Here is a 130,892-nt window from a genome sequence, read left to right as displayed (position 1 = left end):
AATCTACCTTCCTTCTAATTCCCCCACTACCATCATCTTGCCTTTCTTTTCCTTTATTGAGTGAAGTGTATATTTGTTCCCAACTGTGTGTGTCTGTTTCTTCTTTTGATCAGTTCAGATGAGATGAGATTGTAGGGTCAGCTACTACTCTCACCCCCTCCTCTTTGTTTGTATAGATGTGCACTTGCACACTCTGATTAAGTGTGATCTTTTCCCAGAACCTTCCTTTTCCTTCTACCCCATGGTGTTTGTCTTCCCTCTTCTTTCCATTCTTACGGTTATCAAGACATAACAGAACCACTCCCAGGTTTTATCTAATTGGACTCCTTTCACAGACCCTGAGAGTGGCAGGATTCTATGGGGAACATATGTGTTTTTCCCCCTATTTGAATGTAAGCAATGTATCCTTGTATAGTCATGTAATCATTGTTCATTCATATGTACATTTTTGGTTTCTCTTCACTCTTGTGTTTGAACTTCAAAATTTCTATACGGTTCTGTTCTTTTCATCAAGAATGCTCAGAATTCCCCTATTTCATTAAAGATCCATTTTTTCCCCTGCAGGATTATATCCAGTTTTGCTGGGCAAATTATTCTTGGGTGTAACCCAATATCCTTTGTCTTCTGGAATATTGTATTCCTAGTTTTCTACTCCTTTCTAGTGATAGCTGCTAAATCATATGTGATCTTGACTGTAGTTCCTCAGTACTTTAATTCTTTCTTTATGGCTGCTTGCAGTATTTTTTCTTTGATCTGAGAATTCTAGATTTTGGCTTCCTGGAGTTTTCACTTTGTAATTTCTCTCATGAGGTGACTGGTTGATTCTTTTTATTTCCACTTTGCCTGCTGATTTTAAGAGCTCTGGGCAGTTTTCTCTTAAGACTTCTTGAAAAAAGGATGTCTAGGTTCTTTTTTTGGTCATGGTGTTCAGATAACTGAATGATTCTTAAATTTCATTTCTCCTCAATCTGTTCTCCATGTGATTTGTTTTTGCTATGAAATGTATATTTTCCAAAGCAAACAAAAAAATAAAAAACAAAAAGAGTGGTGGTGTTTTACATATTTTTGCAAATCTCTTTAATGTCTGGCACAGTGGACAACAGTCTTATTATATCTGCTTCTGGACCTAATCTATTGCAGCATATTATTTTGGTATGAAGTATATTAAGTATATTAAAAAAAACCAGTCTCACACAGATACATAGTTGGAAAGTGGAGGAATATTTTAATAGACAAATAACATCCTAGTATTTTTATAAAAATAGTTTTTACCTTAAGGATACCCTGAAAGTATATACTCACTTAGAGCACACTTTAAGAACTGATGAAGTAGAGGACAGCTATTTATTTCCTCCACCACAAAGAAAAATCTTGAAACAAATTAAAAGGACATATTAGTATATATTTCACACACAAAACAGCAATCCATCAGCTCTAATGTACTCTCTCAGGAGGTAAAGACAATTTTATAGGAATACTGAGCAGATATCACAAGTCATTTCATGTAAGATCAAAAGCCATTTCCCAATAGCTAAGTAATCAACAGATATGAACATTTCTAAAAAGAATTGCAAACTACTAATGACCATATGAAAGAATGCCCCAAATCTCTAATGATAAGAGAAATACACATCAAAAAACCCTATGCTTTTACCTTATACCATGCTAACTGGCAAAGAGGACAAAAAAGAGAGGAGCGGGGAAGAGTCAATATTGGAATGGTTGTGAGGAAATAGGAACACTAGTGAATTGTTAGTGGAGCTGTAAATCAATACAACTAGTCTGGAAAGCAATTTAGAATTACCCAGATAAAAGTACTAAATGCCATTTGATCCAGAGATTCCACTATTAGATTATAATCCAGGGAGGTCATTGATGAGAAAGTTTATATATACATCAAAATATTTAGAGTAACATTTTTGTGACTGCAAAACAAAGTAAATGCCCAGTGGTTGGGAAACAGCTAAACAAACTGTGGTACATGAATGTAATAGAATATTACTATGCTGTAAGAAACCATGAATACAATCATATAGCAAAGTATGGAAAGGTTTACATAATCTGATTCTGAGAAAAGTAAGCAGTCAAGAAAACAAGGTACAAAATGACTACCACAATGTAAATGGGAAAAACCCACAAAACAATCAAAAGTGAACGTTGAGAAATATATGAAGAACTAGTATTTCTGGAAAGAAGAATGTATAAAAAAAAAACAAAACCTCCCTTCGCTACCATGCAGAGATGAGAGGTCCACAGCTATGGCATGTTATACATATTTTCAGACTTTTTAGACATATTAATCAATTTTGTTGGCTTTTCCTCTTATTTTAAAAATGTGTCATGGGGGATGGCTCTCTGAGAGAGGAGATGGGAGATTGGGAGAAATTTTGGTGATGTAAAAAACAAAAGATTTTTTTTAAATGTATTTTTAAAGAGGTAATGGCACGGCAGCTAGGTGGCATAGTGGATAAAGCACAGGCCCTGGATTCAGGAGGACCTGAGTTCAAATCCAGCCTCAGATACTTGACATTTACTAGCTGTGTAACCCTGGGCAAGTCACTTAACCCTCATTGCCTCCCCCCAAAAAAAACAAAAAGCAAACAAGAGGTAGTCTTTTTCTTAGGATCAACTGTTCAGCGACCTGGGCTCAGGAAAAGAACACATGAACTGGCAAATCAGGTACTAGTGGTCCAGCCCCAGGCTCACTTATGTCCTTGATGTTCTGTATCCCTGTTGCGATGGGAGTCTTTCACTTTTTCCTTTATTACATTTTATTGTGCCATCTTCCTAGTTATTTGGTGGACTGTTTCCTGTTCATATTACCCTTATTTGACTAAAACCTGACTCATGAAATCATACAATTAAGGGAAGACTTCTTGATATTGCTCAGATGGAAAGCCAACGCACAGGGAGTTTGAGCTTCCCAAGATGACGTAGTTATCTACAGAAAGATTCTCTTGTTTCAGACTCTGAGCAAATAAATCTCCCCTCTCAATCAGCCCACTGTGAATTTTCTAAAGATAATTTAATCTGACTGAACCTGACTTAGTTTACCTATAGAGTCTGTTTCCTTAAGGAACATAGGAGATCATGCTTCTGCTTAACTAAATTTGTTCAGCTTTTATGACACTGAAGGAAACACGGGATGATGGGTCTTTCTTTTCTACCTTTCATGGCTTAGGAGGATGTAGAAGCCTGCAGTGTATGAAAGCATTATGTCTCCGTCACAGTTTTGCCTGTAAAAAGCCTCGTTAGGGGGGCAGCTAGGTGGCGCAGTGGATGAGGCACCGGCCCTGGATTCAGGAAGACCTGAGTTCAAATCCGGTCTCAGACACCTGATACTAGCTGTGTGACGGTGGGCAAGTCCCTTAACCCTCATTGCCCCAGGAAAAAAAGAAAAAAAAAAGTCTCGTTAGCCTCTTCATCTTTGCGGAGGGCTATTTTCCCAGCTCCTGGATCTGTCTAAAGCCCAGGGTTTCCCCTACAGTCCCTGCCTGGGTGTAGATGGAGTTGAGCAGCACACGGGCACGCAGGACAGAGACATTTCTCCCGCAGCATCCTCGCTGTATCTCTGCTGCAGGGGGCGGGGGTGGGTGGGTAGCCCTTCATGCTGGCCTCAGTTTCCCCCACTATCAAAGCGAGGGCTATGTCTTTGTTCCTATGAACGGAGCCCCCGCCCCCCCCCCACACACACACACGCACGCACACATTGCGCCGCACGTACGCAGCGGCAAGCGGAGGCAACACCCCTCCCCCCAGTCCTCGCGCCAGGCCCGCGCAAGTGCGTGCGTGCAGGGCCGCACGGCACGTGGCTCCCGCGACGTCAAAGCGAGGCGGACGGTTGGAGGCGCCTGCGCGGCGCAGCCGGGCCGTCCTGTGCGCATGCGCGGCCCGCTCCCGCCGCACCACGCGCCTCCTTCCCGCCCAGGCGAGAGGAGAGGCCGTTTTCGTCCGCGCCTCCGCCGCCCGGCCGCCCCGCCGAGCCCCGGAGCCCCGCCGAGCCATGGTGGCCAAGCGCAAGGGCCAGGGTGAGCCCGATAAGCAGCAGCAGCTGCTGGACTTGGGGTCCTTCGGCAAGGACCTCCTGGCCGGCGGCATCGCGGCCGCCGTGTCCAAGACGGCGGTGGCGCCCATCGAGCGCGTGAAGCTGCTGCTGCAGGTGCAGGCGTCGTCCAAGCAGATCAGCCCCGAGGCGCAGTACAAGGGCATCGTGGACTGCTTCGTGCGCATCCCGCGCGAGCAGGGTACGGGCGTGGGGCAGGGGACGGGGGGCGTTGGGGCCGCCCCCACGTGTGCACCGGGGGCAAGGCCAGTAGGTCGCCGCGAAGCCAGGGTCGTGGGACCCCCCTTAGTTTGCAAAAGAGGAAACAGGAAGGGGAACGAACTTGGGATCCCAGGGGACCTCTGCTTTTAGAGGAAGCTCGGCGGATAAATAGGGCGCAGAGCCGCGTCTTTCTGAGTTCAGATCTGACCTCAGGCTAACCGTGCGACCCTGGGCCAGTCACTGCACCCTGTTTGAGGTGAGGAGGGGAAGCCTTCCGGGCCTGGGGACAGTCGGGGCAAAGGCTCGTGGGCTGGAGAGAGGAACAGCAGGAAGGCTGCTGTTACTAGGTCACGTGTGAGAAGCCTGGCAAGGCAGGGAGACCCAGAAATGCCCACTAGGAGCCTTTCTATCGGATGGCAGAAGTTAAGAGGAGTCTGGAGGGGCGGTGTGACAACGCTTTAGGAAGATCCCGTTGGCAGCCGAGTAGAGGTTGGTTTGGAGGCGTGTCCAAGGCAGGATTTGAACTCGGGTCTTCTAGACCAACAGTTCTGCGTTCTGTTTGAGGTTTTGAACCAAAGTTGACTAGGAGGGGGTGCTCTGGACAGTGTTCGGAAGAGAAGTGGTTTGAGCGGAGGGAGGAGTTCTCCTTTGGACGAATGCAGGACCATACAGTTCCAAATGTCCAATAAAACAGTTGATGGGGGGGCGGCTAGGTGGCGCAGTGGATAAAGTACCGACCCTGGATTCAGGAGTACCTGAGTTCAAATCCAGCCTCAGACACTTGACACTTACTAGCTGTGTGACCCTGGGCAAGTCACTTAACCCCCATTGCCTCGCAAAAATAAATAAATAAATAAAACAGTTGATGGGGTGGGACCGGAGCCCACGAGCGGGTCCAAGAGTCATCTGATTAAAGAAGATAATTGACCCTGTAGAAGCTGACGTGACAGAAGAGAAGAGGGCACATGAATGAAGGGGGGCGGGGGTGGGGAGCAGTGGTCAGAGGGAACCAAGAGCAATCAGCGTCTCAGAAAACAGAGGAGAAGGTATTATCTGGATCAGATGCTACAGAGAGGATGAGAAGGGTAAGGAATGAGAAGAGAGGCCTTTAGACTTGTCCATTAAGGGCTGATTGGTAACTTGGAAGAGGGCAGCGATGGTGGCCGGGCCTGTCTGCTGGAGAAAACAGGAGGAGCTGGCATCAAGGGTTGGAGGCTTGGATCTCGCAAAAAGAAGTTACCCCGAACATCAGACTTGAATGAAGGAGATGGGGAATGATTGGGGGAGGGGGACAGTGTAAAATGAGAAAAAGGGGAGAAGATCAAGTTCTTGGTGAATGACCTCAATTTTTTCAGTCAAATATGAGATGAAGTGAGGTTCTCGGTTAAGAAGGTGGGTGCAGGGGTAGCTAGGTGGCACAGTGGATAGAACACAGGCCCTGGATTCAGGAGGACCTGAGTTCAAATCTGGCCTCAGACACTTGACACTTACTAGCTGCAAGACCCTGGGCAAGTCACTTAACCCCAGTTGCCTCACCAAAAAAAAAAAAAAGAAGAAGAAGGTGGGTGCAGGGGTGTGGCTAGGAAGCTTGAGGAGAAAAGAGCAGGTGTGTAGTAAGTGGTAGGTACAAGTCTTCAACCCAGATCTTCCAGATAGGAGGTTGGAAAGGACCTTCACAGTCCTCTCTAGTCCCCCCCCCCCCTTTTGTAGGTAAAGGCCCAGAACTACACAAAGTAGGTGGAGTGGTGACTTGCTTGGGCTTGCAGTGACAAAGCCAGGATTCGGTCCCAAATCCTCAGATTCCAGACCAACTGCTCCTTTTTCTTTTCTTTTTTTTTTTTTTGCTCCTTTTTCTTAAAGGATCCCTTCCTTTTACAGAGAGGGAGACAAAAAGTATGTGACATGGTGTGTTGAAAAAACAACCTGAAAAAGAAAAAACTTTTAAAAGAAAAAACAACCTAATTTGGTTTTAAGAGACCTGACTTCTGCTACTCCTTGTATGGCCTCAGGAAAGTTACTTAATTTTATTGGGCGTCCTTTTCCTTGCATGTAAAATAAAGGGGGTAGATTAGTGTGAACAGCCATGGTTCTTAATCTGAGGTCAGTAAACTTGTTCTTTTAATAATTGTGTTAATAATATTTCAATGTATTTTGTCCCCTTTGTATCCTGTATATTGTATGCATTTAATTTTTTAAGTTTTTTTTTCTTTTAAGCCACCATCCAGCAATTAAAAAAAAAAACCCTCTGTACACATCTGCCCAGTCTGGGAAAACAAATTCCTTCATTAGCCATGTCCAAAAATGTATGATTTGTTATATGTTTTATGTTCACCACCTGTCAGGAAGTGCCATGTTTCATTTTCATTCTTTTGGACTTTTATCATTGTATTGATCAGAGTTCTCAAGTCTTTCAAAGTTATTTATTTCTCTAATGTTCTTACACAAATTGTTCTCTTCTGCTCACTTTACTCTGCATCAGTTTATAAAGGTTTTCCCAGTTTCCTATAAATTGTATATTTCATTTATTTCTTTTTTGTTTTGTTTTGTTTGTTTTGGGTTTGGGGGGGGGGGGCAATGAGGGTTAAGTGACTTGCCCAGGGTCACAGAGCTATTAAGTGTCAAGTGTCTGAGGTCATATATGAACTCAGGTCCTCCTGAATCCAGGGCTGGTACTTTATCCACTGTGCCACTGTGAGAATTCCAATTCTCCCCTACTGGGAGAGATATTGCAGGGAAGCTCCACCATGAGGAGAAAACATGTGACTTGGAAACCATGTGACTTTAGCATCTGGAAGTTGCCTGGCATCAGGAAGTTACATCTATAGAACCACCTGTGGGACCTGTCAATCAGAGCTACCCACCAATTAGCTTGGAGCTCTGTGTGTGTGTATGGCCCTGTTTCCAGTTTCACAAGGGGGATTCTGGGAGAAGCCCCTGAGGAGGGGTCTTTTGGGTTCCTGACCTCAGCTTTCCGGGTTGGATGCTGGGGTCTATTAGATAGTTAGAGGAAGTTTGCCTTTTACCTCTCTCTCTCCTCACCAACTTCTGATGCACTTTAATAAATACTTAAAAGTCGAAACTCTTGCTAAAGCTTCTAATTTAAGGTGACCACTCATTAGATTTTAGATATCATAGCTAGAATTTTAGGCCCCTTACACCACCTAGCTGCCCCCATTTCATTTATTTCTTATGAAATAATATTCCATTACATTCACATAGCACAGCTAGGTTAGCTCTTCCCCAGCAGGAGGACACCCCTCCCCCTTAGTTTCCAGTTTGGGGTTGCTACTAAAAGCTGCTTTAAATTTTTTTGTAAAAATAAACCATTTTCTTTTCTTTGCTTGGGCACATGGGCCTAGTAATGGTACAACTTGGTCATAGGGTCTGGCAACTTTTCTGGTTGAGAGGTGTTGACTGCTCTATGCTTTTCCCAGTAGTTTTTGTCAGTCAGTCTTTCCTTCATTGACTGGGGTCTTTGGATTTATTAACACAGTACTACTGTGTACGCTTCTGTACATAATCTTGTGAGAGATAGGTGGGGAACAGTGTGTTTTTCTCAAATTGTATTAAGGGCTTATCCTGTTTTTGTTACTTAACTTTAGGAACAACATCGTCCTGTTTCTTTATTGTAACTTTAGGGATACCTGCATCTTGTTTTTGTTTTGTTTTTATCTAACTTTCCCTCCCCTGTTCTCTGATTGGGTTAGATGTCCTGTGTAGATTGTAGTCTCAACGACCAGCCAATAGAAGTCAGACAGGTGGGAGGGGGGGTTGCATTAAGAATGTGTATATAGGGGCAGCTAGGTGGTACAGTGGTTAAAGCACCAGCCCTGGATTCAGAAGTACCTGAGTTCATGGGGCAGCTAGATGGCGCAGTGGATAGAGCACTGGCCCTGGATTCAGGAGTACCTGAGTTCAAATCTGACCTCAGACACTTAACACTTACTAGCTGTGTGACCCTGGGCAAGTCACTTAACCCCAATTGCCTTACTAAAAAAAAAAAAAAGGGAAGAAGTACCTGAGTTCAAATCCGTCCTCAGACACTTGACACTTACTAGCTATGTGACCCTGGGCAAGTCACTTAACCCTCACTGCCCCCCCCCCCCCAAAAAGTGTATATAAGGTTTACTTCTGAGCTTGTGTGGGGCACTTGCCATATTCGGGTTTGTGCCCTTTCTCGAGAAAGAAAGAAATTTTGTTTTCTTTTCTACTTTCACTCTTTGACTCCAGGTATTTATTTTGAGTAGGTGGTCATTTTGTCCCACTCACTCTGATCTGGTTTGTTGTTGTTTGTTTTACTAGCACCAAAATTTTTTTTAACATGATCTGAGATTTGGTACTGATAGAGACCTGCTTCCTTCCCACTTTTCTTCAAGATTCTAGATATTTTGTTCCTCCATATCAGTTTGATAATTGTGTTTTCTTCGGCTCTAAAATGTTGATCTGGGAATTTGGCATAGCGCTGAGTAAATTCATTTTTGTATTATTGTCGTTTTTATTATATTGGCTACCCATGAGGAATTAATGTTGCTCCAATTATTTAAGCCCATTTTTATTTCTGCTAAGTTTTATCATTAGATTCATATAGTTCCTAGGTGAATCAGTACACACACTCCCAAATATTTCATAGCTTCAGTAGCTTTGTTGATTTTCCAAGGGATCGCTGATAGTTTGTTTATGTTGATTCCTCTTATATCCTGCAACTTTGCTCAAGTTATTCATTAGTTTAATTAGTTTTAGTTGACTCTAAGGTTCTCTGAACACACTATCATATATATCATCTGCAAAAAGTGATTGTTTCTTTCTTCCTTGCCTGTGTTTATTTCCTCCATTTCTCTTTGTTGTCTTATTGCTATAGCCAACATTTCTAGCACAACATTAGAGTGTGATAATGAGCATCCTTGCTTTCCTCCCATCTTAACAGAAAGGCCTCTGACTTTTCTCCATTACATATGATGTTTATGTTTGGATTCAGATGAATACTATTTATTATATAAAGCCAAGGCCCGGTCCTATAATTTCTAGAGTTTTTCATGAAAATGAATGCTAGATTTCATTAGAATCCTTTTAAGCATCTATTCATAGCCTATGTTTTTTATTATTTATATTAACATAGTTTATGTTTTCATAGTCATCTTTATTTGCATCTACTCTATATTCCTGGTATACATCTATCCTAGTCATAGTGAATAATCTTTCTAATTTGTTGTATCCTACTTGCTAATACTTTATCTAGAATGTTTGCATTTAGTTAGGCAAGATAGTTTCTAATAGTTTTATTTTATCTTCATTGATTGTGAATTCACCTTTTTTATTCTTGACACTGGTAATTGGTTTTCTTTTTTTTTTTTTAAGTTAAATTAGCCAATGGTTTATCTACTTTATTTTCAAACAGCTTCTAGTTTTGTTTTTAGTTCAGTGGGTTTTTTAAAAAAAACTTTAATTTTTAATCTCTCCTTTGATTTTTTTCAGGATTTCTATTTTAATGTTTAATTAGGAGTTCTTCATTTGGGGGGGGGGGAAGATTAACTTAAAAAGCTAACTCTTAAGTTCCATGTCCAACTTGTTGATCTTCTCTTTCTCTCTTTTATTTGATGTAAGCATTTAGAGAATAAAATTTCCCCTAGGTACTGCTTTGGCTGGATCCCACAAATTTTGGTATATTGTCTCATTGTTGTCATTATCTTTAATGAAATTATTGATTTTTTTCTATGATTTGTTCTTTGGCTCACCCATTCATTAAGTTTAAGTTATTTAGTTTCCAATTAGTTTTTCATCTGTGCTTCAAAGGCCTTTTATTGAATGTAATTTTATTAAATCATGGTTAGAGGATGCATTTAATATTTCTGCTTTTCTGCATGTGTTTATGAGATTTTTATGCCCTAATACATGGTCAATTTTTCCCATTAAGTAATTGTGTAGAACTGTGCTCTCCTATTTTTTAAAAGTTCTTTCAAGTCCTTAACATCTTTCATGTTTATCTTTTGGTTAGATTTGTCTAAGTCTAAAAAGGGTACATTAAGGTCTCCCAGTGTTATAGGTTTACTATTTCTTCCACAATTTGATTAGTCTTTCCTTTAAGTATTTAATTTGTAAGTATGTGTACCATATACATCATTTATAACTTCTTTTATGCATTTAAAAACATTCTGAGAAGGGGTTTATAGCCTGCCTTTAAAAGGTTGCCAAAGCATTTGATGACAACCCCGCTAAAAAAGGACTTTTTTTTTGTAGTTCTAGAATGTTATGGTTCTTCTATCAGAAAGAATGAATAATAGGGGGATAGTATAAGAAATAGAACGGTATAGTATAGAAAGAGGAGGTTAGGTAACTCACTGCTACTCTCTTGATTCTTTCCTCCTCCATCAAAGGAAGGGATTGACTAGCAGGAAGTGCCCTCTTTTAGTTTATGGCACTGTATAAATTCATGCAGTCATAAGTGGCCAGACCAGAACTCAGACCCAAGTTCTTAACTTTAAACTCCCAGCCCATAAGAGAATGCTCTCTGTTCTCCAAAGGACCCAAGGGAACAATAATCAGGCCCACTGCTAGAGACCCCTTCTTCCCCCTCCCCCTTTTATGAGTACCTTCTCAGAAGATTTCTTAGCCCTCCCCCAGGACTCCCAATGAATGAGTGAATCAGTAAATATGTATCAAGTCCTTAGTATCTGCCAAGCACAGTGCTGACCTCCTGGAGGGTTCAGCAGCAGGTTGGATAGTGAGGCCTAGAGGCCATTAGGGGGCTGCTGCTGGGTAAGCCCTGGGGGTCTGGAGGGCTTTGTGAAGTCGGGAGGATTCAGCAGCAAGGCAGGGGGCAAAATGATGAGCTAATCCCCTTTTCCACGAGTGAGTGTGCATACTGCTTAACCCCTCTTAAAAAGGGGGGCGGGAAGGGGGCAGCTAGGTGGCACAGTGGATAGAGCACAGGCCCTGGATTCAGGAGGACCTGAGTTCAAATCCGGCCTCAGACACTTGACACTTACTAGCTTGACCCTGGGCAAGTCACTTAACCCTCATTGCCCCGAAAATAAATACATACATACATACATACATACATACATACATACATACATACATAGAGGAAAGGGAAGCATTCCTCCACTGCTGCTGGGTATACATACACACAGTACCCCAGTCACAATATTACTGCCGCTGTCCCCCAAACAGGGCCAAGCTTTTGCCCTAGCCCCCCAAGCAGGAGAAAGTGGCCTTGAACATGACGCATTGTAGCTGTCCTCTTCTGGCAGCCACAATCTCACCAGGAGGTAGTTGGTGATTTTTCACTGAAGTAATTCACTCAGTTCACCTGGGCTTGCACCCATGTCACTTAGCTTCTTTCAGTGTTGTACTTTCCCCTCCAAGGTAACATAGAGATTGCATTTATCTGATAACTATAAGTAAGTGAATGAACTTTCTCAGTGTTTGAAAATTGTCTCTTTAAACATTGTTGTTACTATTATTAAAACCATTTTGGATGGAAATTTTATCAAACAGTAGTGGTGAAAATGGACATCCTTGTTGAACTCTGATCTTCTTGGAAATACCTCTAATTTATTCCCATTACATATAATGCTAGTACTTAAATTTGGGGGAGGGGAGGGGTAGGGTCAATTTTTATTCTATCTTATGTTTCTAATATCATCGCCATAATCCCTAGTATCCCTCTTCCTACCTATCTCAGAAAGCCATCTCATATAACAAACGGTATTTTTTAGGAAAAAGAAATCGGCACAACTGAATAACACTGAAAATAACATGAAAACGTGTGGATTGTGTAACACCAACTATCTATCAAGGGTAAGGGGTGGGGGTGGGGGTGGGTGTATCCTCCCCATCTCTTCATTCAAATCCTGATGGATCTTTATAATCTTGTTACATTTACTTTTTGTGTGTAGTTCTTTCCATTTACATTGTTGTGGTTACTGTATGTCATGGGGTTTGTTTGTTTTGGGCTCTGCTTGTTTTGTTCTGCTTTGATTCATATAAATCTCTCCATGCTTCTCTGTATTAATCATGTATATCATTTCTTATAGCTCAGTAATATTCCATTACATTCATGTGCCACAGTTTGTTTAGCCATTCCCTAATTAATAGGCATGTACTTTGTTTCTAGTTCTGAGCTATTTTGGAGTATATGGGGACTCATTTCTTATCAACAGCTTCCTTAAGGTATAAACCCAGTAATGGAGTCTCTGGTTCAAAGGGTATAGACATTTTTAGTCACTTGAGTTGCTTAATTCCATATTGCTTTCCAAAATGGTTTTACTATTATTTCCCAACTCCAAAAACAATGTATTAGGGTGCCTATTGTTCCACAACCCCTCCAACTTTGACTATTGCCATTTTTAAAAAATCGTTTTTGCCAGTTTGGAAGGTATGAAGAAAAACCTTAGGGTTGTTTTGTTTTTCATTTCTCTTATTATTAGTGATTTGGAACATTCTTTTATGTGGTTCTGGGCACTTTTAAATCCTTTTGAGAACTGCTTGTTAAATTCTTTTAACCACTTTTCCATTGGGAAATGACTAGTCACTTATGTGTGTATGTATGTATGTGTGTATATGTATGCATAGAAATTGTTTGTATATCCTAAAAATACCAAACCTTTATCAGAGAAACTCGGTCCAAAGATTTTTTTTTTCCCATTCAACCACTTCCCTTTTTATCCAGGTCCATTAATTTTGTCTTTGTAGAAACTTATTTCAAATAGTTATTTATTTTATCTCTTGTTATTGCCTTCTATCTCTTATTTGGTTAAGAATACATCTCCTATGCATAGCAGTGAGAGATATATTGTTTGCATTATCTTCTAATTTTTTTATATAGTGTAATCTTTAATATTAAGGTCATGTATCCATTTAGAATGCATTGTGTGATATGGTATAAGATGTTGGTCTAAGTCTTGTTTCTGCCAGAATGTTTTCCTGTTTTCCTGGCAGTTTTTGTCAAAGGTTTTTTTTAGGCAGTTTGTGTTTTCCATTTTACCAAACACTGGGTTATTATTAAGTTCTGTTTCTGAGTCTCCCTTGTCTAGTCTGTTCCATTGATCTCTCCTCTTTAACCAACACTAGATGGTTTTGATGACTTTTGAGGTCTAGAAGTGCTGTTCACACCCCTTTATCCTCACTTCTTTTCATCATTGACATTCTAGTTCTTTTGTTTTTCCAAATGAATTTTGTTATTTCATCAAATTCTATAAAATATCCCCTTAGTAATTTGATTGGTGTGCTGGTGCTTAGTTTTAGACAGATTAAGGAAGTACCTTTATTCGTATGTTTTGCCACTTTATTTTTAAACAAATGGTTATATTTTGTCAGATGCTTTTTCTGCATCTTTTGGTATAATTGTATGGTTCTTTTTGTTATTAGGGGAATGGAATATGCATTTATTAAACACCTACTGTGCATCAGGCTTTGTGCTAAGCACTTTTTATACATATTATGTCATTTGATCCTAACAACAACCCTGAGAGGCAGGTGGTGTTATTCCTATTTTGCAGTTTAAGAAGTTGAGACAGACAGAAAAGTGATTTGCTTATGAGCGTGCAACTAGTAAGCCCCGGGACCAAATTTTAACTTAGGACTAATGATCTTAGGTCTAGTGCTTTATTTTCTGATCCACTATTAATATGACCAATTGTGGGCAGTGGATAGAGCACCGGCCCTGGATTCAGGAGGACCCGAGTTCAAATCTGGCCTCAGACACTTTACGTACTTACTATCTGTGTGACCCTGGGCAAGTCACTTAACCCAATTGCCTCACCAAAAAACCAAAAATAAACAAAAATAAAAATATGACCAATTGTGTTTATAGTTTTGCTAATATTGAACCAACCCAGCATTCCTGATGAAAAGTACATCCAGATCATAGCATAGATTTTGCCGTAGCCTCTTTGCTAATATTTTATTTAACATTTTGTGTCAGTGCTCATTGGGGACATTGCTAATGATGATCAGTAGCAGAGGTTGGGGAGTTAGGTAGCACAGTAGTACCAGGCTTGGAGTCAAGTCAGGAAGACTCTTTGAGTTCAAATGCAGTCTCAGACACGAGCTATGTGACCCTGGGCAAGTTACTTGACCCTGTTTGCCTCAGTTTCCTCATCTGTAAAATGATCTGGAGAAGGAAATGGCAGGCCATTCCAGTATCTCTGCCAAGAAAACCCCAACAGAAGTTATGAAGACCCAGATTCAACTGAATAACAACAAAGCAGGGGTTGGCAGAAATTGCATCTGGAGGACAGTTCTGGCCTGTGCCTGTTTTTGTGTAGCCCATGAGCTAAGAATGGTTTTTAACTTTTTTTAATAGTTGGGAGAAAATCCTGTTTGAAAGGAATAGCAAGTTGTATATAATGGATCTGCAAATTCAGGTGCAATCCTCTGTTTCTCTATTCTGCTTTGTTATAGAAATGCTTGTTTTATTTCTTAAGTTCAGAATAAAATAACTTTTTTTAAAAGGTTTAAGAAAATCAAAAGCATTTCATAGGCCATAAAGTTTTACTGGAAGACAACCTTGCTCATTTAATTTACATGTTGTCTATGGCTATTTTCAAGCTACAACAGAAGTCAAGTAGATATATTTAGCACTCAAATCATAGTGATGCAGTTTTAAAACTCTGCAGTGCCATGCATGTAGATGTACTGCAACATTTTATTAAGATTTTTTTATTACCAGTGCATGTCCATCATGTCACAACAGGAAAAGAGGAAGGGCAAAAAGTTTTATTATAGTTTTTCCAGGTGATGGCAAAGACTGAAATTTTTCTAAATGAGAAGAACCACTCTACCACTTTGATTGAACTTGGAAAGATGAGTCTTCCTGACTCCAGGCCCTGTACCCTATCTGCTGTTCCACATAGCTGCCCACTATGTTTATAGTTTTCCCAGTAATCAGTCGACTCTAAATCACTGGTATAAATTGATCCTGATCCTAGGGTACAATCTCTTTAGTATCTTATTGTAGTCTCTACAAATACTTGATTAATTTTGTATTGATACTCACTAGAGATACTGGTCTGTGGATTTCTTTGTTTCATGTTGTCCTAGTTTAGGTATTATTATCAGATCTATGCCCTAGAAAAAGTTTAATAGGATCGCTTCTTATGTATCCAAACAATTTATATAATAATGGAATTATTTATTCTTCTATTCTTTTTCTTACCATTTCTTATTCTATTATTATTTAATATGATTTGTTTGTTCATCCATCTTGGTTTTGGCAATTTTTTTCTTGGGGCAGGTTACTTTATGACTTTTTTCCATTTTTGTTGTTGCTTGGGTTATATAAATGCCTTATCATTTTGTTCTGTACTCTAGGTATTTTATATTTAATAAATATTCATCCACTTCATTGAAGTTAACAGTTTTATTAGTAAGGTATAATTATGTGACGTAGTTTGTAACAATTTTCCTTATTTTATCTTAATTTGTTCTGAATTTCCTTTTTAATATTAACATTGTTTTCCCTCTTTTAAAATCATTTTAGCTAATTTATATTATTAAAAGTAATAGCTCATAGTTTTATCACTTTGATTTTTTAAATTTCTATTTTTATGCTTACTTGGGGAGTTTAAAAAATACTTTTGCTTTTAAATTATTTTTTTAATTCCATGCCCTAGTCATTGATTTGTTCTTTTTCTCCTTTGATGATGAAATTATTTAGAGACATAATTTTTTTTCCCTAAGGGCTGCTCTGACTTCCTTCCAAATGTATTGGTATAAGTGTTGTCTAATTGTTGTCATTTTATCTAATTATCTGTTGTTGCTAATTTTTGTTCTTTGACCCATCGATTTTTTAAAAAATTTATTTGTTAATTTATGGAATAAAACAGCCATGCCCATAACATAGTATAATAAAAAGATGATTGCACGTGCAACTGCAAATCTGTTGCAAATCTACGGCTTGTTATTCCTTTAAAATATATAATAAAGTTATCATGTAAGTTACTTTTCCTCCTTTTTCTTCCCTACCCCACCCTACACATGGCTACCATTAGACATAAACATGTAGGTGTGTTTATAAAATCATTCCTTGCTGGAAGTACAAAGAAGGAAAGTGTGATCGTTGAGAGCCATGTACTCCGCAGCACAGGGACAAGACATTCTCTCTCTCAGCCCTGGCCATTTTCACTGGGAGTTGAATGCTCTCCTCTCTGCCTCCCGGCTTTCTCCAGGGTTAAGTACAGTGCCTGGCACACAGGAGACTTAAGAAATGTTAATAAATGTTGTTGATTGACTGACTCTGGAAGGAGCCCACCTGCCTACCGCTCACCTGCCCTCCCAAGGACTTCCAGACCAAAGTATGCTCCTGGGCACCATTCATTCCCCATGTGTTGTCTCCCCCATTAGCATCTGCTCTGGAGCTGAGCTCTGGAGTGTTTGGCTTCATATCCCCTCTGCTAGCAGACACCAAGTTTTTAATCAGTGCTTTCATCTGTTGATTCATTCCTAGGGACAAAATATCATCATAGCAGGAACAGACCATTTCTTAAAGGGATTTTGTTTTTCTTTTCTGGTTTCTGCTGTGCTTTTTTAGTTGGAGGGAGGGAGAGGACATAGCAATAGGGTTTCCAAAAAAGAAAGGCACACTGAATGGAGATGCACAACTTCATGTCTGTTTTTCTGTTCTACTTTGTATATGGGAATGCTCATTTTATTTGGTGTTTAAGTTCAGAATTTTTAAAAGAAAATTAATTTTTTAAAAAATGGAGTCAAAGCACATGACAAGGAAGTCCAGTAGATCAGGGATTCACCTGATCATTCCATTATAGAAAGGGCCTACATACATCAAAATTGCTCTCAGAGCACTTTTTGTAGTAGCAAAGAACTAGGAACAAATTAAATGACCATTGATTGGACAATGGCTAAGTAAATGGTGATACATAGAATGTCGCTGTTCTATAAGTAATGATTAGTCTGGGGAGGCTTATGTGTACTAATGCATCGTGAAGTAAGCAGAACAAGCAATACAACATACACAGTGACTACAGCTACGTAAGCGGAAAAAACAGTACAGCGAAAAGAAAACCCCAAACTGAATGCCGTGAAATTATAATGGCCAAGCTCAGCCCCAAAGGGGAGAAATGAGACTCTTGGTGTGGCGCACTGCCTGGTTAATTCTCCTGGACTTTTGTTTTTCTTGGTATAAGAGATGGCCCTCTGGAAGGAGGGTCAGAGGAGATGTATATTGGGAGATGAAGGTGATGGAAAATTATATAAAGTCAGGAAATGGAATCATTTAAGATTTTTAAAATGAAAAAGTAAAGGGAAAAGTATCCCTTTTCTCTTCCCTCTCCCCCAAGTGAGGAATGGAATAAAAACTGTCATATATGGTCAAGGTGATTCTCAACACACTCAGTTTACCTTGGTGTTCACTTAGAAAGTTCCGTTCCTTTCATCATGTAATTCTCTGATAATTTCTAGAATATAGGGATTGGAATACTTTTATGCCATAGCCAGGATATTGGCTCTGTAGAGTATTTCTGGAGACCCAATTGTTCCAGTAAATTCACCTCCATGGAACGTGGAGGTGGTGGTTTAGCATTGGATATAGAAGAAGCCTTGGTTCATATATCTACACTTTCCACAGATTTATAGATGTTCTGGATCTCTCAGTGTAATTTAACAATAAATATATTTTTCATTTTTGTTTGAAGATTGCTTGTAGTTACAGTTGAGATATTCCACATAGAACACTATCAAGGCTTTGGGATTAGTAATATAAATTTATAATTGGAATAATTTCTCTTCATAGGTTTTTTCAGTTATTGGCGCGGCAATTTGGCAAATGTTATTCGATATTTTCCAACACAAGCTCTAAACTTCGCTTTTAAGGACAAATACAAACAGATTTTCATGTCAGGAGTTAACAAAGATAAACAGGTAATTCTATTTTAATATCCCTAACATTCTTTAAAATATTTCAGATGTTTGTTAGATGTGAGATTTCATTTAGGACCTTTTTCAGTTAGCCTTGCAAAGTGAAAGTCTACATAAGAAGCTTCAGGCTTAGGAGAGAATGCTTAAATCTTGAAAGGCAAGGTTTGTTTCCAATCACATTACTTTTGTTTTTCTGTGTTATGTCACGTAATAAGCATGATGTACCAGTGTAGTATAGGGAATAGACGGGCAGGCTTAGAGCCAGGAAGACTTGGGTTCAAGTCTTGTGTCTGACACATACTATCTGTGGGACCCCAAACGAGTCCCTTCACCTCTAAATGCTTTCTGACAAGAAAAATTGCTAGCATTTATAGAGCACTTTAAAGTTTGCAACACAATTTCCATAGTTACCTCATTGATCCTCACCACAAGCCTGTGAAGTAGGAATATGAAGAAACTGAAGCCACCAAGCAAGGTTAAATGTCTGAGGCGAAATTTGAACTCAGCTCTTCCTTAGTCCAAGGTCATCACTCTCCCCACTACATGGTGACCCATGTTTTCAGGGAAGTGCCTCATCTCTATGTGCTTCATATAAAAAAATCACAGGTCCGGTCTCCCATCTCTTTCTCTGTTACAATAACTAACATTTATTATATATTCTTTATGTTATGCCAGCATTTATATGTTTAATATTTCAGGTCTTCAAAATCTTTTTTATCATAAAAGTATTTTATTATTTTCTAATTACATGTAGAAATAGTTTTCAACATTTGTTTTTATAAGATTTCTAGTTTCAAATTTTTCTCCCTCCCTCTCCCCTCCCCGAGACAACCAGTAATCTGCTGTAGGTTATATATGTACAGTCACATGAAACATATTTCTGCATTAGTCTCTTCAAATTCTTTTAACATGACTCTTAATAGTTTGTGGGTTTTTAAAAACCTAAATATAATGCTTTTATAAGTAAATTTTAAAATAAAAATTAAGTAGACTTATTTTACATTGTGTGAAAAAGTATTTTTTAAAGGCTCCATCCCAGTTACTGTAACTAAGAAGGTGCTCTTCACCCTTGCACCCCTATGAGGTTGGGGATACCTCTTTGATTGAGTTAATATCACAGGAATTTGATGCATAATGCCTTCCTGACTTTGGATTGTTAAATTTTTTTTTTTTTTAATGAGGAAATTGGGGTTAAGTGACTTGCCCAGGGTCACACAGCTAGTAAGTGTTAAGTGTCTGAGGCCGGATTTGAACTCAGGTACTCCTGAATCCAGGGCCGGTGCTCTATCCACTGTGCCATCTAGCTGCCCCAGATTGTTAAATTTTCAAAGAAAAGTTGTTAGGACCAAGTAGCAACACTTGTTTACACAAGTGTTTTATTCTATGTTTTATAAACTTTCCTATTATCGATTGCCTTAATGTTCTTTCAGCACTCAAATATATTCTGCGTCGTCATCTATCAGAATATTAAATTTAATGAGAATGACTACAGTGGAAGCTATAGTAACATGTTTCAGACCTGTCCAGTTAAAAGTAGAAGTCATAAGTAGTAGATTGAAGTTGGGATGGTGAGGCAAATTATATGGTTTGAAACATTGATGTTGTAAATTTAGAACTAGAAAAGGAACCTTCGAGTCCTTCTCTAGTCCAGCTTCCAGTTGTACAGAAGGAATCGAATAGCGTTAGGTTGGTTAGGTCATTTGTCCGAGGCAGAGACAGCCTGTGAGCTGAGGCCCTCTTCTAACCCCACTACTAGCACACATCCATCTCTCTGGCCAGGCAGCCGCCTTTACTAAAAAATCTGCTAGTGTCCAGATTGGGGAATATTAAAGTAATAGGTAAGTGGAAAATATTTCCTGGAGACAGAACTTGGTTTTGATAAATGCAAGGACGTGTATGGCATTGAGGTAGTGTAGTGGATTGAGCACAGGACCCTGGAGCCAGGAGCAGCTGGGTTCAAACATACTAACTTTGTGAAATTGAAGCTAATATTTGAAAAACGCTTTGCAGACTGGTAAAAAGCACTGTGTGAATTTTTATTATGGTTATGCCGACCTAAGTATAGACCTAGAAAGAATGAAAATCTGAGCTCTAACACCAAGTTCCTTACTACTCAGTAAATAAGTCACAGGAATTTTGCAAAGACCAAAGGAGATGGGGCTGCTAGGTGGTGCAGTAGATAGAGCACCAGCCCTGGAGTCAGGAAGACCTGAGTTCAAATGTGACCTCAGACACTTAACACTTACTAGCTGTGTGACCCTGGGCAAGTCACTTAATCCCAATTGCCTCACCAAAAAAATATATAAATAATTTTTTTTTAAAAATAAAGACCGGGGCGGCTAGGTGGCGCAGTGGATAAGCACTGGCCCTGGATTCGGGAGTTCCTGAGTTCAAATCTGGCCTCAGACACTTGACACTTACTAGCTGTGTGACCTTGGGCAAGTCACTTAACCCCCACTGCCCTGCAAAAAATATATATATAATAAAGACCAAAGGAGACAACATGTACAGCACTTTGTGAACCTTAGAGCTTTCGATAAATGTATCGTTGTTGTTTTTGTCAATATTTTATAATTATCATTTGTGTGAAAAATTAAAATGGTTAAACTTTCTTATTTTATTAATCTTTGCTTGTCCTAATTACTTTTATAATTAATACTTTTCAGTTCTGGAGGTGGTTTTTGGCTAATCTAGCTTCTGGTGGAGCCGCTGGGGCAACATCCCTGTGTGTAGTGTATCCCCTGGATTTTGCCCGAACTCGATTAGGGGCTGATATTGGAAAAGGTAAGGCATTTTGGAAAATGGCACCCTGCTTGGGAACTTGTGTGTGTGTGTTATATTTATACAGGAAATTCAGTAGAGGTAGAATTTCATGTTACCTGACATGTCTATTCCCAACCCTTATTTTAACTAACTGATTTTCCTAATAGGAGCTATTAGTATACCACCACAGAACTTGCTGGCTTTCTTTCTACCCTAAAAAAGAAGTTAAGTATGAACCAAAAACATATCAACCAACAGTACTATTTTGTAAGGCTTAACATTCTTTTGATGTTCCAATCCTGTCTTGTGAGGCCAATAGCCATATGAAAAAGAAGCCATTTATTTGGGAATAGAATTTTCACTGGAAACCAAATCTCATTGTCTGAGAGTTTTAAAATATTAATTCAGTTGAGTTTAATGTGATATACATACATACATATGTACATGCATACTTATATACATTTAATGTAAAAGTTAATGTATTATGGGTATAATTAGAATTCTATTTCAATTAACCTAATATTTAGTAATTAAAATACGTATTGAGAAAGTGTTCAGTTTTCAACATCAAAAAAGTAAAGCTATTTTGTAGACATCTTAAAAGTATTCTGAATTTCCAGTATATTAAGCAATAAATCCTTCACCTTTGGATCCATATATTTTGACTTGCAAATATTATATGAATATATTGATGAGTTTGGTAAATGTCAAGACCAAAATACGCAATAATTTAAATTTTTTGAATTAAAATGTTATGTGGATAAATTCTGTTAAGGAATTCTTTAAAATATAAACATTAAAGAGAGTTGACTTATTTTAATATGTTCTTTGTTTAGTAAAAAAAAGTTTGTAAATTATATTCCCCTTTGTACTATAATGTGATATTTGTATTGATGACTAACTATTTTATACCAACTTTTGCTGTAAATATTTGTTTGGGAAGTAAAGGTTCTTATTAAGTATTAGAACTGAGGTAAAAATTAGCTACGCAAGTTCTGTTGAAATGTGTAAGAAGTTAAAAATGTAGCATACTATATCACCCTTTGTGTGTGTGTGTGTGATATATATATAAAATATGGAACGCTTCACGAATTTGCGTGTCATCCTTGCACAGGGGCCCTGCTAATCTTCTCTGTATCGTTTAGTATATGTGCTAAAGAAGCGAGTACCATCACCCTTTTTTTTTAAGGTCTTGCTTCTGCAAGTTAGTTTTACTTGTGATAGTCCATTCCCAATTCAGTGACTACCATGTACTGTATAACACTTTGTTAGAGAACAGATTAATTTTTGATCCTCCTGTCTAAGGTTACAGCACCTTAATTTAGATTATATTTTATTACATATTAACATTTTAGATACAAGTAATTAAAATGTACTGTTAGAAATCTTAGGTTAATCCGTTCATTTTCTTTATTCACTAGATTGCTTGTTAAGTTGCAGTTCAGAAATTACAAATGTGAATTTTAAGTCCTAAACTAAGTTAAAAAGCCATTTGCCTGATTCTCATTATAGATTATGTGTTGCTTAATAAAGGAAATGTGCTTCATTTTAGGTCCTGAAGAACGGCAGTTCAAAGGTTTAGGGGACTGCATTGTCAAGATAGCAAAGTCTGATGGCATCACTGGTTTATACCAAGGGTTTGGTGTTTCTGTGCAGGGTATCATTGTGTATCGAGCCTCTTACTTTGGATCTTATGACACAATTAAGGTAATTTTCTCATTCTGTTCCTGCAATAACTTCATGTTTATAAATCGGTCTAAAAGCCACAATGAGACAAAACAGAATGTACTCAAAAAGAATCTAAGGATGGGTCACTGACATATTTTCTAGTTGCTCTAAATCAGAGGTGGCAGAACTCCTGAATGATGCCCAAACCAGATGAGATGTGATTTGGAAATGGTTGACAAAAAGTAAAATTTAAAAAAAAAATTTTAAACCCCCAAAAGTAAAATATAATATGTCATAAACTTTCCTACCTTCAGATCCAAAGGCTATTAGACAAGTCAGTACTTAGCAGGACAGATCACATGTAGAGGGAGCTACTTGCAGTGAAGTTGTTTTGGTTTTTTCCCTATTACCTCTGTGTTTAATTTGTCCATGGTATCCTCTTTTGACATAGTTAAAATTAAGTAGTTTGTCTTTTATGTGGCTTGAACCTAATATTTTAGGCTAAACAGGGAACCCTACTTATTAATATTGTTAGTTGTTTTATTTCTTAATAATAATTTGTGCACACAAAAAAGGTTTGCAAAGCACTTTACAAATATTACTTTAAATTATCCTCACAAGAACCATAGGAGGTAAATGCTGTCATGGTTCCCATTTTACAGATGAGAAAACTGAGGCAAACAGAGGTTAAGTGACTTGTCCAGGGTCCCACAGCTTGTCAGTGTGAGAGACAGGATTCGATCTCGGGTCCTGCTGACTCCAGGCCCTTCACTGTGGTGTGATGTTTAAAATCTAAATGTGTGGTCACCTTAAATTAGAAGCTTTAGCACCAGTCTTTGGGTATTAAGCATTTATTAAAGCATACCAGGTATTCACGTGGAGTTCAGAAAGTTAAGAAAAGGCCTATCTACCCTAGAGTTCCAGCCTGGTTGGGTTCTTCCTCAAGTCCTCCACCAGAGCCTGTTTCAATCACAAACTGCCCCTCAAACTGAGTGTGGAAGCTTTTTATAGGTCCGGAGCAGAGGCGGTCCTTACACACTGCTTCAAGTTGATTGGTTGAGAGTGGTCTCCTGTTGATGTCACAGTCCACAGCCTCTGAGAACACACCCTACTCAAGGCCAGCCAGGTGTGGTCCTGATTTAATCATCCTTAACTAGGTTCTCAGTCTCTCAGTCTCATCCAATTCAATCAATTCCAAACCAATCTTCAGGTGGGGCTCCTGGGCGCCTGCCAAGTCCCATTTTATCACAATGGGCCCTGTGGTGCTCCCAGCAGCCTCTTCCACTTCATTCAATGAAAGTTACAGGATCTGGCCTCCTTTGTGCCAGCTAAGGACCTTTGCTTTTTATGATAGTGATGTCAGCAGCTGCCTGAAAACTGAGCACTCTGCTCCCTCTGGCTCCAAGTGCCATTAAAGCTGCAAGCAAACTCAGGGCCACTCTCCAGAAAGGGTGGTGGTGGTGGGCACTGCTGAGCATAGCCCTCGTAGACCTCTTACTTATGTGATCCTAATCCATAGTAACAAGAGGTGGGCTTGAATTGCCCTGGCCTCCAAGCCCCTGTGCTTGGTTTATAAGGTTCACGGTTTTCTGCTGTTTGTGTGTGTAGGTCTTCATTTTACCTTTATATTTTATAAGATTTGTCCTTTGATAGGCAACTTAGGGTATTTCAGAAATTAAACCATCACTCAATATGACCTTCTTTCCTCATTAGGGTTTATTAGCAAATCCAAAGGAAACCCCATTCCTTGTGTCATTTTTAATTGCTCAAGTGGTGACTACCTGCTCTGGAATACTGTCTTATCCCTTTGACACAATCAGGAGGCGTATGATGATGCAGGTATTTGACTTTATTTTTGTTGTTGCCGTCATGAAATTAGATTAAATAGTTGAGAGGTGTTCTTTTTTTTTTTAAAACATTTTTATTCTCCCCTCCCTCCTCCCTGAGGCAATAAGCGATCAGTTACAGGTTTTACATGCACAATTATGTAAAACATTTCCATATTAGTCATTTTGTAAAAGAAAACTCTAGAAAAAAAAAGAACGAAAGTGAAAATTAGCCTGCTTCAGTCTGTATTCAATCAATATCGGTTCTTTCTCTGGAGGTGGATAGAATGCTTCATTATTAGTCGTTTGGGATTGTCTTGGATCATTGTATTGCTGAGAGTAGTTAAGTCATTCACAGTTCTTCATCAAACAATATTGTTGTCTCTGTGTACAATATTCTGGTGCTGCTCACTTCACTATACAAGTTCATACAAGTCTTTCCAGGCTTTTCTAAATCATCCTGCTTGTCATTTCTTACAGCATAGTAATATTCTATTACAATCATGTACCTACCACAGCTAGTTTAGCCATTCCCCAATTGATGGACATCACTTTGATTTCCAATTTTTAGCCACCACAAAAAGAGCTGCCATAAATATTTTTGTATAAATAAGTCCTTTTCTCTTTTTGGAAATGTCTTTGGGATATAAAGCTAGCATTGGTATTGCTGTATCAAAGAGTATGCACAGATTGATAGCCCTTTGGGCATAGTATCATATTGCTCTCCAGAGTGGTTGGATCAGTTTACAACTCCACCAACAGTGCATTAGTGTCCCAGTTTTCCCACATCCCCTCCAACTCCAACATTTTTCTGTTAACCACTCTGATAGGTGTGAGGTGGTACCTTAGAGTTGTTTTAATTTGCATCTCTCTGATCAATAGTGATTTAAAGCATTTTTTCATATAATTATAGATGGTTTAAATTTTTTTGTCTGAAAATTGCCTGTTCATATCCTTGGGGAATGACTTGTATTTTTATAAATTTGACTCAGTTCTCTATATATTTGAGAAATGAGGACTTTATCAGTTGATACTTTTTCCTTCCTAGTTTTCCTTATACTTTTGGTTCCATTGCTTTTGATTGTACAAACACTTTTTAATTCTATATAATCAAAATTATGTTTTATATTTTATAATGCTTTCTCTATTTTCTTTGCTCCTAAATTCTTCCCTTATCCATAGATTTGACAGATTCCATGCTCTCCTAATTTGCTTTATCACCCTTTTTGTGTAAATAAATCATGTACCCATTTTGACTGTATCATGATATACAGTGTGAGATGTTGGTCTATACCTAGTTGTTGGCATACTGGTTTCCATTTTTTCCACCAGTTTTTGTCAGATGATGAGTTTTTGTTCCAAAAGCTTGGATCTTTGGGTTTATCATATACTAGATTTCTATAGTCATTTATTATAGTATAATTCATACTGATCCACTGATCCATCACTCTGTTTCTTAGCCAGTACCAGATTATTTTAATTACCACTTTATAATGCAGTTTGAGATCTGGTATGGCTAGTCCAAAGCTTCTTAAACTGTGGGTCTGAATAACTGAATGTGGGGCTTATGAAAAATTTGGCAACAATAAAAAGTTATGTATCTACTTTATATACATGTGGCAAAAAAGGGTTGAGAACAGAAAAGGTTTTAAGAAGCCTTGAACTCCAAACCACTTTCTTTGATATTTTTTCATTGATTCCCTTGATATCATTGAGCTTTTGTTCTTCCAGATGAATTTTTTTTTTGAGTGAGGCAATTGGGGTTAAGTGACTTGCCCAGGGTCACACAGCCAGTAAGTGTTATGTGTCTGAGGCTGGATTTGAACTCAGGTACTCCTGACTCCAGGGCCAGTGCTCTATCCACTGCGCCACCTAGCCGCCCTCAGATGAATTTTATTATTATTTTTCCTATATCTAAAAAATAATTTTTGATAATTTGATTGGTATGACATTGAATAGACAAGATGTTCTTAAAGTTATATGCCCTAAAGTAATCAGATAGACTTGACTCAGGCCAATCTGGTAGTTTAGGTCCAAAACAGAAACAAAACAAAACATTTATAATCCATCTAACAGTTAATGGAAAGAGGTTGGATTCAGAGCAGGAAAGGGTTGTTCTAAGACCAAAGAACAGAGTCTCTGATCTTGTAAAAATACTGTTCATTCACATTTATATATTATTTTAAGATTCATAAGGTACTTGACTCAAACAACCTTCTGATGTAGGTGATGCAAGCATTATTTTCTTCACTTTACTGATAAGAAAACTGAGACTTAGGCTAAGTGATTCTCCCATGGTTACAGAATAATGGGGCCTGAATCCAGGTACTTTGATGCTAAAACCAGGGTACCATATTTGGAAGAAGCAAAATTACAAATTACCCAAATGGTGACACATGGTGACCATCAGTGGGCCATAGTGTGTTCATATTCTCAGCGGTGACTTTCAAGATGGCATTTAGGACATGTATAATTGTAAATGATCATGGGCTGGACATGCTGGCATCCCGCATCAGTGTCTGTGATGTATTAAAAAATGAGCAAGACCTCAGCCGGATTTCTAGGAGCATTGGTGTGAAGATGAACAGACGTCCCGTAAGAGAAGGCACGGAGTCATGCTTTGCATGAAAACGCAGTCCCCTGGTCGCAGAGTGGCCAAAACACAAACATCCCCTTTGCCTTGGGGTTCAGGTAGAGAGACCAGCTGAGCAGCCCGAAGCGGGCACGTGCGGTGACGAGGGCCTGGAACGATGGTGGCGACGGGGCAGAGAGAGGGCAGTGCTGGGAGCACAAAAGGCTCAGTAGCACCTGCTCCCGGACCCCACGGAGGGGAAGAAGGCAGAGGGACGTCAGGAGCTGACCTGGAGACACAGAGAAGGGCCTTTCCGGGAGAGGGCCCCAGTAGGAAAGTCTCTGGTCATTGGCCTGTGGGGAGGGATTCTCCCAAAAGGGCAGCGAAGATCCCTGCCCACAAGGAGCTTTCCATCTAAGAAGTGACAGTAAATGGCGAGAGTGCAGACTTAGAGCTGGAAGAGGCCTTAGAGGCCCCGGGGCCTAGGCCAAAGTCAGTAAGTAGCAGGTCTGAGGTTTGAACCCAGTTCTGACTCCAAAGCGACTATTCTTTGCATTTTTCTATTCAAGTCAACAATATAATAATTGACGTTTACGCAGCACTTGAGGTTTGCAGAGAGCTTTGTATACATGATCTTGTTTGAGCCTAATAATCCTGTGAGATAGCTCAGATGGCATGACGATTGTGATTTTACAGATGAGGAAACTGAGGGTCAGGAGGCAGCCCAGCCAGTGCCAGGTTGACATTTGGATTTACATTCCAGGCTTTATGGAAATTGGCATTTTGCAAATTCAGCTTTCTGGAAAGAATTTTGAAGGAAATCTATATTCCAAGAAACACGTGTGCTAACATCATTGTGCATCCTCGCTCTCTCTCCACTCCTGCACCTGCACTCTGTGCTCTGCGGCTTCCCCTCATTCCTTCCCTGGCTTGAGATCCCAAAGGGAGGAGAGAACTTTGCTCCACCCCACCCCCCTGCACATCCGGTATCTGTGTGTACTGCACACTCTTCCCCTCGTTCCAGCCGGGCCTTCACGTGGTTCACCCAGGCCCTGCATGTGCCTGCTCCTGCTCTCACTTCCCTGACCCTGGCCCCCGTGTGTCCTTGAACCGTGCGCAGCCCCCTGCCTGCCTCCCTTTCTTCCCCATGCCTGCATTACTCACAAGTAAGGATCACTGTATGGAGAGGTCTGTGGACAGTCCAGTCCACTTAAGTAAAGCAAGAACTGTCTGTGTTCACAGATTGACATTTCAGCCTTCCAGACTCTGCACTGTCGAGAGTTTGGTTATGGGGGAGAGCTGTTGAAGCTGACTGAAAGGAGAGATGCTAGGAAGGGCCAGTTGGGTTCAGCTGCGGGGATCGGGACAGGCTTCCTGAACCTTGAAGGAAGAGGGGGCTGTGTTCATGGGTAATTCATTCTGGAAACAGGAGACGCCCCGGACCGAAGCACAGAGTGAAAGGGGTGGAAGAGGCGAGGATGGAAAAGTCTAGGAAGGGAAGTCGGACCCAGGTGTTAGAGGACCTTGAATGTATATTCAGTAAACAGTGGGAGCCATCTAAGGCTTTTCAACAAAGGAACAACGTGATCAGATGGTGCATTAGGGAAGATAACATTGGAGAGGAGGTGAGAGGAAGAGACAGGGAGACCCCTTAGCAGAGGAGTGAGCCTGACCCAGAGGGAAGCCAGTGGGGAAATGAGAAAGATACAGAGGAAGGCAAGAGGTTGAGAGGGGGGAGGGGAAAAGTCTAAGTTCTAAGTCTACGTGACTAGGGAAATGATGGTACCAAAAGATGCAGAAGCGGGGGTGGGAGTGGGGTGGGGTGGGTCTTGCTTATACTTTTCCAAAGCACCTGGCAAATCCTTGTTGTTTAGTTCGCCCTGACTCTCCAAGACCCCATTTGGGGTTTTCTTGGCAGATACTGGCATGGTTTGCCATTTTCTTCTCCAGCTCATTTGATAAATGAGGAAACCGACACCAGCAGGATGAAGTGACTTGCCCAGAGTCACAAAGCTAGTAGGTGTCTGAGGCCAGATTTGAAACTCAGGAAGATGAGTTTTCCCGATTCCAGGCCCAGCCTTCTCTCCACTGTGACACCTAGCTGCTCCTACTTCCTTTTGGGGTATTTTGAAATCCTGGCAATAAATTTATACAAAACTTCACCATGATCATTATCCAGTAATCAGCAATGTGTGAATGAACTGGCTATGTTTGAAGGTCTTTCTGTACTTGAAGATAACTTGTAAAAGCTCAATATTCATAGTTTCCTTAAATGAAGCAATAACATTTCAAAAATAACATCTTGAGACAAAAGGTTTTCACTTTTATAAAGAAAGTGTTGATTGGTGTTTATTTTGCTGCAGAGTGGTGAGGCTGAGCGCCAGTACCAGGGGACCATTGACTGCTTCCTGAAGATTTACCATCAAGAAGGCGCAACGGCTTTCTTCCGAGGAGCCTTCTCCAATGTCCTGAGAGGCACAGGTGGCGCCTTAGTGCTGGTCTTGTATGATAAAATCAAAGAGCTGTTAAATATTGACATTGGAGGCAGTTCATCAGAATAATTGACATGAGTATAGAGCTTCCTTGTTTGATGTACGCATTGCAGAGCCATCATTTGTGTAATTGTTAGCTTGTTATTACCTGTATCAGTATTTTCTTAAATCACTAATTCTGTAATAAAGCTCTGGCCGTTTTCAGGGATTTAAGTCCCGTCAGTCAGATAGTTATGTATTTCTTTGCCCTCTCTCGTGAAACACTTTGCATTTTTTTCCACCAGTAGTGCATACTATTTCTATCAGTATAAAATATTTTATTTTTATTATAAAAAATAAAAGTGTATGTTTAAAACCTGATCAGTGAAATTATTTTCCTTCCAGATTTGCTGTTTTATTTAATATGCCTTTCACAATTATCTAAAATCATATGCTGTGATTAAACATCTCTTTAAAAGTCCATCCAGCAATGTCATCATTTAGCTCTATTTGTTCAGGCTTTCTTGAGTTTCATCTCTCCTGGAACATTTCATGGATTACCATGTATCAGATTCCCTAATAAGACACCAAGAATTTAGCTAACAAGTGCCATAGAAGTCCCAGAATGACTCTGAAGACATACTATTCATATCCTGTGGTTTCAGAAGCTCCGAGGCTTATCTCCTAGCCTGAAAAGTCTCATTGCTATATTGTCCAGCACATCAGGGGACAGTGAGTTTCTGTCCTCTGTATTTATTGGTTGACAATAAAGTTTAAAACAATTATAAATCAGTTCCTCATAAAAAACTATGAGACAGCATGACATGTAGTAAAAAGAAAAGACCAAAGAACTGTGTGACCTTGAACCAATCCCTTTACTTCCCGAGGTCTGGTTTTCTTCATCTCTAAATTGGTTATCTAATCCAGCCTCACAATTTTAGAAATGAAGAAAACCAGAAGTGCAGAGGAGGGCACTGTCCCTGATGACCTTTCAGGCCAGGACGTAAGTGAATAGTTTGCCTTCAGAGTCATTCTTGAACTTCTCTGATGCTTGATAGCTAGACTCTTGGTGTCACATGAGCAGAGAGAAACGATGCAAAGGAACGCTGAGGCTCTAAGTTAAAAGCCAAAAGAAGGGGTCAGGGAGGAGTCGGTGTAGATGTCCCTCCACTGCCCCCTCCTCCCAGGTCCAGACGAGGCAGCCAAACCCCAGGGAGATACAGGGATTTCCCCGAGTCATAAATACACCATAATAAGCCACAGTTCTTGTTCATCTTTCGTTCTCAAAGAATGAATTGGATTTCAGCGAGGCAGAGCTGCCCAAAGTTTTCAGCCTCATTCCTCCAGTCATCCCAGTCCAGTGGCAAGGTCAAGACTACTGGCAGTGGCCCAGGATGTACCTTTCTAAATTAAGGCCTTTCCCAGGTCTCATTTCGTCTGAGGCAACGCCAATTCAGTGACCATAGGCTAGGTAAGAATTGAGACAAAAGATGACCTGTGAAAGCATTTGTGCCCCAGATACTTTTTTTTCCTGAGGTTTTTATGTGTGTGGTAGTAGTAACACAGAGTTCTTGGCATTTATTGAACATTTGTACAATTGTCAGTGGCTGCCAAGGAAGCCATGTTTACCAGATGGACACCGTGAGGTCAGAAGAGGGGACAGTTAGGTGAAAGCCTACCAAGTCACAGAAGTCTGGTGGGGCAGTCACTGTGAAAACGCTCACGGCTAGGGACTGGACCAGTAATTTCACAAGACTCTGCCGATGCTCTTCTGACCTTCTCTTCAGTCCGTTAGGGTCAGAAAGTGGCTGAGAACAGAACCAGTGTCAGGTGCAGCCTGAGCCAAGGTCTCCCAGCCTTCGAGGTCATCTTGACCCACAATGCCATGCTGCCCGTCTGCTCATAGGCACGGCTGTTGGAGAGCACTCAAAGAAGGGTCACAAACAGAAGCATCGCTATGTCCAAGGACTGTCTCTCAGAAGTAGGGAGCTTGCAGAAGACACTGAGCAGGACCTGTGCCTTCTCAGTTATCTTCTAAGAGTTGCTCTGCCCGGGCACATGTAGCCTCTGCTTCCCCAGCACCCAGGGCCACGCCTGTAGAATGTCCTTTGTGCCTGGTGGCAGCCTTCTCTGTTCTGTTATTTTCTAGTTTTGGTTTTGGTTTTTGCAGGGCAATGAGGGTTAAGTGACTTGCTGAGGGTCACACAGCTAGTTAAGTGTCAAGTGTCTGAGGCTGGATTTGAACTCATGTCTTCCTGAATCCAAGGCCGGTGCTTTATCCACTGCGCCACCTAGCTGCCACCTAGCTGTTCTGTTATTTTCAACTTTTATCTATAACAATTTCCCGTTCACACACCGCTGTTCCAGTCTTGTGCCTGCTTCATTCAGTAAAATAAAGCTGTGACAGAATTGATATCAAATTAATCTAACTCCCATATAGAACAGAGCTGCCCCTCTCTTTAGTCACAGCTGCAGAAGCTGCCAGCTTCAATCTTCACTCCCTCCCTTTTGGAGATCCGAAAAGTAGCTCCTGGTGACTTATCCTGCCCTCAATCAGAATTGGCATTTAGAAGCCTGGCTGACGAGGAAGAGGTCCAGGTGGGGGAAGGAGGTGAATATGGTGGAGATAACCGTGTGCAAAACACATCCATTTGCTCCAAGGTGTTCTCAGAGCTGTCCGAAGGGGGTCTTTGTGTGGAGGTTTGGACTGTGGGGCCTCAGTGTAAGTTAACAGAGGGTTTCAGTCAGCTGAAGGCAGGCAGTGGGCTATAGCTGGACTCCGCTCCCTGGAGGGACAGTGGGGATAAGAAGGCAGAAGTGATGGGGGCTGATAAGAGGCTTCTACACAGCTACTGGAACAGGATGGGACAGGAGAGAGGAAGCCTTTATGGAATAGCTACAAAGAAAAAACAGCCTGAAGATATAGAGTCATGATGGGCAACAGTAAACCCTTCACTGTGTCCACACTGAGGCCCCATCGCAGGTATTGCAGCAAAGGCAGGAGGACTCAACGGGGCTCAGGAAGATGAAAGGGGTGCCCCTGAGGGAGGGAAGGACCCTCTTGGTTTCCTATGGGCCCTGATGGAGCACTTTCTTTGCCTCCCACGATAATAAAATGTCTCCGTAGCCTGATGACTTGGGATCCTCTGTTTGTAAAGGGAGCTCTCCAGAGGGAGAGTCAGACCTGAGCTTCACCCATGCCAGCCAGACAGGACTAACAAGCCAGGTGAGTAAGAAGTCTCCAGAGCTTGCTTGGGCCATTCATGTTGCATGCTACAGCACAGATTCTGAAATGGCTATGTAAATTTGTCTTTTTAAAAACTTTTAGGAGGCAGCTAGGTGGCACAGTGGATAAAGCACCAGCCTTGGATTCAGGAGGACCTGAGTTCATATCCGGCCTCAGACACTTAACACTAGCTGTGTGACCCTGGGCAAGTCACTTATCCCTCATTGCCCAGGGGGAAAAAAAACTTTTAATAACTATCAATAGTGACCTTGGGCAAGTCACTTAATCCTCATTGCCCTGCCAAAAACAAACAAACAAAAATAATAACTATCAATATATTTAGTTTCTTTTCTTTTTTTGCAAGGCAATGAGGGTTAAGTGACTTGCCCAGGGTCACACAGCTAGTTTCAAGTGTCTGAGGCTGAATTTGAACTCAGGTCCTCCTGAATCCAAGGCTGGTGCTTTATCCACTGTACCACCTAGCTGCCCCTGTTTTCCTTTTGAATCCTGTGTTTTACTTTATGCATTCAGCAACATCATTCTGAGAGGAGGCCCATAGATTTCACCAGACTGCCAAAGGGTGTCCTTCCAGTCCACAAAATAGGTTAAAAACTCCCATTTAGTCACACTTGTCTGTAGACTGATAGATCCTACCACTGTAGCTCAGAATCAGCTCGTGACCTGTGACCCTTGCCTATATCCTTCCCTCGATCCTCCACAGAGTTCCTGCCCTGCGCCTACCCACCATGCTGTAGACCTTCTTTCTCTAGGCCCTTGAAGGTTTTCCTGGATACCCTAAAAACACAGTTTCTTATGTGGTTTATATTCAAACGCATTTTCATACACATGATCTCATCTGAACCTCAGCCCCCTATGAGCTAAGTGCTGAGTAACAGTTTTTTAAATTCACAGCTGGTTATTTACTGGAGGAACACAGATCTTTCTCAAAGGTGGGTCTCCTGAAAGGGCCTCACTGCATTCTTGTAAGGCTGGCTACCAAGCACAGAACACAGTCCTCACAGGAGACACAGGCGTGCGCTCTCCTCAAGAGATCTCGCGTCTCTGGGCCTTCCTTGCCATAGTCTATAGAAGGAACTCCCAGGTCTCTCCAGGCTCTAAAAGTCAGTGGTTCTAGGATAATTCTCTTCATCTCCCATTTTTAAATGGAGAGAAGGGAGCCCAAGGAACTATGAGTATAGCATTAAAGTTATATCGTTGAACAGGGGACTTTTATCATTCATCTTCATGTTCCCCCTCCAGACAAGGCCCTTTATTTCTGACTCTAAGTTATTCCCTGAGTTTGGTAGGTAGAGTGTTTATTAAGTCCTTACTATGTGCCAGGCAATGTGCCAAGTGCTGGAGATACCAAATACAAACAAGACAGTCCCTGCCCTCAATGAGCTTACATTCTAATGGAAGGATACAACATGCAAAGGGATGCTGGAAAAGTTTGGAGGGAGAAGGTTGGGGTGATAAAAGTAGAATAAACTCCTTCCCCAGAAAGAGGCCACACATGAGTGCGGGTATTATAAGGCACAAGTCTTTTGCCTGGCGTTTATGAACTTGTTTGTTTGAGGTTTGTTTTTTGTTTGTTTGTTTTTGTTTTGCGGGGCAATGGAGGTTAAGTGACTTGCCCAGGGTCACACAGCTAGTAAGTGTCAAGTGTCTGAGGCCAGATTTGAACTCAGGTACTCCTGAATCAAGGGCCGGTGCTTTATCCACTGCGCCATCTAGCCGCCCCCGTTTGAGGTTTTAAAAAATATTCTGATAAATATTCAGTATAATTGGTTTCCTTTGTAATCCTATTTATTTTATACATTTAAAAACATTCCAAGGGGGCAGCCAGGTGGCGCAGTGGATAGAGCACCGGTCCTGGATTCAGGAAGACCTGAGTTCAAATCCAACCTCAGACACTTGACACAACTAGCTGTGTGACCTTGGGTAAGTCACAACCCCAATAGCCCCCCCAAAAAAATAAAATTCCAAGAAGAGGTCCCTGGGATTCACCAGGCTGCCATGGGGTACATTAGACAGAACAAAAGGCTAAGATAACCTTTGGCATATAGCTAAGCCGTCATCTCCCAACTGTGGACCTGCCATGAGTTAAAACAGCCTGAGTTTGGGGGGAACCTCAGCCCTTGACCATAACTCTCTGTCCCCCAAGGAAGCCCCTTGAGAGTACAGAGCTATGTCTTAGGATGCCCATTAGTGTCCTGGTGGTTGTGATGCTGACATCCTTTACTTCTTCGGTGCAGAGAAAGCTTTCCTTTCATTCATTCACCAAGCATTAAGAACTTTTAACGGAAATCATACGCACCAGGCATTTAGGGTTATAATGATAAATGAGACCATTCTTGCCCTGTAGAGCTCAGGGTCTAGTTATTTTGTGTTGGTTTTGGTTTGGGGGGTTGCTTTTTTGGCCACAATCTATGACATCACTGTAGGGAGCACTTTGTGTGGAAACTTCCTCCATAAATATAGATCGCAACTCATCTGTAATGTATAGACTTAGTCGCCTGGTACACTGGATTAAGTCATTCACTCAGTCACGCAATTTCTATGAGTCAGACCACAAGTCATCCTGAGCCAGTTCCCAAGCACACTAGGCTATCCTGCTCCTTTAGAGCCTAGTAGGAATGGGAAAATATATAGAAAAATAACAAGGAACAGCTAGGTGGCACAGTGGATAAAGCACCAGCCCTGGATTCAGGAGGACCTGAGTTCAAATCCGACCTCAGACACTTGACACTTACTAGCTGTGTGACCCTGGGCAAGTCACTTAACCCTCATTGCCCTGCCAAAAAAAAAAGAAAGAAAAAAAGAAAAATAATGAGTACAAAATGAAATTTCTTCACCTCCTTTGGAAGTGTGAATGTGTGGTACACAGTATGTTGTTTTACCATGTGGGTTTTGTGTATCTATATGGGTCTGTGTCAGTCTGCCTTGCAGAAAGCATGACCAGAAATCTCTAGAGTGTCTACTCCTCATCCTTCTCCAAGGGAGACTTTGATTCCTGCCAGGAAGAGAGCAGGAGACCGGAGCCAGAGGCCACCACTCTGCTCTCCCAAGAGAGGAGGTACCAAGATAGAATTGTGTCCACCTGCTCCTTTAAAAATCATTAATTAGAGAAATAGGGTTTAGAAAATTCAAGCTACCCTCCTGATTACTGTCCCTTAAGAGGGAACGGAGAACCCTAAGCTATATACCCAAGGTTTGACTCCCTTTGGTCTAAATGCCAGCTTCACAGGGGACATACACAGCCAATTGAAAAATCCATTCACCAAAACAGAGCAAAATAGAAATTGGAAAAGGCCCAGATGAGAATCTATGTCAGACGGACAAGGGGAGCAAGACGTCTCAGTTCAACCAAGAATGTCTCAGATTTTGTGTGTGTGTATGGCGGGGGCAGGGTCCTGAAGCCTCTAGAACAGTAAGCCAGGTATAGGGACATGATTAAGGTGCCAGCCCCTCTGTACAATGGCTTCTTCCAAGTTTTTCTTTGCCTTCAGGGACCTTAGCGGAACCTGGAACCTCACATCTTCTATCTCCAAGCTGGAAGCCAGAAGACAGGATCTCTCTTTCCTCAAGCTCTCAGGGAGCATTGAAAAATCAATCTCCATCAATGAGGAAAAGTCCCATGGCAAAGGGGCTTTAAGGTACAGTTTACTGAAGTTATTCCCCCTCCTCAGAACTCTGATAGCACTTTGTACCTGTGTTACATGTGTATCATCATATCATCATTATTAAGCATTTTAATAACGATTATGTTCATTTGATAAAAGTACTAGTATTAAGATATTCATTTCTCTTACTAGATTATAAACTCCCTAAAGGCAGGAACTATTTTTATTTCTCTCAGGGCCTTGCCCATGGAATCATAGATTTATAATTACAAGAGACCTCAAAAGTCATCTGATTCACCTTTGTATTTTGCAAATGAAAAAACCAAAGCCCAGAGGGGTTGTGACTTGCCCAAGATCATGTAGCTTGTTAGTGACAAACAGACCTGGGATCGGAGCCTTAAGTCTCATGAACATATGGATAATGTATGATGAGAAATAGTCTCCTTTACTTTAGTTTCCTCTATGGGGCCTCAAACAAGCATGGGCCCTAGCATGATGTAGATGCTCAATTAAGTGTTTACTGAATGGAAATTGATGCAAATACATCTTGACTGAGCCCCGGTGGTAATCAGCTCCACTTGTGTCAAGTGAGCATTAGAACAACTTGGGGGAGGGGAGTTGGGGGGGGAGGCAGGCTAAAATCCTGGAATTAGGACACTGGAAGTCGGTCACAGCTAAATTCAAAGTGAAGGCAATGAGCTGGAGTATCGATTGCATCGTGGTTAAAAGGGTTTTCCAGGGAAGTGACTGAATTTAAAATAGCAGACAGCCAGGCACAGTACTTAAAGGAGATCCCCACTGAGAGTGACCCTTTAGCATCCTAGGTGAGCCAGGATTAAGAGGATAAGTGAGTCATATTGCTCCCACACTCTCCTCACAGGGATCATGCCACTCAACCAATCGCCAAGCAATCCTTCAGCTTTGACTGTGTATTAAGCAAGTGTGTTAAACACTCAGGATAAAAAGGAACAAAAAAGAAAATGCGGAGTGGTCCCTGTCTTCAAGGGCCTTATGTGCTAATAAATATAAGATCCATAGAGAGTATATGGCCGGTAACCTTACTGGAGAAAGCCACAGCAGTGGGGAGGAGGAGGGGCCTCCCATAGGTGAGGGATCTCGAGTTGGGCCTTAAAGAGAGCCAAAGGTTCTAAGAGGGGTTGAGGAGAGAGAGCATTCTAGGAATGAGAACAACAGCCAATTCAAAGATCCTTGTATTGCTTTGGGAGACCTTACAGGAATGGAAATGTTTGACAATGAATGGGACACATGGAGTGGGCAAAAGAGCTGAGGTGAGATGAACTGGGGTGCTGAGTGTCATGGGCCTAGTCTGGGGAAGGCTGGTGGATTTAGAGGAAAGGTAATGAGTTCTGTTTTGGATATGAGATCTTAAAACCATTGAAAGAAACTCATATAGCATGGGATCTGTTATGGAGAAATTGGGTGGGGGTTTGAGATAGGGGTTCTTAGGAATCCCTCTTTAAAGAATTATACCCTCTTGCACACAAATCCAATTAGAATAAAATAATAGTTTATTTAGGGGCTAGGGAAAGGAAAGCAAGAGAGAAATCTTTGGACTTCTCCTGGGAAGAAGGCATGGCACAGAGGCGAGGCTCTCTGAGATACCTATCTCCTTGAGCAGGAGACAGGCAGATACTTTTATAGAAAACTGATGGTGGTGGTCAGATGGGGTGATCATCTGACTGTGGAAAGTTCCTTTATTGGGGGAGGACCATCCCCCACTGGTGGTGTCTGGAGGAAGTTGGGTGAGGGGCAGCCCCCGAATCTCTCAAGCCATCTCTGTCCTCATGCCACAAAGACAGCAGCCACACCTAATCTTATCTCCCTGAGGGGTGGGGGAGACTGGAATGAAGGGTAGTGGTCCTGGAGCTGGCTCAATCCCCATCCAGTCCCCATCCAGTACTGCTTATCTCTTTAGGTGTATCTATCCTTTGGTTTAATTTCTCTCTCTTTTTTTTTTTAAGTAAGGCAATTGGGGTTAAGTGACTTGCCCAGGGTCACACAGCTAGTAAATGTTAAGTGTCTGAGGCCGGATTTGAACTCAGGTCCTCCCGACTCCAGGGCCGGTGCTCTATCTACTGCGCCACATAGCAGGCCGGGTTTAATTTCTCAAGGAGAAGGTTCTTTGATTTGCCCCTTAACAGGATCCGAATTCCTTATTTTACAAATGAGAGAACATAAGCAGTTTGCCTAAGACCCTAAACTAGTAAACACCAGAGGCAGAATCTGAACTCAGGTCTTCCTGCCATATTGAATTTGGGATGCCCATAGGAAATCTGGTTCAATTTACAGTTTATGTTCCAGAAGAGAGACTGGGGCTAGATCCACCTGGGAACCATCTGTAGAGAGAAGCAAATACACCAATGAGATTGATGAAGTCATCAAGTGTAATGACCCCAGTAGCCTCCAATCCCCATAAATGATGCCCTGTCTGAGTAAGATCAGCAGTGATGGCCCACAGCCCCTCTCCCAAGTCGAGGAGTTTAAATATCAATGAGCTGCCACTTCCCCAGGAGTCTTCCCTCCCCCTCCTAGCATGAGTCAGCAGCAGTCCCCAGGCCACTTTGTTCCCTTCCCCTAAGTCCTGGTTCTACTAGACCCAGACAAGAACCTTTGAAACCCCCCCCCCCAGACTTGCCTGACTGGTTAGGGTGCCCTCACCCTGCAGGGCCCCAGCAGGGTGTACTCAATTCTAACCATGCCCCAGCAGACCTAGCCTGTTGTTTCCACCATCCTCCCTGACTGCCAGCTTTACTGTCTTATGTGTGCTCCAGGTATCCTTGTAATGTATTTTACAGACTTCCTAAGTCTTCATTGATAACTACAAATTTACTAAGAACTGATTCCCACCTACTCTCTCTTCCCAGGCAGGTGAATTGCCTGGGGCTGACCTGTCTTTTGTCACTTCCAGACTCTTGATAGACTTATGGACCTTCCCCCAAGTAAAATGATCCCCGGACCAGATTTTATGTTATTATGTAAAAGGATCCACCTCCATTAAGTAGTTTCTATTTAGAGTTAAGTAGTGTCTATACTTAACTCAGGAGCAGTTCTCTACTTTTTTGTCAAAGGTTCATTTACATTAAGTAGTTAGTAGTTTCTGTACGTGACTCTGGAGCAGTCTTTTGGTTCCCTTTTGTTCTGTTACCCCATAAAAACCCTGTCCTTGGTTCCCATCTTTGGGTATTTCTAGCTTCTTGCTTTGCAGTACCACGAGCTGTAGTTCCTCTGCCCCAATTAAAGACCTTATTTTCTCCTGTGTTGATTGTTTCCTTAATTTACAGGTTAACAGCATCGAGACAAGTAGCATCACAAGCAGGATACCAAAGTCAGGAAAGAAGCTTGCTCTAAAGGGATGGCTTAATGCCTGAGCACGTGACTAGCTGGTTTCCTTGTCTTCATTAGAGCAGATGCTTCCCTGGCCTGAAATAGGTCTGAGAATCCCTGAGTCTAGGAAGGGGAAATTTTACTGGCCTCTGTGGTGAGTCTCTGTGGAAGCTATTGTCACAGGGCTCTGTCGTCTAGTAGGGAGATGAAATCTCATCTCAGCCAGGGAGAAAATAATGTCACCTTCTGAGTCGACTCATCAATCCTTGGGTTGCAGGCCCTGGGAGTCGATGGATGCATCAGAGTGCTAGCTTTCCCTCACACACCTCTCCAATTAGCCATTCTCAGTACAGACCTTGTCTCCCGTCACTTCTCTCTCCCAAAAGTCTCTCAGCCAATCAGGAGTCAGGTCTCTGTGTACATATAAAGTATGACAGAGCTGTCCTTTGAGGGACCACCGTGCCTTTCTGGAGACAAGCCTCTAAAAGTGGGGATGACAATGAGGGTGATGTGCTAGGGAGAACGTTAGGGCATGGGGATCGAGGGTACTTCGAGGAATTGGCTGTGTCAAGCAGAAGGGCCACTCATCATTAGGGGGAGGGGATTCATGTCAGAGGATATGTGAGGGGAGTCAAAGAGAAGAAAGGGGAATCTCAGGGAATGGCCCCCATTTTTTCAGTGAAATATGAGTCACGGTCCTCAGGCAAGAAGGGAAAGGGATGGCATGAGAGGCTTGAGGAGAGAAGAGAAAGTATGGAAGAGCTGCTACAGAGACCAGGACAGGAAAGGAATTGGGGGGGGGGCTGCCATATTGTAGGGAGGCCCCATTGAGCTTGGTTAGTGTGAATCTGAATCCGTAATGGACCCCACCTGTACGGCGTTATGATTTTTCCATGCCATATTCAGCAGCATGTGGTAGAAGCAAAGGAGGCAGATGGTGTCAGTGCCACAGGGTGTCAGCCAGACAGAACCAGCCTCGAACCTGTAGATGGCCAGAGTCAAACAGAGCAGGTGAGAGGCAGGAGAGTCAGGAATCAAATAGGAGTTTAAGTTTAAAGTGAGGGACATGGCTTGCAAGCAAGCTATAGGTATGCGTCACAGCCCCTTCCCTTGTGGGGCCGCCCAAGGCAGTGTGGGAGATCTCAGTACTTATACCCATGGGCACGCAGTGAGCTGCAGCCCTGACAATGAGGGGTAACCGCAACAACGTGACAAGTTTGATTCATAGCAGGTCTTCATGACTGGAATATAGGGACTTGTTGGAGCTTGTCCGGTGCTTGTACAAGCTCAGAGAATGAAAGCAATACAATCATTAGGTGATTTTGCCAGAGGGTGAGCAGCGCAAAGGATTATTATTTTGCCAAGCTCAGAGCACAGCTTGCTTGCTGGGCCTTAGCTCTGGAAAACAGGGGTTCTCCTAATATCTTGTCAAGGGATAAGACTTAGAAAGACATGACTGGTGATAGGAGGAAGGGGAAAGGCAATTCAAGCTGGAGAAAACTGTCATTGAGTTGGTTCACCAAGGGACAAAGATAGGTTAGGGAGGAAAGGGTATTTGATTGCAGGGCAATAGTCTGGGGAAAAAACAAGGGACAGAGAGACTATAAGTCCCAGTGAGGATGAAGAACAAGGTTAGGGGTTGTAACGCCAAAAAAAAAAAAGTAAGAAACTATGATCAGAGAAAGGAATTTCAGAGTTCATGAGCATGGACTCTTCAATGATGGCAAGGTCAAGGGTGTAGCCATCTCTGTGCGTGGGTGAGGGGAGTGGGAATAGACTGAGGAAATGGGAAGTTAGGGTACTTGAAGATAATCAGTATGTAAATCAAAATTCCCTAGTGCAGGGAAGAGATGGGCTGGAATGAATCACCTTATTGAAGAAGGCAAGGGACCCGCCTAAGGATCTTGTAGATAACAGCCCCCAGAATGGGGGTGATGAGGATGAGGGCGATGATGACAAGCATTTATATAGCAATTTGGGGGGGGGCAGTGAGGGTTAAGTGACTTGCCCATGGTCACACAACTAATAAGCGTCAAGCATCTGAGGCCGGATTTGAACTCAGGTCCTCCTGAATCCAGGACTGGTACTTCATCCACTGCACCACCTAGCTGTCCCCTATATAGCAATTTAAGGTCGCGAAGTGTTTTACATACACTATTTTATTTACTCCTCACAATAACCTTATGAGATAAATCCCATTATCACTCCCATTTTAGAGGAAGAAATTGAGATTAAGTGGCTTGCCCAGAGTCACACAGCTAGCAAGTTTCTGAGGCAGGATTTGAATTCAAGTCTTCCTGACTGTAGGTCCTACACTTTATCCACTGTGCCACCTACTTTCTACTCGATATACATATATACATATACATACACATTTTTTTCTATAATGTCTGGGTCCTCTACCTACCCTAAATGAGATTTGCTGTTTCACATCCTCAATGTCATCTTTTGACTTCTCATTCATAGGTAATCCATCACCTAGTCCTGTCTTTTCTACCTTCATGACATCTCTCATAAACATCCCATTCTTTCTTCTGACACAGCCACCACCCCAATTCAGGCTCTTATCACCTTTCACTTCAATTATTGCAATAACCTTCCTTTTGGTTTACCTGCCTCAAAATTTCCCCCAACCCACTCCATCCTTCACTCAGCTGCCAAAATGATTTTCCTGAAGTATCCCCCGCCTCTACTCAGTAAATTCCGGTGGCTCCCTGTTATTTCCAGAATCCAATCTAAAGTCCTTTGTTTACATGGAATACTGAGAAACGATGAGCAGGATGCTTTCAGAACAAAACCTGGAAAGATTTATATGCACTGATGCAAAGTGAAATGAGCAGAACCAGGAGAACATTGGGATGTAGTAACAAATATTGTATAATGAACAGCTGTGAGTGACTTGGCTATTCTCAGCAACATAGTGATCCGAGATCATTCTGAAAGACTTAGGATATAAAATGCTATCCATCCATAGAAGGAACTGATGGAGTCTGAATGCCGATCGGAGCATACTTTTTCTTTATTCTTCTTGGGTTTTTTGGTCTATATCTTCTTTCTCAACATGACTGTATGGGATAGATGGACTTGAGTCAATTCAGATTCTGAGGATAGAGTCTGGAAAGTACCCAGCCCCCAGTCCCTGTTATAGCCAGATTATTTTGTTCATGTTTTATTCTATTGCTAACAGCAGAAATCATGTATCTTGCTTTACTGAACCTGATGTATTCTGGTACTACCACCCCCCTTGCCTACATTTCAAACCCCCAGTCCTTGTTATGGGTTAGTTATGCTGTTACTACAACACACCTCCTCCCCCTCACCCCCCCCCACTCTATGACCAGGCAGGAGAAGATGTCTCTTGCTAGCACAGACCCCACCCAGATACTACCTCCCCTTTTGCATTCCTAAGTCCTAACTCCCCCCAGTACCAGATCCTGGTACCATCACTCCCTTCTCCCCCTTGCCCCTCTTTACCTGGGTGGAGTGGTTTGGAGTGGTTTCACCCCTCCCGTGGTTTCACCCTTTCCCCCTCCCTTGGTTTGACCTTTTCCCCCTCCAAAATTCCCCCAGCTCTCAGACACAGCTGAGCATGCATTCATACCCTGATCACGAGCTGAACATGCACTCTGGGTGAGACAGGATTGGATGTTAGATTTTGAATTCACCCTGTGCACAAGGGGACCCCCCCCTCTCAAAACTTCCATAAAAACCCAACTCATGAGCCCCTTACTGCGCTCCTCATCCCTGACATGGGGTCATGGGGTCACCCATTCTCATGAGAATGTAATAAATCTGCCTCTGCTTGACTTGGTGGTCTCCTCGAATTATTTAGGTAAACTGAGGCAATTTTGTCCCAAACATGACTAACATGGAAATGTGTTTTGCATGATTGAACGTATAACCTATATCAAATTGCTTGCCTTGTCAGTGAGAGGGGAGAAAAGGAAGGGAGGGAGAGAATTTGAAAATCAAAAAGTGTTTTAAATGAATGTTAAAAATTGTTTTACATGTAATTGGAGGGAAATAAAATATTAAATTCAAAACAAAACAAAACAAAATGAAAGCTCTTCACAACCAGGCTCTTGTCTCTCTTTCCATTCTTCTTATCCTTGACTCTGATTCAGCTACCCTGGCCTGTGTATGTTCATCTTTCCTCAAGCCTCCCAGGTCTCCCTTTACCCTCACTATTTTTTTTTGGAGGGGAGGCTACCCTCTTTCAGCTGAGAAATATGCCTCCTTTATAGAAAAAAAATGAGGCTATTCCCTGAGAGTTTCCTCTTCTCCCCTCTTCTTCATTTCACATCCCTCAAAGGCCTTCAGCCTCTATTTCCTTCCTCCCGTCTCACATGAAGAGGGAGTCTTAACTCCAGACTAAGTCTAACTCCTCTATCTACACAAGAGATTCCATTCCACCTTATCCTCTGCAGTTCTTGAGGGGGCAAGATTTCCCCTTTATTGTCTGCTCTCTCATTCATCTTCACTCTCACCCTATCTACTGATTGTTTCCCTCCCTACCAATCATAGAGAACCTTCCTGGGCTGCCTGAAATGTTCCCCGTCCTTACCTGTGCCTCTTAGAATCAGTGGTTTTGTCATGTGCCCAGGGAACCTCAGAAGTTGTGTGGGTTAAATCAAAAGAACCTTCTCCTTGAGAAACTAAACCAAAGGCAGACACATCTAAAGAGATAACCTGCACCAACCAGATCGGGACTGAGCTATATCCAGGACCACCACCCTTCATTCCAGTCTCCCCCACCCCTCAGGGAGATAAGATTAGGTGTGGCTGCTGTCTTTGTGGCTTGAGGAGGACAGAGATGGCTTGAATGATCTGGAGCTGACCCTCACCCAGCTTCCCCCAGTGACCACCAGTGGGGGATGGTCCTCCCCCAATAAGGGAACGTTTCACAGTCAGATGATCACCCCATCTGACCACCACCATCGGTCTTCCAAAAAAGTATCTACCTGTCTCCTGCTCAAGGAGATAGGTATCTCAGAGAGCCTCGCCTCTGTGCCATGCCTTCTCCCCAGGAGAAGTCCAAATTCTCTCTTGCTTTCCTTTCCCCAGCCCCTAAATAAACTATTATTTTATTCTAATTGGATTTGTGTGCAAGAGGGTGTAATTCCTTAAAGAGGAATTCCTAAGAACCCCTATCCCAAACCCCCTTCATTTACCCCATAACAGTTTCCTTCAAGACTCGGCTCAAATGCCATTTCTTGAAGGAAGCCTTTCCCTGACCCCCACATTTCCCTTATCCTTTCTGTATGTGTCGAGAGCTGAGAAAGCCATAGCAACCCTATTTTGTCTGCAGGTCCTCTGTTTTGCCCCTGACCTTGCTTGTAGTATATAACCTCCACCAGTCTATGACCTTCCTTACTGCTAGAGGAGCAAAGTCAGCCCTATCTCTGAGGGCAGGATAGTTAACCTGTTACTAGGCCTGTCAAGTCAAAGGACCACCTCCCCTCTCCTACCTAGGACCCCTCCCCCCCCAGCAACAGCCTCATCCAATCCCGAGGTGTCCCATACCCAGTTGATCTACCTACATAGAAATCTATACAATCTCCACCCAATTGGCCGGCAGACTCACATTGGGTCCTAAACTTATAGTACTGCGTTTGGGGTATGGTATTTGTTTTAGGGTTTGGGTTCGGGTTCTGGTTTGTGGCTGCACCTGACAATTTTAGCCATATATATTACATATACCTATTTACTTACATGTTTTATCCACCATTAGAAATGTAATTTCCTTGAGGGCAGGGACTATCAGTCAGTAAGCATTTATCAAGCACCTACTATGTGCCAGGCACTGTTATAACTGCAGGGGATACAAAGATGGGTAAAAGACATTTCCTATTCTCCAGGAGCTTACAGCCTAACGGGGGAGACTATATAAAAAAAACAATATACAAACAAGATAACATAGGCTAAATTGGGGATAGTCTCAGAGAGAAGGCACTAAGATTAAGGAAGACACAGAGAGGACTGTTTTTGCCTCTCTTTGCATCCCCAGAACTTAGCATGGTTCATGGCATACTGTGAACACTAAATCCTTGTTGAATGACAATTTGAGTTTGGGATGACTGGGATACCAAGGTAAAAATGTCCAATAGGCAACTGGTAATGCAGGCCTGGGAATTTGGGAGAGAGACGCAGGCTGGTCATAGAGGTTTAGGAGTTGTCTGTGTAGAGGTAATTGAACCCCTGGGAGCTAGTTAGATCACCTACAGAAACAGTAAAGAGACAGAAGAGGGCCTAAGGCAGAGCTCTGTGGATATCTAACAAAACGGGTAGAATGGGGATGGTGATTCAGCAGAGGAGACTAAGAAGGGATGATTAGACAAGTAGGAGTATGAAGAAAACCCAGGGGAAAAAAGTTTCCAGGAAAATGGGGCTTCACAGATTGAAGAGAGGCAAAGGAGGAGGACAGAAAAAAGGCCTTTGGACTGCAAGATCATCAGCAGCCACAGAAGGAACTGCTTTGTTAGAGTCATTAAAACCGCCGTCAGATTACCAGGAAGTGAGAAGTCAGTGGGAGAGGGAGAAGGGGAAGCTGACTTCTGCTTAGAAAGCATGACAGGATAGAGTAGGGAGGGCTGGATAGGACAGTCTTCCATACGGAAGATTTTCACAAGAGATGGGAAGGGGAGGGGAAGCACAGTGCCAGGTGATTTACAGATATTTTCTCATTTGGTCCTCACAACAGCCTTGAGTGCTATTGTTGTTGGGTTGTTTTAGTTGTGTCCGACTCTCCATGACCCTGTTTTGGGGTTTTCTTGGCAAAGATGCTGGAGTAGTTTGCCATTTCCTTCTCCAGCTCATTTTACAGATGAGGAACTGAGGCAAATAGTGTTAAGTGACTTGCCTGGGGTCACACAGCTAGTAAGTGTCTGAGACTAGATTTGAACTCAGGTCCTTCTGACTACAGGGCTGGCACTCTATCCATTGCACCACCTATCCCCTGCCCTGGGTGCTATTATTATTACCCCCATTTTACAAATAAGGAAACTGAGGCAGGCAGAAGTTAAGCTACTTATCCAGAGTATCTACTTAAGTGTTTGAGGTTGAATGTTTTTTGGTTTTGGGGTTGTTGGGTTTTTTAATAGTATTTTTTCCAATTACATGTAAAGATACTATTCAACTTTCATTTTTGTCAGATTTTGAATTCCAAATTTCTCTCCCTCCTTCCCTTCCCTTCCCTTTCCCCAAGATGGTAAGCGATCTGATATAGGTTATACAATACAATCATGCTGAACATATTTCCATATTACTTATATTGTAAGAGAAGAATTAGAACAAAAGAAAAAACCACAAGAAAGAAGAAACAACAACAACAAAAAACCAAGAAAGCGAAAATAGAATGCTTCCATCTACATTCAGACTCCATAGTTCTTTTTCTGAATGTGGAGAGAGTATTTTCCATCATGAGTCTTTGGAATTGTCTTGGGCCATTGCGTTGCTGCGAAGAGATAAGTCCATCATGGTTGAAGCATTTATTAGGTCCTTGCTATGTGCAAAATACTGGGGATACAAATAGATCAAATTGTCCCTGCTGGCAAGGATGAGAGCCTGATAGCAGAGTGGATGGAAAGGAGGACACAGATAAAAGAATCATTTTAGAACTGGAATCAACAGGACACAGTGAGCTGATGATGTGGGGACAAGCAAAAATGAGGAGATAGTGGGGTATAAGGGAAGGAGTCCCAGATTTGGACAAAGAGGGCTTGGGTTCAGGCCCCATCCCTGCAGATAAGTAGCTGTGGGACATGTACTCTCGGGCTCAGTTTCATCTGTAAATTGAGGGGTTTGAACTAGCTGACCTCTGATCTAGGATTTATAATTACACAGTTGGAACCTACTTCTCTGAAAGATCAGTATGACCCAGCAAAACAGGTCATTAGAAGAAGAAGAAGATATACATTTTGTGATTTGGGACATGTGCCAGGAGGAGGAATTGCATACCGGCATCTAGAAAAGCAGGACTAGACCTGGGGAGAAGGGTCAGAATTTGAGACAGAGATTTGGGAGTCTTCTTCTTCATTGAGAGCGGGTGAAAATGCCGAAGGAGAGAAAAAGAACAGAAGAGGGACAAAGACTGTATCCTGGGAAACAGTGACATTAAGGGATAGGAATAGAAAGAGGAACTGTCCAAGGAGACCAAGGAGTGGCCTGAGAGATGGGAGAACCATGACCATGGTATCGGGGAAGCCAAATAATAGAGGTTCAGCTGGTTGACCAAAAGCTCCAAAGGCTTCAGAAAAGTCACTAAGAATGAGGACTTAATAAAGGCCATTAGATTTGGTGATGCTTGGAGGACCATGGATGACCTTGGAGAGAGTAGCCTTGCAAGAATGGCAGGGGTAGTGGCCAGATGGCATATTAAAGAGCAAGTGGTCAGCAATGATAGGAGACTACTCTCTGAACAAGTCTGTCAGTGAAGGAGAAAATTGTTAGTTAAGCTCAAGGGGTTAGCAGAGAGGAAGGAAATTTTTTTTTTAGCTTAGGAAGACACAAATATGAGTTGCTGAAATGTTTTCATTGGCTTTATGACTCATTTTCTCAAGTTGGGAATTCAGATGTGAATGAAACTTTCAGGGTTGAAGAAGGGCAAAAAAAAAATGGGAGCTCCAGTTGGATGAGGCAAAAGCATCAAAACCCACTACATGCCCTACTGTGTGCTAGATGCTGAGGACAGAAAGACAAAAAACCAAAGCCATCCCAAGGCACAGGATTCTACTAGGGAGAAACTAATCTGTCTACAGATAAATGAAGACAACACTTATACAAAGTAATTTTCAGGGTGGGGAGGGGCAGATCAGTGGCTACATTGGACAGTGGCAACATTCCACCCCCATAGTCCCCCACTTCTCTACCTAGAGGAGGAAAGCCTGTTTCATCAGTTGTTATGATTTGTTATTGTTGTTGCTGATGTTATTTTTTTTATGTTGGAGGACCCAGAAGGATTTCTTTGCTGGGTGGCCACAGGAGAGACCAAGTGGGTTGATGGTTATTACTGGCTGAATGGAGGAAACAGAAATCTGGTGATCCAGGGACATTGTCCTTGCTTACTCTTCAGGAGGCACAATGACTCTGACATAAATTGGCATATCCAATCCACTGCCTTCTGGGAGATGGTGTCATGGGAAGACCCTGCCCTGTTGTCTCCTTGGGAGATAGAGAAACAGGGCCAAGGGGCTCAGAATGTGGAAGGGGGGTGAAGGTGGTGCAGGGTCCTACATGGCTCACTGTTCCCCTCTGACACAGCATGTGATTACAGTCAGCCTCTGCAGCAACAGATGCCAGCAGTGAGGACACCAGCTGTGATGCCTTGGCAAGCCTGACTTCTTTTCAGGATCCACCATCTGTTCCTACAGGCCCATGTGACTTGAGGCCAGAAGTAGAAAGAACTAAGGGTGGACAGAACAACAGGAAGAACCACTAAGCCCTACTGGTTTGATGTAAAAAGGATAGAGAAGGAAAGAAGCATTGATGTAGTGCCTACTATGTGCCAGGCATTGTGCCAACTACTTTTTACAAATCTCATTTGCTCCTCACAGCAACCCTGTGAGGTAAATGCTATGATTATTCCCATTTTACAGTTGAAGAAACCAAGAGTCATGCAATGACTTGCCCCGACGGTTACACAGCTAGGAGGTACCTGACATCAAATTTGAACTCATCTTCCTGATTCCAGGCCCTGTCCTCGATCCCATACTGTGCCACCACCTACCTGTCTCAGACCTTGATATAAGCAAAATGTGCCCCTTGATTTCTGAGGGTAAGATTGTTTTCTCTTGTCGATTAGACCTTGAAGGGTATTAAAAAGTCGTGTTGTCCATCCCCCTCTTTTTTTTTTTTTTTTTGCGGGGCAACGGGGGTTAAGTGACTTGCCCAGGGTCACACAGCTAGTAAGTGTCAAGTGTCTGAAGCCGGATTTGAACTCAGGTCCTCCTGAATCCAGGGCTGGTGCTTTATCCACTGTGCTATCTAGCCGCCCCCCATGCCCCTCATTTTAAAGATGAAGAACCTGGACCTAAAGACAGCCTAACTGGCCCAAGTGCCCCTGATGGCAAAGTGTCCCAGTCCCATTTCCCTGACTCCATTGCACAGCTGTCAGTCATTTCTTCGTGAAGCACTTACTCTGTGCCAGTAACCGCCAAGTGCTAGGGACTCAAAGAAAGGCAGAAACAGTCCCTAACAGATCCGATCTAAGCCAATCTCATCCAATCCAGTAAACGTTTATTAAGTGCCTATGGTGTGCCAGGTCCTGTGCTGATCGATGGGGATGCAGTCAACAAAAAGACAGTCCCTGCCCTCAAGGAGCTTACAATCTAAAGGGAAACAGGACACCAAGGAGTGACCCATGCCTGGGGAATCTTGCTCCATGGAGTTGAAACCAGGCAGGGGAGCAGATGCCAAGCGGAGCTCTGGGAGTTCTTGTTTTCAAGGAGCAGACATTCTTTTTTCCTCTTAGCTTTTAGCAATGGCATTTACTCAGACGGAAGAGCAAAAACAGTTATTATAAAACATCCCCACCATAAACACTGTGGATGCTGTCCCTCCCACAAATATACACAGCATCCATGGAAAAAGTTTTGGTTGACTTTGCTTCAGGGATGTGATTCAGGGGCACATGAATGAGCTTTAGCTCTCTGGGCCTTGGCGTAATGCCGAGGGCTTCTACAAAAAGCCTATTTGGATCATCCTGAAAACACTAATGTTCCTATGATAAGGAAAAGGAATGGATTGTGGAACTAAGCAGAACAGTGACCACCTTGGAAACTCAAAAAGGTTCTGGTTAGGAACTAAAACAAAATAAAACAAGCCTTTTTTTCATAAAATAGGGAGCAAGTTTATGGAGTTAATTATCCCCAAGGGCTGATGGGGACCCCAAGTGGATGACAGGAATTGTCATTAGATCATTATACCCCTGAGAATAGCAGTTACTGTGTACAACATCCTCCAGGTTCCATTCATTTCATTTTGCATCAGTTCATGTAAGTCTTTCCAAGTTTTTCTGAGAGCATCTTGTTCCTTATTTCTTATATAATAGTATTCCATTACACTCACATACCATAACTTGTCAATGTTTAGCCATTCCCCAATTGATGAGCATCCCCTCAATTTCCAATTCTTTGCCACCTCAAAGAGCTGCTATATTTTTGTACACATAGGTCCTTTTCCTTTTTGTTTCCTATTTCTTTGGAATACAGACCTGGGAGTAGTATTGCTGGATCAAAGGACATACACAGTTTTATAGCCTTTTGGGCATAGTTCGAAATTGTTCTCCAGAATGGTTGAATTGGTTTACAACTTCACCAATTGTACATTAGTGTTTAGATTTTTCCGCATCAAGAGGAATTTGTTTTTAAAAAGCTCTTCCAGGGGCAGCTAGGTGGCTCAGTGGATAGAGCACCAACCCTGGATTCAGGAGGACCTTAGTTCCAATCCGGCCTCAGACACTTGACACTTACTAGCTGTGTGACCCTGGGCAAGTCACTTAACCTTCACTGCCCCGCAGCAGGGGAAAAAAAAAAGCTCTTCCATTTGTCTGTTTCCCTATAAACCTTTTTTTCCTGTACTTTTCAAAAATGCTTTTGTTTCCTTTTCTCTACCTCCCCCACCATTTCTTCATATGTCTTTCAGCAGTGCCTCAGTGTGCCTGTCCTTCCATATATATCCCTTCCAACAATTGTCTTTTTTCGATTTTGTCACCTTTGCCAACCCCATGGTTATGAGATGGAACCTAAGAATTGTTTTCATTTGCATTTCTCTAATTATTAGTAATTCAAAACATTTTTCATAAAGTTATTAAAGAACTTTCAAGAACTGCCTATCTATTATCTCTTGACCACTTATTTAGTGGAGATTGTCTCTTGTTTTTATATATTTGAATCAGTACCTTATATATCTTGGATATCAGAATTTTATCAGAGAAACTTGCTGTAAAGCTATTTTCCAGTTAACTGTTTCCATTCTGATTTTAGCTACATTGTATTTATGTAATAAAACTATCCATTTTATTTCCTTTGATCCTCTCTTTTGTTTGAAAAGGTTTTCCTTTTCTATAGTTGTGAAAAGTAACCCTTTCTATTCTCCTAATTTATGATGTGACCTTTTACTTCTTGGTCCTGTATCCACTTGGAGCTTATTGTAGTACTGGGTGTGAGATGCTGCTGTGAACTTAATTTCTGCTAGACTGCTTTACAATTCTTCTAGGACTTTTAGCAAATAGTAAGCCCTCATCATGATAGTTGGAGTCTTTGGATTTATCAAACACTATGAAACTATGTTTTTGTTTTTTGTTTCTGAGTTTTATATTCTTAATCTATACCACTCATCAACTTTTCTATTTTTTTTAACAATACTAAATAGCTTTAATGATTACTGCTTTGGGCAGATTTCAGAAAAACCTGGAAAGACTTAAGTGGACTGATGCTGAGTGAAGTGAGCAGAACCGGGAGAAAGCTATACACATTAACAGCAACACTGGTGTGATGATCAACTGTGATAGACTTAACTCTTCTCAGCAATACAATGATCTAAGACAATTCCAAAGAACTCATGATGGAAAATGTTCTCCATATCCAGAAAAAAGAATTGTGGATTCTGAATGTAGATTGAACCATACTGTTGTTTTTTGAGGTTTTCCCCTTTTGTTCTGATTCTTCTTTCACAACATGACTAATGCAGAAATATGTTTAATGTGATTGTACATATATAACCTATATCAGATTGCTTGCTGTCTTGGGGAGGGGGGAGGGAGAAAAATTTGGAACTAAAAATATTATTAAAACAAATGTCGAAAACTACTTTTACATGTAACTGGAAAATAAAATACTTTTATGATTTAAAAAATGATTACTGCTTTGTTGTATAGTTTGAGTATAATTCTAGTGGAGAAATCTATATCACTTTAAGAAATTATGGTCCTTGGAATAGGATAGGAGCATAAACTGAATTTTTTGAAAAAGCACAAGAACTCAAACTCAAAAGTGCAAATATAAAATTCTGTCTATATGTTGGGGTAGTTGGGGCAGAAGGAACTCAGGTAGATATTGATCCCCCATACCATATCGAGAGTTTAAGGCAAAGAGAACCTACTAAAAAAAAAACACTGTCAAGATGATATGGTTATACATCATCTGTTAAATTCTCCTAGATATGGGGACAGCTAGGTGGTGTAGTGGATAAAGCACCAGCCCTGGATTCAGGAGGACTTGAGTTCAAATCTGGCCTCAGATACTTGACACTTATTAGCTGTATAACCCTGGGCAAGTCACTTAACTCTCAATGCCCCACAAAAAAAAAAAAAGAAAAAATTCTCCTAGACCATGTTCTTTACCACTTTTTTCATTATTTCTGAGATTCTTGACCAAATTTGGTTTCTCTGGATAAATCTGTCTAGTTCTTTTTTTTTTTTTTTTGGGTGAGGCAATTGGTGTTAAGTGATTTGCCCAGGGTCACACAACTAGTAAGTTGTCAAGGGTCTGAGGCTGGATTTGAACTCAAGTCCTCCTGCCTCTAGGGCTGGTGCTCTATTCACTGTGCTATGTAGCTGCTCCTAGATCTGTCTAGTTCTAGGGTGGATTGGCACAGTACTGAATAAATTAATGTGGTATTGCCATTTTTATTATATTGTCCTGGCCCAACAACAAGCAACTAATACCTCTCTAATTATTTAGGTCTGTCTTTATTTCAGGGGTTATAGTCATAGAATTCCTGTGTATATCTTGATAAGTAGACTCCTAAATGTTTATACATTTTATAGTTAGCTTGAATTGTAATTTTTCTTTCAATGTCTTCCGACTGGGTTTTGTTGGTAACATATGGAAAGACTGCCCTGGAAGGAAGAAGTATAGCATGTTTTAAATCACTTTTTTTTTTCGGGGCAGTGGGGGTTAAGTGACTTGCCCAGGATTACACAGCTAGTAAGTGTCAAGTGTCTGAGGTCGGATTTGAACTCAGGTCCTCCTGAATCCAGGGCTGGTGCTTTAGCCACTGCACCACCTAGCTGCCCCATGATGACATATTTAGGGTCAAATTTAGGGGAGAGAGGAATGCATTGGGGGAGGGGAGAGGGGAGAGGTAGAATGGGGTAAAATCCCACATGAAAGAAACAGGAAAGGGTTTATGGAGTGGGAGGGTAGATCTGGGGGTGGAGCAGGGCAGTAAATGAACTTTATACTCATCAGAATAGGCTCAAAGACCTTAATCTCACCGGAGTTGGCTCAAGGAGGGAATAATATACACACTCGATAGGGTGGAGCAATCTATCTAACCCTGCTGGAAAAGAGGAGGGGAAGGGGATAAAGAGGGAAGGGCAAAAGAAGGGAGGGCAGATTGGGGGAGGGGGCAGTCAGAAGCAAATCCCTTTTGAGGAGGGATAGGGTGAAAGAAGATAACAGAGTAAATATCAGGGGGAAGGGAATAGGATGGAGGGAAACAGTTAACAATAGTAATTGAAAAAGAGAAAAGGGAAAAATTGTACAAAAAATATTTATAGCAACTCTTTATGGTGGCTAAGAATTGGAAATCAAAGGAATGTCCATCTATTGGGGAATGACTGAAGAAGTGGTGGTATATGATTGTGATGGAATATTATTGCACTGTAAGAAATGACATGCAGGATGATTTCAGAAAGACTTGGAAAGACTCATATGAACTGTTGTACAGTGAAGTGAGCAGAACTGGGAGGACATTGTGCACAGTGACAGCAATATTGTTCTATGAGCAATTGTGAATGACTTGACAACTGTCGGCAATGCAGTGATCAAAGACAATCCCAAGGGACTAATGATGAAGCTTACTATCCACCCCCATAGAAAGAACTGATAAAAAGAGCACTTGTGGGGGGCAGCTAGGTGGTGCAGTGGACAAAGCACTGCCCTGGATTCTGGAGGACCTGAGTTCAACTCCGACCTCAGACACTTTACACTTACTAGCTGTGTGACCCTGGGCAAGTCACTTAACCCTCATTGCCCTGTAAAAAAAAAAAGAGCACTTGTGGATTATACATATATAACCTATATCAGATTGGTTGCTGTCTTGTGGAAGGGGGAGGAAAGGGAGGGAGGAAGAAAAAATTGGAACTCTAAATATTATGAAAATGAACGTTGAAAACTACTTTTGCATGTAACTGGAAAAAATAAAATGTTTGTTACATCAAAAATGAATGGGGGGCAGCTAGGTGGCGCAGTGGATAAAGCATTGGCCCTGGATTCAGGAGTACCTGAGTTCAAATCCGGCCTCAGACACTTGACACTTACTAGCTGTGTGATCATGGGCAAGTCACTTAACCCCCATTGCCCCGCAAAAAAAAAAAAAAAAAGAATGAATACCCAAAAAAATGAATAAATGAATAAATAAGTCACTGTTCTAATGAGGGGGCAGGGAGGGGGGAGGGAGAAGGGAGAAAGAAAATCCCGTGGGTCACAGGGGCCCATCCTAAGTTGCAGTTTTTCAGACGAGGAAAGAGAAAACTGCCTCTCAAGGCAGAACTTTCTAATGGCTTTTCGTGGTTAACAAAATACGATGTGGTTGTTTGCTTACAACCACCTACCTCCTCTTTCCTTCTTAGGCCCAATAACCTCCATCCCTTTTTCCTTTTTCTGCCCTCTTCCTTTATTCAGGGGTCCCCACAGCTCCAGGAAGCTTGGTGACCACCCAAATTGAACACAGTCCTGGGCAGTGTTCAGCATAAAAGGGGTGATTACCTCACAGAGCCCCCATGACAAGGCCCTGATCACACAGGTCTTTGCTCACACGACCCGAGGGCAAAAGAGATGGGAATTAGGAAAAACTGCCATGCTTGGCACCCGCTGAAAACTCCCCTCCCGGGGAAAAGGGCCGTAGCCTCCGGGGGTGCATGGGCCCGCAGGGGACCGGGAGGCCCCGCTTTGGCAGGTGGGTGCCCTGGGCCCTTGGGGTGGGGGCAGCGGGGGAGGGGGGTCCGGGAGTCCCCTTGGTCCTTGTGCTCTGGGTGCCCGTTCGGTGCCCCTAGTGGAGTCACCGCATTCGAGCTAGTGCCCCACATTTTACAGCTAGGGAAAGTGAGGCCCGGGAGAAGTTAAGGGAGTGGTCCCAGCGGGCAGCCCGAGGAGCGTCGGTCCTCCCCCCGCTCAGGCCTCCCGGCTCTCCTCCACTTTCCCCCTCCATTTCCCCTCGCTTCTCACCTCTCCCTCTTCCTTCCCCTCCCCCCCTCCCTCCTCCCTCCTCCGCGTTTCCCCCTCCCCCTCCTCGGACAGCCGCCGGGTCGCGACAAGGGAGGGGTCGTCTCCTCAACGGCCTCCGCGCCGGTCTGACTCCTGGCGAGACCGGCTCCTCCTTCGCCCCGCCCCTCCCTCCCTCTCTCTCTCTCTCTCTCTCTCTCTCTCTCTCTCTCCTTCCCCCCCCCCCCGCCCACGTCTTCGAGATCTTTCTCGAACCCGCCGGCCGCCGTTGCCCGAGCGCCGACGAAAGCTGCCGAAGCCGAGGCGGGTGGCCGCTGGGAGGGGGAAATCGGAGCGGCGGCGCGCGCGCCTCCCCGGCGACTGAGCGCGCAGGCGCAGAGCCCAGTAACTGCCGGTTGGTGGCTGCTGAACCGCAGTGGGGAGAGACGCTCCGAGGCAAGCGGCGGCGGTCCAGGCCCGGCCCCTGCTCCCTCCCGCCCCGGCCCCGGCTCACCGGCCCCTCCTCGCCCCTCGCAGCCCCAGCGGCGAGCCCGCAGCAGGCGCCCCTCCCGACGCAGCAGCGGCAGCATGTCTGTGGTCGGCATCGACCTCGGCTTCCTCAACTGCTACATCGCCGTGGCGCGGAGCGGCGGCATCGAGACCATCGCCAACGAGTACAGCGACCGCTGCACCCCGTGAGTGCCGCCCGCTGGGGCCGGGCCCCCCCCGTGCTGCCGGGACCCCCCCCCCGTGCTCCTTCAGGGCCCCCCCCGTGCTGCCGGGACCCCCCCCCGTGCTGCCGGGACCCCCCCCCGTGCTCCTTCAGGGCCCCCCCCGTGCTGCCGGGACCCCCCCCGTGCTGCCGGGACCCCCCCCCCGTGCTCCTTCAGGGCCCCCCCCCGTGCTGCCGGGGCTCCCCCCCCCGTGCTGCCGGGACCCCCCCCCGTGCTGCCGGGCTCCCCCCCCCGTGCTCCTTCAGGGCCCCCCCCGTGCTGCCGGGACCCCCCCCGTGCTGCCGGGACCCCCCCCCGTGCTCCTTCAGGGCCCCCCCCGTGCTGCCGGGCTCCCCCCCCCGTGCTGCCGGGCTCCCCCCCCCCCCCGTGCTGCCGGGCTCCCCCCCCCCCGTGCTGCCGGGGGACCCCCCCCGTGCTGCCGGGGCTCCCCCCCCCCGTGCTGCCGGGGGCCCCCTGTGCTCCTTAAGGGGCCCCCCGTGCTGCCGGGCTCCCCCCCCCCGTGCTGCCGGGACCCCCCTGCGCTCCTTAAGGGCCCCTCCCCGTGCTGCCGGGGGCCCCCCCGTGCCTCTTCAGGGCTCACCTCCATGCACCCCGAGGCTTCCCTCCCTATTCTTTGGGTGCTCCCCTCGGGGTCCCCCTCTGTGCTCTCCGACACCCCACCCCGCCCAGACGCCTCCTCTGCTCCTCCCCGGCCTCCTTCAGTGCTCCCGAACATTCCCCGCGTTGCCCCCCCCCCCATCCTATGCCGCCGGGGCACCCTTCGGGTCCCTCGGTGCTCCCAGAGCACCCCTCTTCCCCGAACACCTCCACGCCACCCCAGTCCTCCGCGCACACGTCTCCGGGTGCTGGGACGTCGTCCCCCCCTCCCCTGGGACAACCCCATCCTACCCCGGGCACCGGCCGGCTCTCCCACGGGCCTTCGTCCCTTCTCCCCAGACGCTGCCCTCACCCCCGGGACATTCTTTGCCCATCCCCCATCTGCCCCGGGATCCTGCCCCAACCTACCCGCCTTCTCTCCCCCCAACCCTCTCTGGGGTATGACCCAGGCTCTCATCCCGATCCCCGTAACCCCCCCCCCATCACCCTTGTGAATGGCCTGCTCATCTCCCCTCCTCCCAAATCCAGCTAAGTCCTCACTTCTCTCCCCTGCCCCCCCCCACTGCCCTTTTCTGGTGACACCCATGGCTTGGTCCTCACCCCTCCTTTGCAGCCTTCAGAAGGAGGGGGCTGCAGCGCAGCTGGTCCCTAGGCCTGCCTGCTGGCGTCTGTGTCATGCCCTTCATCATTTCGGGAGCGTTTCCCCTGTGCCCAGATGCAGGGCATAAACAGCCCTGCTCACTGGCGCTTACAGTCTCCCCAGGGCATACACTTCATAGCTGAGTGTACAGGATAGACACGATACTAGGTGACCCAGGGGACAAGGGCAGGAGGGCCATGAGGAAAGCAAGGGAAAGGAGAAGGTGGTACTTGAGGTGAGCCGGAGAGAGAACATGACTGGCATCCTTTTAGGTATGGCTTCATTCGGTTTACTGCCATGCCCTTCAGTGTCACCTCTTCTGCCTCTGTTTTTCTTTGGGGCAGGAGGCCTCCCTCCTAGAAGGACCAGGCCTGTTGTGGAGTCACCGTATTAAACCCAACCTAGGCTGGAAAGGAAGTATTGGGGGGGGGGGGCAGTGGGAAAGGTTGTGTTCATCTGCTGTGACCTTGAGAATGCAGAGTGATGGCACCCATTTTAAGGGGGTGGCTGAGGCAGGAGTTACTTTCTCCACCGTTGGGCGATGGCCATAGTGGAAATCTTTTATTCCTCACACACTAACTTAAGTGTGTAAGGGGACCCTGGCATATTGTTCTGTAGTTATGCTTGTGCAGTGAGTGCCCATCAAGATGGGTGAAAAGGTTTCCACAGGTTTCACTGCTTGCTTGTCTGGGAAGTTTGTTGGCAAAGAGGATATGTGGGTGAGGGAGGATGTGTCATAGAGCAGTAGGTTGCTTATTAATTATTCAAGAATACTGTGCAGTTTTAAAAATTATGATCTCATTTAATTCCTAAAAGAAAGCCACAGATTGAGACCTAATTCATTTATTTTCTCATTTGTATTCCATATCAATTTACACATAGCCACTTATCCCAGAGAAACTGGCTCCTCCCCACAGGCGTTCATCTCATTCAGGTCATGATACTTTTGGTCAGATTAGTCTAAAAAGTCTTTATACAATGTAAATCCTACAACTAGTTTTGGGTTTGAAGCACAGTAATTTACCTAATGTGAATTTTTTTGTTCCTTGGTTTGGATCAGACGGTTTTTTAGAAAGTGCATCCACTTTTCTAGATGTCTACCATTGATATATAGAATATATATTCTTACCTGAGGGTTCTGTATTGTACTGTTGGCTGCTCTCTTCTCTGAGTCTTTTCTCTTTTCCTGAAGCAGTGACTTGTGTTTTTACTAACTCCGTCCCCTGCAGCTCACGGGCTGCAGGCTGGTTGGACTTTGTGCAGGTGCACATAGGGGAATGGGCTTTCAGCACTTACTGTCTTCCTGACTAGAAAGTTCTAGGGCAGGCCTTAGCAAGTGGGGAAGTTAGAGGTGGGGAACTCTACCTAACCTTTACGGAGCGCAGGTTGAAGTGACACACAGATGTCCATATACTTTTATGCTTAAAAATCCTTCTTCCAGAAGAGCCAGCCTGGCTTTTTTAGAGTATCCCAGTCTCTTGGAGACTTGCCGTGAAACACGTTTGGATGACTTTATTTTAACCCTGCAAAAACTGCTTTTAGTCTCTACAGCCTTGGGGCTCAAGGGGTACAGAGGAAGTACACTGGCTTTGGATCAGATCCTTTAGACTCAGCTCTTTGCGGGCTGTCTTTTGCCTCTTCTGTTATTCCCAACACTTAGCTCAGTGCCTGGCATCTTGTTATTGAAATCCTTCTGCTGGTTACTACCTGAGTGTTCTTGGGCAAGTCAGCTGACCTTTGTAAGCCCCATTGTCCTCTGTGTTTGAAAGTGGCTGCAAGAGATGGTCTCTGTGAACTGAATGAGGGTTTGTTTTGTGATTGACTAAAAAATAGGTGACAAGTTTACATAGCATTTGAAATTACAGAGCACTTGATATACATAATCTTATCTGATAGAACTAGCCTGTGAGGCAGGTACTTTTATCATATCCATCTTACCGATGAAAAAAAAACAGACTCAGAAAGGTTTGTGACTTGCCACTTAGCTGGCAAGTGTCTGAAGCATGTTCAGATTCTGGTCTTTTGTACTTCCGCTTTCTCTGCCTGTAGTTGCACCTCTAAACAGTATTTGCTTCAGAAGCTTATACTGTCTGTCTTCCCATATCTCTCCGTTTGGACACTCATTCTTTCCACAAACATTCCTTGAATGCTTAATATCTGAAAGGCAGATTTTGATAGGAGCCCATTATTGTCTAAAAACATCCAGGTATTATGCAACAGACTTTGAATGAGCTGTCTTCTAAGGAAAAAAATCTAATCAATTTGTCAAAAAGGAAAGCATACACTGATTATTCTGTCTAGTAGTAATATTTCAGTTTTTCAAGACTCAGATGTTATTTAAGAAAGAAACATTTAGGGACTTGATTCTGTTATGTTGTAACAAAGATCCACAAATCCATTAACAAGCTTACTAAGTACCAGGTGGTGGGAATACAAAGAAAAAGCAGGAAGTGTGCCCCCTCGGAGCTTAAATTCCAATGGGGAGAAAAGATTCCTAGATACATGCATGCATACATAGACACACACATACATACGGTCATATGTATTAGAGGTAGCATTGAGCCCAGCCATTCTACCTCCAAGTCTAGCATTCTAGCCATTATACTCTGCTCTCATGTCTTCCATAACTCACATGGCACCTGTTCTTTATAGACCAAAGCTTCTTAAACTGTGGGTTGCAACCCCATGTGGGGTTGCATAACTCAATATGGGGGTGGAGAAAAATTTGGCAACAGTAAAAGGTTATGTATACATCTTTTATGTACCCATATACCTGGGGTCGCTTAAAAATTTCGCAGGTGAAAATGGGTCTTAAGTGGGAAAAGTTTAAGAAGCCCTGATACAGACAATTCATTCTCATTCAATAAAAAGACCCAGTAGGGCAAACTTGTGAGACGATGTCATCAGCATGCTTAGGCTTTAGTTTTGCACATGTTACTTTGGGAACACAGACAAGTTAATAGAAACTATTTCTTAGCTTTTCAATAAAATTGGGAATTTTGTACTTCCCCTTTCCCACCACCTTCTTGGGGGCAGGAACTGTTTTGCTTTTTGTCATGTACCTTGCACATAGTCTAAATCCTTTGAAACAAGATGCTCTCTGAGTACTGTGCCCTGGAACATATATGCCCAGGTTTCTGTTAGCACTGCTCTAACTTATGTGGAAAATTCTCTTTTGTACTTAAATATGGCTTGTTTTGGGGCAGCTAGGTGGCACCATAGTGCAGGACTTGGAGTAAGGAAGATGAGCCTTCCTGAATTCAAATCTGGCCTCAGATGATTACTAGCTGTATGACCCTGGGCAAGTCACTTAACCCTCATTAAGTGAAAAAAAAAACCAACAAGATTTTCATGTATCATGTTTATAATGATCTAACGATCAAGTGTCCTGTCTTGTGTCATTTTAAAAATCCCAACGTCTATTTTTTTTTTTTTATGTTTTTTAGTGAGGCAATTGGGGTTAAGTGACTTGCCCACGGTCACACAGCTAGTGAGTATGTAAAGTGTCTGAGGCTGGATTTGAACTCCTCCTGAATCTAGGGCCGGTGCTCTATCCACTGAGCCACCTAGCTGCCCCCCAACGTCTATTTATGAAGCAAACTGTACTGGGCAATGGGAATCCATAGATGAAAACTCCCTGCACCAGTCTTTGCCCTCCTGGAATTTGTATTTAACTAGGGGATGTGGCATGTGATTCAGTAAGAGGTAGATAGATAACAAGGGCCCCTAGTGTCATTGATACTTGTTGACTATTCAGCAGAATTCATCTCCTTGGAGACCAGAATAGTTTCTCTTTTTTTGGCTCACTAGTGACCTCCAAGTAGTAAGCATTTAATAAACACTTGTTGAAATGGGAAAAGCAATGTTTTGATGTTAGAAAATGCCCTTTTTTGAATCCCCAGATGAGATATGCACTTCCACTAACAATGTATGTCCTTTTAGTTTTGGTTCCAAGGAAGTCTCTGGCCTAAAAATCTCCTCCCCAAGCAGGTCTAGAACTCTTCTTTGAGTTCTTTGAGTCTAAGTTGCCTGGGGACGCTGAAGGGTCAAAGGAACTTGCTGCATTTGTAAAGTATCTTCAAAAGACCTCTAGGATGTTGCTATGAGAGGACAGAGATAGCAAGTGTTTGCTGATAAGTGAATGAGGATAATATAAAAAAGTGGAGCCGGGGGGCACTGGCCCCTGGAGGAGTCAGGAGTTGCCTCTAGAATGAGGTGGCACTTGAAGGGAACGAGGGGTGCCCAGGGAAGCAGGTGAGAAGGCATCATGTGGACAGCCAAGGCACAGAGGCCAGAGATAGAAGGTTGTGTGTAGGGAACAGGCCAGTTGGGTTGAAACTGAGAGGTCTTGAGGGGAGTAAGTACTAGGTGGGAAGACAGGCTCAAGCCAGATGGTGCTGGCCTCAAGTGCCAAGCAGAGGAGCTGAGCACCCCATCAACACTTAATGCACTTACACTCTTGGAGGAAATGGGGCTGCCCTCCAGGCTTGTGTGGAGGCACAAGTGGGATGGCTTAAGGCTATCTTGTCTTTACTTCTCCTTCCCTCTTCTCACAAATATTAGAGATCACCTAATGAAAGTATTAATAATTGTTGCCTAGTTAATGTTGTGTTACATCCTGCTCTCAACAGTGATGATAATAGCTGGCATTTATAAGGCACCTTAATGTTGCAAAGCACATTGCATATTAGCTCATCCTCACAATAACCCTGTAAAGCAGAGCTGCTGTTACTGTCTCTATCTTACAGAGGAGGAAACAGTGACAAAGGTTAAACAGCTTAGCTTGTCCAGGGTCACAAAGACTAGCAGTTATCTCAGGCAGGATTTGAACTCAAGCTTAACTAAGGCCATCGCTTATTACTGTCGTTCCCCTCCCCCCAATTTCTGTTTCTGATTAATAAATTACAATTCTAAAATAATATCCCCTGTGCAGCATGTTTTTAGAGACCTTTCCTGGCGTGTTTACTGTAGACGTGCAATAGCTAATGAGAAGATTTGATATGAGATTCTTAGCAGGTTTTGAATAAGCTTCATGGTATTAAAGTTTAAATGTCCCTTAAATAAAAATAAAAAAGTTTAAATGTTCCTCATTTGTATTGACTGGTATCCTTTTTTTTGTTTTGTTTTGTTATTTTTGAGGGGCAATGAGGGTTAAGTGACTTGCCCAGGGTCACACAGCTAGTAAGTGTCAAGCGTCTGAGGCCGGACTTGAACTCAGGTCCTCCTGAATCCAGGGCCGGTGCTTTATCCACTGCGCCACCTAGCTGCCTGACTAATAGATATCCTTTTAAAAAACCACACTGCAGAATTTCGTTATGTGAGGTTCTTCAAGAAGATCTTGTTTTAAAATTATTTTTATAACTTTAAATATAATTGGTTTCCTTTGCAATCCTACATATTTTACTTTGTCTTTAAACATTGTTATAAGAGGTTTCTAAAGACAACCCATGGACACCATAGCACAAAGAACATGAAGAACCCTATCTTAAAAAATGCCTTTGACTCTGAAAACTCAAAAAGTCCTGTTTTAAGGTGGCCTAACTTTTAGAAAAAGAAAGAAGTTAAAATTAGCGATGTATGCTTTAAAAGATTTCTAAATTAGCAGTAGCTTATGTATCTACTTCTTTTAAAGTCATTTATACATTTTTAGGAACCTTTTCTGTAAAGTGAGGGGCATGTACATATACACATGGAGTGTCACTGCATATTAACAGACTGAAGAGAGGACAAGAATTCCTCTATTGGGGCTACACTACTCCTCCATTTAGGATATTTCATAAGAGTCATGTCCTAGAAACCTTTATTTAGACAAAAGCCTGACATCTAATCAGAACCTGAAGTCCTCTTGTTCTAAAGTTGATGAAGAAAAGTGTCCTTTCTTCCTCCCCTGCTGGTATTTAAGAAAAAACTGGTTCACTTTTGACCAAGAAGGCTTCCTGAGCAAGTTAGATGGATCAACTTCTACTTAATACTCCAGCAAAATCCTAAAGTTGGCATGAGATCAAATAATGATCAAGAAATGGACAGAGAACCTAGAGTAAGAAACAGTGTCCACTCCAGAAGTGCACAGAACTTAAGCAGCCTGGGGGCCACCAGCCAGCAGATCGAAGCCACCCAGCCCAGGCCTTGATACCTGTGTAACCTTCGAGGATCTGTGTCCAGAGGCAGCAAGAGTAGAGGGGTCCCTGAAAAAAAAACACACCAGGGTAGCGATATTGGGAATTCTGGCAGCCCAGAACTACAGAGAAGGCCCTAAAGATCCAGTGCTCAAATCCCAAGATTGAAGGGAGTCTTAACCTCAGAGGTGAAGGTATGGAGGGGAGGACCCCAACTTTAGTACAGCTCAGAACAAAGTCCCAATCCAAGGTCAATGAGTGGTGTAAATCTAAAGATCCCCCAAAAGGAAGAGTTAAATTACAGGCAGAGGCTCAATAGGGGCAGGGGAAGGAGAAATGAATTTCAACAAAAATTATGTGAATAACTAGAAAAAAGAAATTAAATAAAAATTCTGGAGGAAAAAAAATTGGAAGAACTTAGGGGAAAAAAACTTTTATCTTAGAAGAGAACTCGGTAAACCCTACCCAAGTTATAGACTACCTGAAAATTAGGGTAGACCAAATTTGAGACTGCAATAAAAAATTAGAACAAAATCAAAATGTGTGTGTGTGGGGGGGGTTTAAATGAGATCAGATAGCAAGAACAACTGGACCTGGAAAGCAGATAAAAAAGAGGGTATTTGAGAATCATTGGACTCTCTGATAACTGTGATCTATTAAAAAGTTTGGACTCTATTTTAGGAAGTCTAAAATGAAAACGCCCCAATTATTGATTAAGAGCAGAGAGGGCAAAATGAAAATAAAATCTGAGTCACTTCCTGAAAGGAAAAGTCCCAGAAATGTTAGAGGGGAAAAAAAAGAAATGTCTACAAAGCAGCAGTTCAGATATTGAGACCATAGAATCACACAACACCTGGAAATTTGTCTCTTACAGGTGGAGAAGTGTACCATTAATGACCATTAATGGCAAAGAGGACTTTCAAACATTTACAATGAAAAGACAGATCTGAGCAGGACCTTTGAAATAGAGACCCAAGAGTCCAGAGAAACTTAGAAAGATAAAGTGATTTGAGCAGTTTAGAAAGCTGTATGATGATGTAATGGTAACATTCAGTGTCCTTTCAAAACCTGAATGTCTCAAGAGACTTAATATCAATCATAAAATCAGTAATATTGAAAGATTTAAGAAAAGCAACTTGAAGGATGGATTGCTTCTTTTCTGAGTTTAAGTGGGGAATGAGAATGGAGGGTAAAAGAAGGAATTTTGCTTGGGTAGGGGTTAGGAGGTATATGCTTGCTAGTTCTCATAAATGGGAGTTTGAGAAGACATAAAGGAGAGTAGTGGGGGGAGTGGACATTATTTGAATCTCACTGTGAACCAAAACAAAGGAGGATTGAACAAGCACATACACAAAGCTTTTGCTGTGGAAATGCATCAAATTCAACATGGAGGAAAACCGGGTAGGTTACTAGGCACAGTATTACTAAGGATGGGATAAGCTATACAGAAAACAAGCTTTTTGATCCTAATTCTTCTGGAAGTAAAGGGAGGGAAAAAAAAGAAAAGCAAAGAGCTAGAATATGAGGGAGTGCCTTATATTGCTTCTTAGACAATTGGGGAGTGGCTGAACAAATAGTGGTATATAATAATGGAAGAAATGGTGAAAGGAAAATTTCAGAGAATAAAGGAGAGTATGAACAGATGTAGAGTGAAGTGATCAGAACCAAGATAACAGTTTATTCAGAGATGATAACATTGTTACAAACAATTTTGAAAGATTGCAGACCTCTGATCAATATGACAACCAAATTTGTCTTCAGAGGACATAAAATGAAGCATGTTGCCCATCTCTTTGCAGAGAGGTACTGGAGGCAAGGTCCAGAAAGAGACATTTTTTGACACAGCCACTGTATAGATTGGCTTCGCTTGACTGTTTATGGGTTACAAGGGTTTCTCCTCCCCCAACCCTACCTTTGCTTGATTAATGGTGGAGGAAGGGTCTAGGCAAAGGGTGGTTAGCATAATGATGCAGAAGGAGGGCCATTGAAGCATTTTTTAAAATCTACAAAAGAGTTGGAATTATTATTGTGCTGTGAGGAGTGATAAAGTGGACAGTTTTAGAAAAACTTGGGAGAGTTTGTATGAACTTCTACAAGTTGAAATGAATAGAACCAGGAGAGCAAGTTATATAGTAACTACAATATGAGGAAGGTTAAGCTTTAGACTGCTAGGTGGTGGGGACAGCTAGATGGCACAGTGGATAAAGCACTGGCCTTGGATTCAGGAGGATCCGAATTCAAATCCAGCCTCAGGCACTTGACACTTACTAGCTATGTGACCTTCGGAAAGTCACTTAACCCTCATTGCCCTGCAAAAAATAAAAAATAAAAAAAATAGACTACTAGGTGGTGCTGCAGGGGATAGAGTGCCAGGCCTGTAGTCAGGAGTTCAAATCTAGCCTCAGCCCTAGTTAGCTCTGTGATCTCAGGCAAGTCATTTAACCCTGTTTGCCTCGGTTTTCTCATCTGTAAAATGAGCAGGAGAAAGAATTGACAAAAGTATTCCAGTATCTTTGCCAAGAAAGTACCAAATTAGGTCATGAAGGGTTGGATATGACTGAAAACAACTGAACAATAACAAGCTTTGTAAGACTTTAGGAACTGTTAGTTTATAATAACCAACCACAATTCCTGATGGCTAATGATGAAACATGCTACTTAGCTTCAATTGGAGACATCATAGACTTATTTCAGATTAAGAACTAGGGTGTGTGTATGTGGGGGAGCAAGGTATGTAAAATTTCAGAATTTGTTTTGCTTGAGTATATGTGTCTATAATGGGTTTGTTTTTCAATAAAATGTAACTTTAAAAATACATAGAGGGGCAGCTAGATGGCGCAGTGGATAGAGCACCGGCCCTGGAGTCAGGAGTACCTGAGTTCAAGTCCGGCCTCAGACACTTAACACTTACTAGCTGTGTGACCCTGGGCAAGTCACTTAACCCCAATTGCCTCACTAAAAAAAAAGAAAAGAAAAAAAAAAGTACATAGAAGGGGCAGCCAGGTGGCGGAATAGATAGAGCACTGGTCCTGGAGTCAGGAGGACCTGAGTTCAAAGCCAGCCTCAGACACAACACTTACTAGCTGTGTGACCTTGGGCAAGTCACTTCACCCCAACTGCCTCACCCCCCCCCCAAAAAAAAAGTACATAGAAGACAGTGTTATACCCCAGAGAGATTTTCACAAATATGTGTGAAAATATTTGTGGCAGCTCTTTTTGTGGTGGCAAAGAATTAGAAACTGAGGGAATGGCCATCAATTGGGATATGGCTGGACAAGTTGTGGTATATGATTGTGATGGAATATTGTTGTGTTATAAGAAATTATTCATTCCATTTAAAATATTTGTAGACAACATAAAATATTTAGGAATCTATCTGCCAAGGCAAACCCAGGAACTATATGAACACAATTACAAAACACTTTTTTAATTTTGGGGGGGGGCAATGGGGGTTAAGTGACTTGCCCAGGGTCACACAGCTAGTAAGTGTCAAGTGACTGAGGCCAGATTTGAACTCAGGTACTCCTGAATCCAGGGCCAGTGCTTTATCCACTGTGCCACCTAGCTGCCCCCTACAAAACACTTTACACAAATAAAATCAGATCTAAACACATGGGGAAAATATCAATTGCTCATGGGTAGGCTGAGCTAATATAATAAAAATTATAATTCTACCTAAATTAATATACTTATTCAGTGCCGTGCCAATTAAACTACCAAAATATTATTTCATAGAGCTAGAAAAAAATAATAAAATTCATCTGGAAGAACAAAAGGTCAAGAATATCAAGGGAATTAATGAGAAAAAAAAATACAAAGCAAGGTGGCCTAATGGTAGCAGATCTAAAATTATATAAAGCAGCAGCCATCAAAACTATTTTGTACTGTCTAAGAAATAGAGTGGGGGCAGCTAGGTGGCGCAGAGGATAGAGCACCGGCCTTGGAATCAGAAGTACCTGAGTTCAAATCCGGCCTCAGACGCTTGACACTTACTAGCTGTGTGACCCTGGACAAGTCACTTAACCCCAATTGCCTCACCAAAAAAAAATAGAGTGGTGGATCAGTGAAATAGGTTAGATACATATAGCTATTTCCTGTTTGATTAACCCAAAGACTCCAGCCTCCGGGATAAGAACTCACTATTTGAGGAAAATGGCTGGAAACACTAGAAAATAATATGGTAGAAACTAGGCATAGACCAACATTTTACACTGTATACCAAAGTAAAGTCAAAATGCATACATGATCTAGACATAAAGGGTAGTACCATAGGCAAATTAGAAAAGGAAGAGTTTACTTGTCAGATCTATGGAGATGGGAAGAATTTATGACCAAAGATAAGATAGAGAACATTTTGAAATGCAAAATGGGCCCTTTTGATTACATTAAAAAGGGTTTTGCACAAACAAAACCAGTCTAACCAAGATTAGAAGGAAGACAGAAAGCTGGGAAACAATTTTTAAACCAGTGTTTCTGATAAAGGCCTCATTTCTCAAATGTATAAAAATACAAGTTATTCCCCAGTTGAGAAATGGTCAAAAGATGAGAACAGGCAGTTTTCAGATGAAGAAATTAAAGCTATCTACATTCAGATGAAAAAATGTTCTTAATCACACCTATCCAATTGGCTAATATGACAAAAAAGGAAAATGATAAATGTTGGAGAGGATGTGGGAAAATCAGACATTACTACATTGTTGGTGGACTTATAAAGTGATCTAACTATTTTGGAGAGTAATTTGGAATTATGCCCCAAAGGGTATAAAATTATGCATACCCTTTGACCCAGAAATACTACTGCTAGGTCTGTATCCCAAAGAGATCATAGAAAAGGGAATAGGACCCACATTCAAAAAATATTTATAGCAGTTCTTTTTGTAGTGGCAAAGAATTGGACATTAAAGGGATACCCATCAATTGGGGAATGGTTGAACAAGTGATATGTACTTGTGATGGAATACTACTGTGTTGTTAAAAAAAATTATGAGCAGGCAGATTTCATAAAAACCTGGAAAGATTTTAAGTGGACTGATGCTGAGTGAAATGAGCAGAACCAGGAGAACATAGTACACAGTATCAATAACACTGTGTAGTGATCAACTGTGATAGACTTAGTTCTTCTCAGCAATACAGTGATCCAAGACAGTTCCAAAAGACTCATGATGGGAAATGCTCTCCACATCCAGAAAAAGAACTATGGAGTCTGTTAGACCTATAATTTTCAAATTATCTCTCCTGGATCTATTTTCCTGGCCAGCAATTTTTCCAAGAAATTTCACATTGCCCTCTATTTTTTTATTCATTTGGATTTGTTTTATCATGTCTTGGTTTCTCATAAAGTCACTAGCTTCCATTTGTTCCATCCTAATTCTTAGGCAATTATTTTCATCAGAGAGCTTTTCCATTTGGCTTTTCAAGATGTTGGCTTTTTTCTCATGTCTTTCCTGCATAGCCCTCATTTCTCTTTCCATTTTTTCCTCTACCTCTCAAACTTTATCTTCAAAGTCCTTTTTGAGCACCTCTATGGCCTGAGACCAATTCATCTTTTTCTTGGAAGCTTTAGATATGGGGCCCTGACATTGACATCTTCCTCTGAGGGTGCACCTCGGTCTTCCTTGTCACTAAAGAAGCTTTCTGTGGTCCTCACCTTTCTCTGTCTTTTCATCTTGCCTTTCTTTTACTTGACTTTTAGCTCCTTAAAGTGGGGCACTGTTTCCAGGCTGTACTATCTCAAGCTTCAGGAGGTCCCAGGTGGTATGATTTAAGGAGGAGCAGGTTCTCCACTCACCTGACCTGTTCCCTGGTCTGTAGATGACCCCAGACCAACTTGCTTTGTGTGCTGTGGTTGTCAGCTCCAAGGAGCCTGTGCCCCTCCCCCATATGGACCACTGCTACTCGAGCCTACCTCCTTGTTCCCAGCTGGGATGAAAAACCCAAGTTCTGCCTCAGCACTAGCATAGACCCTTGTAGTCTCCCCCCTGCCCAGGGCTCAGCCCTCTCACCAGACTGTGAGCTTAGTTCCAGATGACACTGGCGCTTCAGCTGATTCAGAGGCTCTGGGGGTCTCCTCTGGTGAGGCCTTCCTGAGACTGGATCTCTGTCATCGTGACTGGGGTTGGACTCTACTCTTGTCTCAGCACAACAGCTCCCTCCTTCCACCTTCCAACCTGTCCTTGGTTGGAAAATGATCTCAGCACATTCTTCTGTGGATTTTGCTGCTCCAGGAATTGTCGTTTGGCATTATTTGGATGTTTTTTGGAGCAATTGTGTCATGAGTTCGAGAGCTCACTCAGAACTATGGAGTCTGAATGCAGATGGAAGTATATTTTCACTTTTGTTGTTGTTTCTTTAAGATTTTTCCCTTTTGTTCTAATTCTTCTCCCACAACATGGAAATATGTTTAACATAACATATCAGATTGCTTGCTGGCTTTGGGAGGGGGAAGGGAGGGAGAAAAATTTGTAACTCAAAATCTTACAAAAATGAATGTTGGGGGCAGCTAGGCGGTGCAGTGGATAGAGCACCAGCCCTGGATTCAGGAAGATATGAGTTCAAATCTGGCCTCAGACACTTGACACTTAGTAGCTGTGTGACCCTGGGCAAGTCACTTAACCCCAATTGCCTCACTCCCCCCTCCCCAAAAAAAGAATGTTGAAAACTCTTTACATATAATTGGGGGGGGGATGCTATATTTTTACTAATTTTTTTATTTTTTTGGTGAGGCACTGGGGCTTGAGTGACTTGCCCAGGGCTACACAGCTAGTAAGTCTCATGTGTCTGAGGCCGGATTTGAACTCGGGTCTTCCTGAATCCAGGGTGGGTGCTTTATCCACTGTGTCACCTAGCTGTCCCATAAAATACTATTTTAAAATAGAAATGATTTGGGGCAGCTTGACACTTACTAGTTGTGTGGCCCTGGGCAAGTCACTCAACCCCCATTGCCCCGCAAAAAAAAAAGAAATGATTCAGGGGGATTGTTTCAGAGAAATGGGAAGACTTTGATAAACTGATGCAAAGTGAAGTGAGAACTAGGAGAACAATAACAGCAATATTGTAAAGATAATCAACACTTAGAAACTTAGTAACTCTGATCAACGCAGTGACACACCACAATTCCAAAGGACACATGAGGAAACATGCAGGCCCCCTCCAGAGGGAGTAGAAATGGACTCCAAGTGCCAGTGGGAGCATTTTTTTCTTATTTTCCTTTTTCATGACATGGTGAATGTGGAAATTGAGTTTGCATGACTTCATATTGGTAGTGCATTTTGTATTCTTAATGGAGGGGGAAGAGGGAGAAAATCTGGAATTAAAAACAAAATAAAATTAATGGGAAAAAGGGCACAGAAGAGAACAAAAGGAAGCATGGCCAACAGGTCGGTTTGTCAAATAATTTGTAAAATATGTTAGATACTTTGCAATACCAACTAGCATAACATGGAGGTTCATGGGTGCAGAGAGTCCTCTTTGTGTCCATTGCATGTGTAGAAGTGGTTCGGGTGTTTAAGTTCTAAAGCAGACTTTCAAGTGAGCTGGTTCTCATGGAAGAATTATATTGTGATAACTTGCTATGTTTTCTTTTTCCTCTCCTGAAAATTACCTGGATTTGGAATCAGGACCTGTGCTTTGGTTCTATGGTTTTGTTACTTTCGAGCAGCAGGACCTTGGATAGTTAGTTCAAAGCTCTCTGTAAAATGAAAGGATCCAGCCTAGTTGATCTCTAGGGCAAAGCTTCTTAATAAACTGTGGGATGAGACCCCATATGGAATTGTATAACTGAATGTGGGAGTCGCAAAAACTCTGGCAGTGAATGTTTGATCTGTATATATACCCAGGGTTGGGCAAAACTTTCTCGAGAGAAAAGGGGCCACAAGTAGAAAAAGTTTAAGAAACCCTGCTTTACTGGTTCCTTATCAGATCTAAAGGCTTTTGATACACCTAAAATTTTCCCCATTGGGCATTTTATTCTTCTGTGAGCTGCTAAAAGCCACGAACAAAGGAAATTTTAGAATGATTTGATGCCTGTTTTTAAGATGTTAAATGGCATAGGGCTTAGGATAAATCAGAAGTTTCTCCTATGAGAAGCAAAAGCAAAGATGACCAGATAACAGGATAGACATACCAAGGAATCAAGGGACTATTAAAGTTTAGATTGACTAACAGACATTAGGACAGACATAGCTAAGAAGCAAGGAGGAGATACAATTCTATAGCAGGAAAGTCAGTTGAGCATGACTACTTCCTGACCCCAGCTAGGAGACAGAGATAACCACAGCTGTCAGGAACATCATTTCAGAAAAATCCCTCTCGACTCTCAGGAATATGACTAGCATCCAAGCTTTCCCCATCCCATCACAAAAGGGAACTTTCCAGTTTTCAAGTGGATACCCTGTCGTTGACTTCCCACTGGTCACTTTCTCTAGCATCAAATAAAAGATCATTATAATTATAATTGTGTTCAGAAGTGTAATTCGTTATTGAGGAATATCTAAGAACCACCACCTCTTCCCCTGACATTCAGTTTCTGTTTTTATACAGTGTTGCAAGGCATAAGAATTATTTTTTATTCTCATGCAGATGTTTACAGTTTCAATGTGCCAGCGCAGTAACTGTTATTTTTAACATTTCCTTGGATAATTTGTATTTTTAAAAAACTTGGGGCTCAGTGTTCAGCCACTCATGGCATTTAGAAAAGCCAGAAATTGTGCATTAATATATATCCTCCAAACAGGTGAATTTTTAGAAATAACTAAGTCACATTCATGCTAGTGCATCTCCAACAGGTTCCCAGCTGAGCAAGATTCTCTTGTGTTTTGTGTCTTAAGCCATCTAGTTATGAGATTCTATGAAGCAGGGCTTCCTAATGGTTTTTGTGGAGTCATGGACCTCTCTTTAAAATGTGTTTTAATGCATCAACTTTCTTTTAAAAATATTTTTTAACATAGTTATAAAAAGATATTTATCAGACATTTATGGGTTAAAAACACTTATGCACTTAATGAAACAGATTCTCTTGCAAAAAATTTACCTGTCAAACAGATTAAAAACCAACCTATCCAATGAGCTGCTTTAGTAATTCCAAAGACCCCCTTGCATTCATGTCATATCACTGTGACTATTCCCACTAGAACACCAGTCATACATGGTGTTACTTTTCTTTTGATCTCAACAATAAAGAACTTAGACTTTTCTTTAATAACTTCAAGAAAATGTTACATTTCCTCTTTGATGGCACCAGATGTCAGCATGTTTGCTGTCCTCCTGCCTTTACCAGTGGAATACTCTGAGGGAAGCTTAGAGGGAGTCTGCAGTTGCTTGTATTAGGGGAGGCTATAATTACTGATCTTGTCTTCCAGAGCGTTTTGCAAAGGTTGGCCAGGGTCTTCTGCTGAACCGTTGTTGAAAGAGGCTAACACAAAGGAGAGCTGGTGGGTATTGGGGATTTTTAGGTGAGAAAGTTGATGTGAAGACAGGGAATAATTAAGGAATAGTTCATCCCCTCTGTCATGGGAGAAAACTGGAAAGAAGACTTGAGGGTAAGGGAAATTTTAATTTTTCCTTATCTCTGAGACCCATGGAGGTCAAACATAAACATTATGGTCTACATAAAAATTGTGTTCTACCCATTTCAACAAGAAATCAGATTGTGTTTTCCTCTGTCCCTGTAGTATCCACCTTTTGGCTGCACCTGGTGTCACAGTCCTCATTTGCTTGTCCCTATTGTGTCTTATAAAAGCTCAGTATTCCCTGGTTTAAGTTGAATGAACTTCGGCTTCCTTTCTGGTTCTTACCAGTTCACACCTAAACTATTCCACTGGTTTCCTAACTGCTTTTTGTTCTTCCCAGATTAATCGTCCTAAAGTACTGTTATGAAACTCTAGAGGCCCCCCCCCCCAAAGAAAAAAAAAGAAAGTAACTTTAGAGCAGTGCCATGATCAGAAACCTGGAATTTCTTATTGAGTAATGTCCAGATGCTCAGTTTGCATTCATGACAGCCAACATCAGATCTGGCCTTAACATACCTTTCCAACCTTATATCACACTGTTGCCCCAGTGACCACTTTGTATCCCCCAAATATTCTTCAAACATTCCCACCACCTCAGCTTTGTACACTTCCCTTTTTCTGAAATGCCTTCTCCTCCTCCCGCTTCTTAACACCATAGACCAGTCCAAACATTTAATAGAACAGTTTGGAAATATACAGTAAAAGTCATCAAACCGGGCACTTTTCCCTATTAAACTGAATGAGCTTCTTGAGAACAGGGACTACTATCTTTGACCTTTTCTTTGTATTCCCACTCAGCCCAGTACCTGGCATATAGTTGGTGCTTACTAAATGTTGATTAACTGACTGATACCTGTTGACCTAATTCTTAAGAAGAGCATCAAAAATGTAAAATATTCATGATTTCCTTGTTTCTAATGTAAAAAAACCACCAACAATCTATATATCCAAAGATCAGGGACTAGCCAAGCAAGTGATTAAAGTGTTGTGATATTGGTTCAGTCATTTTTTTTTTCCAAGTATCTTGTCAAAGATACTGAAGTGGCTTTCCATTTCCTTCTCTAGCTTATTTTACAGATGAGGAAACTAGTGCAAACAAGGTTAGGTGACTTGCCCAGGGTCACATAGTTAGGAAGTGAGGTCAGATTTGAACTCAGGAAGATGATGTCATAAAGGGGTAACTAGGTGGTGCAGTAGATAGAGCATTGGACCTGGATTCAGAAGGACCTGAGTTCAAATTCAGCCTCAAACACTTGACACTTATTAGCTATGTGACCCTGGGGAAGTCACTTAACCCCAATTGCCTCACCAAAAAAAAAATTTATAAAAAGGCAAATATTAGCATACACTGAAATATGGAAAGATGTATGATGTAAAATAAATCTAAATTGCAGAAATGGAAAAACTTGGACACATGGGTGCACATGCAAACAAAGTGAAAACTAGACTTAGAGCCACAGAGCCAAGTATATTTTATATCCTGATGGGTTGGGTGTTTTTTATTATTTTATTTTTTGGTTTTGTTTATTCTGTCTGTTAAGTCATTTTATTCTGCTTTGTTACTAGCTGTGTGACCCTGGGCAGATCACTTGACCTCTGTTTGCTTCAGTTTCCTTATCTGTAAAATGGAGATAATAACTGCACCTCCCAGGTTGTTGTGAGGATCAAAGGAGATAATAATTGTAAAGTGGCATATACTTGTTAGCTACCATCATCTGTGTTGTATTAGTAAATGTTAAAGTTTTATGGAAGACTTTATTCCTTATTTTGATATATTTTATGATACTTTTGTTAGTAATATTTTTTCACATGTTAAAAGAAAAAGAAATCCTATCCGTCTTTTAAGGTGCTTAGCTTCTTTGGTCTTCTATCAGCTCAGTGGATTGTGGTCTACTTTTTATTCAATATTCCCCTGGGCACTTCGTTTTGTTTCTCTTAGAGCAGGCTGCCTCATGCTTTAGGTATTTGTACATGTATCTTCCATCTTCCCTCATGTGCTAGATCACTGGTCCTTGAAAGTAGAGACTTCATATAGTACAACTTTGTGACCTATATAATATGCAGTTGAGTGCTTGGTAGGTTGTGGACATTCACTGTGTGTTGGATCTTTTCAGAATTGTGATACTGTAAACTTTTTCTTGGATCCTGTGGAAGTTTTTGTCTGTAAAATGTAGTACATCGAATCTGCTTTTCATAGCCAGAATTACATGCAATAGCAATAAACTTTACCATAAAGATTCGTAGTACAAATGATATGGTCATGTAGTTTAGATTGAGGAGAAAATGACATAATTGATTGTCTTTTTTTTCTTCTTGATTCTTTTTAGATTGATATTCTCACGTAATTCATCTTTAATTATGTATTTTGGGGGTCATTTTTAGGGAGGAAGTTTGTTAGCTAGAAATAAAAATTGATTTGCCATTTTTAAAATGCTTAAATAGTTTATTAGTTTCATTATAGGTAATGATTATATCAATCCTTGAGTTGATTTTTATTTTTATAATCAGGTGCATAACAATAAATTACAAAAATACTACAGGAAGATTTATTTTGTTTTTTCCGTAACCTGTTACCTTCATTCCTTCCAGAGTTATCATTAACTTTAATAAAAATCTGACTATTTCTTCTTTTTTAGGGCATGTATATCTTTAGGAGCCAAAACTCGAGCCATTGGGAATGCAGCCAAAAGCCAGGTAAATTAATTTTGATGGTTGTTTAAAATAACATGTCCTTTTGAATTAAATATGGCATTAAGTAGGGGGAGGGGTCCTTATTAATCATGCAAGTAGAAAAGGGAGGAAAAAGGTGTGCATAAAATAATCTATAATTAAATTTTTTGTGTTACATTTGGTTTTTGGCAATAGTAAAATTACTGTATTTTATACCCCACCCCGCCCTGAAAAAAAAATCCAGCTTGAATAAAGCATAAATGTAGCCTGAATCTAATGTTAACCTAGATATTTTTCCACTTGTTTTTTTGTGATGTACAGGTAGGCCAATATAGTGTATTTGATTATGTTGGTCAGAATGATTCATCATTTTTCCAAAATAATTGTGAATTTAGGGTGTTGATGTTACTTGTGTGTTGGTTAAAACATTGTTACTAGGTGTTAAGATCTATATATTTTATGCTGTAGTACTAAGGCCACATGCCTGAAGGATTTCCTGTCAAGAAGCTCCACCTGAGTGGCGAGAGGGGGATATTAGGAAGTCATGAAATAGAAAATTAGAGGAATTTATATAGAATATATTTTTAACTGTTTTGGGTTGTTCTACCAGTAAGAAAGCATAGTTTATATTTTAGTATTACAGCTAATTTTCCTTTCAACCTTATTTTCTTCCGTTTTAAATCCTCAATGAGTTCTCTTGAATTTTAATGTGTACCTGAGTCTTTTCCTCTCTCTTTTATTAAAAAGAAATGGTAATAAAATAGCATTGGTTTTCCTGAGAATATATTTTTTTCCCCTTCCCTACTGCCAATATACATACCTAATTAACTATTTGTTATCCTGAAGCTCCACTTTTTACATGTGATTTCTATTTAAGTTGTCTTATATAAATTGAGCTGGGGATATTTTTTGTGTTTACCTAACTTTCTTTGTATCTCTCTCTCTCTTTTTTTTTTTGGTGAGACAATTGGGATTAAGTGACTTGCCCAGGGTCAAGTGTCTGAGGTCAGATTTGAACTCAGGTCCTCCTGAATCCAGGGCCAGTGCTTTATTCACTGTACCACCTAGCTGCTACCTGCACGCCCCCCCCCCCCCCCCCCAGTATTTGTTCTTCACATTTTCTGAGGGAGGTAGTCACATCTCCTTTACTGAACAGCATTAGGCTTTACTCTAGCCTTATAATGATACATGCACTTAATACTCCCTAATTTGTATGTGTTGCCTCTGATTTCCTTTTCAGATTTAAAAGACTTGGCTGCTCTCTTTGAGAATTATGTCAACTTATTTGATTTGTTATCCACTACATTTTTAAAGCAGGCCGTGTCCCTTCTAGGGCATATACCTAGTTAAAAGAAACCTGCTTTCCAGAAAGTCTCATGGGATCATAGATTTAGGACTTGATGGAACCTTAGGGGGGACCTTAGAAGTTGAGAACAATGTGGTGAACATGAGAAGCTTAGTCATAAATTTAATCTTCTTTGAGGGGAGGTAGAATTTAGCAGAGATTAGAGGGGATTGCTGGTGGTAGGTGATAGCCAGAACGAACCTGTGGATTTGTTAGTGTGATGAACACAGGTCTGTAATTTAAAGAATCTGAGTTGTCCCAAAGCCAGGTGAGATTGTTACTTAGCTACCTTTACTTGTGGATCTGCTAAGTCAGCGTCAGAAACAGGATCTGAGCCCTTCATGTCTTCCTGATTCAAAGTCCAGTACTCTATCCACACTCCAACATTGCTTTTTATAAGTAATAAAAGTAGAGGAAAAGATGAGAAATAACTGGCAAGAGATGGTGAGATAAAGATGATTATCTTAGGAAAAGAAACTCTGATATTCACAAACCTTTCCTTTTGAAAAATAGATTTATTTTGAACTTTTTCTGTATTTTATCAAAGCAGGAGAAAAAGCTTTAAGGATCTATGGGGCAATAAAAATTTAGCATTGTTGTATAATTCATAGTTTGAGAAACACTATTAAGAAAATTTTAACTGTCCTTTTTTTTCCTTTCTTTCTTTTCTTTTGGTGAGGCAGTTGGGGTTAAGTGACTTGCCCAGGGTCACACAGCTAGTAAGTGTCAAGTGTCTGAGGTGAGATTTGAACTCAGGTGTCTTGAATCTAGGGCCAGTGCTTTATCCACTGTGCCACCTAGCTACCCCTAAATTTAACTGTTCTTAATGCACATATTAAGTTAGAAATTTGCTTTATCTTAAAATTGATATGCAGAAAATGGTGGTTTTGTTTTTTACTTGTAAAGTGCAAAGCTGTGGCAATGTACTTTGAGTAATAAAAGTATTTTATTACCAGATTGTTACAAATGTAAGAAATACATTACATGGCTTCAAAAAACTTCATGGACGGTCTTTTGATGATCCCATTGTGCAAACTGAAAGGGTCAAGCTTCCCTATGAGCTTCAGAAAATGCCAAATGGAAGTACAGGAGTTAAGGTGAGCTTATTACCTACCCAGTGCAGTAACTTGATAACATCAATAATTGAAAAGTCCAACTATGAGGAAGTCCTGCTTAGTCACATTTTCTTTGCAGCTAAAATAGTTTCACTTGGATTTCAGTTCCTTTCTATTCAAGTGGCAAACATAGACCTTTTTTTTGAATAAGGGTTTTGAGAAGGCAAAAATATTTCTGCATGATTTCTGGCTTTGGATAAATTGAAGGGGATTAGGGAGAGTTAGAGCTACAGCCAATTATGGAAAAGTACCAGACTGGATTGATGATTGCCTTTGAAAAAGCTTTTTTGTAATTTTTGCAGAAACATCTTAAGATGTGTTAAAGCTATTCAATAAAGAAAGGCATTTTTGAATAGCACTTAAACTGGTCTGAATTAAGATTTTTAAAAGCAAGTGTTTACTTTGCAAAAAGGAACATTATGTTTAAAGCTGTTATAGTCTGTGAGTTATTTACATTACCATGATGTAGCCTTGGGGCTAAGATACCTTCTTGACTCCTTTTAACTTATCAAGATTCAGCTTTGTGAGTGTTGCTTTATTTTTTATTGTTGAAATTCATGTTGTTTTAATCTCTTTTCTATAAAAGATTTCAACTCATGAAGATACAGTAAATTCTAGCTAGGGCTCACCTAGCACAGAGTTTATATTTAATATTTTTCAAATCAATAAATATCTTCTGAAAATGGGTAGAAAAATAAAGAGTGAAAAGGCTTTCTTTAAAATCTTTTTTTTGCTAAAATGAATCTTTTAAACATTGTTTGTATTTCAAGTTCTTGTGTGATTGATCCCTTTATTTATTTAATTTTTTTATGAGGCAATTGGGGTTAAGTGACTTGCCCAGGGTCACACAGCTAGTAAGTGTTAAGTGTCCGAGGCCGGACTTGAACTCAGGTACTCCTGACTCCAGGGCCGGTGCTCTATCCACTGCGCCACCTAGCTGCCCCTGATCCCTTTATTTTTTAATTTTCTGGATTTAACTTGATAGGTTTGTTAAATATTTATTTGTTTTGCTCACTGGCATTTTCCCTTGCTTTCAGGTACGATACCTAGAAGAAGATAGGCCTTTTGCAATTGAGCAGGTCACTGGAATGCTATTGGCCAAGCTTAAGGAGACTTCAGAAAATGCTTTGAAGAAGCCTGTGGCAGATTGTGTGATTTCAGTAAGTTATCCCATGTTTTGCTTTGATCAGTTATTCTTGGATTAGCACCTTCCCCACTGGGTGGTTGTGAGGTTCAGATGAGATAACATGTAGAATACGAGTTTCATTTAATATTCTTTTTGTTAGATTAGTGTCCTGTATATCATACACGGCAAGTATTCAGTTATTTTTTCTTTCTGTTTGCCTTCTTCACATAGTAAATGACTGTGAAATCCAGGTAGCTTCCTTTTTCAACATAAGAAAGACTGGAGTGTAAGAATATCTCGAAGGACCAAGCTGTGTCCATTTAGAGTATTTCTTTTTTTATCCATAAGGCAAAGAAAATAGAGATGGTGAAATTTTATGTTTCAAAGTAAAGTGATGTCAAACATTTTTTCTTTGAGTTATGTATCTGGTCCTTTTAGTGTTAAGAAAAGGAAGAAAAAATTTAAAATTTTTTTGTTTAGCTTGAAGTTATTCAACATGTACTTTTGATTAGCCAGTAGATCTTGGTGACTTTAGTAATCAAATCCCCAAGAGTACATCAGTATAACAAGCCCCTTCCCTGAAACCTCTTCACCAACAGCTTTGTCCCTGCCCCACCCTCCCCAAAAGTTACCAGCAGAAGTTGGTGCTCCTCTCTCTTTTTCTAAAAGTGGGGGGTGGTGTGTAAGAGAAACTGGAATTTTCATAGAACACAACGCATTCAAAGCATAATTCTGAGTGTGAAGCCCTGTACTGGAGAAGGTAGATTGTTATTTAACTTATAGGCCGTCATAGTCATTGGGACACACCTCCTAGCACTTGAGAAAACTTCATTTATTCCTTAGACCATAAGCTCCTTACTATTTGAGGTAGGGATTTGTTGAATGCTACGCGTGTGGCATGAAGTTATTCTTTTCTATTAAGTACCTGACTTCCTTCCTGAGAGTAGCTGACTCCCTGGGAGAACCTCAGACCATGAGAATTATTGTGTGCAGTGAAAAGAGGACTGGATTTAGTCAGGGGACTTGTCACATAACTGTTTGGGGCCTCAGTTATTTCTGTTATAAAAGAAGGTGGGGGAAGGGATTAGATGACCTTCAAGGTCTCTTCTGTTTCTAAATCTGTGATCTCATGAGGGGTCTTTTGTGGACGTGCGTGCGTGTGTGTGTGTGTGTGTGTGTGTGTGTGTGTGTGTTCATTCCATGTATCATTGCTCCCCAGTTTTAAGACCACAGTACCATATCAGTACACCAGAAGGATTACGGAAGGTGTATCTTCATGGTTCTGCCATCCTTCCATGGTTTCCCATTTTCTGATTTGGAGACTTGTGTGCATTTAGGGGTGCTGGGAGTCAGTGCTGATCTTGCAGCCGTACCCCAGGTTTTGGTCCTTCCCAACATACACTGCATGGCTTTTTTGCTACCCTAACCAGGCTCGCATGCCATTACCTCCCATAGACTGGAGGGGAAGCTGATAGAGGGGTGGCAAGGCCTTGATTAGCGCAGGAGAGAATATCAGGAAGAGCTGATGAGCCTCCCTTTCCTCCCCACTTCTCGAAGACATGCTCATAAGGATGTCAGCCTTGAGGGCAGAGTAAAGGACCTCCTCCTTGGTGTGTATTTTCCCACAGCTGTACTGGTGCCTGGTGGTTTAAAAAAAGTGTGTCACAATTGAACTGGGATAGTCCCCTTTCCTGTTCAGATATGAGGAAACCGAATTCCAGAGGTGTCGGGTGACTTGTCCAGGGTCATGCTGGTGGTAACTGTCACAGATGGTCCTTTGATGTGTTTGATATGTGAGGCACTGATTTTTTGATGTGTTTGGGTGATGAGGCCTTGCCCCAGGCGGGGCCCTTAACCCTGAAAGATGTTGCTGCCTCTCCTTCACTGTACTTGAAAATGGGACCAGATCGTCATCCCAGCAGCTCAACCTGCTCTTTTCTTGAGATCAAAAGGGCTCAGGAGGAGAGGAGTGCAGTAGAAAAATCAGTTCGGGGGCCGTTTATTTCATTTTCTCACAAGGTAGCTAGCTATGAGCTTTAGGACCTTTAAATCAAAGCTTTCCTAAATAAAAAAAACTTAGTGGGAGTAGGGCCTCTATTTTTGTTCTTATTATTGATATCCTCCTCAAATTTGATTGGCTTGTTAAGAATGTTTCCTGCGGGGGGGCAGCTAGGTGGCGCAGTGGATAGAGCACTGGCCCTGGAGTCAGGAGGACCTGAGTTCAAATCTGGCCTCAGACACTTAATACTTACTAGCTGTGTGACCCTAGGCAAGTCACTTAACCCCAATTGCCTCACAAAAAAAAAAGAATGTTTCCTGGGGGTGGCTAGGTGGCGCAGTGGATAAAGCACCAGCCCTGGATGCAAGAGGACCTGAGTTCAAATTCGGCCTCAGACACTTGACACTTATCAGCTGTGTGACCCTGGGCAAGTCACTTAACCCCCATTGCCCTGGGGATGGGGGGGAAGAATGTTTCCTTTTTTAAGAAAGGGTGTTACCATTTGAACAGTGTACATATTCTTCAACCTTTGCTATAGCACTTGAATACTAAGGCTCAGAAATGACTGCAGTAGTTAAATATTTTCTCTTCTGTCAGGAGAGCAGTGTGTTAGAATTGTGCTGCTAAAGATTACATTAAATTCCAGTCTTTACTAAAGAAAACTGGAAACTGCCCCTAGCTGTTTAGCATCATAGTGTTCTAGCTCTGTGTCAGAATTCATGGATATGTGCCTCATATTGATATATATTATTTAACAGATTCCTATCACAATGCTTCTTTTCATCCAGACATACCTGCCTTACTTAAAGAAATACAAAAATAAAAGTCTGGATCGCCAAGACAAATAATTTAGGATGAAGCTGTTTAACTTTGGTTCCCTGAATTTATTTGTAAAACGTTATGGTTTATAAATGACTTTTCAATGGTGCTTATTATTGAACAGAATTAATCTATAATTGGATAGATCAAAGAGTTCTAACTTTCAGGGTGAGGGCAGATTTGGGTTATTTAAACACATTTAAAAATAATTTTATTGTAGGATTAGTAACCAGCAGCAAAAGGAAACATAAATAAAAATAATAAAATGATTCCACAATTATTTCTTTTATGCCAAACATATTTCCATATGAGCTATGTTGCAAAAAAAAAAAAAGTAAGAAACATGGAGTCCAAAAAGTATACTTCAATCTTCATCAAGTTTATCACTTCTCTCCCTGGAAGTGGATAGCATTTTTCATCAGGGGTCCTTTGGAGTTGTCCTCGATCTTTGTATTGAGCAGACTAGTTAAGATTTTCAGTTGATCATTGTACCAATATTGCTGTTACACACTTAATTTTAAGAGAATTGGAATATTAACATCTCAGTGGTACAGTGGATAAAACACCAGGCCTGGAGTTAGGAAAATCCGAGTTCAGATTTGGCCTCAGACAGTTGCTAGCTGTGCTAGTCTGGGCAGGTCACTTAACCCTTTTTGCCTCAGTTTCTTCTTCTGTAAAATGTGAATAATAGCACCTACCTCATAGCCTTGTTGTGAGATCAAATGAGATAATTTTAAGGCATTTAGCATAGTGCCTGGCACATTTGTAAGGGCTTTATAAATATTGGCTATTATCATTGTTATCATCACCCTCATTGTTATTAATTTAAATAAGATTTAAGTCTTTATTCCTTTGGACCTTGTTGGTATATTATGTTAGTTCAGATATTAAATCACTTTCGTGTTCTGTTTTCAGTTTGTTTTTAAGTTCTGTCCAGACCACCATGGGATACACATTTCATGACTTTAATAAGACTGGAGTATTTTTTTCTCATTTAATGAGCCTAAGTGCATTCTTGATGTTGCCTTAATAATGTGTAATCAGATGTTCCATTATTTTGCTCTTTGAATAACTGAAACCTTATTAAAAGTAAACTGTTACATAGAACTATTGTATTTACTCGCTGTTTCTAAAATGCTAGATTCCTAGTTTCTTCACTGATGCTGAGAGAAGGTCCGTGATGGCAGCTGCCCAAGTTGCTGGCTTAAATTGTTTAAGGCTGATGAATGAGACCACTGCAGGTAAATGCTCACTGATGGGAAGTTAGCAAAAATTTGCAGTTGATTTGTTTTCTAGGGAATACAATAAATTTGGTGAGCCTGGAGACTTAGCATTGATGTGCTGATTTTATAAGGATTTTAGTTTGGAGTAATTAACTCTTAGATTAAGCAGTATGTCCAAAGACATTTTTTGGATGTCTCAGTGCTTGGGTTGAGGTTTTTGGGTTTGTTTGTTTTTTTTTAATGGTAAGGTGTATTACAGCATCGTTGTTGGTCAAGGTAGAGAATGGAGCGAAGTATGAGTTGGCAGATTACTAAACTGTTAAAATAAGTTAATGGTACTTGATCTCCAAAATGACCGAAATTCTAGAAACTATTTTTTTTGTTTTACAGTTGCACTAGCTTATGGGATTTATAAGCAAGATCTTCCACCTCTAGAGGAAAAACCAAGAAATGTAGTATTTATCGATATGGGGCATTCTGCCTACCAAGTCTCAGTTTGTGCTTTTAACAAGGGAAAACTTAAGGTATGTGAAAGATTTTCTACATTTTACTATTAATTTCTTTTTTTTTTTTTTTTGGTGGGGCAATGGGGGTTAAGTAACTTGCCCAGGGTCACAAAGCTAGTAAGTGTCAAGTGTCTAAGGCTGGATTTGAACTCAGGTACTCCTGAATCCAGGGTCAGCACTTTAACCACTGCACCATCTAGCTGCCCCCTACTATTAATTTCTTAGTAATTACTGTAATTGATTTAATAAAGGTAGTGTATAGATAAAGTAGTGGGTTTGGGTTTTTTTATTTCTTTATTTAGAATTTTATTTTTCCCCAATTAAATGTAAAAACGATTTTAACATCTGTATTTAAAACTTTGCGTTCCAAATTCTCTTCTTTCCTCCCTCCCCATCCCAGCCCCTTTAAGAAGGCAAGCAATTCAGTATAAGTAAGACACACACAAAAAAACTCAAGAAAAATAAAGTAAAAAAAAAATTATGCTTCAATTTGCATTCAGATACCATCAGTTCTTTCTCTGAGGATGGATAGCATTTTTCATGATATGTCCTTCAGGGTTGTCTTGGATCATTGTATTACTGAGAATACCTAAGTCATTCACAGCTGATCATCTTACTATATTGCTGTTACTTTGTACACAGTACATTTCACTTTGCATCATCTCATGTAAGCCCAGGTTTTCCTGAGAGCATCCTGCTCATCATTTCTTATAGCACAATATTGTTCCATCATAATCACGTACCATGGCTTGTTCAGCCATTTCCCAATTACTGGGCATCCCCTTAATTTTGAATTTTTTGCACCAGAAAAAAGCTTTTATAAATATTTGTACAGATAGGTCCTTTTCTTTTTGTTTTCTACCTCTTTTTGGATACTGACCTAGTAGTGGTATTGTTAGGTCAAAGAGTATGCATGTTTTTATAGCCCTTTGGCCATAGTTCCAAATTGCTTTACAGAATGTTTGAATCAGTTCACAACTCCACCAACAATGCATTAATGTCACATTTTCCCCATATCCCCTACGATATTTGTCATTTTCCTCTGCTGTCCTATTCAATCCAATAGGTATGAAGTAGTACTCAAGAATTGTTTTGACTTTAATCTTTCTAATCAATAGTGAGTTAGATTTTTTCATATGGCTATAGATAGTTTTGATTATTTCATCTGAAAAATTACTGTTTGTATCAAAAAATCATTTATTATTGGGGAATAGCTTATTTTAATTAATTTGAGTCAGTTCTCTATATGTTTGAGAAATGAGGCCTTTATCAGATAAACATGCTTCAAAATTTTTTTTCACAGTCACTATCACTAACCATATTTTTCTCCATCCTATTCCCTCCCCATGGCATTTACTCTATTCTCTATTTCTTTTCACTCGCTCTCTCTGGAAGTAGTTTTCTAAGAGGATAAAATGATAGTGAGCCCTTTTCTAGTAATAATAGGGTTAGGAACCGGGCTTATGACTTCACTGATGTAGGGAATCTCTAGAGCAGGAAACCCCTTTGCCAGTGCGGGTCAGCACTGACTCTGTAACTTGTGGTCTTAGGAAATGGCCTAGGCCATTGAGGAGTCAAACAACTTGACCAGACTCACAGAGTCAGGAGGTGTTAGGAGCCTGAATTGAAGCAAATTCTAGGCTCTAAGGCCAACTCCCCATCCACCCTTCTTAGCGACTGGATCTGTGCCTGCACTGACATAGGGAGCTCCTTCCAGGAAAGAGGCAAGTCAGAATCTTCTCTGCTACTTACAGATTCCATACTGATCCAAGTGACAACTTGAATACAGGTGCTTGATGTTGTTTTTCACTTCGAGGCTTATTCTATCCACTACACAATGTTGTTACTTTTCCTTTAATATTAGTGGGAGTCGATGGGCATCATTTTCTGCTGTATTTATATTACACTTTTATACATTATAGTTAATTCACTTTTACCATGTTCATACTATCCAGGCTTAGACTTTCTCACATTCTGAAAAAGTTTATTTGGAAAGTACTTCCAGTCAGACAAGAACTATTTATTAAGCACTTATGTGCCAGGCACTGCACTGTGCTAAGCCCTGGAAATACACAGTAAGGCAAAAACAAAGTCCCCACCCTCGAGGCATGTTCACTTTTCCTGGGGAGACAAATATTGCTGCTTGTACCCTTTTTAGATGAGGAAACTAAAGGTTATGTTAAGTGCCCTGCCCATAAACCCATTCTTAGTAAGGATCCAAATTACATTCTAACTCTCATGCTCTTATTATTGTATCATTGTTGTCATGCTGTTCTGTCTCATGTCTTTATCCCTAGCTCTGTATTCTTTACTGTTTGGCTATACTTCACTACTTTATGTTTAATCTGAGTTTTAACAAATCCTGGATAAAATGAGCATTTTCATATATATTATGAACAAGATATGAGAATTTGTACATGAAACTGAATCTTTTATATAGACTCTGCTTTTCTTTTTAAGTAGATTACAAATTCAACATGTAACTACAAATTCAACATGTAATTTTTTTCCAAATGTTTTTTCAATTACATGTAAAAAAAATTAAGTAATTTTTGAGTTCCAAATTCTTTTATTCCCTCTCCCCCCCTTATTGAGAAGGCAAGCAATTTCACACAGGTTACATGTGCATTTGTCCTATTTTGGTAGGGTTTGTTTTTTGTGTGGGGGTTTTTGCGGGGGGGGGGGGCATTGAGGGTTAAGTGACTTGCTCAAGGTCACACAGCTAGTGTCAAGTGTCTGAGTCTGGATTTGAACTTAGGTCCTCCTTCTAGCTGTCCCCTTACGTGTACATTTGTGCAAAATATTTCCCTACTAGTCATGTTGTGAAAGAAAAAATATTATTAAAAAAAACAACCAAAAAGAAAGTTTTAAAAAACAATACTTTGATCTGCACTCAGACTCCATCAGTTTTTTCTCTGGAGTTGGATAGCATTTTTCATTACAACATGTAACTTTATTGTTTTTTATCATAAAAGTATTTTATTCTTTTCTAGTTACATGTAGAGATAATATTCAACATTTGTTTTTATAAGATTTCTAGTTTCAAATTTTCCTCCCTCTACTTCTCCCCAAGACAGCAAGTAATCTGATATAGGTTATATATGTACAATCACATTAAACATATTTCTGCATTAGTCATGTTATGAGAGAAGAATCAGAGCAAAAAGGAAAAACCTCAAAAAAGAAAAACAACAGCACCAAAAACAAGAGAAATAGTATGGTTCTATCTGCATCCAGATTCCACAGGTTTTTTTTCTGGATTTGGAGAGCATTTTCCATCATGAGTCCTTTGGAACTATCTTGGACCATTGTATTGCTAACACATAAACAACATAAAACTTTTAAAGCTGGCTTGCCTGATACCTTTCTGACTTTCTCTTCTCTATCTTTTTTTTTTTAATGGGGCAATGAGGGTTAAGTGACTTGCCCAGTGTCACACAGCTAGTAAGTGTCAAGTGTCAAGTCTGAGGCTGGATTTGAACTCAGGTTCTCCTGAATCCAGGGCCAGTGCTTTATCCACTACGCCAGCTAGCTGCCCCTTCTTCTCTATCTTTTTGAAGAGGTAGGGAGAAGGAACCCTAACCTTTCTCTCCTTCCTACCTCCATACCCCCTTCCCCAATTTCATGCCTCCTTTACTTTCATTATTGATGGTACTAAGTATTTTTATATCATTCCCACCCCCCACCTCAGAGCTTTTCTAGAAATTTAGTCATTTATCTTTGCTCAGAGTTGTTTTGATTTGCATTTCTCTTGATTTGGTTTGTTTGTTGAAAATTTGTTGCCTTGTCCATAAGAGGTAATTTCTTTCCTTCTCAAAATTTTTAATGACATGTTTACTCATTAATATTAACATGATAATTTGTTCTAAGCCTAATTTTTCTGCCAGACTACTTTTCAGTTTTCCTCTAGTTTTTTGTTGAATAGTGTGGGGTTTGTTTATTTGTTTGTTTTTGTGAGGCAATTGGGCTTAAGTGACTTGCCCAGGGTCACACAGCTAGTAAGTGTTAAGTGTCTGAGGCCGAATTTGAACTCAGGTCCTCCTGACTCCAGGGCTGGTGCTTTATCTGCTGCGCCACCTAGCTGCCCCTGAAAAGTGTGTTTTTACCATAGTAATCTGGGTCTTTTGCTTTATTTGACCACTGAGCTACTTATGTTAATTTGCCTCTGTATGTTCTGTTCCTAATCTATTCCAATGATTGACTTTTCTACATTTTAACCTATGCCAAAAAGTTTTTGGAAAATAAATTATTAGGATCTTATTTTTATATCACCTAAAATTTCCCCTTTATCCCTCTTTCCCCATCCAGAGAACCACCTTATATGACAATTTTTTTTAAAAAGAAAGAAGAAAAAAGTCTGCAAAGTGATTAAAACATTAAGAAATATGATACTGATTGGCATTTCTCTTATTATGAGAAATTTGGGTTCATTTCCTTTGACCACTTATCTATTGGGGAATAGCTTTTGGTCTTTGAAACTAGGGCACCAGACCCTTATTTGAGAAAAAGATTTTTTTGCCAGTAGACTGTTTTCCTTATCCTGGATGCATTAATTTTGTTGATGCTAGAAATTTCATGTAATCAGAATTCTCTCTTCTACCATTGTTTCTTGTGTGGTTAAGAATTTGTTTCTTCCTGGAAGGACTTGTATGAACTGATGACGAGTGAGATGAGGAGAACCAGGAGAAGAACATTGTACACAGTATCAACATTATATGTTGATCATCTGTGTGATAGACTTGATTCTTCTCAGCAATACAACAGTATAAGATAGTTCCAAAGGACTCGTGATGGAAAAGGCTCTCCAAATCCAGAAAAAAAAAAAAAGAAATATGGAATCTGGATGCAGATTGAACCATACTGTTTCTCTTGTTTTTGGTGCTGTTGGGGGTTTTTTTTGAGGTTTTTCCTTTTTGCTCTGATTCTTCTCTCATAACATGACTAATGCAGAAATATGTTTAATGTGATTGTACATATATAAGCTATACCAGATTACTTGCTGTCTTGGGGAGGGGAAAAAATTTGAAACTAGAAATCTTATAAAAACGAATGTTGAAAACTATCTCTATATGTAACTGGAAAATAATAAAATACTTTCACAATTAACAAAAATAATTCGTTTCTTATCCACAGTTGTAAAACATACATGATCTCTGCTAATGTTTATAAATGATCTTTAATATGCAAGTTGCATAGCCATTCTGAATTTATTATGGAATAAAGTGTAAGATGTTGATCTAGGCCTATTTTCTGCCAGACAACTTGCCAGTTTCCCAGAAGTTTTTGTTGGTGTTTCCTTGATAAGCTCCCTGCCCCCCATGAGAGTTTTTGAATATTGTATATCTAATCTTTTCCACTGATCAACTTTTCTGTTTTAAAATCCATGCCAAATAGTGTTCATAGTTATAACTACAGTGTACAGTTTGAGGCCTGGTACTGCAGTTTGCCCCTTTTCTATTTTTTCTAGTATTTCCTTTGAAATTCTTGACCTTTTGTTTCAGGGAAAGGGGGAAAAGATGTATACATATATACACACATACACTCATACATACACACAATGGTCTGATTCTACCGTGTAACCCTTTGGTAGTACGTTATGGCCCCGAATATTCTATTAATTGGAATGGTGTAATTTTTATTATCCGTATTATCCCATGGCATTATCCAGGCAGTTATTCAGGTGGTCCTTTACTCATCTCTTTCTGCTGAGTTTTGTGAGTTTGTTTTCCATCCTGCTGCTTTACTGTGGTTATGCAGTATAACTGTATTGTCCCCTGCACCAAGTGATCATTTTATTACTCTTTTCCTGTGATTATTACCCAAATTGTAATAGCTCCTCTTGCTAGAACTAGAATGAGCGAGGGCTGGTGACTGGGGACCTGACCCTGACAGCACTGTGTGTGTGCTCCCTCTTCAGTCTACATATCACCTTTAAAAAGCCAGAAAATGGTCCTAAACAAACTGATTTTATTTCTACTTATCTTCCTTTTTTTTTTTTTTTTTTAGCGAGGCAGTTGGGGTTAAGTGACTTGCCCAGGGTCACACAGCTAGTAAGTGTTAAGTGTCTGAGGCCTGATTTGAACTCAGGTCCTCCTGACTCCAGGGCCGGTGCTCTATCCACTGCGCCACCGAGCTGCCCCTCTGCTTATCTTCTTAAAGCACAGAGACGTTTCATTCTTTTTTCCTCTGACAGGTATTTAACAGCAGCGTAATACTCTTTTACGTGGCTGCTGTGAGAACAGCATCAATACTGTTTCCCATTACCACATACTGCTAAGGCGACGGAGAATTACATTTCATTTTCTTCGTTCAATTACCAGGTCTTGGCTACTACCTTTGATCCGTATCTTGGTGGCAGGAACTTTGATGATGCTTTAGTAGATTACTTCTGTGATGAGTTCAAGGCCAAGTACAAACTGAATGTGAAAGAGAATTCTCGAGCCCTGTTGCGCTTATACCAAGAATGTGAAAAGCTAAAGAAACTGATGAGTGCAAATGCGTCTGATCTGCCATTGAACATCGAGTGTTTCATGAATGACCTTGATGTGTCTAGTAAAATGAACAGGTAATTTTCCATTTTAAAAGTGTTTGTTAATTTGATGTCATTTAAGAATTCTTCATTCTGAGACTTTAGAATACTGTGTGCTTATTCTTTTATCTTTCCTTGATACTCTAATTTTTTTTTTTCCTACAGGGGTCAATTTGAACAGCTCTGTGTTTCTCTCTTGGCCAGAGTGGAACCACCTTTAAAAGCTGTAATGGAACAAGCAAGTAAGTTGGAAATGTTGTGATTTATCTTGTTAGAGTATGGGTTCAAGTGGGGAAAATATTACATGATAAAAGTTTGATAGGAGATTTTTATTCCTTCTGCGGGGCAGGGTCTCTGATTCAATTTTCTAATCCATAAAAGTAAATTACTGGAAGTCTGAGAGCGTTATTTCATAGTAAATACTTTAATGATTTTGGTAACAAATCAGTATGTTATTAACAGCATGATGTTTGTTAGAAATTGAATGTTTATTCTAATTGTTGTTTGAAAATAACTTTAAAAATAGGACTTGTATGATCACTAAGCAGTTACCTTTATTTTAAAACATTTATGGAAATTGTTTCAAATAAAATTAAATAGCCTGCCCTTCCATGCCAGATGTCCAAAATAGTTTATACGTAAATGTAACACCTTTTTAGGTGAGAAAGCAAAGGAGTTTTAAATAGTGGTCTCTCCTCCCCATAGCCTGTCCCCTGTGGTCCGTCTTTCTCATTTAATGGAGGAAACAGGTCACACAGGCAGTAAATATACAGACCAGAATTTGAATTCTGACCCTTCCCTTTCTGTGTTGCTGCCCAGCTTTGCTTACAGTGCTTGTCAGTCGCAGGGTCACTTCTTAATTTTGGTCATATGATGTTACAGGTGTTCCCGATGCATGGTAGGATTGCATAAGTGTTCTGCCCATGGATGGTGTTTAACATCATGAATCTCTTCAGGAAGAGTGGCTTTGGTGAAGGGGACCTCCCCTCTCCAAGGTTTTCTCATAGCATCATAACCCCCAATGCTATTGGCTGCTTCTGGGCTGGTTTCTTCTAATCGTTTTTAGATCCCAGGCAGAGACTTGTGTCTATGTTTCTGGCTTAGGCATTTGACATGTTTGTTCATCTTTGGTCACCACTTCATCTGTGTATTTTATAGAATCACAGTCAGAAACAAGATGCTTAAGAATGTTTTGTAGCCAACTGAGGCATACAGATAGATAGATAGATAGATAGATAGATAGATAGATAGATAGATAGATAGATAGATAGATAGATAGATAAGATACATACATACATACATACATACATAGTATTTGCCTGTATATGCCAGAAAAATAGTTTAAGGTAATGAGACCATAGCCAAAAACCGTTTCTTTTCTTTTCTAGACTTGAGCCGTGATGACATAAATAGTATAGAGATTGTGGGAGGGGCGACCCGCATCCCTGCAGTGAAGGAGCAGATCACCAAGTTCTTCCTTAAAGACATCAGCACCACATTAAATGCTGACGAAGCTGTTGCAAGGGGGTGTGCATTGCAGGTATGAGGACCGTCCTCTGTTATTCCCAGGAAAATGGGTGTTGGTTTTGTCTGGCTCTTTGTGGTGCTGGCTTAGGAGAGCCATTGTCTGGCTTGAAATCAGAGACCATACTGGTGCCAACATGGGCAAATCACCCTGTCTGAACTTCACTTGATTAATGTGTAAAATGGGGCTCATACTATGCATGACTTGCTTCAGAGAGTTGTTGTGAGTAATGTACTTTGTAAACCCTAAAAAACCCAGGGATGAGGGTTGTTAGCATTGTTCCTCTCCCAGGATGCTGTGTGCCAACAGGCACTCCGGTCTTTTGGCATTCTCTTCAGGGTTTGCCAGCAGGTGCCAGACTGTTGAGGTTAAGCCTGAGCCCATGAACTATGCTAGGAGTGGAGCCACCTGCTTGGCAGCACCGAAGTTTGAGGTCACCCCTCTGGCCTGTGGGCCCTTCTCAGAAACGGGTTTTTCTGTGCAGAAATTAAAACCCTTAAGATTGCGGAGGAAACTAATGATGCAAAAAGAAAGTTATTCCAATGTTTTTTGTTTTGTTTTGTTTTAAACATTCCTGGACCCCAGATGAAGAAGGCCTGGCCCTTAACAGTGGCCATTGGGCATTGTGATCCATGTTGGGGAGGACCTAAGTTCAAATCCAGCCTCAGACACTTAACACTTACTAGCCGTGTGACCCTGAGCAAGTCACTTAACCCTCATTGCCCTGCAAAAATTTAAAACAAAGTATGAGTAGAGCAAGTGAGGCTGCATGGCCTGGGCACTGAAGCCCTGGCCCTAGAGGCAGGCAGGTCTGAGCTCAGGTGCCACTTTGGACAGGTCTTGGCGGACTTGGCACATTTTTTAACCTTTCAGAGGTTCACTGCCTGGTTAATCACAGATTTGCATGGTCCCCCAGAATTTATGAGAGCAATAGCCCAATTCATGGGGCACTTTTCTTCAACAGCTCCTACACATGAGGTATCACAAGAATTATTCCCATTTTGCAAATAAGGGAATGAAACTGCAAGAGATGGGGATGCCATTCAAGTCAGTCAACAAGCATTACTAAGAGCTTGCTGCGGGCCAGGCATTGAATGAAAGGAGCCTAATGGTGGAGGTAACGTTCACATAGCTAGGTACCAACTCCTCTCCAGCCTCCACATAGAGATGATGTGGGAGCCAAGAGGGCGCACCATTCCTGTCTTAGGAGGGAGCAAACGCTCCTGTTCAGCAGGGCACAGTTCATTTGGATCTAGTTAGTTTGGAATGATGGTTAGGAAAGTAGTCTTAAAAGGAAGGGACTGGCAGTGGGGGACCGGCAGAGGCTTCCTGCAGAGGGTGGCGCGTGGGCTGAGAACATGCAAGATGGGGAATTGAGGGAGCGTTCCCAGAGGGAGCAGGGTGTAAAAAGAGCGGCATGGTCAGAAAGGAGAGCTTTCAATGCCAGAGAAGAGTTTACATGAGAGGGAGGAGGGGGAAGAAACCTAGATGCTCTAGCTCCCCATGAATTTAAATAGAATTCAGGAGCTGTGGCGATGGCTGGTTATTTTTGCATCCTTAAGTGGCCCCTTCAGAACTCATGGATTGTCATGTTCTAAGCCCGCAGGAATGACATGTGACTGACGGTTTCAGTCTCCTGTCACCGTCTCAGTTTTAGAAGTCTTGTGGGAGCATGTGCAGAGCACCGGCCTTGGAGTCAAGAAGAAGTGACTTCGAAATCCTGCCCATGAAACTCACTAGTTATTTGCCCATTTACTAAGCTCAGTGTAACAGCAAGGACCGGGTCAAACCCAGGCGCTTCGTGTGTTTTAAGGAACTGCAAAGGAATAATTTTTATATTGGTTTTGAAAGAAGACAGCTTGGCCTTCTTGTCCTGTCCTAGAGCAATTGATTTTTATCAGAGATGTAGCTTGAAAACATGCTTCAATTACTATACAGGCTCGATTGAAGCATTTCATCAAGATAACTCAGTCATGAGTAATATGTTTTCCTTGTCACTTAAAACACATACCTTGTTTTTCAGTGTGCCATTCTTTCGCCGGCCTTTAAAGTTCGTGAATTTTCCATCACAGATGTTGTTCCCTATTCGATAACATTAAGGTGGAAGTCATCTTTTGAGGATGGAACTGGGTAAGTCTGTTTAGAAACTAGTAAATTCATTCAGTAAATTAATGGAGCCCCTTCAGAACAGGGGTCAAGGGTCAAACAATGTAAGAGAATGTAGAAAACAATAGCACCAGGAATTTGATGGAGGTTTGATTTTTTTTTTTTTAGGACTGAACATATAAGATGTTATATCCTGTTCTAATTATGCGTATTCCCTGTTTTGAAAAACTGAAGTTTAATTTTATAAACCAGTAAATCACTTTTTCTAATTCTACACTTATGTTTCTCAAGTAGTTCAATAAGTGACATTTGAATATAAAGAGTTCTCATTATAGAAGGCCTTCTCCCAAGTTTATTTAAATTTTAAATAGCAAGTTTTCCAACTTAAATTTAAGTAAAAAATTTAAATTAAAAAGTTTATTTAAAAAGTTTCCTATCTTGCAAAAGGAGGTACATCTGTTTAGAGTAAGTAAACAACTTAAAATTTAACATTTAAAATTTTCTCCAGCCTACTAAAGAGCCATTCCTTTAATTCCCTGGTAAATTCTGGGGGGGAATCTCTAACCTTTTGTGAGCTTGCTTACCTAATTTTATTGTCTTGGAGAGGGTATTTGACATTAACTCTTTTGGCTGTTATGAGTTAAATTGGCTTTTGTGTAACTTCGTTCTGGTCAGTGACCTTTGTTTTAATCCCAGTGCCTGGCACTTAATAAGTCACACTAATAAATGGTTATTAATTGGTTAACATAATGTTTCTATGGGAAAGTATTTTTGAATTTCATACTGTATGAATTTTTAGAATATAATTCATTTGTTAAGGACAACCTGAACACACCTGTCCCAGTTCTTGCAAAATCCCACCAAATTTCCTTTGTAGGATCATAGATCATAGACCCCCCCAGAGGTCATCTAGTCCAGTGGTCTCTAAAGTGGAGACTGGCCTGACACTTTCCTGCAAGGGTTATATGATCAACAAACCAGAAAATTGGGAAGATGGGACTTGTCTTCAATACAACCATTATCCATAACATACCCTTTATCTATAACACTATTCCACTCTTCCCGCTCCCTCCCCTGTGCAAACTATCGACCTTACCCTTTCTTAGCTGAGCATCAGCCCATTGAGAAAAATGGCTTCTTCCTCTCCCCGCCACATACCTACTACCTTCTTCATTCTGCATCACCCCCCATGGCTACGGAAAATGCATCTCAGAAGTCAGGCTCTAAACTCTGAGGCAGTGTAGTGGTTTGGGGTACAAGTAAATTGCATATTATCAGCAGGCATAGAGGGGTTGAGGCATATTGCTAATCTCATAACATCATTTCTATCTTTGCCAGGATTCCTTCTCCAAACTTCTTTGTCACTGTGTAAGCCATCACCATCCTTCTCATTACCAAAGTTTGCAACCTATGTGTCTTCCACTCCTCACCCTCCCTCATCCCACACAGTCAGTCCATTGCCAGATCTCATTGTTTTCACCTCTACGTCTCCTTTCTGCTTTTGCCCTCTTAGCTACCACACTAGTTCAGGCTCTCGTGGCCTTTCACCTGACTACTTACTGTAGCAACCTCTTAATCTGCCTTTCTTAAGACCCTTCTCTAGTCCACCCTCCACCCAGCTGCCGAAATAATTTCCTAAAGTTCAGGTCAGACTGTGTTACTCCCCTGCTTAGTAAACTTCAGTGGTTCCCCATTTTATCTAGGATCAGATATTATTTTTTTTTTATTTTATCCTTTCAAAATGTCAGTTTTTGTGTAATTTTTATAATACGTCCAATTATTATTAGTTAACTAGCATTTACAAAGTATTTGTTCTGTCAACCACTGTTCTAAGCACTGGGGGTATAAGGAAAGGCAAAAACAGTTCCTTCCCTCAAGGAGGTGACCCTGTCTGTCATGGGGGAGACGTGTGTCCAACTAAACGCAAGCAAGAGACATAGAAAATAAATTGGGGGAAATCAACAGAGTACTTCACTAAGAGAGTAGTACACATCTATAATTTGTAAATAAGTAGATAAAGCTCATGCTGAAATTCTTTTACTGATGGTATATGATTAAAAGAGTTTGGAGAACCACTGATCTAGTCCAGTTCCTTCATTCTATAGGTTGGAAAAAGAGGTTCAGATAACTAGCAGATCATGCTTTTAGAAATTAAATTTTCTTTTTTAAATCACCAAAAAATCCACCTTCTCTGCCTCCCCTCTTTTAGAAAAACAACAACCTTAAAATAAATATGTATAATCAAGCCAAACAAACTTCCACATTAGCCATGTCCAAAAATAAATATATCCCATTCTGTACCCTGAATCCATCACCTTTTATCAGAAGGTGGGGACTCTTGTTTTATCATGAATCCTGTGGAATCGTTGTTGGTCATTACATTGATTAGATTTCAGAGTTTTGTTTGTTTTTACTGTATTGGTTTGGTTTGGGTTATTTGCAAGGCAAACAGGGTTAAGTAACTTGCCCCAGGTCACACAGCTAGTAAGTGTCAAGTGTCTGAGGCTGGATTTGAACTGAGGTCCTTCTGATTCCAGGGACAGTGCTCTACCCACTGTGCCACCTCACTGCCCCCTTTACAGTATTGTTATCAGCTGGTGAAATTGTTATTTTGTCCTGCTTGATTTACTCTTCATCAGTTCGTATCACTTTTGGAAGTTTTCTCTGAAACCATACCCTTCCATCAACAGTTTTCTACTACAGTCATAACCATTATGTGTTCAGCCATTCCTTAGTTGATGAGCACCCCTTTTGTGTCCAATTCTTTGTCACATCAAAGAGAGTTGCTTTAATTTTTTTTGGTTGGTATGTGCTTAGAGTTTGGGGTTTTTTTTAGGACTAATCCTTCACTTAATCTACCATGCCTCTTATTTTCTTCTGTTTCTCCTATTGAGTGACATGTATTTATATACCAAATCTGTGTATATGCTTCCTTCCTTTGACCAGTTCAGATGAGAGGGAGGTTCAAGTATCACTCCTCCCACTCCATACTTCTTGTTTGTATAGCTTTCTATTTGTGCATCCTGAAAATGTGAGGTAATTTCCACCAACATTCCAGTGCTCTTCCCTGTTCCCTGCCTCCTCTTCTCTTCCCTTTTATTTCCATTAAGATTATGAAGATAAAACAGAAAAAGTCCTAAGCCTTGTCTAATTAGATGCCACCTGTGGACCTTATAATGCCATGTATCCTCTTTCCAAATTAGAATGTAAGCAATTTCTCCTTATTTAGTCCCATTTTTCATTGTTTTTCTCTTGAAGATGGCCTATGTTTACACTTCATAGCTCTGGTCTTTTCATCAGGAATACCTTTTCTTTGAAAGGTCATTCTTTTTCCCAGTCAGATTATGTTCAGATTTGCTGAGTAAATTACTATGTTTGGTTGTAAACCTAGATTACCTTTGGGAATGTCATATTCCAAGCTCTCTACTTCTTTATAGTGGTGGCTGCTTGATCTTGTGTGAGCCTTACTTTGGTCCTTGGTACTTGAAATCTTTTCTTTCTGGCTGCTCGCAGCATTTTTTCCCTTAACCTGCAAGCTCTGGATTTTGGCTGTGATGTTTTTGGGAGTTTTCTTTTTGAAGATGACTTAAAGATTTCCACTTTTATCTCTGCTTCTAAGAGATCCAGGCAATTTTCTTTTAAGGTTTCTTGAAATAGAATGTCTAGGCTCTATTTTTTTTTTTAATCATGGCTTTCAGGTATACAGAGATTCTTAAATTCCTTCTCCTTTGTTTGCCAGGTCATTGTTTTTGCTATAAGATGCTTTACTTTTCTTAAACTTTTATCAATCTTTTGATTTAGTTTTCATATTTTTTTGTTCTCTTGAAATCTCCAATTTTCAGGGAGTTTATTGCTTGGGCAAGATTTTGTACTTCTTATTCCAGGATGTTAATTCCCTTTCCAGTGGTTTCCTCTATAACCTTCATTTCATTAAAAACATTTAAAAAGTCTTGCTTCCCCTCATCCAAGAATTCTAATTGAGTCTGTGCCCAAGCTATGTTATTCTTTGAAAGTTTGCTTGATTATTTGGCAGTTACTCTCTTTTTGCGTTTGTGTCTTAAATGTTTCTGTCACCATAATAGGTATGTCTGTCTTTCTCTCTCTCGCTCGCTCTCTCTCTTTTTGGGGTCACACAGGTGACTTGCCCAGGGTCACACAGCTACTAAGTGTTATGTGTATGAGGCCAGATTTGAACTCAGGTCCTCCTGAATTCAGAGCCGGTACTGTATTAAGCTACCTCCCATAATAGTTTTTTGTTTTGTTTTTGGCGAGGCAGTGAGAGTTAAGTGACTTGGCCATGGTCACACAGCTAGTGTCAAGTGTCTGAAGCCAGATTTGAATCCGGGTCTTCCTGAATCCAGGGCTGGTGCTTTATCCAGTGTGCCACTTAGCTGCCCCCATAATAAGGGGTTTTTTGTGTTTTTTTTTTTAATGGCAGATTCTTTTTTTGTCTGCTTGTTCTTCTAGCCTATTTCTTGACCTAAGACTTGATGTTAGAGGAGGGATGGTTTGTGCTGGTCCTATTACTGCTTTCTTGGAGTATTGAATGTTATGTTATTTCAGGATCTCAAGGACAGCTTAGGCTGGGGACCTGCAAACTTTCAGTACCCGTAGAGTGGTCCGATCCAGGGCAAAGTCTGATTTTTGTTCCTTTGTCTGAGCTTTGTAGGTTTCTGGCCTGTGTTTTGAGTCTGAGCAAAGGTCAGTTCCAGTAGATACTGCTGGACTCAGCCACTCTCCTCTATCAGGAGAGTTCTGCTGGTTCTGAGGGACAGACCCGCAGGCTCCCCTCTGGTCCAGAATTGCTGCTTGAATTATTCTTCTGCTGGCTTCTTGCTTCTGGGTGTACTGCCTAGTTCCTGTGACTGCTCCATGCTCCAGACACACACACACACACACCCCGGGTAGAAGTTCTCTCCCCCACCCCCTCCCAATATTTTAGTTTCCCCTGGATCCATGACCCTGGAACCAGGTAGTAAGTGACATAACTGTCAGTTGGTCACCATTCCTAGACATTGCACAGGGTTAGGCCCTTCCAGTCTCTGCTGGCTCCAGGTCTTCTCCTTGCCTTGGTTCATGGCCTCAACACACTTGTGGACAGACCCTATCCCTCGTGTCTGCAGACGTCTCTGTCCGTCTCCCTGTGCCAACTTGGGTGGGGAAAATGACTCACTGTGATTCTGTATACACACACATCCCAGCCCCCACCTTTGGCTTTCCCAGTCAGGAATCTGCATGTTCTAGATCCCTATGAAGTCTTGTTAGGTGGGTAGAAAGGGGTGGAACTTACCTGATTCTTTTCCTTTTTCTTTTTTTTTCCCTTCTTTTTTTTTGGTAGGGTAATGAGGGTTAAGTGACTTGCCCAGGGTCACACAGCTAGTGTCAAGTATCTGAGGCCAGATTTGAACTCGGGTCCTTCTGAATCCTGGGCCAGTGCTCTATCCACTGTGCCACCTAGCTGCCTCCTTACCTGACTTCTTATTGCCATTCTGCTGCCCACCAGCTGTCCTCTGTTTTTCATGATTTTGCATTTTCCCCGTCTCAAAATGAGGGTGTTGAATTGTACTGAATGTCTCTCCCACTGAAATGTTGGTCATGCAGATAGTGACAGTGATGTGTTGTCATGCAGCAGGACCTTCCGCCTCCCCCCCAGCCCACCCCCCAGTGATTGCAGATGAAACATTTTTAAAATCTATAGAAGGTAGAAGCTGAGAAGGCACAACCAAGGCAGTCTTGGTTCTCCCACATTCAATTTCATATGTGCTTGAAGGTAGCACAGGGTGGTGGAGTGTTAGATTGGGAATGGGGCAGACTTGAATTTGAATCCTGCTTCATATACTAGTTGTATACTCTGTTCACTACTTGACTCAGTTTCCCTATCTGTAAGATGAGAATAATAAAAACAACTCCTTCAGCAGGGTTTTTGTGAGATAACACATGTATGCAAAGTGCTTTGCAAACCTTAAGTCTCGGTACAAATGCTCGTTATTTAGAGAAACCAGATGTGCAGAGTAGGGGTGGTTCACTGTTTTGTATTAGGAAATGTTGATGTTTCACCGCTCTAACATGGTATTCATAACAAAGAAAAATTAAAAGCTATGTTCCTAACACCTTGAGTACTAGTTGTTTGTTTCTGGGTGGGGTGGGAGTGGGGAAGGGGGCAGGGCTGGTAGTAGCAGGAATATAGGATTTCCTGTTGATGCAATTTGTGTTTAGGCTTTTCCTTCATCCTCTGTGTGATGAGCACTCTGCTCCTTGATTCAGGAAGCTATCAACATTCAGATATGCATTGAATGATATTGGTTATTTAGTTTTCTCTCTCAATTTTTGACCATTATAACTGTAGGTATTATTTTCTTTAGGGAATGTGAAGTGTTCTGCAAGAATCATCCTGCTCCATTCTCAAAAGTCATTACCTTTCACAAGAAGGAACCATTTGAATTAGAAGCATATTATACCCATCCACATGAAGTGCCTTATCCTGATCCCCGAATTGGTAAGAGAGAATTCGAGAGGATGGTATTTATGAAACAGATAAAAAATTTACATCATTGCTGATAGGTTGAAACTGGGCTCTAAAAGCATTTAACTTAAGTCCTTTCTGCCTTTAAGAAGATTTTTCTTTTTCTATATTAATTGTAACTTGTGTTTTTACATCACCTGATACATCATTCTGAGTGTATTCCTCCCTTTACCTTACTGCCCAAACCCAACCCCTGCCACAAACAATTTTTAAAAGGGTGAAAAAACAGTTCAACAAAACTTAACCCTTCCGTGGAGCTCAGCAGCATATGCAAGGTTCCACATAATGTCTCCCTTTACAAAATAAAGTGACTTAATGCTTTTTTCTTCAGTGGAGTTCAGTGGGCATTTTTGTTTTATTTATTATTTTTTGAGGGAATATTGTTTTACCCAAGAGCAGAATTTGCTTGTTTAAAATTTAGGCATTTTTAACACTTCCCCCTCCCCCCACTTCAGCTTTGTGATTAGCAGTAACTGGGGTAAGTACTGTTTGATTTAGTATAAAAGTAGTACCTGTAGATAATGCTAGTGAGCTTGAGAGTCTATGGCCATGTTTTTTGGCTGAGCCCTTTTGCAACTAGAAAAAAAGAAACAGTGTGACTTGACAACAGATAGCATTTGAAAAGAGTGATAGTCTTGAGTTTTTTCATGATGTAAACTTCAGGTAGGATTTAAAATATGTTTTAAAACAACATCTTACAATAATATAACAAGGTAGATTACACAAAAGTCACTAAGTTGTTAGTGCCCAGTGCCTAAATTTTTTGGTGCTATGATTCCAATATTGGGACTGTGTCCCAAGGAGGTTACAGATAAAAGAAGAGATATGTGTGCAGACCTTTTCATAGCATTATTATTTTTTCATAGCATTATTATTTTAAGGGAAAAGCTGGAGACAAAATGTGTCCTCAAATCATGATACATGAATGTCATAGAGTATTATTACACACACACACACAAAAAAAAGAATAGTGATTAGATGGGGAGTTCACAGAACCGTGGGGAGAAGAAAGCAGAGTCAGAGAAAAATACGCACTTTAACAATGCAAAAAACCCCTCAAAACTCTGGTCAAATACCACGGTCACTGTTGTAAACATGGGCAGAGGTGAAGGTCACAATAACCCTCCTTTCTATAACAATATAAACTGTGAGTAAATCTTTGTTTTAAGGAGGTTGGTTTGGTGTCTAGGAGATGTTAGTTGAGTCAAAGCAAAAATATCAGTATCAATGAATTTTAAATAACTTGTTCAGGTAGTATTCTAAAAACCATTTGAAATGCTGTCATAATAATTTTATTATAAAACTATTCTCAGTGGAGAATTAATATTAACATTTTCACAAATCTATGACCAAGTGATATCTAAGACATGCTCATTGCTTGCTGCTTTGAAATAATGTTATCTTAAATTATGCCACGAAATATGATGGAAAAAACCTTGAGTTTTTATTAGTACTTTGGTTAGAAAGTTTTAAGGGAGCAACATGAGAAATGTTAGTTCCCCTTAAAAAGGAGGGTTTGTAACGGTGGGCCTGACTTTTAAGACCAGCCAAAGCCTTTTTGTAACTAATTTGGCTGGCGAGGCTCTAGTCTTCCCGATCTAATTTTAAATGGAAGAATGGAAAATGAATGAATTTAAACTTGGTGTCTCTTTCGGATTAGCAATTGATTAATTCATTTAAACCCAGCCATCCTATAATAGTAGAGATGTTAAGATTTGGGAATGGCTTCTCTTGATTTTTTTTTCATGCCTTACAGTAGTTTTAGAATCTGTTAGCCTTTGTGGGATACCAGGATTGTGATGTTTAACCATCTTCAGGGCGTTGCTTTTTAATAATAATAACTCGGACTATGTTGTGTTGATTGCAGAGTCATCCTAAGACATGCTAGAATTTTAAACACATTATGACCAAAGCTTTATAACCTTCTTTTCCCTGAAGGGAACTTCACTATTCAGAATGTTTTTCCCCAGTCTGATGGTGACAGTTCCAAAGTGAAGGTTAAAGTACGTGTTAATATCCATGGTATCTTCAGTGTGGCTAGTGCATCGGTAATTGAGAAGCAAAGTTTGGAAGGGGACCACAGTGATATACCTATGGAAACAGAGTCATCATTTAAGAATGAAGGCAAAGATGAGATGGTATGTAAAAATGCCCTTTCAACACTCCTATATTAGACAATATTTCTAGTATCATAGTAATAAACAATAGTAGTTTTAAAAGCAATCTATTTGAGATAACATTATTTAGAGTCTGAATTTTGAAGTATTGAGCTGAAAAATTTGCAGAATTTCTCTGCTTATAAGAATCACCAGGTAACAGTATCAAAGAACCAATGCATTTAAATCTCTTTTCTTCAAAATTTTAAGACTTTTTTAGGGGGTAATGTATTTTTCTTTTAAAGTTCTAGATTGTTCACCGTACATCCCGTTTATTGTGACCATTGCTTGGTTTCCTCCTAAGAAGAACAGTTTAAAACAATGCAATTCATCGTGAGCTAGTTTTTAGTTTTCATAACAAATGCAATTTGAAGTACATACGGAGATATAATTAGACTAAAATTTGATTTATTCATACTTCCTAGATGTGTGCTAAATAAATCAGAATGGCTTTTTGGTATTCCTACTTCGGAACAATTGTTACGGCATTTGGCAAGGAGAGGAGTCTTAGCTTTGGAGTTTTTCACTATGTGCAATTACTAGGACTAAAGTTCAGCTTTTTCCAGGCTTGTTCATTTGTATTTTATCTTGAATGTAAATGTTTAAAGGAGGCCTTCCATTTTGAGGATCACATCTTTGTTTATTTTGCTGTTATTAACATAAAACCTTCCTGGGGGCAGCTAGATGGCTCAGTGGTTAAGGGACCAGCCCTGGATTCAGGAGTACCTGAGTTCAAATCCGGCCTCAGACACTTGACACTTACTAGCTTTGTGACCGTGGGCAAGTCACTTAACCCCCCATTGCCTAAAAAACCCAAACAAACAAAAAACCGTAAAACCTTCCTAAAAGGGATCAGTCCAACAAATGTCTCTGAAGTGCTTGACAAGGCATCACACACAAAAGCACTAACGGATCCCCAGGAAATGCCCTGAGGACATAAGCCCTTGCTGCCTCTCCCCTTTCCAGGCCATTGCTTCAGCTCAACTTTAAACGATACCTTTCATCTGAGGACTTAGGCCTTTTTCTTTCCCACTGTGCTTCATCACAACACTGGACTAGTCATTCATTGGCTCTTAAGTGAAAGTCAACGAAGATGAGCAAACTCTGAGGCCTGCTCTGTGACACTTTTCAAGGGTGCATTAGTACTAAATTTACTTCCTGGTAACCTGTTTGGGTGTTATCCTCCTAATAGACCTGTATTATATAGTGTTACATGGCAGTCCCAAGTTATACTAACTTACTTTTGACTCAAGAATCACTGTCTAAAAGACAAAAATTTGAGGCTTAAAAGTGAGACAGATACCAAAAATAAGAAATTAGAATTGACTAGCATCCTTTAAAATTGTACCTATGATCCTACTAATACAAAAGGAAGTTGCATGAAGTTTAGGTTTTTGTACTATTAAAATTGTCCATGAGCGTTTTAGCTGTTAAATTTCAATGAAAAATACATCTTAATTAGAACCACCTTGTAAACCATGTGATGAGGACCTGTGTTACATTGATCTCTGATCTCAAAGGAAGGGAAAAGCATTTATTCAGCTCATCCCATATGGCAGGCCTTGTCCTAAAGCACTGGAGAGACAGATATATACAAGGGCAGAAAGCAGCACAATCCTCTCACCTTAGAAATGATACAGTAAAGATAATATATGTGGGGAAGGAAAGTGGCAGCCAGGCCGCCTGTCTGGAAAGCCAGATTGATGCTGAGCGGGTCAAAGGCCCATTTGATGTGGTTTCTGGGAGTCTTAAGTGGATTTGGTTATTGTTGCCAGAGTAAGTGGAGGACAAGGGGGAGGTTGGTAACCGAGAGAGATGCCTCTGTGTGTATGCACTGTGGCAGGTCAAGGAACTAGGTTAGATGTGACGAACCCTTGGCCTCGGGCCACCGGAGCTATAGTGAATGATAGAGACTCAGGTGTCCATGCACAGAGGAGAGAACAAGGATGCACTTTTTGTAGGATTTTCATTTGGAGTTTTTGTTTGTTTGTTTTAAAATTCCCAAGGCTTTCCTTTTATTCTTCCATTCTAAAATGGAAGGTTTACCCACTTTTATTATCCAAATGTATTTTTTATTTGGGGAACACATGCAGGTATATAGCACAGAACATGATAAAGTAACACTAATATTTACCCATTTTTAAAAGTTAGCTCCCTGGGGGCAGCTAGGTAGTACAGTGAAGGAAGCACTGGCCCTGGATTCAGGAGGACCTAATTCAAATCCAGCCTCAGACACTTGACATTTACTATGTGACCCTGGGCAAGTCATTTTACCCTCATTGCCCCACAAAAAAAAAAAAAAGTTAGCTCCCTGCTTAAATTCTGATTCTATTTGCTGTGCACTGTGGTGCCCCCTGGCTTAAAAATGTATTTTGGGGGGCAGCTAGGTGGCTCAGTGGATAGAGCACTGGCCCTGGATTCAGGAGGACCTGAGTTCGAATCCGACCTCATTTACTAGCTGTGTGACCCTAGGCAAGTCACTTAACCCCAATTGCCTCACCAAAAAAAAAAAAAAAGTAATTTGGGACAAAAAGAAAGAAAAGCTGGATGGTCCAGGAGGCCCAGAGCAGCAGGACTGTACAAAACTGTATGAAGCAGTTGAAAGACTCTTAGACATTAGGTCATTTTTTTCAGCTTTGCCAAGGGATGAAGGTTACCGAAATTTGTCCCTTGTCTGATGCTGAGCATCAGAATTATTTTGCTTTGCTTCTTAAGGAGAGGACATAGCGCATAACTTAGCCTTTCATAATTAATGCTCAAGTGTCTTCTCTGAACACCAGTCCCCCCTGCATTCTCGTGCCCCTGTGCCTACCCACGGAGAAGCAGTAGGACGAGCAGGCTTATCTGGATGACTTCTAGAATGAGAACAGCTGAGGAGTTTACTATTCCTGAAGTGCACCTGGTGCCCGTCCTGGGTTACCTGCGTTTGATTTCCTTCCTTTAGAGTCACTCTCTCTGCTCCACATGGTTCAGGTTGCTTAAAAATGATTTCTGGACAAGTGGGCTTTCACACAAGTGTATATTGAGGGTGGCCCTTGAAGCTGGGCCCCTCTCACTCACCTACCCCCACTTCTTCTTGGAGCCAGTGACCCTGGCCTCTTGGCCACTGCTTATCTCCAAGCTCTGAACACTGGGCCTGGCTGGCCCTCCTGCCTGGAATGTTCTCCCCACTCCTCTCTGCCTCTCACCTCCCTTGGCTTCCTTCAGTCCCAGCTAAAACCCTACATTCTGCATGAAACTGTTCCCATTGCCCTGAATGTCTTCTCCCTTTTGATCTTAATCTATCCCATCCGTGTCTTGTTTGTACCTGGTGGTTGGCAAGTTGTGTTCCCCATTAGACTGTGAGCTCTTTGAGGGCAGGGGCTGTGGGTTTTTTGGTGGGGGAGGCAATGAGGGTTAAGTGACTTGCCCAGGGTCACACAGCTAGTGTCAAGTGTCTGAGGCCAGATTTGAATTCAGGTACTCCTGACTCCAGGGCCAGTGCTTTATCCACTGCACCACCTAGCTGCCCCCGTGGCATTGCTTCTAAAGGAGTGTTGTGTGAGCCCTCTGTACAAAGCACTGAGGAGATAAGAAACAATAGAATAATTCCCTGCCTTCTAGGAGCTTGATGCTCTAATTCAGGGTTCCTACATGAAAAAGATTTAAGGAAATGCCCAGTGTAAAAGCAAATGAATGAAATTATATATAATAAATAAAATACATACTGAGGAGATTTAAAGGTAGCTAGGTGATACACACTGGGCCAGCGGTCAGGAAGACCCAAGTTCAGATCAGACTTCACATACTTACTGCCTAGCTGAGTACTCCAGGCAAATTATTTAGCCTCTGTTTGCTTCTGTTTCTTAGATTATAAAATGAAGGTAATAATAACACCTACCTCCAGGGGTTGTTCTGAGAATCAAATGAGGAAAATGTTTGTAAAGCACTTAGCCTGGTGCCTGGCACATAGGAATATTTAGAAGAAGTCTTCATGATGATATGTCTCGGGCACATTCTAAAGGGATTTGGAGTCAAGGAGCTTCATGAGGATGGCATTTGAGATAGGCCTATGTCAGGTATCCCTGGTGGTGTCTAGATAACAGTACAAGGGAAGGATGCTAACAACTTTTGGAATAGAGGCGTTCCACTAGTGATAATAGCAGAGCAAACAAATACAAACATTAACGATGTAAAGATTGTTACTTACATTTAAATTCAAGGTGGGGGCAACTCTGTGGCGCGGTGGATAGAGCACCAGCCCTGGAGTCAGGAGTACCTGAGTTCAAATCCGGCCTCAGACACTTAACACTTACCAGCTGTGTGACCCTGGGCAAGTCACTTAACCCCAATTGCCTCACTAAAATATATATATATATATATATATATATATATATATATATAAATAATTCAAGGTGAAGTACAAAACTACACCATTTTGTCTTGTTTTTAAATTCATATTTGAGTCATAGTAACTGTATAGATAGAAAATTCCAAAACCACTTCAATAAACAAGAAGTAAGGAGGTGAGAGGCTATGTGAATTCTAAAGGGAGCTAGAAAGAATCCTTTAAGACTGGTCTACTTTGGCAGGAACATTAAGTGTGTGTCAAGAAATGTTATGGAAGGTCGCATAGTGCCAGATCATGAAGTGTTTTAAATACCAGGCAAAGGAAGATGCCTCAGGATGGAACCATTAGAGAGGTGAACTGCCTGATGTCCAAGAAGGTGAGGGAAGATGCAAGCAGCGTGGAAAATGGCTTAGTAGGAGAGAATGTGGAGGTGGGAAGGCCTGTGAAATACTCTAGAGTACAGGCAAGGGGCAGGGGTGGCAGGGAATAGACAGGAGAGACTGCAGGTAAAGAACAAGATTTGGTGACAGAGGAGATATTAGGGGCAAGGACAAGTCCCGTGTAATCCTATGGCATTGCTCACCGTGGGTAGATGAGATAAAAAATGGTGATCCCATTGAGAAAAATAGTAGTGTGTGGAGTAGGGAATGAAATGACCAAAGCAAGAGGGCACAGAGAAGGCCAACTGATAGAACGGATCCCCAGCAGCAAATGAGACAGGTGTGGTTTGAGATGGAGGCAGAAAAACAGTAAAGGGTGATGTCTTGGAAGTCAAGGAGGAAGAAAGAAAGGGGGTGGTAGTGGTCCAGCAGTTTTGATTAGACTGAAGGCTGAGGAAAGCTGAATTGACCAGAGAAAAGCTTTAGGACTGGGCTGGAGTCAAACTGCAAAACACTAAGGAGAGAGTGGTATTTGGTTGAGAAAATAGAGCACGTAGTAGGTGACACCTGGCAGGTACCATGACTAAAGGGGAAGAGTGGCTGCACACAAAAAAGAAAGCTATTTGCCACAAAAATCTAAGAAGGAGCAATCTCATGTGAGTTTTGTGAATTCTTGAAATTTGAATTTTATTGGATTTTTATAGCATCGATATAATTTATACTGAGTGAAGGACTCACGTCTCCATTCATAGGAAAGGAAACAAACGGAGGCCTTCAAGGGTTACATCACCCTGCTACGGTCACAGAGCTGGTTAGTGATTAAACTGGGTTTAGATTCTAAGCTTCCCAATCAAACAATTCTTTGTTTGTATTACACCATAATGACTGAAGTCCCATGACTTTTTGTTGTTGTTGGGTTTTGCAGGGCAATGAGGGTTAAGTGACTTCCCCAAGGTCACACAGCTAGTAAGTGTTGGGTGTCTGAGGCTGGATTTGAACTCAGATTCTCCTGACTCCAGGGCCAGTTCACTATCCACTGTGCCACCTAGCTGCCCCCAGTCCCATGACCTTTTTTTTTTTTTTTTTTTTTTGCGGGGCAGTAAGGGTTAAGTGACTTGCCTAGGGTCACACAGCTAATAAGTGTCAAGTGTCTGAGGCCAGATTTGAACTCAGGTCCTCCTGAATCTAGGGCCGGTGCTCTATCCGCTGTGCCACCTAGCTGACCCCAGTCCCATGACTTTTTGATAACCGTATTGTCATCTTAAAAAAACACATACAACTGAAATTAGTGGTAAAGAGATGATTTCTAGAATAGCCTTCTGATGCAGACTGTTAGAAGCAGTTCTTTGTCACAGCTAATTTTCTGTTAGTAAAAATTAAATGCTTTATTAGAGACACTTAGATCTTGAAATTCAAGTACAATCAATTATAAATGTTATGGGCTATAGTATTATGACTCAGCTTTCTAAGTCAGTAGTCATTACATTTTTCTTTTACCCGTGCTTAACTGTATAGAGAATAGCCACAAATATATTTATAGTCAATGTGGCAGCATAAACTGTGCTTTTGCTGTTGTTAATTTTTAGTTATTCTCCTTAATTTCATTTAAATTGTTTTTCCTCTACTACTGTTCCTTTTTCCCAAGGAGAATGGTAGAGGTTACGCCCAAGTCACGGGAGAATCGCATCAGTGTTGGCCTCATCACTAGAGAGAAGCCAGTTTGAGTTTTGTCCCCCTTGGTTTCTATGTGGGCCATGTTGGGACTTGCTGAAAATAGCTGTATTTCCAACTGTAAAACAAAACCTGAATAGTGATGGTGCCGGCCAGTCTTTGACTCTTCTCGGTGTGTGGTGCTTTGGAAATTTGGCTCTTTTGGAGCAGCTTTTTTGTTTTCTTTTCAAGGCATGATCTCAAATGAATGAGTCATCAGATCATTTCAACTGTGTAGATAGGCTCTGTCATTTGCTTCTCCTGTCACCTTTAATCTTTTTTCTGTAGCTATAGCTAACCCAAAAAATACTTACTAAATTAAGTATAGCATCTACCTGACCGATCCTTTTTGAATGTCATAAGACCTCTTAGATAACGATGTTGCTTTAAAAAAAAAAAAGAGCCACCTTTGCAGCAATGTGTACTATCCATTTTGATATAACTTCTTTCTAGGAAAAAATGCAGGTTGACCAAGAAGAAGGCCATCAGAAAGGCCATGCTGAGCACAGTCCAGAAGAGGAAATTGATCACACGGGCGCCAAGACAAAGGTTTGCATTCTTTTTTCTCCTGTCTGTACACAGTACCGTGAACATTCAGAACTATGAACCAAGAATTTATTTTTTATGCTGCATGGTTTCCAGTTGAGTTGAGGCTGAATTTTGATTTAGCAAGAATAAGTCATAACTACTTTTTATTCTTATAAATATTTTAAGAAAATAATGAAACAATATAATTAAAAGTTTTCTAGAGTGGTATTCTTCGGTGATGGTAAAAGAAAAGGGAGTAGAGTTACAGTTTATGATTATATACTCTCTTTGGTTTTAGACACATTTAAAAGTAAAATTTTACAGCATAAAGTGGAAGTCCTCATTATGATGTAAAACTTGAGCATACTTTTCCAAAGTATTTCATGTGTATATTTTTATTTTATTTTTGTTATTTGAATAGTATGTAATCTATGTACTTTATGCAGTAGTGTCATCAGTGTTGGAGTCGGGGGAGGGGTGCTACATAACCAATTATAAAATTACATTTATAGCCATCCATCTATCATATGATTGTTTTGTCCTAGAGAGCTCCCAGTAAGGAACAGAGTATCTTGGGAACTGAGAACATTAACTGAAAGATATAGAGAGGGAAAACTGGTTTTTGTTGGTATATTTCAGTTTGACCTACATACAAAGAAACAAATATCTTAAAACAGTTGCTGCAGGATTGTTGAGAGTGCTTTAAGTACTGTGGTATTTTCTAATTTAAAGAAAATGTGTCTACTCTTACATAGGGTATGTTCTTTGCCTGAGGTTTTTCCTTTGCTTAGATGGAAATGGTTCAATTCTTTCATATGACATTGCTCTCCACAGCCAGCTCCTTCAGACAAGCAAGAGCGAGCAAACCAGAACATTAAAAAAGGAAAAGTCAAGAGTATTGATTTGCCCATCCAGAGTAGCCTGCACAGACAGCTGGGCCAGGATCTCATCAACAGTTACATAGAAAATGAGGTAGGTACACTTGGTCTTGGTATTAGAGCTGTCGGCACTTTTTATGGAATTTCAACTTTGTTTTTTTAATGAAGTTTGTTTATTTAAGGTTACTGCATCATGTAAAAATGCTTAACATATAGCTTAATTGCTAAATGTTGAACAGAGTACTTAAAAATTTCAATTTTTAAGAAAAATTTAGCTAATAATATGTACTCTCTAAAAGATAATATATGCAATAAATATTTTGCCTTACTTATTTCCAAGAAGTACTTGAGTTAACTTTAGGTATATACTTTATAAAAATGACCAGCCACATGTCCCTCTCCCTTCCTGTTAGGGATTTCCTTTCATTTTTCCTCCTGTCGTGTGTATTGTATGTCTATGTCTGTGTGTCTACCTGCTGTCCGGGACCACCACACCATACTGTCCTTTGCCAGGGGAGAACCTGACCCAGGTCTAGTCTAAGGCCAAGGCTTACAGTAAAGTAGTGGGAAGGAAAGAAGGCAAGCCCTTGCTGCTGCACTTTGGCCCCTAAAAGTCCTTCTTTCCCCAGCTTCCCCAGGTTTTCCTTTGCAGTGACCTAGGGTCCCTATCTCTCCCTCTCAGACTTCTCCAAAAGTCACCACCACCCCCCACCCCCCCCCCAGCTAATGAGAAGTACCCAGGAGCCCAAACTTGCTTTTCCTCTAAAATGCCTGGGACGGGCACTTTGTATTCAAGCCTTTCCCTTCTTTGTTAGCAGTGTTAAAATCCCATCAGAAAGCACTTGGATAGGACTCTTTTCCATTAAGTATTTAAAAGCAATATTCTGAGACAAGGTGCACCCATCAGATAAACCTAGGGGGTCTTTGGCATTTAAAAAGATTAGCAAATAATTATTAAGTGCCAGGCACTGTGCTTAGTAAGTGCTAAGATACAATTCCCACCCCCACCCCCCAAAAAAGTCCCTGCCCTCAAGGAGCTTGAAATCTAATGCCTTTTATTGGCACAGACAGTGACACCAAAGGAGAGAATATAACTTGGTAGCTTTCCAAAGACATAACTAGAATGGGGCTTTCCCCCAGAACACAGGATTTACATGCACCCCTTCACCAATTTCATTAGCAAGAATAAGTTAGTGAAAATATGATGCCCCGACCTTCCTGAGTTTTCCTTTAACCACTTTTCACATCTGTATAACATTTCCTTTATAGGATTTTGAAAATTTATCAACATTTTAATTTTTATCATATTACTTGTTATTGAACAAATGATAATTTATAAAGGAATTGTGTTCACAAAATACTGTCTGCCTGAGCCTTTTCTTTGTTTGTAGGAGTGAAAGGAGATCAGTCCAGACAGATTCTCAGTTTTGTTTTTACAGAATATTTATATTTTGTTAAATGATGACTACAGTAGAGCTTTTGTTGGTAACTAGCCTGACTTTTTTTTTTTTTTGACTAGGGAAAGATGATCATGCAGGACAAATTAGAGAAAGAAAGAAATGATGCCAAGAATGCTGTTGAGGAGTATGTGTATGATTTCAGAGACAAACTGTGCAATGTCTATGAAAAATTCGTCACTGCAGAAGTAAGAGTACAGCTTTTTAAGTTTCTTTTTTCTCTTTTAAGCTGTTTTAACTTCTTTAAGTTTCTAAAAAAATACATGTTTGTAAACCAGCCACTTAACCAAGAAACTGTGATTATCTTCTTATTTAATTTAAGATGCCAGATCCAAATTATTGGAGGGAAGCAGGGAGGGGAGGCGGGCTACTTATGGGGTCTGGGTGACAAGCTCTAAGATGTGAGCCTGAGATGTGGGCCTTCCTAGGAGAGGACCACGGATGGCAAATGAAGATAAGGGCCTCTGGATGGAGTCAGTCTCAGTGAAGCTAGCTAGCTAGCCACCTAGTTAGGTGCAGCTCTATAGAGGCAACTTAATTAGAAGGAGAAACCCGGAGACAGAATCCTTGGTCATGAGTCCAGCGTGAGACACAACTAAAGTCTGGGAGAGTGGAAACAGTGACCTCTTTCCTTTAAGGGAAATTAGACCAAATTTTACTGGAGGAGGTACCTCGATGCCTCCTTCTCCCCAAACCTTTGTTCAGGTAGGATCTCTCCACAGCTATGACAAATCATAATTGCCCTATTGCTGCCAACCCCTGTGGCTCTCAGCCCATTTTCTCTCTCAGTGGTGGTGATATCTTGAAGCACCATTTTTAAAACCTTAAAAATGCCATAGACAATTACAAGCTGCCTTCTCTATGACCTGTAGGTGGGAGTAAGATTGCCAAGGAATTGCCAACGAAACATTTTCAATCTATTTTTCCTTAAATTTGGACCTAGGATTCAAGTAAACTGTCTTCAATGTTAGAAGATACTGAAAATTGGCTTTATGAAGATGGACAAGATCAGCCAAAACAAATTTATGTGGACAAACTTCATGAATTAAAGGTAATGGTATTTTTAGGCCGCAGGTGATTGCTATGTATAGAGGAAGAGAGGGTGTGGCAAAGTGGATAGAGCACCAACCCATCCTGGCTGAGTGACCCTGAATAGGTCATCTCCCTTCTCAAGGCTCAGAACGTGTGCCTTACCTGGGTAGAGGGAGAAGTCCTTACCCCCCCCCCCCGGTCCTGCTCAGGTAAAATGACTAGATCTAGTTAAAGAAAGAAAAAAGTGTTTTATAACTGTGAGGACTGAGTCCCTCTAAGGACTGCCCAGCCGTTTGCCTCCACCTACTGTGCTGTTTGGGGTTGTTCTTTTAGTTTTAAATACTTTTAGTCAAGGTTGTGGCCAAGATGAAGGTTTAGGTCAGGCTGAACTATGGAAGCAGCTAGGTCAGGTGCTAGACAGTTGGGGTTTGGGGACCTGTGGAAGGCTTGGGAGAGAGGCAGATGAATGAGAAGCCGTGGGGGGCAGAAACAGTTTTCACCAAACAGCTCTTTTTCATTGGATTGCACATTCAGGTGCCATCGGGGCTTGAGGTTTGCTTTTCCAACTCTTGGCATATATTATTTTGCACCTATTAAGCAATTAATACATATTTGATGAATTGGCCTTTTCCATTCTCATAGACGCAGGGGAGTTGTTGCATTGGCAAGCCTGCTCAAAGGGAGTGTGCTTGTGATATGGAAGCAGGGATGGGTTTTGTATTTGTGTATTCTGTATTTTCTGTACTGATTTGCCCTGTGTGGACATAGTTTGAGCAGTGGTGGTTGTGCTAGATAAGGGGGGATTTTTCTTTACTCACTTTGAAAAGTAGCAAAAGATAGATTGATATCCTTTGATATCCCTTTCTTTCTAAGGCTAGTGATACAATACAGGTATACCTTGTTTTATTGTAAAGAATTAATTGTTATTTGAGGTTTTTATGCCTGGGCGAGCACTGGCCTGAGGCTCCGCAAACCGCAGGGTGCTCCACCCACTGGTTGTAGCCGTTGCCATGGTGCTGGCACCCACGTCATCACCACTCGCTGATGCCTACATGGGCCTGGCAAAATTATAGTGATTGGAAGCCTAGTGAGGGCAGTCATGTGACTGTCAGAGAGGCCATCCCATTGACTGGGGCTGTGTGGGGTGTCTCTAGGTTTGGGGGAGGAGAATTGGGCATTCTAGGTGGAAGCTGGAGAGCGACAGGGGTTCTGCTGCGTATTTTCAGCTGATTCCTGGACAGTGGTATTTTTTCAGGTATTATAATTTCCCTTTCCCCATGTTATTTCCTTTCCCTTGATCCTACTGATCCTGTTTGTGTTTTGTTTTTAAGTTTGTTCTTGTTAAAATAAATCTTGTTCTGTTTTAAGGGAGGCTGCCGGTCTCCTTCCTTGCCCCAATATTGCAGCGAGCCGCTTAGCTAGCACTCCCCAATTAAAAATTGGTCCCCACATTGAGACAGAGAAAATTCATTTCAGTAAATATTAAGCACTTTTTGTCTGAAATGCACTGTGATAAGTGCTAGGAATACAAAAACAAGTCTCTACTCTTAAGGGACTTTATATATAAGGTATAATAATAATAAAAACAACAAGTAGCAATTATGTAATGCTTATGTTGAGTGTTTTACAATTATTATCTCATTCTATCTTCACAATAACCTTGGGAGGTGGGTTCTATTATTATCCCCACTTTATAGATGAGAGAATGGGAGACATCGGTTGAGTGACATGGCTATGGTCACACAACTAGTACATGTCAGAGGCCACATTTGTACTCCTGTCTTCTTGACTCGAGGTCCGGTGCTCTGTCCATCATAGCATTTAGTGGCAGTGAGATATGTACTACTTGTGAAGCACTTTGCAGGTCAGGGTAGATTGTGGGGTGCATTTAATAATGTAAGGCAGAGGAGTTTGTTTTTATTCTGGAGCTGTGATAATAGGGGACATGGGTTAGACCTGTGTTGTATAGAGTCAGATTGTTTTGGCAGCTTACGTACATTATAGAAGGAAAGGTGAAGGGGTTTATCTAGTACGAAAAATCATCTAGAGCAATTTTGTCATCTTATTGGCCCTTTCTTTGGATATATTTTAGTTAAACTTCCATGTTTGCATTCTTTTTCTAAAAAAAAAATTATTGAATAAAAATTCCAGGCTACAGAATCAACTTGTTATGGCTTCTTGGACCTTATATGGGGGTGTAAAATTCTGAAAGGGAAAGGAGTGTTTAAAGTTTTTTGTTTTGTTTTGTTTTTTTTAAACTTTTTTTATTTGTTCATTTCTTAGCCAAGGTCAGAGCCTTAACTTTTAATTGACATCTTTTCTGGTATAATATATTATGTAATCAGTAAGCAACAGGGTCTGGTTATGTCTTGAGTGCAGTAGGTTATATTCATTTTAAGCTGTCTGGGTTGGGAGTATTTGTTGTGGGTTTTAAAAAGCAGTTTGCCCACTCAGCATGTTTTGCTCCGATGCAGTAAAGTTTCTTAGCCTTCTATTCAAAAGCACAACGTGTGTTAATGTAGATGGAGGTTCTGGGCAGTTCATTTTCTAGGCCCTGGCTTCTGATTTGATTGGTGGGATGATTTCTTAGAAACAAAAGTTGCTAAGCATTTTCCACATAGGAACCTAAAGGAAGGGATATTTTGATCTTTGGCCAGATCTTCCCCCTTGGCCTGGAGAAATGTCAAGGGACCACCAAGACTCTTGGAAGAAGTAACTGTCATCTTGTATCACGCGGTGTTGTTGCTGTTTATCTTTGAAGTTAATGCGCCCCTGTGTAACCAATCCACATCGTTATGCTTTACCTTTGGTTATTTTTAAAGCCTCACATGTGCCTTGTTTTGTTCTTTTCTCTTGCTGACAGAAATTTGGCCAACCTATTCAAACTAGGTACATAGAACATGAAGAGAGACCAAAAGCTTTAAATGACTTGGGGAAGAAGATCCAGCTGCTTATGAAAGTGGTAGAAGCATTTAAGAATAAGGTAACTACATTTATGAAGAAAGGGGGAGAGGGCAGGGGGAATATCACCCTTTCATTTGTAAGCCTCCATATGAATTTTCAAGGCTAATGTGAATAATTAGCTCCCAACTGTTAAGAATTACAAGAGAAGATGCCATTTCCTTAAGTGTAAGCCAAAGTAAAAGAATCTAACTTTTTACTAGGCTCCTTGTACTGAAGTCTGAGGTGAAGAGTTGATATGTTTTAGCAAGCCAACCATTGTCACAATGCCAGTCACATTTCTCTCTCTGAACTTACTGATGATGACTAACTGGTTTTTCAAGTGTGGCCCCTTTTTTATTTTTTATTTTATTTTATTTTTTCAGGGCAATGAGGGTTAAGTGACTTGCCCAGGGTCACACAGCTAGTAAATGTCAAGTGTCTGGGTTCAAATTTGAACTCAGGTCCTCCTGAATCCATGGCCAGGACCTTATCCACTGTGCCACTTAGCTGCCCCTGGCCTCTTTAAAAAAAAAAAAAAGTCCAAGACTCGTTTTGCATTCTTAGGACACTGTCAATTACTGGCTTCTGTTATTCTGGACTGTGTTGGTTACCTGGTTTCTCAAATCATTTTTGTGTCCTTGCCAGTTTCTTTTTAATACTCTGACCCATTAGCTGTTGGTATCTCTCCAAGGCTCAGTGCCCAAGTCAGATTTCTATACATTCATTCATAAGGTTTCAAAACATTATTCTAATGATTCTTGTGTATGTTCACCATACTTAACCTCTCATCTGTTTCTATAACCCCATATATTATTAATAAGTTAAAAACTCAGCTCATTGCATCCTGTCATCCAAAGAAGGAACTCTCCTCAGATCCTTTATCTAGTGATCCTAGGAACAGGCTATACCAGGAGAGTCACAATGGGACTAGTGCAGCAGGTCTGTTATTTCCACAGACAGGATTGAGCTGGCCTGTGTGGAATAAGGTGGTGTACAGATACCGTGAAACCAGACGGTAGTGAAGACAGGGTCAGAGATCTGGGCATCAAGAGGAGTTGGAGGAAAGTGGGTCCAGAATTGGAAAGGGCAAGCCAGTTTCCCCGTCCTGAGTACTTCTCTAACAAATGACATCCTCATTTTCCCAGTTGTTCAGAATGCTTTTTTAAACCTCCTTCACCTCATGCCCACCCCACGTGCTGTCTAACTGCTATTTCCCCAGTGTTTGTCTAGTGTGCCCTACTCTGTTCTCATAGGCAATTCCCTACGGTGGACTTGGGCTGCTACAATGGCTTCCTTTTGGTGTCATTTCATAGGGTAGCTATAGTCTTTCTCATGATGTAAGGCAGATCCGAAGTCCTAACTAGCTCACTTGCCTGCACTCACTCTTCACCAGAGAACTCTCCTCCGTTCCAGGGAAATCTGCTCTTCTCTGTTGCTTACTCACTTGCACCTTCATGCCTTCTTGACGGTGCCATTTCTTCCCTCCTAGAGAATGTATCCCACCATTTTCTAGCCTTTTAGAAACCTGGAAGAATTTGTGCCCTCCCAGGAAGCCCCGGATGCTGGCACTAACTTGTGCTCATTTGCATATTATTTTGTAAGCCGTATACAGGTATTAGGTTTTGCTTTTTTAAATGTGTGCACCCTTACTTCGATTGTCACTTGGGTCTTCTCATGAAGCCCATTAGGATGATCAGAATACAAATTATGTTGATGATTGCCTTGTGCTTTAAATAGACTTTTTTTAAAAATTAGGATGAAAAATATGATCACTTAGAAGCTGCTGACATGGAAAAGGTGGAAAAATTTATCAATGAAGCCATGAATTGGTTGAATAGTAAGATGAATGCACAGAACAAATTAAGCCTCACTCAAGACCCTGTGGTGAAAGTAGCAGATATAGTTGCAAAAGCCAAGGTAAGATCCTGGCAGGACAGGAGTCGGGGTGGGGCCCTCATGTCTCAGACTACTGCCCCTAAGTCCCTGTGCTTCTCTCACTTAGTGAAACAGAAGCGTCGTGTTTGTGTACATAGTGGTTTGGTATGTGCCTCCGCTTGGATGTTCAATCCTTGGCTGTGAAAAAAAAGTATTTGTAGACGGTGTCTTTGGGGTTCAGGGGTGGAAGGAAGTACCCATTGGAAGGTCTTGGGTGAGAAGCTTCACAGCCCTGCTAGCATCTCACCAGGACGCCTGCCTCTCAAGGCATCTTTCTGTGAAGTCCCAGAGTACTAACTACTTGTTGTGACCCGCCATTCCTTCTCTCCCTCATCCACCAAAAATGGTGGTCCTTTGTCTTCTTAGATACAGCTGTTTTTCCTTAATGTAGTTTAGAGAACCCAGCCATGCTTTTTTGTGCTCCATGGCATTCCTTGCTAGCCTTGGCCTATTTTCAGCTTTGACACTCCTGGAACCATTCTTAGAGGGCTGTGCCACACTTGTTAATTTGCCCATCATTAACTATCCCTGATTTTAGATGTCTTTTTAAACTCATTTGGTCATTGGCTCTCCTTGTGTACATGTTGGCTTCTTAAGAAAGCTCCGTCATTTCCTCCACCATTGGAATTTTATCATTTTTAATCAAGTACAAGACACTCTTCAGATCCAAGAAGTAAAAAATCTTTATTTGCCAAATGAGTTTTCTAAATTAATAGAGGGCATATTAGTGGAAGAATACAGGTGAGGGTTAAGTGAAAAATTCGTTTTTCAAGATTAAACAATTCCCATGTCCTCCTTGGCTTGTAAAATTTTAATGATGAACTGGAGGAAAAAGACTGCCTGGAAGAAATGTCATCAAGGGACTTTCTAAGAGGTTGTTCATTTTTATGGGTAGATTAAGAGAAAAACATTCCCATAAACAACATATGCATGAGGAACAGATTGAGGAGTGAGAGAAGAACCCTAAGACAGCCTAAGAAAGCAGACTCTATATGAATAGGACACAGAGGGAAAGACTGGGGAGAAGTAGTGAGATCCAGAAGTGACGCTGGACCAGAGCTCATCTAATCTCCTCATTTGATAGTTGAGGAAACGGAGGACCACAAGGTATCAAGTGATTGGTTTGAGCATAAAGGGTGGTCCTCTGGCCTCATTGCTCTTTAAATTACTTTAAATTATGCCTTCTGCCTCTGAACTGTACATTTTGTCATTAGGATTTTGTCACAAGTATATAGATAATATAATTCTCAAGGTTTGTTTTTTTCCCCCCATTTGTGGGGTGGGGGGGTGGGGGTCATGGTACAGGGGTACAGAGCGACAAAAATTATCCCATGCCTGAGAATTTATAAACTAATCTAAGGAAATGGGATTGAGACGAAGCATAATGAAAGACAACATAACCTTGTTGTACGTGCCAGCTTCACATAATCTCATGCAGTGAACGAATACTTAGTGATAGGCAAGGGTTTAAAAAAAAAGGGGGGAGCAGAAAGGTACATGCAGAAGAGCATTAAACACAGTGTGGTCGGTTGTTTTGTTTTGTTTTGGTGGGGCCATAAGGGTTAAGTGACTTGCCCAGGGCCACACAGCTAGTAAGTGTCAAGTGTCTGAGGCCGGATTGGAACTAAGGTCCTCCTGAATCCAGGGCCGGTGTTCTATCCACTGCGCCACCTAGCCACCCCTTTTGTGTTTGTTTTAAAGATGTATTCACTAGTAAGTGTAATCATTTTTCTCAATTTAATGCCATTAGGAGCTGGAGAATTTTTGTAACCCCATCATTTACAAGGCCAAACCCAAAGTGGAGGTTTCTGAAGACCAAGCGAAAGCAAACGGTGAACACAATGGACCGATGAATGGACAGAGTGGAACTGAAAGTAAGCCTGATGCCACCAAGGAAAGCTCCGCGCATGCTAAACCTTCTACTACAGAGATGGAAGTGGACTAAGGCTCCAGGGTCTCCATCACGTACTCAGTGCAAGTAACCGCAGGGCCCATTCTTCTTTGCATCTGGGACACACAACAGATGTTCCATTGTTCTTAGCCATTTTTGTCATTTGTTCTTTGCAGTAGTTTTGAAAAGTGTTTTATATCGAGTGCACCTCTGATGTTCATTTCCAATGATTAATGCTGCTTAGGTGAAGCTTTAGCTGAATAGATTGTATAAGTCAGTTTAAGCTTTCCTGATGTATCTTATATCAAACTTGCAGAATTGATAGAAAGATGGCAACAATCTACCTTATTTAAAGCTTCTTTTGTGGAAACCTCAGCTCCTTTATTCAGAAAAGGATACTGTATTGCACTACTGATGCGGAAGTGTAGATTTAATTGCATCGTTATTTTTGAAAAACAAATTGGAATTGAAGTGGTTTAAAGCCATTGAAGCACTGACCTTTTTCTAGTTGTTGTATTGTTATAATTTAAATATTAAAACAAATAAGAGGTTAGCTGACAAATTAGTCCATCTCATTGATGTACTGTGAGAAATTCAAGGTTTTCTTGTCATTGTCACACAAATGAACAAAAACATGAATTTCATAAAGAAAAGACAATTTTGAGTTGTGGTGACACCAGCAATATATTTCCTTTACCAAAAACACGGCTTTGATTTCTTGCTCGCCATTTTACCTTTACTTTGCTAGAGATGACCTGCTTTGGCTGAAGACAAGCTTGCCTGCTATGGCTGCTGATGCCACTAAAATGTTAGCTTAATGACTTAGGGGATTTTTTCAGAGAAAATAACTATCTAGCTAGCTTAGAGAAAAAAGCATTGCTCACTTTAGTCGGGCTTGCCACCTCTGGTCTTGGCAACTTTCTTTAGACTTAAATGGTACTTAGGTGTTTAAAGATGTCCAGCGAGCGAGAAGCAGCACAACACTTGGCTCTACCAGTCTCCCACCACTCATTAACAGTACAGTTCACGTTGTCACACTTTGGAGCACAAGGGAGCCCCTCTGCTAGTCTCTGGACAGTCTTGTGGTACCTGGTGTCGTATAGACTGTTATTGCATAATACAAACTAGCAAAATTAAGCTTTTCTTTATAATTTCTGCAATTATGTGATCCATTCAAAACTGGGCCCTCCAATCTGATGCTTCTGATTCAAATTAATTGTGAAGGGGGCTCTAAGTTACCCATACAGTCTTTTTATGAACACATCTGTGCTTTTTAACCATCTGACTTACCCCTAGTGGCCCAGTACTGTCCCAAAACCTAAGCCACCAAATTGACTATGAACACACGTTGAAATGATTTAAACACCATAGGAAAAGCATAGAAAAAAATCTTCAGCTGTTTGAGGTAACTGTAGATATCACATTAGGGTGATAGGATCTAGTTAGTGCTAGGTAGATATGCCTATGTTTAAAATTTGATGTTTTTTTCTATACCTATGCAAATCAAAAGTTCTGAGCACAGTGTCTTCAGAGATTATTCAGTGTTTCTCAAAATGAGTTCTCATTAGAATAGGGATGTTTTATTGTGACAGTGTAGTCTGGGCTAAAAGAAGTGTTGTGTCGCCATGGTATTTTATGTGGGGATTTAATGTCCACACAACCTGAGGTGTTGACATCTCAAAATACCTTCCATTTTTCATACTGTCTCTCGTTTTAATCCTGTTAATGGGATTTAAATATAACTACTATAGAATTATAATTGAAACAGTTATGATCACTTGTTCTTTCCATTTGTTTGTTTTGGCTTGAACTCAAGGATGGTGTAAGGTAGTGCCTGAGGACACTGACCACGGGGCAGGGCATGGAGAATTTAGTCCTCAAAAGAGAATCTAATAAGTAGGAGCGTGGAGCTAAACCTGGGGACCAGACAGCTACTCTTGGGCTTACAGTGTATCGTATGTCCATATCTTATATGTGTGAGTACACAAACACACACGTAGAAAACATTTGTATATCTATATCCACACGTATCCTTAAACATATGTGAAGGGCTTTATACAGAATAATTCTGGATGTCTGAGTAGAGAGAAGAGAGGTCACTCTTAGTAGTTAAGGATGTACTGAGTTAGACATAAGATCTTTTATCCTAGCTTCTTTCTGGAGGGTGATGGAGCAGTACACCACCAGTCACTGGTACTTTTGTTTTTTGCCCAAAAGTATATTATATAGGCCCTTTTCCTATAATTTTATTGGCACTTCTAGACTACTTAGCGAGATGTTTTTGGAATTTCTTTCTTAATAAATTATTCATAATATAGAGATATTTATAACACATAGTGAAATAGGTCCATATGTAGTATTTAAGACATAATCCAATGTGCTTTTTAAATTTCTGTACTCTGCTAGAGAATACTGTCAGAATAAAAATGAATCTACTATTTAAAAAATATAAATTGTTCAGTCAAAAAAATGCATTGCAAGATTGTCAACCAAATTAAAACTTTAAAAGCAGTCAGCCTAGGAAATCTAAAAACTAGAATTAATGAGAACTTATTTGGGTTATTTTGGCTTTAAAAACCCCAATTGACAGCTGGTTCCCTAGTGGTTATTAGGAAGTCGGGTGGGGGGTGGGGGGGAATGCAGCCAAAATGGGGCAGGAAAAGAGGAGAGAAAAGACCCGAAATGACTGAGTCTATGAAGTGTAGACTGCATTTTGAGAACACCCCCAAAATTGGTGCCGTGGAGAAATGGGCAGTCTGAGTAAGACAGCCAGTTTGAAAAAAGGAAGGGGGAGGGTAATGATTTTCCTTTTGTTTGTTTAAAGGAAACTTAAGGGCAAAGCAATACATTGTGGGTTTTTTCCCCTCCACAAAACAGTATTCTGTATTAAAATTCTTAACTTTTATGGCCTTTGAGATGATCCCTAGAAGCTTTGTTAATTTTCCATAAAGGAATAAAAATGTGCCGGCATTCTAGGTTAATTAATTTTAATATAAATGATTAAAAGGAATATTCCCTGGGGCAAGGCAATGTTTAACTTATGAGGGATCAAAACCTCTAGGGGAGGAAAAATGTTTTTTTATTAGAAAACCCTAGAGACCCAGTTCTTAGTACTATAAAAAACGGAAGCATTAAAGCAACTCAAGATAGCTTTATTTAAAGACAGTAAGATAGTGCATAAACTGTTATTTTTGTTTAGCTCTCTTTAGACATGGCCACTGCTATTTTTAAGTGTGCTTTTCCCAATCCATTTAAATTATTTTAAAGGCCTACATCCTTTGCATCCTATTAGAATTGGTTCTGAGCTTATCTTATATATAGTTAGTATTAGTAGTTGACAAATACTTTTATATTTTTTATGATAAACTTTAACATGTTTATACATATTTCCTTGCATGTAAGGAATAAATCCTTACATAAAACCCATAACATTTCATAAAGTATAACCAAATTAATATTAATAGACAGGAAACAAATGAATTTGTTTTATCTCCATTCCACATCAGACAGTGGCTTTTTTTGCTTTTTCTTGTTTCGTTTTTGTTTTGTATATTTGGAATTATTTGTGTAGACACATCCATTCATGTAGTTAAGTCAGGGTATATACAGTTAGGATTCTTCTGAGTCTACAAATATGAAATCCATTATGTTATATAGTGGTAGAATAGATTTTGAACATTTTATGAAATTAATAGGACAAGGGATAAACTCGTATTTTTTAGCAGAAACAATATGCTCATACTTTATGTTTGACATTTGTAGTGTTTTAAAATTCAGTGTTTATGAAATTTGGTTCTGTGGCAGTTAACTAGATACTAGATGCATAGGTGTTAGGCTTTTAAGCCCTTATACTTCTTAATCATTGGACTTTCTGGTATGTTTTTGTTTCTTAGCTTTGGGTGAGTTGATACACTTTAAATCAGTGATCACTTTTTAAAGTGATTTTTTAAACCTTTAAAAGAATTTCAGTTCTAATGCATTTTGCCTTCTCAGATTACGTTTTGGTTTTGTTATAATTATAACATAGAAAATTGCTTAAAACAAATGGTAAACTTCAGAAGTTAAAGTATTTTCTGGCCAACAACTGGCTTGAGGATTCATTCTGCAACCACTATAGTTATGCCTAGTCCAATCTATAGAATAATAACCAGAACAGTAATAAATTTCTAAGAAAACTTTTCATAGAAAAAGTAGCTCAGTAAAATAAATGGAGATACTGACTTTTTTCCCCCTGCCCCAAATCAACAAGTCTCAAAGAGCTGCCTTAGAACTATTTCACTATAAGTTTTCACTTAAAATATTCACCTAAAGCTTTTCTTTGTATACTTAGAATGAAATAAATTTTCCTACCTTTGAAACTCTGGTTTAACAATAACCATTTATTATTAACAATAATCATTTCAGTCTTTCTGAAATGACTTCTTGCTGGCTTCTGTGGTAATTCCTTCAAATTATGGGCCCATCTGAAGACTTGTGGGAAAAGCTTGCAATAGGCAACTTTATGAAGTATGTGGGGAGGGGGGAATGTTTTACCATCAGTATGCAAGGGATGTGTGGATTAGTTATGGTAATTTGTAGACATCTGACAAGTCTACATATAAATAGGATTTCCAGGGGGTTACCAGAGTTTGAAAGAAGGATTTTGACGAATTTTTATGAAAAATCCAAGGAGTAAAAAAGGTGAAGTTGTCAGTCAGCCTTTTGGGTCTTATTGACTTTGATTCTTTCAACTTTACTATTATATCAACAAATCAAATGGGCAGTCAAGGAAAAAAGAGACTATTTGTACAGTTTCCTTTCCTCCTATCCTTTGACAAGCCACTTGTTCTTCAAATAGATCTCATTACACCTGACCCATAACAGTTTTGTGGATTCTTAAATGCAGTTGTGCTCTTTAGAAATGGAAATACTATCTTATTCTTTTGCTATAAATAGCTTTTTTAGCCTTTCCAGACTCCAGGATTTTATTTGTTAGAAATGGTTTTCATTTTTTAAAAAAGAATTTTGCTTGCATTTTTTTTTTTAACTTTCTCTTTTTTGTTTTATTCTCTTGAGTTTCCTTTTCGTTGGACACTAGATAATGCACTAATATCCAGTTACTCTTCATGAATAATTTACTTTTAGTTTCACTTTTTTAAACTCCTTTTCTATTCATCCTTTTCTTCAGGTTTCTGCTCTTGCTTTTTTGCTCATATTTTCCTTTATAAAAATAATCTTTGTGTCCCAGTGTATAATATTTCTAAAAGGTACTAAGTAAGATAAGTAACAGAAATATAGGGTTTTTTTTCTTTTACAGTCGAATCTTTAAATACTTTAAAGGTGTTCTGAACTAAGAGGAATAAAATTTCTATATCCATTATATGAAAGAACCAACATTCCAGGTTTTTTTTTTTTAATTTAAAAAAGTAGAAATGTAAAAAGAAAAAGTAAAAATGTATTAGTCAAAACTCAAGTAGTCACTTAAATATTAGTCTGCATTTCTTCTCCACAGCTCTTAGTCATAGGTGTGGTAAATCCTGATTGTTTCTTTCCCTTGTTACTAGGAAACTGCATTTTTTAAAACTTGTTTTTTCTTTTGAAAGGGCTCATTAGCTAAATTTTTCCCTAAATTATATTCAAGAGGTGTTTAAAACCTAGAATAGAGAAGGCAGAAATTAAAAATAGAGATGGGTATAAATGAACTTGGAAAAAATTTTCCAAATGACATTCATTATTTTTCTTTTATGACCAACCACAAGAAAAAATAAAAATAAAAAATAAGCATCACAAGTTACTCATTGGGGGGGGGGGGGTATTTACATTGTTAACTGCAATTACAATTGTCCTGTGCTTCTTAGCAGCTTAATTTCGACTCACTTCTTGTTTTTTCCCCGTGGAAAAGGAAGACATCAGTGTTGCTCTTGGCTCTTTTTGGCATATGAGTCATCCAGCAATCTAAGAGGGTAAATATGGGAAGCATTTTGATATGCCTCGCCTGAATTTTGTACGAAGTAAGAAGACATCTCATTTGAAAGCACTTGAATGAGAATGCTTTTGTGATCATGGCAACTTGGTCAAGCTCCTGAGGTGGTGCTATGTGTTTGGCAGAGATTTGTTGGAGGGCCTGTGTTAAGAACCTTCCCACGGAAAACTGTGATCAAACTTGAATAGCCTGATGTATCACTGTGTCTGTAACTCATGGGAGTGAGAACGCACACACTGTCAAGAATTCGTCTAATTAATTATAATGTAGAATAACCAGTATGTGGTCCATTAATTTTGCCTACTTGACATGTCATTTTTATGCAGTTAACCTTACTATGAACGGTACACACTCTCATTTCTGGCAGATACTGGAAAACAGGTTTGTTTGGAAGAGTTTGATAAATGCACCCCATTCGATATGAGGCTATTTATTTAATATTTTGTCAATAAATATCCTGGCAAAATAAAACTTGAGACTGCAGTGTTTCTAAAAACTAAGAGGATAAATATATAAATGAATCCTTATGCATTTGGTAGTTTCCTAATGGGATAGCAAACTATTAAACCTTGATGTGCATAGTAAATGTTATACTCTATCTGCCCAGTCTTGTTTCCTGTCCATTCTTAGAGTATTCATGATGCATTTGTGAATTTTACTTGTTTTTGTTTGTTTGTAAACTGTAGGATTATGGCTGTACTTCAGGATCGATTATCATAATCATAAGCCAATGAATTTTGAAATTTCTAATAGTGTTTTTAGGTGTTTTCCTTTCTACATTGAAAACATTCTTTGGGATTGAGATAGAGGGAACTCAAGGACGTGCAGAGGTGCTCTCAATGTTATATCTCAACCTTGCTGCTGCTATTTATAATATTTAAAAAATATTTCTCCATATTGGTATTACCATCATCTTGTTAACAAACTGCTGTGCTTACAATAAATTGTTTAAATTAGCGAGGATACAACAACCACATGATTTTGGAGTGCTTTTTATACAAACATCGATCACTTTTTTTTTTAATAGTAAGTCATGTGACTAACAAATTTGGGTATGGCCTTTAGGGTCTGTTCATGCCAGGAATGGGCATGGCTCTGTGGTGCAGCCAGTTCTCCGTGAAGCCACAGGGTTGTGGCTGTTTACCCTGTCTCAGTGGGAGTACGTCCTCCTTAGAATTGATAGGTGGTTAATGCTAAGAGAGTCTAGCTTAAGACTGACTGTTGGCAGAGCCCCTTGATGAAGATGGAGAAGGAGCTGGTCACCCATCTCATTTTTTTTTTTTTTTAAGTGAGGCAATTGGGGTTAAGTGACTTGCCCAGGGTCACACAGATAGTAAGTGTTAAGTGTCTGAGGCCGGATTTGAACTCAGGTCCTCCTGAATCCAGGGCCTGTGCTCTATCCACTGCGCCACCTAGCTGCCCCTCACCCATCTCATTTTAAATAGCCTTTCCTTTGCCTTGGAAATTGTGAAATCTCCCTGTACATCCCCATGCATTTTTTTTATAACCCTGCAGTCATTTTTCTTTTTGCCTCTGGGACTCCTTTGGATCTGGAAGCCTAACTTTAGAGCTGAAAGGGGCTGTGTAGGTACCCTGTGAGGCCCAGAGAGAGGGTGGCTTGTCCAAATATACTATTATATATGTCTTTGGATGCCTTGGGAACATGTCCTATTTTCTTAAGTACATTTCATCAAAGTATGTTGGTTTGTTGTTTTTTTAAAATCTGTCACCTCCTGGGAGTTCTCAAAATGTATTAAAGCATCATCAAACACTGTCAAGTCCCATAGTTTAGCCTCAAATTTAGGCTTGGGGATAGGCAACATCTGCCCCTCTTCTCAGGCTTTACTTGTAAGTCAGTCCAGAAAACTATCATTAGAAAGAAGGTTGGCCAGTAGGTTAACTTCAGGGGAAGGAGGGAGGATACCTATGGGGTGAAAGGTCAGCTATCTTGAAGCATTAAAAATCATTATTATTTTTAAAAGTATAAAAAGCTTGTTTCAAATTCATTTTTATTTTTTTTTTAGTGAGGCAATTGGGGTTAAGTGACTTGCCCAGGATCACATAGCTAGTAAGTGTTAAGTGTAGGAGGCCGGATTTGAACTCAGGTACTCCTGACTCTGGGGCCAGTGCTCTATCCACTGCGCCACCTAGCTGCCCCACCCAAATTCATTTAAAATAAGGCAAATTAAGAAAAATTCTTTTGTCTCTCTGCTAATCTGGCTTTTAAAATTTATGGCTGGGGCAGCTAGGTGGCGCAGTGGATAAAGCACTGGCCCTGGATTCAAGAGTACCTGAGCTCAAATCCAATCTCAGACACTTGACACTTACTAGTGTAATGATTGGAATGACGCCACCTACTGGAGACTTGCTGTGGAGAGCTCCACCATGAGGAAAATGCCTCAGAGACATTGTGGCTTTTCCTTGGCGTCAGGAAATGACGTTTGCTCATGGGTGCTGTCTATCAAGTCTACCAGCCAATCAACTGGAGGAGCCTCCTATGGTCTGGGAGGAGACAGGAAGGAGGAAAGGGAGCCTGCACAGAGAGCACGGGCTTTTTGGCTTCCGGACTTGATGGTGGTGGCGGCAAAGGACTTCACAGGAAATTTGAGGAAAGATAGGAATTCTGTTAGAATTCTGTTCTCAATCTTTTTCTTTCTATTTTCCAATAAACCCTTAAAAACCTAAACTCGTTTTATCAGTGATTTTTAGTTTCCCCCAAACTGGGGGAACACATTAGAATCCACATTTAGAATCTTAAATTACACACTAGCTGTGTGACCCTGGGCAAGTCACTTAACCCCCATAGCCCTGCAAAAAAAAACATGGCCAAGTTCCAAAAAGATAGTTTACTCTGTTAACTTTTACACCAAAAAAGTTCTTCTCATTAGCCAATGAGTATTTGGTTTCTGGGTCATCCTTCATTCCAAAACTTACCATTAGGTTGCTTATTTCAACCTATGTATGGCCTTGCTTTATTGGACCTGTGAGGAACTTCCCATCTTCTTTGGGGATATTCTTCATTTAATCAATCTCATTTTGGTGCTTTTTCCCCTGAAACTCTCCTATCCAAAACTAGGAAGTTAAAAATGTAAAAATATAGTTTAGCATTTAATAATTTTCTGAGTTTTACAGAGAATTTCTTATCAACAAAGCATAACAAGTTCATCAAAACTAGTATTTATCACTTTAAAAAAAACTAGATCAAAGTTTAATTTCTTTCCCAAAGGCCCTTGTCATTGTGAAACTTTTAACAGAAAACTAATTACTGCACGGCCTCTCATACCACCTTAGTGGCCAGTGTTTACCAGAAGCCTTAAAAGACCACCGTTGTAAACTTTGACTTCAACTTGATGGAGTCATATGTCATGCCATGTGCACATGTACACATAAATATAAATTGATAGTAGAGATAATTATAAATGCCACTTAAAAACTTTTTCATCATTGTTTAAATGACATTAGTTCATCTACAGTTTAGGTAGTGCATGTATCAGACCCATTTTAACAAGGAAGACTGAGGCTGAAAAGGGACTTAGCCAGTTAGTCACATTTGGTGGTGGTATGTGTGAGAGATGTGACATTTGAATCACCTTAAGTCCAGCTCTTTATCTGCTTTGTTAGATTGCACCCAAGAAAAAATGGTGACTGATTATTTCCATTTTTAGTGAAGACATGCTAAAAATGCAAACAAACTGGGGGGCAGCTAGGTGGCGCAGTGGATAAAGCACAGGCCCTGGATTCAGGAGGACCTGAGTTCAAATCCAACCTCAGACACTTGACACTTACTAGCTGTTGTGACCTTGGGCAAGTCACTTAACCCTCATTGCTCAGCAAAAAAAAAAAAGCAAACTGCTCGGGTGGGTGTAGGTAGGTATGAAAACCTTTAAAAGGTTGTTATATTTTGAAATAAATTCCCATAGAAGAAAGGTCACTGTTATGTTTTCTCTTTTAATAATAGTTTATATGGGGAAGGCTAGGTAACACAGTGGGTAAAGCACTGGCCCTGGATTCAGGAGTTCCTGAGTTCAAATCTGGCCTCAGACACTTAAAACTTACTAGTTAGGGGCAGCTAGGTGGTGCAGTGGATAGAGCACCGGCCCTGGAGTCAGGAGGACCTGAGTTCAAATCTGGCCTCAGATACTTAACACTTACTAGCTGTGTGACCCTGAGCAAGTCACTTAACCCCAATTGCCTCACCCCCCCCAAAAAAACCCTTACTAGTTGTGTGACCTTGGGCAAATCACTTAACCCTCATTGCCCCCCCCCAAATAAAAATAAGTCTACATGTCCCTTGATTGTAGTTGGCATCCTGCCAAGGGAGACTGAAATGTGGTGGTCTTGAATTGTTTCTTTAAGGTTCTTTCCAGCTAGCTGATTCACTGATACTTGGATACACATATATCATTTTCCTACATTATGTAACATAACTAGCCCTTTAAAAAATCCCTTCCTAATGTTTTGCCATGTTGTAGAAATGATCCTGGATTTTTGAAGTCTGTTCTAGAATGCAAGCACTGGCAGATTTTACCAAGCTGCAAAATCTTCACATTGAGCAACAGAAATAGCCTTTCTTTCCGGGACCAGCTACACCAAGTTTAGAGAGGCTCATCACTAGGGACTTGTCACTAGATAGTGAATTTTCTGTTGTTGATAGCAAAGCACAGGAGAACCGAGACCAAGAATTCAAAGTGTCTTGGTGTATATTATTGAAAGGAAAGCCTCACAAATAAGTTAGTTCCTCAAAAGCATAACACACCCCTACCCCGCTGCTGCAGCCGTGATAGAAGAAACAAAAGTGGGTGATTCTTCTCTTAGGTGTGGGTGCTTTCTCCTCCC

The 130,892-nt window shown here is 40.9% G+C and overlaps 2 protein-coding genes and 1 pseudogene across 2 annotated transcripts; 2 read left to right on the top strand and 1 right to left on the bottom strand.

Annotated features, from left to right (window-relative positions):
* Nucleotides 1-3,999: 3,999 nt before the first annotated feature.
* Nucleotides 4,000-29,743, top strand: SLC25A31 (solute carrier family 25 member 31). Its single transcript, XM_043973139.1, has 6 exons — nt 4,000-4,244; nt 18,012-18,139; nt 20,803-20,920; nt 22,452-22,606; nt 24,281-24,406; nt 29,329-29,743. The coding sequence occupies exons 1-6, from the start codon at nt 4,004-4,006 to the stop codon at nt 29,524-29,526; spliced, it is 966 nt and encodes a 321-aa protein (XP_043829074.1). The 5' UTR covers nt 4,000-4,003; the 3' UTR covers nt 29,527-29,743.
* On the bottom strand, nt 21,969-22,068 carry LOC122733092 (annotated as a pseudogene).
* Nucleotides 29,744-56,193: 26,450 nt separating the features above from the next.
* HSPA4L (heat shock protein family A (Hsp70) member 4 like) lies at nt 56,194-127,027 on the top strand. The gene is made up of 19 exons (XM_043972025.1): nt 56,194-56,470; nt 76,005-76,062; nt 78,340-78,480; nt 79,536-79,658; nt 83,584-83,683; nt 84,056-84,189; nt 90,492-90,736; nt 90,866-90,942; nt 92,089-92,240; nt 94,249-94,355; nt 100,694-100,827; nt 102,793-102,992; nt 109,884-109,979; nt 110,793-110,930; nt 112,356-112,481; nt 113,237-113,344; nt 116,189-116,308; nt 118,024-118,185; nt 119,954-127,027. The coding sequence occupies exons 1-19, from the start codon at nt 56,364-56,366 to the stop codon at nt 120,146-120,148; spliced, it is 2,523 nt and encodes an 840-aa protein (XP_043827960.1). The 5' UTR covers nt 56,194-56,363; the 3' UTR covers nt 120,149-127,027.
* Nucleotides 127,028-130,892: the final 3,865 nt, after the last annotated feature.

The sequence above is a fragment of the Dromiciops gliroides genome, chromosome 6 (assembly GCF_019393635.1).
Source record: "Dromiciops gliroides isolate mDroGli1 chromosome 6, mDroGli1.pri, whole genome shotgun sequence".
Classification (NCBI taxonomy): Eukaryota; Metazoa; Chordata; class Mammalia; order Microbiotheria; family Microbiotheriidae; genus Dromiciops; species Dromiciops gliroides.
Note: the sequence above shows the minus strand (reverse complement) of the source record. Positions and strands in the feature narration are given on the sequence as shown.

Coding starts and splice junctions, on each gene's coding strand:
- SLC25A31 (XM_043973139.1), top strand. CDS start 4,004: ATGGTGGCCAAGCGCAAGGGCCAGGGTGAGCCCGATAAGCAGCAGCAG. Junction 20,921..22,451: donor AGGGGCTGATATTGGAAAAG/GTAAGGCATTTT, acceptor GCTTCATTTTAG/GTCCTGAAGAACGGCAGTTC. Junction 22,607..24,280: donor GATCTTATGACACAATTAAG/GTAATTTTCTCA, acceptor TTTCCTCATTAG/GGTTTATTAGCAAATCCAAA.
- HSPA4L (XM_043972025.1), top strand. CDS start 56,364: ATGTCTGTGGTCGGCATCGACCTCGGCTTCCTCAACTGCTACATCGCC. Junction 79,659..83,583: donor TGGCAGATTGTGTGATTTCA/GTAAGTTATCCC, acceptor CTAAAATGCTAG/ATTCCTAGTTTCTTCACTGA. Junction 110,931..112,355: donor ACAGTTACATAGAAAATGAG/GTAGGTACACTT, acceptor TTTTTTGACTAG/GGAAAGATGATCATGCAGGA.